Source organism: Leuresthes tenuis, unplaced genomic scaffold (assembly GCF_036924035.1).
Source record: "Leuresthes tenuis unplaced genomic scaffold, fLeuTen1.0.hap1 SCAF_22, whole genome shotgun sequence".
NCBI lineage: Eukaryota > Metazoa > Chordata > Actinopteri > Atheriniformes > Atherinopsidae > Leuresthes > Leuresthes tenuis.
In genome coordinates, this window is record NW_027325376.1 from 28822044 (window position 1) to 28966222 (window position 144179).

The 144179-nt window shown below is 42.2% G+C and overlaps 2 protein-coding genes across 4 annotated transcripts; both read right to left on the bottom strand.

The window, feature by feature from the left end:
* Positions 1–52012: 52012 nt before the first annotated feature.
* On the bottom strand, positions 52013–110533 carry snapc2 (small nuclear RNA activating complex, polypeptide 2). Of its 3 annotated transcripts, none has more exons than XM_072376584.1 (7): positions 110154–110533; positions 109666–109815; positions 102151–102286; positions 97516–97748; positions 97113–97377; positions 95640–95728; positions 52013–52534 (listed from the first exon to the last, which is right to left on the bottom strand). In XM_072376584.1, the coding sequence occupies exons 1-7, from the start codon at positions 110361–110363 to the stop codon at positions 52277–52279; spliced, it is 1341 nt and encodes a 446-aa protein (XP_072232685.1). In that variant the 5' UTR covers positions 110364–110533; the 3' UTR covers positions 52013–52276. The 3 variants fall into 3 exon arrangements, with proteins under 3 accessions (XP_072232685.1, XP_072232684.1, XP_072232686.1); XM_072376583.1 differs by having other exon boundaries at positions 109642–109815; XM_072376585.1 differs by lacking the exon at positions 109666–109815.
* Positions 110534–113383: 2850 nt separating this feature from the next.
* vgf (VGF nerve growth factor inducible) lies at positions 113384–117548 on the bottom strand. Its single transcript, XM_072376439.1, is given in 3 exon segments — positions 113384–116699; positions 116701–116975; positions 116978–117548. Coding segments are annotated over 3 exon segments (2145 nt in total). The 5' UTR covers positions 117525–117548; the 3' UTR covers positions 113384–115376.
* Between the last annotated feature and the right edge of the window lie 26631 nt (positions 117549–144179).

Sequence of the window (144179 nt, forward strand, 5' to 3'; positions counted from 1 at the left end):
TTAGGGGCGTTGGGGGTGGTGGCTGCTGGCTCTATGCCGGGTGGCGTGGGTGGTGGTGCTGGGCCTGAGCCCTGGTGGCTGGGCGCTGCCTTGCGCCCGGGGGGGGGGGGGGCCCTGCCTGTGCCTGGGGGGGCTGGGTTGCCCTGGACGCGCCACAGTATGGGTGGGTTGGTGCAGGTCCTGGTGCCGGGCTTGTTGCTCTGGGACCTCCAAGGTGTCCGCAGATGGGTGTTGGGGCGTGCGGTGGGGGGGGGGCGGTGCTTTTCCCCTGTTTGGGGGGGCATGGGGGGCCTGGGTGATGGTGGGTCTCAGGCCCGGGCTGTTGCGACTGGTGTGACCGGGTGGTTTGTTTGTTTTTTGTAGAGGTCCTCCAGGGTGGGGTGGGGAGGGATGGGTACCTTCTGGGGGTACAGTAGCTCCTGGAATATGGTCGCTGCAGGCCCCGAGCCTGGTGGACATCAGCCCCTCCTGCCCTGGGTTGGCTCCCAGGTAGCGGGGATGCCTATTGCAGCCAGTCCCTGGCTGCCCTCTCCGGGGGAGAGTAGCTCCCCCGGTGTATATCCCCATACCCCTCTCCCTTCTGGCTCCTGTACACAGCACACACTCACACATGAAGGGTTTTGGGGGCGTGTGTGTTCGGTGGGGTGTAGTGGATGGGGCCACGTAGGTGGTCTGCAGTTCTCTGCAGTTCCCCGCCCCTGTTTTAATTACACCTTAGACATTACTACTTATCAAACACACTCACACACACACACATTAGGTCTTGGGGGGTGGTTACACTGAGTGGCATCTGGTGGGCGGGGCTCTTTGGGCATGTAGGCTGCCCAGAGGGCCGCGCTCCCAGTTCTACAAGTTTGGCTGCCCCTCAATTTTAATCGCTCACTATTAGAAAATATTTAAGAGCCAGAAGGGTGAGGGAAGGGGTCTTCTTCCCACACCCCTGCTTCCTGGTTGCTGCTCGGGGCGGGAGGGGCCAAGAGGATTAATTAATTGTTCTGCTGGTTCGGGGTCTGTGGTGGCTGGGGGGCTGCTGGCCCCCTGGTGTGCCCGCTGCACTACACCCCAGCGGAGTCGAGGGAGGGAGGACGTGTGGATGTATGGGACGTGAAAGTGTGTGTGGTAATGATTGGGCCTGGATCTGGGACTTGCTGTCGCCCGGCCTGCCTGTGCTTCTCCCGATGGGGGGGCGGCGTTGCCTCTCCCCGCTGCTCACGACTTTACCCACCTGTGGGCACGTCTTGACTCCCAGGGCACTTGGCCAGGGGCGCTGGGGCAGGCGCTGACCCACTGCGTGGCTGTCTGGGGCACTTGGCCCTCCTGGGTATTGGGTGGGGCCTCTGCCGGGGGGTTTGGGGGCGCTCGGGCTCCTGGGGCCCGGGTCCAGTGCACGGTCCCGTGTCTGGGCGGCTGGGGCCTGGCGGGGTCGGTGGGCTGTTGCCCCTGGCTCTCGGAGGGCCTCTGCCCTATGCTTATGGGGGCTCTGTCCGGGGGCTTCCTCTGCAGTCTTCTGGGTGGATGCGTGGTTGTCCCTGTGGTGGGCTTCCTGGGTTCTGTGCTCCGTGGGGGCTGCTGGTGGCCTGGGTCTGATTGCTTGGGGGGGCAGTGGATTGTGGCCCTGTACGCTTTTACACTTATAACTAACCTGTTTTTTACAGGTGTAGCAGCTGGTTGTCTGGTTTTTGTTTCTATTTTTGTTCTGTTTCCTCTTCTTTCCTGTTCTTCTTTCCTTGTCCCCTGGTCCGGTTCAGTTCTATTACATGTCATATATTGTCAACAGAAATAAATAAATGGGCATCAAGGGGAGCTTTACATTTATAAAACTTCCCTTGGCAAAGAAAATCTGTTTGGCATCAAAGGTATTCAGACTACAATTCTGCTGCCATAATGCTGAACAGGACAAGGGGAAAAGAAAAAAAAAAAAAGTTCATTCTCTGAGCGACAGGAAGTCAGTGCAGAGACCTGAGCACTGGACTAATATGGTCGTATTTCCTGGTTCTAGTCAGGACTCGAGCAGCAGCATTCTGGATGTACTGCAGCTGTCTTACAGCCCGTTTAGAGCCCAGTGAGCAGGCCGTTACAGAAGTCTAACCTGCTGGAGACAAACGCATGGATTAGTCTTTCCGAGTCTGGTTTAGACACTATTCCTTTGATTCTGGCAATGTTTTTTCAGATGGTAAAAAGCTGCTGATATTATTGATTTAATGTGGCTGTTAAAGTTCAGGTCTGAGTCCAGTGTTACCCCTGGATTTCTAACTTGATTATTAGGTTTTAGAGAGACAGTCTCAAGGTGACTGATAACACTTTCTCTTTGTTTCTGTGGGCCACAGACAATGATTTCAGTTTTGTCTGAGTTTAGCTGGAGAAAATCTTTTATCATCTGTTAGATGCAGTGACACAATGTATCTACAGGCCCGTGTTGTCCTGCCGTCAGTGACACGTAGATCTGAGTGTCATCTGCATAGTTGTGGTAGGACACATTATAGCTGCGTATGGGAGCATGTACATATTGAACAATAGGGGTCCCAGGATGGACCCGTGGGGAACCCCACAGGTCATAGCTATTTGGTCTGAGACGCAGTTACGAATTCCAACAAAATACTTCCTGTCCTTGGGATAGGACTTGAACCAGTTTAAAGCACTACCAGAGATTCCCACCCAGTCTTCTAATCTCTGTTATAAGATCACATGGTCAACTGTGTCACAGGCAGCACTCAGGTCCAGCAGAACTAAGATTGAGACTTTGCCTGCGTCTGTGTTCAGGTGGATATAGTTTGTCACCTTGATCAGAGCTGTCTCAGTGCTGTGGTGGGGCCTAAAGCCTGATTGGAAAGTATCAAAAGCATTGTTAGACAGGAAGTCTAACAAAGTCAGAAAGCTGTTGGTATACAACTTTTTCTAGGACTTTGCCTAAGAACGGCAGGTTTGATATGGGTGGGTAGTTGTTCAGTACTGTGGCATCAGGACGGCTCTTCTTTAGAAAAGGCTTAATGACAGCAGTTTTTAAGGCCTTTGGAAATGTTCCAGTCTGGAGTGAGATGTTGACTAGATGAGCGAGTTGTGGTAACAAACTGCTAAGCACAGACTTTAGAAATCTAGTGGGCAACTCATCAAGGCAGCGTGTCGATGAACTCAGACTGCAGATGATCTCTTCGACTGTTTTGTCAGTGACAGGTGTGAAAAGTGTCAGTGACAGGTGTCTAGCTGGCTGCAGAGTAGTTGTTTTTGTTGTGGAAATTATTGCATTTTTAATGCCTTGAACGTTGTCATGAAAAAAATATTGCAAACTCATTACACAGATGTAGAAATGAGTTCTAAAGGCAGTGAAACTGGAGGGTTTGTTAATCTGTTTACTGTAGCAAACAGGACACGAGAGTTATTACTGCAGTTTTTTATGATTTCAGAAAAATAACTCTCCCTCGTTCTACGCAAAGTCTAGTTGAACACACATAGCTTTTCTTTGTAACCTCATGAACCTGGAGCTTTGACTCGCGCCATTTCCATTTGGCTCTCCAGCACTCCCTTTTCTGTGCCCTGACCGACTCTTCTTTTCTCCATGGCGCCCTTTGCCTACTTTTAACCATTCTGACCTGTATCCAAAACATTTAAGAGACTTGATGTGTAAGATGTATTCAAATGAATTCATGGTGGAATTGTTGCAAAGAAACCATTCCTGAAGGTGATCCATAATGAAAAAACAATTTTTTGGGCCAGCACACTGAATGGCTGGATCAGTGGAAATCTGACTGATCTGATTAATTTAGATTTGATTAGATATTTTTCAATTAGCGTGTGTTTGAAATTTACATAGAAGTTATCATGTTTATGTTTATGCATTTGGCAGACGCTCTTATCCAAAGTGACTTACAAAGAGAGGCTATCTAGATTACATTTGCATTTGTTGTTCCCACGCTCACAAATGGAAGAGGAACTTTTTTATATTATTAGAATCAATAAAATGTAAAAATAAAGACTAATACTTACATAACTGTGTTTCTATTTTCAAACAACACTTTTTTAACTACCCAGTTTAAGAAACCCTCTAAATAAAGCTGACAATTGTAAATACATGAACATCCAGCAGAGATAAATACTTTATAAAGGAAGTAGAATGATTTAAATTAAGTTCTAACTTGTTATCATTTTAAAAAAGGTTTCAATGCACTGCTTTGACATTGGGTGCCCTGTCCCTTTGCCAGCAGATCCTCATCTGTGAAAAGAGAGAAACAAAGTGCTGTCAGTATAAAAAAAAATAAGCACAAATCTTTACTTTTTACCTGTTGGTGTGTATTGACCAACTGGTTGGTTGGGAAGTCTTTGTTTACCAGGTCTGATCTGATAGTTTTTCAGTATCCAGGAGAAGAAAATGATGTAGCATGTCTGTGCATCGCGTGTAGTGGGGGGGTGCCTAATGATGGGCTCAGCTGTCTGAGGTCAGTATGTGAAGATGGTTGAGTCAGCTGCTGGAGAGGCACTGATTGCCTGATATCATATTTGTCTTTGTTGACAGCAGATTTTTCAGGTGTGAATGAAGGGTTTCTGTAATCTCCTACAAGTAGAAAAATAAAGGTTATTTGAGATTCACAACACATTTAACCAGAATGAATTTCAGTTAACGTATGTCAAGCGATGCCAGAACTGCTGTCTCCTGTGGTTCCCTTTCTGTTTCTCATTCTGTTAGTATATTTGAATTCTGTAATCTCTTGTCATACTTCCATTTCTTATTTCCACATCTCCCCTCTGTGCTCTGGAGCAACAGCTCTGGATTCCTCATTTAAGAAAGAAACCATGGGGTTGTATGTGCGTAACAGAGAGTTACACACCCAGGTGGGCCAGACCACAAGAAACAGAACCTGAACTGAGCTGACAGTGTATGAATGCAGAAACACAGAATCTTAGGGTGCATTGTAGTGGCTACTTCATCAAAGCTTTATTAGAGCAAAGGATGTGGCAAACATTTAGCTTTACATACATGTTCAGAGTGTAGGATTTTGTCTTCCATTAAATTGCAGTGATATGCAAACCTCATAAACCAATATATTCCCAATGAAAAACAGTATTTTCTTTTTTTGTCTTTTTTTTGGACTCCTTAAAATCTTTTTTTTTTCAGTGAGAAAATACACAAGATCCATCAGCACCTTGGTTCAAACCACTCCCTCGGCTCTTCGTCTAATACTCATCTTCCATCAAATTGATTCTCTGTTTCCCAACTCTCTACTGCCTTAGATATTCCAACTCTCATCTGTGAGTCAAAGCCTTCAACCTGTAAGATATCTCTCCCACAGTTGTAGTTAAAGCCTGCCCCCCTTCTCTACTCCCCCTCATCTTGGCTATCATTCCTGTTCCTACTCTATACAAAACCACCTCTATTACACCAATTCTGAAAAAACCTGGTGTCAACTCAAACTTTTAAATCTTACCTCTCAGGTCCCACTCAGTTCATCCAACTCACATCATTCACTTCCTAGCCCCCATGTTACCAGAGGTGTCCCCCGGGGCTCTTTGCTGATGCCCCTTCTTTTCGTCATTAAACTAATTTCATATGTGGCAATATTTTCCAAACATCTTACACCAAACATTCCAAACATGCTACGCAGATGACACACAGCTCTATTTCTCCACAAATCTATACAAATATATATATATATATATATGTGTATATACAAAACACAAATACAAATATATATATATATATATATATATATATATAGGACTTCCCTGTTTTGATTTAAATAGGGAATATAGGGAATTTAAATAGGAAAATAGCTTCTATTAGGGAAACTTCTTGTTCAACTTTAAATCCTGGTATTTCAACAAAAGCTATCTGTTTTTGGCTACATCCCCCACTGTGTAATTAAGAATATATATTTTTATTTATGATAGACTTACTTGCTTTAAATGCTTCTGCTGGCGTGTTAGGTCGGGACCACTCAAAGTCGTCATCAAGCCACTGGTTCACCAGTTTTTCTTTGATGTCTTTCTTTCTGCAGAGACAGACAACTTTACTCATTTCAAATTCCATTACAAAACATGCAGAGAAATTACCCTAACCATTTCCTTAAAGCTGGAAAGCTTAGAAACAGACCTGGGTTTGGATTAACAGTAACATTATTGGCTATAATCTTCTGCACCAAAAACTGTATATGCATTACAGACAACGTTGGAAAACATAACTAATAAGTATTAAGATTCACTATTACAGGTAACATGTTAACATAAAAAAGATAACATAAAATGTTACAAAAGTAACATCAAAATAAGCAAAATATAACCAACCAATAATGTAATAAAGTCCAATAATTTAATGACATGCCAACAACGCAATAGCAAATGTTATTACCAACATACCAACCAATAACATTTGCTATTTTTTTGTCATAACATTATTGGCTGCTACAAGCCTACATATATATTTTGCTTATTTTTATGTTACTTTTGTAACTTTATCAAAATATGACTAACGTAAAAATTTCAGTCTGGAATCGTTACTTTTGGATCTAAATACTTCCTCCACAACCGGTAAAAGCAAATAGCCTACTTTCAATAGAAAATGCCCACTTGAGGTTGCCATGCCAAACGGTTTAAATGAATCATATCAGTCTACATGCCACACATAATTGGGACCCATGGAATGGTACGTGCATCTGACGATGAAGGTTCCGCATGGATTGACTTTGCAAAGCATCCGCATTACCGTCTCCCTTTTGACACAGGCCATGTTTCTTTAAGCCACATTGTTCTGTACCCAAACAGTTTTCCAGGTCTGCGCAACTCTGATATAATGACCCTTCTGACTTCGGTTGGCGATGAGTAGCCGCCCCATGTCCTCAGTCCTAAATTTTTCAGCTGTGCCTTCAAGGTCTCACAGGATATTTTAATGTCATGATGGGTTGAGAGCATATCGCGAATTACATCATATGTATGTGCTTTGTTGAAGTACTCTTTTCTAAATTAAAGCTCCTTTTCCATCCTTTCAAACTGGGTTCAAAATCCCCACAAAGATGCTGCTGAGAGTACAGGAAAAGACATGTCGCCAGACTTGGGTTCATCCAATCAACAAGAAGTGTTGTCCCCATGGTCCCTACCTTTTCCATAATCTTAAATGTTTTTCTGTTTTCTGAAATGTCATTGTGTTTTCTGAAATGCTGAAATTTCAGAAATGTTGCTGAAATGTTTTCTCCGTCTATTTAAATGTTCACGTTCCTCGAACCACAGGCAGAGGAGGAGGAGTAGCAGCTTTCTTCAGATCAGGGTTACTAATCAGTCCGAGACCCAAGATCATTTTTAGCTCTTTTGAATCTCTGATTCTCAGTTTTTCCCAGCCAAAGTGGAAATCACAAAAACCTCTTGTGTTTGTTGTTGTGTATCGTCCACCTGGCCCTTATTCTGAGTTTCTGTCTGAATTCTCAGAGTTTTTATCCCAGTTAGTGCTGAGTACAGATAAAGTCATTGTAGTGGGTGACTTTAATATTCATGTAGATGTTGAAAATGACAGCCTAAATATTAACTTTAATTCTATATTAGACTATTGGATTTTCTCAAAGTGTTCACAAACATACTCACTGCCTTAATCATACCCTTGACCTTGTGCTGACTTATGGCATTGAGAGTGAACAGTTAACAGTGTTCCCTCATAACCCTGTCTTGTCTGACCATTTTTTAATAACTTTTGAATTTACATTACTTGACTATACGGCTTCTGAGAAGAAATCTACATATAGAAGGTGTCTGTCAGAGAATGCTGTAACCAGATTTAAAGAGTTGATTTCATCATCCTTTCCTTCACTGCCATGTGCAGATATGACAGAGGATGGCTACCTAAATGTTACTCCAGTAGAACTTGACTCTCTTGTTGACAGCACTATAGTTTCAATGCGTACAACACTGGACAATGTTGCCCCTCTGAAAAGGAAGGTCATCAGGCAGAAGAGGTTGGCTCCTTGGTATAGTTCACAGCTGCGTGCGCTAAAGCAGACTGCAAGAAAGCTGGAGAGACTGTGGCGTTCCTCTAATTTAGAAGAGTCTCAATTAGTCTGGAAAGATAGTTTAATAACATATAAGAAAGCCCGTCGTAAAGCTAGAACTGCTTATTATTCATCATTGATAGAAGAGAATAAGAATAATCCCAGGTTTCTTTTCAGCACTGTTGCCAGGCTGACAACTAATTAATTGAATTCCAATTGGCTTGAATTGGACTATATTCTTTTTATATGTTGTTGTAATTTGGCGCTATATAAATAAAACTGAATTGACTTGAAATGTCGTTGTGCTTTCTGAAATGTTGTTGTGTTTTCTGAAGTGTCTTTGGGTTTTCTGAAGTGTTGCGTTTTCTGAAATATCGTCACTTTTTCTGAAATGTGGCATTTTCTGAAATGTTTCTGTTTTCTGAAGTGTCTTTGGGTTTTCTGCAATGTTGTTGTGTTTTCTGAAATGTCTGTGTTTTCTCAAATTTCTTTGCATTTTCTGAAGTGTCTTTGGGTTTTCTGAAATGTCGCGTTTTGTGAAATGTTGTCGTGTTTTCTGAAGTGTCTTTTGGGTTTTGTGAAATGTTTTTTTCTGAAATGTTGCATTTTCTGAAAAGTTTGTGTGTCTTGAAGTGTCGCGTATTCTGAAGTGTCTTTGGGTTTTCTGAAATGTCTTCACGTTTTCTTTAAATGTCTGTGTTTTCTGAAATGTTGCCGCGTCTTCTGAAAAGTTGTTGTGCTTTGAACCTCAGGGCCAACATAGATTTATACTAGACAGCACGAACGTCTGTGTTTTCTGAAAAGCTTTTGTGTTTTCTGAATTGTTTTTTTCTGAAATGTTGTCGTGTTTTCTGAAGTGTCTTTTTTTTCTGAAATATCATTGTGTTTTCTGAAATGTTGCCGCTTCTTCTGAAAAGTTGTGTTTTGAACCTCAGGGCCAACGTAGATTTATACTACACAGCAGGAACGTGGTCTGACTTATTTATAACTTCTCAGAGTGAATGGCCATATTTTTGTACTGATTTATTGTTTTATTTCCAATCCAAAGCACCATGCACTCCTCGTGCAAAAACCTAAAAGTGTTAATGTATCACTTCATGCCTTAAAACACATCTTGCTAATGTGAAGCGTTTTCATCAATTTGTCACATTTCATTTTCTCAGGATTACAGCTTTTGGTGCTCTTCCACTGTACTTCCTAAAACCATGGTTATGACTAAGAGTTAAGATATTCTGAACAGACTAATTTGACTTTCCTTAAAGATCATTTTGCGATCAGTTTCTTATATATAGGCAGTCAAAACATGTCAAGGTAAAAACACAAAAACTATTTGCCAATAAATAATAATTAATATAGTCAGAGTACAGCTTACTGTGTTTGTTTCTGTTTGTTGACCGACGTATATGTTGCCAGAGCTCCCACAGTCACTAAAAGGAGACCAAGGGTTACACTCAGGCCTGCATAGAAAGCAGTCCGCTGTATTGGCAAATTACATTCCTTCCCCAAGTACCAAATAGAATCAACATTGTGACACCTGAGAAAAAGAGCATCAGAACAGCATTAAAAGAGCATCAGAACAGCAATCAGATCCTTTTTTGGGAACTTACATGTTACAATTCATTTTGAGAACAAAACTGAAATTATATCTAAAGGTAATTAATGAAAACAAAATACAAGTAACTGGTAAAAGTTTAAATCTATTGCTACTGTTTGTGTGTCTTTGCCCTGTTAAGGTTTGTTCTGGCCTGATATTTTAGTTATTATTCCCTATTTTGATTATATTTTACACTGAATTTTTCCATGGCAACATTTGGACATGCTTGAGTCATTTTTCTCCAAAATCTTTTAAGCTTCTTTGGCATCTTCCTTGTTCAGCTTATCAGCACTCTCACTGCTGTTTCACTGGAACGGCTTTTTCTAGCTCTGTTCAGGGCTTGGGTTGCAGTGGTTAGACTGCATATAGCTGATGGTGGTTTTAGATATTCCTGAGAAAAACTATCTTGACTTTCCGCTTAAATACACTTTAAACTGTTACACACAACACTCTACATTTTCTAGCGCTGATTAGAATAACACTTTCATATGACTCAGCAGAACAGGCTTAAGTTTGTTCTCCTCAGCAGTAGATGCATTCAATTCAGCAAACTGGGAAAATTACGCCACTGTTTGTAACAATAAAGCAATGCTTTAAACGTCTTTTAAAATATCAGCTTACTCGCAAACTGGTCCAGTATCTCTGTACACTGTGCAGTTTCCCCTTCTGTTGCATGTTTTGTGATGGTCATGATGAGCATCACATTTAGTGAGACATGTGTAGTTTTCACCAAGAAGCTTAGCGCTGTAGTGCTGAGCAACAGCTGGATCTTCGAAAAGACTGTCACATAGAGCTAGACAAATAAAGAGATGAAAAGTTCTGTAGGATCACTGTCAACTTAAACCTCAGTAAACATAACTCAGCGGTACATCTACCAATTAAAAGGCTCTTCGTGCCTCCAGAAAAATGAAAAAAAAAAAACAACATAATTTTGAAAGAACTTTGCATCATTTGAGGTTTGCTGTTAGTTATGTAGCTCTACTGAACCTTTTATTATTTTTCTTCTTTATTTTTAACCAAAATAACAAATTACTAGAATGATTCAAATAATGACTGCATTTAAAAGTTAATTTTTCAGAAAATAATTGTAACTCATTCTTTTTAAGTTAGCCAAATAAGTCTTATCACACTTATAAGGTACAAGAGGACCAATAATGGCTTCCTCCCACAATCCAAAGACATGCTAAACTGGGAGTTTATGTGAACTGAGGATTCTTAATCCACTGTAGATTTGAATTTGAAAATATTTCTTCATACAGTGGGAGAAAAAACAAATATAAGATAAAGAAAAAAAACTCTAAAATTACTAAAACCTAAATTGATCAATATATTAGAAAATATTCCACAAAATAACCCAAAACATCTGCATCAATTCATGGAAAAATTAGCTTTCAAAATAAGCTGACACAGTCCTTTTACATGAAGATAGGAGCAATAACCTGAGAAAAAGAAAGACAGCTCAGAGGAAAAACATTTAACTATTTACGAATCTATGAAAATCCCATATTGTACAGCTCTTTAATTTTCCCCATTTTTCTTCAAAAACATGCCACTGATTTTAAATTCTCATGGTCAGTGTTTATCTGTGACAGATGCAATTTTAAAAGATCTTTCCAAACTAAATTCATTTACCAATTTCTGATAATTAGCTCAGTGATTGCTATCCTTACAATTAGAAATACACAAGAATGAATATTTCACTTTTTCTAGTACGTACCTATGTGGTAACCAAAAAAGTCTGATAACTCATACAAAACTTTTCTAAAAATCTCTTATAAATCCACATAGTCTATAGAAAGTGACTGTTTCACCTATGCTTGTATTTTACCAACACTGTGGAGTTAAAGTTTCTTTCACTCATTTGAGGTACCTTAAAATTATAATATCCACCTTACAATAATTGTAACCTTCTCTGTATCTAAAGTTACCATTCTGTACAGGAAGACTCTGTTTCAAAGCTTTCTATAGACTTAAGGTTTTTAAGTCTTCCTTTTCTAGTTTTTAAAGCATTCCTTTAAGGTCTTTTCATTAGCTTTTGAGGGAGTTTCAAAGCAGAAATTTGTGAGTGTTAATTATAAATCTTTATGTAGTGAAGTTACACACATTCAGAAACGCACAGTGTAGTAATACTTACCTTTCAGATCTAGCACTGTTTTAGTGACATTTTTGTCTATGATATCGTAAGGACAATCTGAAAATTTAGAAGAGAAAATGATGCAGCAACAGCTCATTTACAACAGTAAGTTTGAAAAGACATGGTTAGAATGCAAAGTCTGCTACTTACGGTTTTCATATAAGAACCCGTAATTCAAGTTTACAAGTGATATTGTAGTTTTTGTTAAAAACAATTGTTACAATCATTTGTCTCACCTGTTATGCAGTTATGGAGCTCATTAACAATAGCCTCAGCATCAGCATTATACAGCTCATCAGAGTTGTTGTTAGGAATTTCCAAAACCACATCATGTGTGACACTCACACTGAGGCAGAAGTAAGTGAATACATGTCAGTGCTGATAAATGCATCATTTTGCTATTAAAGATATGTAATGGAACTGAATTCCTTCCTTGATATTTTCATACTATTATTATTTTTTTACTGAGAGTAAAACACCTCTGGCTCATTTCCAAAAATCTATGGAAAGTTTTGGAAGACTCAGATGATAATAAGTATAATAATCTACTGTCCATTTACTCCAACTATACGGTATAACTGTGGTATAACTAGAATTTCTTTTGTCATTTACACAAAACAAGACATTACACTTTTCATTTGAATTCATGGATCTGATCTCGCTCCAACTTTCTGTTTCATCTTCTCTGATCATTTGTCAGTTTGACTTGAACATTTCATCCTAATAACCACATATATACAGGGTGATCGGTTTTTGTCCCGTAAAAGAATATGTATGGATTTAGCTCATCATTGCTCTGCATGAGAAATACATTGAATTGAATTGTTAAAGTGGCAAACTTTCTCAGTGAAATATTCTCTGATATCTCTTTGCATCAATTACCTTTGTTTTTGCTTTATGATGGAATTAGTCATGACTTCACCTGATAATCTCCTCACCTTAAATGGCTCCCTGAAAACTGCTTTACCTCCCCCATGGTGTCATCTGATAATCTGAGCAAAGAGCCTCCGGGGCTAAGAGTAAGAGAAGGACAAAATATTATTTAAGAAAAAGAAGAAGAAAGAAAATCTAAACAAAAACATCTTGTTCAAACATCAACGTGTTCTTTCTTAATAGTAGCTACAAGAATGACCATATCTGTGTTTACACGATCCAGCATATCAAACCCAATGTTAATGAAGTTTTACCTCACGCTTGTCACTACAACTGCTCTGAAGTGTTCTACCGTCTGATAGAGTCTCCCCATCTGGAACAAGAACACAATGATGTTTCAAAAGCAAAATTCCTGAAAGGAGGAGCACCACTGATCACATAAGATGTTGATCTATGTGACCTATGTGAATGAACTTTTTCTCTAGAGGGACCTTTTACCAATGTCAGCCTGGTACAGTGCTGTTACTAAAACTACTAAATTAATGACTGGGGCAGCTTTGGCTCAGGCAGAAGAGCAGTTGTCTGCCAATTGAAAGATCAGCGGTGCGATTCCCAGCTTCCCACAACCAAAGTGTCAATGGGCAAAACACTGAACTCCACATTGCCACTAATGTGTCCATCTATCCATCCATTTTCTGCACCTGCTAAGTCCAACTCAGGGTCATGGGAGTATCATTTGTCAAGAGGCAGGGTACATGGACGGATCCCCAGTCCATCACAGGGCCACACAGAGACAAACACCATGCATACTCACTCCTACAGTTTTTGGACTGTGGGAGGAAGCCGAAGTACTGCACAAGAGCCCACTCATGCACGGTCTTAACATGCAAAATCCACACAGAAAGAACCCAGCGGAACTAGTAACCTTCTTGCTGTGAGGTGACAATGCTCACTACCACACCACCATGTGTGTGTGTGTGTGTGTCAAAGCACTTTGGATAAGGTGACCAGACATCCCCGATTTCCGGGGACAGTCCCCGTTTTGGGTGACCTGTCCCTGGTCAAAGCTGTCCCTGAAAATGTCCCCGATTTTGACACTGAATGGGGTGAAATGTGCACAGATTCAAAGCAACACCAGTTTTTACGGTAGCCATTTAACGCATCACCAGAGACGACGTCAACAACAACAATCAAGAGGCCACAAAAAGGACAGAAAAAGGAGACCAGCGGCCACGATAAACGGTATGTTGTGTATTAACTTATTTATTTTGTGTGAACTGGACGTTTTTTTTTTTTGTTTTGTTTTTTTGGCAGATTTTTCACCGTCGCACCGATTTTCATTTCAGAAATCTGGTCACCTTAACTTTGGGTGGTCCACTTGACAATATCAGTGCAGTATGAGTACATTCTATTTACCATTTAATAAGCTATCATTTCAGTTGTTTTTTATGAAACTTTAAATTTGCATCAATGATGCAGAAATCATCAGTCAACCTTTTGATGCTTTCATACAGGGATGAATCAGAGTCCAGACTGATCTGATCAGTGCGGAACATGTCATTTCTGTCAGATACAGACTCCATGAAATCTGAAAACAGATTGTGGTCAGAATTTATTACTAAAAAGTCTCAGCTCAAAAATATCATGATCATTTCTGTTTTCAAAACATCTTCTGTGGGGATCTATTAGTGTCAAGGCCACAGAATACTAAAACTGAGAAACTGTAAAGAAACGGTAAAGAATATAATGCAAGTGGCTGCGTAACACCTGGTAAACAGAAGAACCCGCCTCAGTTCAGTTATGACCAAATCTACCAAGAGCTGCACACATTATCTTCATCTTTACGACACGTGCAGGTCTCACCACGGACCAAGCACAGCTCAGTGTTCATGTGTTGTAATTACAGGTTCAAATGTTATCCCAACAGCCACAGCCACTGCTTGTTATAAAAGTCACTCATCATTTGGTAAGTCTCAGCAGAGGTTTTATAAAAAAAAAAAAAAAAAGCACACTGCAACATTTAATGAAAACACCTTTGAGACGAATAAAGGGTTTTGATTTCATTCTTTTTAAAATTGATGTAGTATGTGATTAAATGTGGCGTCAAGCTATTTCTCTTTTGCTTTTATGTTCTATTTGTACAAGATTGGCTCATGACGACAGGCAAAAGCTACATTCCTTTCAACACTGTGTATATATGTGTATTTCTGGATGTATGATATTAAAAATAAATCTGCATGTTAATTTTTTTCCTGAATCCTGAATCACACACTAAAATGAAAAAAGAAGTATTTGCTCCTTGCTTTGATCCAGCACGATTCAAATATGGCAGCCAAAGTGCCAAAGATAGAACCGTCAGGCATTTTTTCCTGTCAGCTGCAGGTGCAATGCTACATTCAAGGTCCTGCTGCCAAGTCAAGGTTGTGTTGTACTGAATGACCCAATGTCCATCCATTTTCATTTTCACTGGCACCGAGCACAACTGTGCTGGCTTGTGTTGCTTGTTTTACTGTTGGTCATGGCCACAGGGGTATTTTCCACAAATGCCGTTCTCAGTATGTTGACAGCTTTTTGAAGCTATAATTTATCAATATATTTCTACAGTTTTTCACTCCGAAGCAGTCTTTACGAGCCATATGTGGGTTCTTTTTTACAGTGACTCACTCACTCACACACAGCCAAGTCTCTTGTCAGTTTAAAAAGTACCAAGACTTGGAGACCAAGTGCATTCTTTTTCCCATAAACAAAATGATTCGTGTCAAATAAGCTTGCTGGAATCAGTACATCTGCTAAAAAGATTACAGAATTGTAAAACGGACCCACTGTGAGTAAAATATTAGAGTGATCTGTCCATGATGTAGAAAGCACTTATACCAAAGTGAGATTTCAATACTCTCCCATGAGCTGTCACCTTATATGGTGGGGGAGTTTGCGTGCCCCAATGAGTCTGGGAGCTATGTTGCCCGGGGCTTCAAGCCCCTGGTAGGGTCACCCAAGGCAAACAGATCCTAGATGAGGGACCAGACAAAGAACAGCTCAAAAGACTCCTTATAATGAAAAATAAATTTGGACAACGTCATCCATGCCCGGGGGTGGGGCACATGACGTGGGTCCCCCTTCCAACGGGCTCATCACCCATGGGGGGGGCCAAGGGGGTCGGGTGCCATATGAGATGGGTAGCAGCTGAAGGCGGAGGCCTTTGCGGTCTGATCCTCCGCTACTGAAGCTAGTTCAACTCCTGTCTGGAGTTGCCCATGGTGAGAGGCCCGGCTGTCTGCCAGTACATTGGGGTTTACCCCAGTGGACGAGAGGGTAGCCTCCCTCCGCCTTCGGGTAGGGGGACGGGTCCTGACTGTTGTTTGTGCCTATGCGCCAAACAACAGTTCAGAGTACCCACCCTTTTTGGAGTCCCTGGGGGAGGCACTAGAGAATGCTCCTACCGGAGACTCCCTCGTTCTGCTGGGGGAATTCAATGCTCACGTGGGCAATGACAGTGAGACCTGGAGGGGTGTGATTGGGAGGAACGACCCCCCCGATCTAAATCAGAGTGGTGTTATGTTGTTGGACTTCTGTGCCAGTCATGGACTGTCCATAACGAACACCATGTTCAGGCATAAGGGTGTCCATATGTGCACTTGGCACCAGGACACCCTTGGCCGCAGTTCGATGATCGACTTTGTGGTTGTATCGTCAGACTTGCGGCCGTATGTCCTGGACACTTGGGTGAAGAGAGGGGCGGAGCTGTCAACTGATCACCACCTGGTGGTGAGTTGGCTCCGCTGGTGGGAGAGGATGCCTATCAGACCTGGCAGGCCCAAACTCCCATTTCTGGGGTTGAGGTTGCCGAGGTGGTCAAAAAGCTCCTCGGTGGCAAGGCCCCGGGGGTGGATGAGGTCTGTCCTGAGTTTCTCCGGGCTCTGGATGTTGTAGGGCTAACACGCCTCTGCAGCATCGCGTGGACATCAGGGACATTGCCTCTGGACTGGCAGATCGGGGTGGTGGTCCCCCTTTTTAAAAAGGGGGACTGGAGGGTGTGTTCCAACTATAGGGGTATCACACTCCTCAGCCTTCCTGGTAAGGTCTATTTGGGGGTACCGGAGAGGAGGATCCGTCGGGTAGTCGAGCCTCGGATTCAGGAGGTGCACTGTGGTTTTCGTCCTGGCCGTGGAACAGTGGACCAGCCCTATACCCTCGGCAGGATCCTGGAGGGTGCATGGGAGTTTGGGAGAATTTCTAGGCGGAGCCAGGGCGTTGAGGGTGTCTGATTTGGCGACCTCAGAATCGGGTCTCTGCTTTTTGCGGATGATGTGGTTCTGTTATTGTCATCAGGCCGTGACCTTCAGCTCTCACTGGAGCGATTCGCAGCCAAGTGTGAAGCGGCTGGGATGAGAATCAGCACCTCCAAGTCCAAGACTATGGTTCTCAGCCGGAGGAGGGTGGAACGCTCTCTCCAGGTCGGGAATGAGATCCTTCCCAAGTGGAGGAGTTTAAGTATCTCGGGGTCTTGTTCACGAGTGAGGGACGAATGGAGCGTGAGATTGACGGGCGGATCGGTGCAGCGTCTGCAGTGTTGCGGGCTCTGCACCGACCCGTCGTTGTGAAGAAGGAGCTGAGCCAGAAGGCGAAGCTCTCCATTTACTGGTCAATCTACGTTCCCATCCTCACCTATGGTCATGAGTTGTGGGTAGTGACCAAAAGAACGAGATTGTGAATACAAGCGGTCGAAATGGGTTTCCTCTGCAGAGTGTCTGGGCTCTCCCTTAGAGATAGGGTGAGAAGCTCAGTCATCCGGGAGGGGCTCGGAGTAGAACCGCTGCTCCTCCGCATTGACAGGAGTCAGATGAGGTGGATCTGGGGCATCTGGTTAGGATGCCCCCTGGACGCCTCCCTGATGAGGTGTTCCGGGCACGTCCCACTGGGAGGAGACCCCGGGGAAGACCCAGGACACGTTGGAGAGACTATGTCTCTCGGCTGGCCTGGGAACGCCTCGGGTTCCCCCCGGAAGAGCTGGAGGAACTGGCCGGGGATAGGGACATCTGGGTTTCTCTGTTAAAGCTGCTGCCCCCACGACCCGACCCCCGGATAAGCGGCAGATGATGGATGGGATTTCAATTCAATTCAACTCAATTTTATTTATATAGTGCCAAATTACAACAATTGTCATCTCAAGGCACTTAAATAATATAGTCCAATTCAAGCCAATTGGAATTCAATTCATTGCAATCATAATTGAATTAAATCCAATGAATTGATTTCAAAATAATCCATATCATTCATATAGAGCCAATTCAAAACAATATCCTAGCTAAGGAAACCAGCAGATTGCACCGAAACTTGTCTTCAGTCCAATCTCCCGTCCTAAGCATGCCTGAGGCGACTGTGGAAAGGAACGACTCCCTTTGAACAGGAAGAAACCTCTGGCAGAACCAGACTCAGGAAGGGTGGCCATCCGCCTCGACCAGCTGGGGTTTGAGAAGACAGAAAAGAGGGAAAAGAGGGGGGAAAAACACCATAACACCATTCAAAGGATACCTGTTGGAACAGGGAAACACAAATTAATAACCACAATAATGTCACATGTACATAATATAATTTGAGAAATTAAACAGGGGGAAAAGAGAGCAAAGTGAGGAAAGGTGTGACAGATGAGGTCCCCCAGCAGTCTAAGCCTATAGCAGCTTAACTATGGGATGTTTCAGGATTACCTGAGCCATCCCTAACTATAAGCTTTATCAAAAAGGAAAGTTTTAAGCCTAATCTTAAAAGTGGAAAGGGTGTCTGCTTCCTGGACATTTACTGGCAGCTTATTCCACAAGAGAGGGGCCTGATAACTGAAGGCTCTGCCTCCCATTCTACTTTTAGAAACTCTGGGAACAACAAGTAAACCTGCAGTTTGGGAGCGAAGTGCTCTGTTAGGAAAATATCTTACAATGAGATCTTTAAGATATGATGGAGCTCGGTCATTAAGAGCTTTATATGTGAGGAGAAGAATCTTAAATTCTATTCTGGATTTAACAGGGAGCCAATGAAGAGAAGCCAAAACTGGAGAAACATGATCTCTCCTGTTAGAGCTCAGATTTGAAATATGACTGCCATTTTTGGTAAATTCATATTCGATACTCTCCTTTTAATCCGATTGCTACACAAATAGAAAAAAAGTCTTGAGGTTTCCATATTCCATGATCACTTATTTCAGGTGTGTTCATATAACTTACCTGTTCGGTGAAATTCCCAACAAACTCTCTGTATTTAGAGGATCCTGGATCACCATATGCCTCATCGTAGATTTCATTGATCATGACCTTAACTGCCACTGTTCGGTTGAATGTAGCTGCCAGAAAAAAATAAAAAATAAATCAGACAGTGAAGATCAAATGAGGGCAGTTCAGGAAAGCAACTTGTTATATCTGTGTTCAATGAAACATAGTGAGGAACATGACACATTTTCAGGATAAGAGTACCTGGCGTAATGGTTGCTGAGGACTCGCATATTGTCCCGCTGAATCCAGGGGGACACGTGCAGTTGAATCCATTGAAAAAAACCACCATTTATGCAATTGAGAGGTTCTACTATTGTTGTAAGTTCAGATGTATGAGTGGTCTCAGATGTTCCAACAGTGACTGTAGGAATACAGGTTGAAGGTGATGGACTAGACGGTTGAGTTGTTAAGGTGGTATCAGGAGTCTTAACACTCTCTGTTCCAGTGGTGGCTGTAGACTGAGAGGGCGGAGATGTTTGTGCAGTTGTTAAGGTGGTATCAGGAGTCTTAACACTCTCTGTTCCAGTGGTGACTGTAGACTGAGAGGACGGAGAGCTTTGTGCAGTTGTTAAGGTGGTATCAGGAGTCTTAACACTCTCTGTTCCAGTGGTGGCTGTAGACTGAGAGGGCGGAGATGTTTGTGCAGTTGTGAAGGTGGTATCAGGAGTCTTAACACTCTCTGTTCCAGTGGTGGCTGTAGACTGAGAGGGCGGAGAGGTTTGTGCAGTTGTTAAGGTGGTATCAGGAGTCTTAACACTCTCTGTTCCAGTGGTGGCTGTAGACTGAGAGGGCGGAGAGGTTTGTGCAGTCGTTAAGGTGGTATCAGGAGTCTTAACACCTTCTGTTCCAGTGGTGACTGTAGACTGAGAGGGCGGAGAGGTTTGTGCAGTTGTTAAGGTGGTATGAGGAGTCTGGACACTTTCTGTTCCAGTGGTGGCTGTAGACTGAGAGGGCGGAGAGCTTTGTGCAGTTGTTAAGGTGGTATCAGGAGTCTTAACACTCTCTGTTCCAGTGGTGGCTGTAGACTGAGAGGGCGGAGAGCTTTGTGCAGTTGTTAAGGTGGTATCAGGAGTCTTAACACTCTCTGTTCCAGTGGTGGCTGTAGACTGAGAGGGCGGAGAGGTTTGTGCAGTTGTTAAGGTGGTATCAGGAGTCTTAACACTCTCTGTTCCAGTGGTGGCTGTAGACTGAGAGGGCGGAGAGCTTTGTGCAGTTGTTAAGGTGGTATCAGGAGTCTTAACACTCTCTGTTCCAGTGGTGGCTGTAGACTGAGAGGGCGGAGAGCTTTGTGCAGTTGTTAAGGTGGTATCAGGAGTCTTAACAATCTCTGTTCCAGTGGTGGCTGTAGACTGAGAGGGCGGAGAGCTTTGTGCAGTTGTTAAGGTGGTATCAGGAGTCTTAACACTCTCTGTTCCAGTGGTGGCTGTAGACTGAGAGGGCGGAGAGGTTTGTGCAGTCGTTAAGGTGGTATCAGGAGTCTTAACACTCTCCGTTCCAGTGGTGGCTGTAGACTGAGAGGGCGGAGAGGTTTGTGCAGTCGTTAAGGTGGTATCAGGAGTCTTAACACTCTCTGTTCCAGTGGTGACTGTAGACTGAGAGGGCGGAGAGGTTTGTGCAGTCGTTAAGGTGGTATGAGGAGTCTGGACACTTTCTGTTCCAGTGGTGACTGTAGACTGAGAGGGCGGAGAGGTTTGTGCAGTCGTTAAGGTGGTATGAGGAGTCTGGACACTTTCTGTTCCAGTGGTGACTGTAGACAGAGGGCGGAGAGGTTTGTGCAGTTGTTAAGGTGGTATCAGGAGTCTTAACACCTTCTGTTCCAGTGGTGACTGTAGACTGAGAGGGCGGAGAGGTTTGTGCAGTTGTTAAGGTGGTATGAGGAGTCTGGACACTTTCTGTTCCAGTGGTGACTGTAGACTGAGAGGGCGGAGAGGTTTGTGCAGTCGTTAAGGTGGTATGAGGAGTCTGGACACTCTCTGTTCCAGTGGTGACTGTAGACTGAGAGGGCGGAGAGGTTTGTGCAGTTGTTAAGGTGGTATGAGGAGTCTGGACACTTTCTGTTCCAGTGGTGACTGTAGACTGAGAGGGTGGAGAGGTTTGTGCAGTCGTTAAGGTGGTATCAGGAGTCTTAACACTCTCTGTTCCAGTGGTGACTGTAGACTGAGAGGGCGGAGAGGTTTGTGCAGTCGTTAAGGTGGTATCAGGAGTCTTAACACTCTCTGTTCCAGTGGTGGCTGTAGACTGAGAGGGCGGAGAGGTTTGTGCAGTTGTTAAGGTGGTATGAGGAGTCTGGACACTTTCTGTTCCAGTGGTGGCTGTAGACTGAGAGGGCGGAGAGGTTTGTGCAGTCGTTAAGGTGGTATCAGGAGTCTTAACACTTTCTGTTCCAGTGGTGGCTGTAGACTGAGAGGGCGGAGAGGTTTGTGCATTTGTTAAGGTGGTATCAGGAGTCTTAACACTTTTTGTTCCAGTGGTGGCTTTAGACTGAGAGGGCGGAGAGGTTCGTTGACTTATACCTGTGGATTCAAAGGAAAGTGAATTGGGACTTTAAAGAAAAAAAATGATTTGACAGTATTGCTTATCATTTCATAAATTCCTAATATACAATATACTTTTTTCCAGATTACCACATTTTCCTGGAAGAAATGAAGAATGTTGCATTTATTAAAATATGTGTCTGATTCATCACAATACATATTATTTTTAAGATAATCATGTATCATGAATAACCTTGCCAAAAGGAGTTTAAGTGTAAAGGTTTGAGCAAATGATTGAGCTTTCCACAGCCCAACCTTTGTGTCTCTTATTTATATAGCACTTTTCAAACACAGATCCAACTGAAAGTGGGTTTGAACCAGAGTTCTGATGAGATCTAAAAGCAGAGATCATGTTTCTCCAGTTTTAGCTTCTCTTCATTGGCTCCCTGTTAAATTCAGAATAGAATTTAAGATTCTTCTCCATCATATCTTAAAGATCTCATTGTAAGATATTTTCCCAACAGAGCACTTTGCTCACAAACTGCAGGTTTACTTGTTCCCAGAGTTTCTAAAAGCAGAATGGGAGGTAGAGCCTTCAGTTATCAGGCCCCTCTCTTGTGGAATAAGCTGCCAGTAAATGTCCAGGAAGCAGACACCCTTTCCACTTTTAAGATTAGGCTTAAAACTTTCCTTTCTGATAAAGCTTATAGTCAGGGATGGCTTAGGTGATCCTGAAACATCCCATAGTTAAGCTGCTATAGGCTTAGACTGCTGGGGGACCTCATCTGTCACACCTTTCCTCACTTTGCTCTCTTTTACCCCTGTTTAATTTCTCAAATGATATTATGTACATGTGACATTATTGTGGTTATTAACTTGTGTTTCCCTGTCTCATAGATATCCTTTGAATGGAGCAATCAATATTTGTATGTTTCTTCAATTTATTTCCTTTAAAAATGTTAAAGGAAAAAGCTACATGTAGAAATGAGTGAAGCAAATTTCTTGAGAATGTATGTCGGACATGTGCCCATCTCATTTGTATCTTATCTGATGTTTACTCTTCAGAAGGAAGCAAAAAGTCAGTATTTTACAAGTTATACATAGAAGTTTAACAAAAAAAACAAAAAAAACAACTGCAGATGCACATTTATGTTTCTCAATTCAAACTCTTGCCTGTGGAGTCAAAGTCCTAAACTTTTTATGGTCACACCAACCACTTCAAAAACCAAAATCTCAACAAGAAAACCACTTCCCAGTAAGATTGACCATACAACATGACAATGACACGGTCACTTGAAGACAGTTACAACCATATAGACTAAATTTTAAAAGACTCCAGATAAAGTCACAAAACCATTTGCTACTTTTGCAAGTAAACTAAGAGGTCTGATTTGTAGGTAGACTTTACGGTCTTCTCTGCTCGTTGTTTTTCTATAAAGTTAGGACTGCATCAAAACGTCAGCTGACCTAAAAATCAGCAAAAAAGTTCAATATTAGTTCATGAACAAACTTGTGAAATCTCCAGTTGTTGCCTTGGTCCAAAACATAGTTTAGATGAGTAAGTGGAAATGACTTATTAAACTTACCATCAGAAGAACATAGGCAGATGAGCAAAGCTGAGATAATCAGCAAATGCAAAGAAAAATACATGTTCACAGTATATTCCAGGCAGTGGTGAATGCCAGAGATGAATGACAAAAATACTCAAATTTTGATGATGAGAACACAAAATATCCACACGCGTGTCTGTCACAGGGCACCTCTTAGGTTTTGTAATGTTCAAGACTTCAGTGGATTAGCTCTTTCAAAATGTATACACCCAGTGTCAGGGTGCAGAGCAACGTCATAGATAGACTGACAGAGATAAGAGCAGCAAGCATATAAACATACGTTTATTGCACCTTCACACCTTTCCAGATGTATTACCACATCTGATTTACTGCAAGTAATTCATTCCATGCAGCTAAGTTACTGTCAGGTTACAAAAGGTTTATTCTAGAAAAACAAAAACAGGGAGCAAGGCAAAAACATAAAGCACGGCAGAGCCGGATTCAAAAATACCTAAACTGTGAATTAACGATAAACAATACCATGAAAACGAGACCAGACTATGAATAAATAACTTGGAAACAAGACTATGAGGCAGGAAACCAGACTTAACTTCGGTGGCAAGCCTGAAGGGTTGTGAGGATTTTTGCAATGAACATGAGTAAACCAGGAAACTAAATACTGAGGACGGAGTGATTACTGAATGAGTGCAGCTGATGACAATGAAGCAGGTGACATGAGTGAAGCTGATGGCAGGGGAGAAACACGACAAGAACATGACAGAAAACATAACAAATGACCTGAAAACATGGTTATCAAAACATAAACTGTGACAGTTACCATCTTGTAATTCAATTCAATTTTATTTACATAGCGCCAAATTACAACAATTGTCATCTCAAGGCACTTAAATAATATAGTCCAATTCAAGCCAATTGGAATTCAATTCATTGTAATCATAATCCAATTCATTCATATAGAGCCAATTCAAAAAATAATATCCTAGCTAAGGAAACCAACAGATTGCACCGAAACTTGTCTTCAGTCCAATCTCCCGTCCTGAGCGTGCCTGTGGCGACTGTGGAAAGGAACGACTCCCTTTTAACAGGAAGAAACCTCTGGCAGAACCAGAACCAGGAAGAAACCTCTGGCAGAACCAGAACCAGGAAGAAACCTCTGGCAGAACCAGAACCAGGAAGAAACCTCTGGCAGAACCATGCTCAGGAAGGGTGGCCAACCGCCTCGACCAGCTGGGGTTTGAGAAGACAGAAAAGAGGGAAAAGAGGGGGGAAAAACACCATAACACCATTCAAAGGATACCTGTTGGAACAGGGAAACACAAGTTAATAACCACAATAATGTATTTAAAAGCAGACAATTCTGAGTCAATTGATATTGTCTCCATGTGGGTCACAGAGTGCATTCTTGTCTGTGGACTGAAAGCATCCCCAAATAACTTTTTTAGCTTTCTGACACAACATCCTTAAAGTCTGTAAAGTCTGTATGGTCACAGGTTCCCAATTAACAATGGGTGTATATTTAATAGTATTTTCTCTTGTGGAGGAATTGATAATTTTTTGAGAAGTGTAGCAGAAAGGGAAGTGTGGCTGAAATCTCCAGGAATTTCCATGAATGTGTGGTGATGTTGTGTTTTTAGCCTGGCAATGACTGAGCTCATAACGTCACAGACTGAGTCTGCAGTGACTGCAGCTATTATATAAACCACTACCAGAATAACACATAGATAGAAAGAGAGATAGAGAGAGAAACTCTGTTGGAGCGATTCAGCATAAAAGAGAAAAAAGCATATGAACACATATGAAATCTCTTGGTAGATAATATGGATGTAAACTCAAAGCTAACAATTAAATTCCCAGGGTATAAGCTCCCTCACAGTGACATATCCTAAATTATGTAAATAAATGGTTAAATGGAAACACAGGTTTTCTATACACAGGATGAGATCAGACCTGCAGCAACGTGGTGCAGCACATTCATTCATACATACATTTGTTCAAAAATAAGAGCATTCAACTAAAATGGTTTCCTCTTATATCCTTTAAAATACGTCTTTTGGTTTGAAAAGCTTTAAATGGCTTGGGACCAAACTACAGTTAATATCATTTGATATGTTATGAGTCTTCCAGGCCTGCTCACCTTGGTCTTTTTTCAGAGTTAGAATAAAATATATAAATTGCTGTCGGTTTTTATGCATCTTCCATGTAGATCAAACCTCCAGGGAATTAAATATACGCTGCAAATCTTAAGGTTTTCCTGTTTGCCACAACATTTAATTGATTTTATTGAAGGACTTTAATAACTTTCACTGCATTGTACATATTACTCAATTTATTTGTCTTTATTTGTTTTTCTTAACATTGTGTGCTCATACACTTTGTTTTAATGAATTTTAATATTTGGTGTAAAATACTTCAATCTGTACCATGAAGTTAACTAAGTTATGCTTGAAACAGATCATAATGGCTCTGTAGTTTTGTCTAATGTAAGGCAAAACAAAAAAGAGAGAGATGGAGAAATTACTACTACTACAGGTGATAATAAAGATGAGAGCTCATAATTTCATTCTAAACAGGTGGATGGTTTATTTGTTTGTTGAGTTTTCTGTTTTTTAATCTCTTCCACAACAAGAGTAGTTTGTGATTATGACAAATAAAGCTAGTGTAGTGAAAATGCACTTCTGTTGTTTTGTCTGGAATGCAATAACAGAAATTGAACTGGCCTAAATTAATATAGATATTATATCTCATTATTAGCTAACATGTTTTATCTGATATGACACAAGTGAGTATTTGGAGTATATATTAAATGTTCATTTACAATTATTTTAATTTTATTATCATCTCTGCTATAAAACTTGAGGAAGTGCACTGTGTTCTATATATATAAATTTAGTGCCTCCGCCCTAATATGGCAGTCATAAAATTCAGATAAACACGTACCTTTGACCACTTAGGACCAGTGTTGGCACGTTATTTGAAAAAGTGATTTTATATTGTCCCTTGTTACTTCTCCCAAAAAGTAGTAGTAACAGAGTTACAGCATTATAAAAGTAACTATTTACCAGTGAAAGTAACTATTTTAGCATATAGCATTTTGGCATGCTTTGTGTCTATGTATTTAGAAAATGTCTTTCCGCATGGTGGGCCTCCCCCATCAGCTGCTTGTGTCTCTTGGTCATTTTTGTGTGCAACTGTGTGTTTGTGTGTAAACACCCGCCAAACTCTGCCTCTGATTAGCTTACAATGAAACTTTACCCTTCCTTTGCCAGTCATCATACATTATGCGGTTGTTTTCTCCTCTTCCCTCCCCCTCGCTGCATCTAGCTTTGCAGCTCCTGTGGCTGAGAGAGCCTTGCCAAATAAGCTTAATAATTCCATGCACTACATTTTATTGTCAGAAACGGTTACGGCTTTGTTTGGATGGAAACCGGAAAGAATGTACATACAAACATTGTTTGTAATGACATTTATTTTAATGCAATTATTCCCATCAGTGCTGAGGACAATCACTCAGCAACACTTTTTATACAACCGCCACCTGTGGTTATTTTGCATATAGTCCCAAAACACATATTTTTGGGATGAGGTCATTATAAGATTTGTTGTTGTTATTGTGCACAGTTCCTAGGCCAGATAGATAAGATAGATAGATACTGTAGATCAATGATCACTCTTGCGCCCTCAAAAGACTGTTGAAAATATTAAGTCAGTGGAACGCCAACAAACATTAAGTAAGACACCATGCCCTTTAGAATCAAATGTCAATTTATGTGAATTCTGCCTCTTAAGAGTTTAAACTGATTTCCCATCCTAAAATAGATGGCACAGTCCCTCATATGACCTCTTCCTCCTGAATTCTTGATACTGTTAGCCCGATTTTTTCATTGGAAGCTCAAGAACAAGCTGGAGAAATCGTTTATTAAAAAAGTATTTATTAGTGGTCACAAGTAAAGTATATTGCAGCGCTGGACTCGGAGTGCCAGAGCTCCCGCAGGAAATCCGTCAGGCCGAGCCCCGATATCCGGAAACATGTTATATTTGTATTCAGCTTTATCTCACAGAAGTTGTTTTCACACTTGTCAGAGTATAATTGGCCAGTTTTGGGTGACATGCTCAGGCCAGCTCCTGTCCTTGTTGTGTTCTTTGGATGTGATAAACAATGTGTGTGTGTGTGAGTGCTGTTTTAGGCGTGGATCTAATGTACCAGACCTATCTGCCCTAATAGAGATATTTTGTCTGACCCAGTTGTTTATGTCCTTCTAAGGTCTTGGACCATTTAAGGTCATCTGTTGTGCAGTATGAGCAAAGTGGAAAAGTACCAGCTAGGAACATAGGTTATTTAGGAAAATACAGAATATGAATTTATAATGTCTAAGATCAAAGCCAATTATAACAACTCCCCCTTTTGACATGATTTAATCATGTCAACTAAATGAGGTAGGACTGTTATATTCTGTATTGTGTAACACCTGTTAGCGGCAGCCAACTTAGCAGATCCCCAAACTGCAAGTGGCCAACTACCTTGAGGTGCAGCACAACCAGACAGGAGATTCTTGTTATCCCCCTTTTGATATAACTTCATTATGTGAGCTGTTATGTGTAAGCTGTTCTTCTTTGCGATTATCAGCAGCAAGCAAGTTTTCATTGCATATGCATGTGTAAAATAATTGTAATGCGTTAGCTAAACCTTTCTGTATCAGGAGTGTTTATCATGATGCTGGGAACAGAACCTCTTTCCCAGAATAGTTCAACCTTCATTACTCAACTGATCATAACTCTGCAATGAGCACATTTCTTAAAAGCTATAAGTATCACGCCTGTACGTGTATGCAAGGAATAAATCAATCAATGTTTCAATATGTCTTAAAATTAGTTTGTGTATGTGGCCCCTAACCCAATCTCTGTGTAGAATCTTAGTTCATTTTGGTCCAAAACTATATGTGGTTTAAGCAGTGGCAAGACCCTGCTCACCCATAAGTACCATTACAACACATAACGATAATTAACTAAGCTACAACAATTTATAAAATATTGACACTCAACACGTGCTTAAGGCAATTAACATTACCATCAGGATCATCCACTGTTCACAGCGAATAGGAGCGAAAAACCCGATGGCTGATATCTGGGAAAATTCTCCTATGGCCCCATTCCCCCTTGGCGACCGACCACTTAATTACCTTTCAGTGCCTAAGGTCCCGCTCCGAACAGCCGATTCACACCAATGGCAATGGACGTATGTATGAATGAAATAAATAAACCGAAAAAAAAATAAAATAAAATAAAATAAAAATAAATTAAATGAAAAACAAAACAACTGGCCAGTTGATAGAAACCATGTTTTAGGACAGTACCTTTAGACTCACCAACCTGCTGTACAGCATTAATGAGAAATCCAGTACCATCAACTTTTTCTGTGGAAAAACTTGAAACCATTTAGAGAAAACAGCAAGACAAAGACAAAACACAAGACAACATAGAACAAAAGACAAAAGGAAGACAAGACTCACAGAATTTTGGGAAAAACTTGAGAAGTGTTAGTAAACTATGATTAATTGTTGTGTCTCCACCCCCCCGATGAGACTTAGTCTCCTCCGTATGTTAGTTCTGCTGAACTCTTCCACTGCAGTTTCTGCTCCTGTGTTGCTGCTGCAGGACAGAAATGTTTGTGGTTAGATTTCATTTTGGGAGCAGCACAGCATCAAGAAAGCAGCCATTTCTTCTCAATGAGTAACTGATTAACCTTTTTGGGATAAATATTGTCTGTCCTCTTAATTCAACTCAGAGTGCTTTTGATAAAATTTCAGCATGATCTGCTTAATTCTCACTAGTTACTTTATACTAAATTCTATTTAATTCTTACCAGTGGCTGTGTTTCGTGATGCTGAGCCATCCACAGACAGTTCAGGATCAGCATTAATTTTTAATTTTTAATTTTTAATTTTTAATTTTATTTTTTTTTCCATTTGAATTAGAAACAATTCATGGGGTACCAACAGTGTGACATCAGAGTTTCTTATAACATCACATGATACAATAACATATTTCCATACAAATTAGAATCAAAGACAAAGGTTTATTCTATTTTTCTATTTGTCTTAATTCCTCATTTATTTATTTTTTAGATGAGCCATGTGGCCTTGTGCTGCTAACTTTTTCCTTAGCAGTGCCACAGCATCGTGCTTGTGTTGTCAGACATCAGATCTTTGGTTGGTTATTGATCATTGTTACCTTGCATCCATGCTTTGACCTAAGGGCCCAGATTCTTGATATTATTTTGTAATATTTTTCTTTGCTCGTAGCAGTTTTGGAATGTTAGCTAAATTGTTCAGGATCCTTCTTGTTTTTTCTTGACATGAATTAGACCTTTAATCGTGCAGTTCAAAGCTCTGTGCTTTACCTTACATAGAGCAGCTCTGCCTCAGTTTATTATGTTTTACTTAATCTTTACTTCTTTCTTCCAGTATGTGTGGATGTATGTGGGTGTGTGTGTGCGTATAGATGTGTGTGTGTGTGTGTGTCTGTATGTGGCCTTGGGTTTCACTGTTTTGTTTTATTTTCTTCTATCTTGTGAAGCACTTTGTGTTACATTTTCTTGTATGAAAAGTGTTATGAAAATAAAGTTTGATTGATTGATTGATTAAGTGCACCAGATTAAACAACTTGGGTCATCTCCCGTGTAATTTCTCGAATGGACCAGAGCACATGATTAAAACTGTTCTCACAGAACACTTTATTCATCCCATTCATATCCTTTTCTTTCGACCAACATGTCATGACTGAGCACAGATCGGATTGTACATATTGTTTCTCAATAAATTGCAATTGAAGTGGATTGTTGATCTTTTAGTCACCTGGTGTGAAGTGGTGGGAAGAGAGGGTGTGTCCAGATTATTGTTGTAGTTCTTTGTCACTTGAGCTTTTAATGTCTGACTTGCACACCGGAGAGGTGTGAAAATTAGTTATTGTAACCTTTATTGTTTCTGCTACTGTGGTTCTACAGTCTAGTCTCCACAGTAGTGTTTTCCTTTGGTTTCATTGTCAGTGGTCCGTTCAGTCTCTGATAGAGTTTTAGTCCCCGTGGTCTAGTCTTTGTCAGTAGGTGAGGTTCCTATGTCAGTCCGGACCTCAGTTAATGTTCTTTCGGCAGGATCTTGAGCCTGAGTACAGTGATCCTTGTGGATCCAGTTACTCAGTCTATTCTCGGTCAACCATACCTTTACACAATGTGTTGTAGCTTCTGCGTCCTGTCCATATAGGAGAGGACCAGTTAAGTTTGTTCACTTTCCTGGTCCTGTTCCTTGGTGAGTATTTATGTAACCTGTTGAGATATCCTCATCACCGTGTTATTCAGTTGTTTCACATTCACACAAGTTTCCATACTGTAGTACAACAAGGGGTGAGCCTGTTGGTGCAGTTGTAAATGGACAGAGTGTTTCCTCCCTGTCATGACCTCATGTGGGACAACATGACAACATTCATGGTGACATTTGGAGTAAATCTTAGGCTAACACAATACGTAGAGCTTCAGCCCAGGTTAACTGTGTGTCTGCACAGACTTCTGTTTGGCCTTTTTGATGGTTCTATTTGCTCTTTTCACTAGTCCTTGTAAAGCTGGGTGAGAGACTGCACCGAGCTTATGTGTAATTCCAAACATCTTTTCTACTTCTCTTAGTTCTTCATTAGAAAAGTGAGTGAGTACCATTGTCTGATCTTATCACTTCTGGTACCCCAAATCTTGGAATAATTTCTCTTGTAAGCCATTTAATGACTTCTTTTCCTTTTTCGGTTTTAGTAGGTGTGGCTTCTACCCATCTAGAAAAGGGAGCTACACACACTAGAAGAAATAGTTTACCTTCAGTCCTGTTCGCTGCTCCCATGTCAGTAAACTCAATTACTATCTGTTTCCAAGGGGCATCAGGTACTGGGAAACTACCTAGTCCTGCTTTGAGATTGAACAGCTTGCAAATTTCACAAGATTGCACAAGATATTTTATTGTGTCTTTTAGGTGGGGGTGCCACCGGTGTTGTGAAATTAGCGCTGTTACTTTTGAGCTAGTACAGTGTGCTCTACTGTGTGCTTCTTGACATAGCAAATTTAGTAGTCCAGTTGGAGCTACTATTTTGCCTTCATGATTCCTCCAGAGTCTTGTGGAATCCTTTTTTATTTTTTTCGTTCCATGCTTGCTTTCCAGATGGTGCCGCTGCTTCGTGAAGTTCTTTAATGTTTTCTAAACATAATTCTCGTTGTGATTTTTCCTCCAATGTTTTCTGAGACATCTGGTTAAATGCAGTATACCTTGCTTTTGTTTTTGCTACCTTATCTGCCGCACTGTTGCCTCTCGCTACTCTCCCATCTCCCTTTTGATGTCCTCTGCACTTGAATATAGCAACTTGTTTTGGTTCAAGTATGGCATAATATAGTTCGAGTAATTGATTCAAGTGTTTAACCGGGGTGCTGAGGTCACAAAGCCTTTCCTTTTCCAGTGACACATGTCTGGTATAGAGGCATGTCTTTAACTGTAAACACTGTTTTTGTTTTTATTTCACTAATTTATTCAATGTTTATTGTTAGATTAATTAATATTTATCTGCAGAGTTAGAATTTGCTAATAGTATTAATATATTGTTCAGCTGTATAGCTCTCTAGTTGCTGTGGCTGTTTTGACTTGTTATTAGTCAGACTTACTGCAGCGCAGCTGTCTTTAAATTTCTTTTAAGAGTTTTCTTCTTTAAGAAGCTCATTGGTGATATCTGACTCTCGTTGTGCCTTTTATTGCCGTGCTTTTGTTAATTTCCTAATAATCTAACTCACTTTGAACCTTTCTGTAAAGCACTTTGCTGCTCTGTTAAGATAACAGATCCATTGATTCATAGATCTGCTGCAGTTAAATAGTTAAATGGTTTAATGAGATCAAATATAAATACTGATGATGAATATTAACTCAGAATTGGTGAAAATAAGCAGAGGAGAAGTATTTAGATCAGCTAAATTAAAAGTCCTGTTACTGTGATCTCTAACACAATAAAGGTTAACCTTTTAATGCTTTAAGATGGTAAGAAACTGTCTGACACCTATCTGTCTGACCTTGCTGTTAAATCCTGATATTTTCTAATATGTCATATGGTCTGACTGTCCGGTCTCAGACCTGCTTCAGGTGGAAATCATAAAGTCTCAATTTGTAGAACATCTTTTGTTCAGGCAGTTTTTCAATTAGAGTAATTTTTAAGTTTTATTACACCTCTCTTCGTGGAATGATTTATGTTCTCGAGTATTTTTGCCCCATTACCGGGAGAGCGCCCTTTGTTTTATTCCGCCTCATCAGGAGAGCGTGAATGTTTACTTGTAATCTTTTATAGCCCCTTCTGTTTTTTCCTGGAGTGGAGAGAGCTTTTGCTTTGGTACGTTTCATAGCTGCACCCTCCTCATCGATAGTTAGTGAGGAGAGTGCTCCAGGATTTTCATAGCCCCTTGTTTTCGCTCTGTTCTGGATAATCTCCAGTGGTTGGTGTCATAATAAACCACCTTGTTCGGAAAATTTCCAGCATCTGTGTCCTGTGTTCAACTGGGCCGTGACAGTACACACTGGCCAGTATGGACACAGCAGGGTCAGAACGCCTTGCCATAGCGCTCGGCTCACAGGCAGCTTGCCTCACAATGCAGGAAGATCAGCTGTCTTCCCTCAGCCAAGGAATGGCAAACCTCGGTCAGATCCAGCAGCTTGTTGGAGCTACGCAGGCAGAGCAGCCAGAAGACCCCGCACCAGAGCCAGCTCCCGTCCCCACTCTCGCCCATGTCCCGTCTGAACTTTGGCTACCCCCTCCCGAGCGTTACTTGGGGGGACCGAGGCCCTGTAAGTCGTTCATTATGGAGTGCAACCTGCACTACGAACTCTTTCCCCAGCAGTTCCACGTAGATCGAGCCAAAGTGGAATTCATGCTGACTAACCTGGGCGGGAGAGCAAGAGCATGGGCGAAGGCAGAGTGGGGACGCGACTCCAGGGTCTGTACCTCCATCCACAACTTCCAGGAGGCCATGCAGAGAACCTTCGACCCAGTAGAAACCGACTGGGAAGTCGCTCAACAGTTGTGCGGACTGACCCAGGGGAAACGCATGAACGTCTGTGAGTATGCCATACATTTCCATACTCTGGCGTTTCTGCGTTTCTGAAAGGCTTGGCTCACCCTATCTTCGAGAGACTCTTACCCCTAGATCTTCCTCCTGACCTGCACTCATTAATCGCCTTGGCCATGAGAACGGACAATCGACTAGAGGAATTCAAGGCGCTCCAGCGGGAGCGCTCACTGACCACCCACTTCAGCCAACCGCAGTCTGCTGTCCCCTGAACCCCTCATCCAAGGTAATTGCACCAGCAGCCTCGCCGGGCCGCCTCGACACCGGACACGGAGGAACCCATGCAGATGGGGCGAGCCCGCCTCCCATCGGCAGAGCAACAGCGCCGCGTGAGGGGAGGACTGTGCTTCTACTGTGGGGAAGCCGGACATCTTGTGGCCCCCTGCCCCGAGAAATCCACAGGGGCAGACAGACCATTCACAGCCCCCTCGAACCCAGCTCGGGGGCTAATCCAAATTCAGGTAAAGCACAACACCGGTCAACTATCCTTGGAAGCCCTCATTGACTCCGGAGCAGACGAGAGTCTGCTGGATTGGGGTTTGGCACAGAAGCTGGGGCTGGGGACCCAGATCTTAGATAGTCCCATTAAAGCTAGCTCCCTGAATGGCCGAGAACTGTTCACAATTACGCACATCACAGAACCTGTCCCCTTGCTAATGGGGGAACACACTGAACAAATTACTATATGCTGAATAGTAGATCTCTCCTTTCTAAGTCTCTGTTAGTGAATGATTTGATCTGTGATCATCATATTTCTTTTTTTTTTTTTTTTTTTCTTTTCTTTTTTTTTTCCTCCCCTTGTCCTATTCAGCATTATGGCAGCAGAATTGTAGTCTGAATACCTTTGATGCCAAACAGATTTGCTTTGCCAAGGGAAGTTTTATAAATGTAAAGCTCCCCTTGATGCCAATTTATTTATTTCTGTTGACAATATATGACATGTAATAGAACTGAACCGGACCGGGGGATAAGGAAAGAAGAAGAGGAAAGAAGAGGAAACAGAACAAAAATAGAAACAAAAACCAGACAACCGGCTGCTACACCTGTAAAAAAACAAAACAGACAACAATCCATGGCCTCTAAGGGGAATACAGCCTTAGCGCCACCAGGAGCACCTGAAAGCAGACAAGCAGAGAAAAAACAAACACACAAACAAACAAAAACAAGCACAAGAAGCGGCAATCGCATACAACACAGCTGTGGATATAGATGACCTGAGACGACATGATAATACATCAACTGCTTAGCGAGCATGCTACTGGGCTAATAAATGTGTGTGTATGTGTGTGTGAGAACATGCAACACCCATGGCACAGGACCTACATGGTAACCGTGCTTAGTAATGAGTGTATAAGTGTACAGGGCCACAATCCACAGCCCCCCCACAGCAATCAGAAGCAGGCAGAGAGGGCCACAAGACCCAGGCCACCAGCAGCCCCCACGGAGCACAGAACCCAGGAAGCCCACAACAGGGACCACCACGCATCCACCCAGAAGACTGCAGAGGAAGCCCCCGGACAGAGCCCCCATAAGCATAGGGCAGAGGCCCTCCGGGAGCCAGGGGCAACAGCCCACCGACCCCGCCAGGCCCCAGCCGCCCAGGCATGGACCGTGCACTGGACCCGGGCCCCGGGAGCCCGAGCGCCTCCAACCCCCCCGGCAGAGGCCCCACCCAATACCCAGGAGGGCCAAGCGCCCCAGACAGCCACACAGTGGGTCAGCGCCTGCCCCAGCGCCCCTGGCCAAGTGCCCTGGGAGTCAAGACGTGCCCACAGGTGGGTGAAGTCGCGAGCAGCGGGGAGAGGCAACGCCGCCCCCCCATCGGGAGAAGCACAAGCAGGCCAGGTGACAGCAAGTCCCAGATCCAGGCCCAATCATCACCACACACACTTTCACGTCCCATACATCCACACGTCCTCCCTCCCTCAACTCCGCTGGGGTGTAGCGCAGCGGGCACACCAGGGGGCCAGCAGCCCCCCAGCCACCACAGACCCCGAACCAGCAGAACAATTAATTAATCCTCTTGGCCCCTCCCGCCCCGAGCAGCAACCAGGAAGCAGGGGTGTGGGAAGAAGACCCCTCCCCTCACCCTTCTGGCTCTTCAATATTTTCTAATAGTGAGCGATTAAAATTGAGGGGCAGCCAAACTTGTAGAACTGGGAGCGCGGCCATCTGGGCAGCCTACATACCCAAAGAGCCCCGCCCACCAGATGCCACTCAGTGTAACCACCCCCCAAGACCTAATGTGTGTGTGTGAGTGTGTTTGATAAGTAGTAATGTCTAAAGTGTAATTAAAACAGGGGCGGGGAACTGCAGAGTGCAGCCAAGGGGACCACCTACGTGGCCCCATCCACTACACCCCACCGAACACACACGCCCCCAAAACCCTTCATGTGTGAGTGTGTGCTGTGTACAGGAGCCAGAAGGGAGAGGGGTATGGGGATATACACCGGCTCCTCTCCCCTGGAGAGGGCAGCCAGGGACTGGCTGCAATAGGCATCCCCGCTACCTGGGAGCCAACCCAGAGCAGGAGGGGCTGATGTCCACCAGGCTCGGGGCCTGCAGCGACCATATTCCGGGAGCTACTGTACCAGAAGGTACCCATCCCGCCCCACCCCACCCCGGATGACCTCTACAAAAAACAAACAAACAACAACAAAAAACAAACAAACAAACCACCCGGTCACACCAGTCGCAGCAGCCCGGGCCTGAGACCCACCATCACCCAGGCCCCCCAGGCCCCCCCCAACAGGGGAAAAGCACCCCCCCCCCACCGCACACCCCAACACCCTGAAAAAAAAAACAACCTTCTGCGGACACCTTGGAGGTCCCAGAGCAACAAGCCCGGCACCAGGACCTGCACCAACCCACCCATACTGTGGCGCGTCCAGGGCAACCCAGCCCCCGCAGGCACAGGCACAGGAATTCTGCCCCCCACTTAATCCCTTCATGGTGCCACTGAAACTGTTAATGCGCAGATAGGTACAGCTGATAGGGAAGGAAAGAAATGTGCAGTGTTACTTCAGCCCCTCTGTGTCCGCACTATATAAATGTACATTGTTGTTGTGTGAATTCTAAAGCTCAGCCATAGTGTTTGTTTGAAGTTTCATGGCTGGCTGTCAAAATCTTGTTCTCTTCCACAGTCCTTCAAGTATTTGATATTGTCATAAAATGTTGTCTTGCATTTACCTCCCTTGTTTGCTTATTCTTTGACCACAAGTTGAGACGGTTTTATTTTGGTTTAAGTTGTTTGCTTCTTAAAGAAAAAATAATTAAAGTGAAACAGAGCTTTTGAGAAGTTTAGCATATTCTGTTAAATTAAAGGACTTCTGCAACTAACTGAGTTTCATATTTGACAGATTATGTATGACTGTCATGGCTGCCTGCATTGGGATGTTGTGTTGCTAAGATCTGCTTGTTTTACTCGGGCAGACTTTCTGAAATCACATGTAAGTGCTGCTGTTAATCTCCCTCACATCCGCAACCTGCATACAGTATGGCACCAAACAACTCAGCTCAGAGCCGAGCATATCTTTCTTTGTATCACCTTAAGTTTTTCTTTTTTCTTTTTTGTTTGCCGTTTGTTTTGAAAGGTACTGTATTGGATGCTGTGTGTTTAAATGAAAGAACAGTGTGAGCTTTAAACTAACCAAACTAATGCCCAGAGCATTATCCATCCATCCATTTTCTATACCGACAGTCCGTTAATCGGGTAGTGGGTGGGCTGGAGCCTATCCCAGCAGTCATCGGGCGAAAGGCAGGGTACACCACACACAGTCCATCACAGGGCCACATAGAGACAAACAACCATGCACGCTCACACTCACTCCTACGGACAATTTGGAGTTACCAATGTTTGGATGGTGGGAGGAAGCCAGAGTACCCGGAGAGAACCCACACATACACGGGGAGAACATGCAAACTCCACACAGAAAGGCCCCAGGCAGGGATTGAACCTGGAACCCTCTTGCTGTGAGGTGACGGTGCTAACCACCACACTTTTTAATTTGAAGAAATGAAGGTCATTGGAAACAAAGTAAAAATAATCTTGGTTAATGTCGGTGGGCTCCTGAATCGAATTAAACAGTTTAGGTTCTAAGGTTCTAAGCAAAATGAAGGAAGAACAAGCTCATATAATGAATATATCTGAAGGAAAATCATTTGCATGTTATTGATTGTATGTAGATTATATAGATAAACATGCTCAACTAAGGAGAATGAGCTGAAAAAATCTTTTTATTTTCATATAAATATTGAAAATAAATTCTCATTTATTTACTTCCTGTTATGTAGGGGAGATCAAATTATACAGTTAAAACCAAAGCTGGACTCTGCATGTGGAAAAACCATGGAACAAAGCCTCTACATAAGAAAGTTGACACACTCTCCAAAGGGATCAGCCCAACAGATGTGTGAAAAGAGATTGTACTAATAAGGGGTTATTAGCTTTATAAAAGAATAGATTATCTGATAACATTTGGGAAAGACAAAGATCTGCGGAACTGTTACAATGGATGTTGTGACCACACACCTGAGAGACACTTACACACACAAGTTTTGACAGAAAAGGCTTTGGAAGAAGTTTTGTGGTTTTGATCCCAAATTGAATGATAAACTTGCAGATGTTTAACAAAGTAAATGGACTGTGCTTGTATAGAACTTTTCTGGTCTAGCTGATCACTCAAAGCACTTTAACATTACATGCCACATTCACTCAGACTTTATGTCTTGGTCTATATATATATAGACGAAGACAGTTCTATATATATATATATATATATGTACACAGTGTTTTTTGTTCTCATCATTCACACACATTCATAGACAGATGGATGCATCAGTAGGCAACATGGGGTTCAATGTCTTGCCCAAGGAAGCTTCAACTTCTTGCATACTTCTTAATTAGCCTTCAGATGTGTAATGTCCATGAAGTGTTCAAACTGATCAAATACTGTACATTTAACAATGATACGATAAGTATGGAGTGTTCAGTTGGGGGAGTGAAGAAGGTGAATACTGTAAGGTGGCAGCTGACAGGAGATGCTGGAGGACCTTCCTTCCAGGTTTCTGCTAAACTGTGTCATGCTTTGCTCCTGCTGTAAATCAGCTTTAATCAGGTCCCTGAGTAAACAGATGATTCATGTAGGTAGTAATGGCTCTGACAAAAGCAAAGGTCTCTTCTAAACCATCAAGTTTTCCCCTTAATCAATACTTCCATATTGACAGGACTATTGGATTCAGACTTTTAAGGTTGCTGTAATTAAACCTTTACTTAAATAACCTACTCTTGATTCAGAAGTGTTGGCTAATTATCGACCTACATCCAATCTCCCTTTTTTGTCTAAAGTTCTTGAAAAAATAGTTGCAGTTCAACTTTGCGATCATTTACATAGAAATAATCTGTTTGAAGAGTTTCAGTCAGGATTCAGAGTGCATCATAGCACAGAAACAGCACTGGTGAAAGTTACCAATGATCTCCTCTTAGCCTCTGATAGCGGACTTGTTTCTGTGCTTGTCCTGTTGGATCTCAGTGCTGCATTTGATACGATCGATCACAGCATTCTGTTACAGAGACTTGAACATGTTATTGGGATTAAAGGAACTGCATTAGGCTGGTTTAAGTCCTATTTATCTGATAGATTCCAGTTTGTTCTTGTAAATGAAGAATCTTCCTCACACGTTGGAGTAAGTCATGGAGTTCCTCAGGGTTCTGTGCTTGGACCAATTCTTTTTATTTTGTACATGCTTCCATTAGGTAACATCATTAGACAGCATGGCATACATTTCCATTGTTATGCTGATGATACTCAGCTGTACTTATCTATGAAACCAGATGAAACCAATAGGTTGGTCAGACTACAAGCCTGTCTTAAAGACATAAAGACCTGGATTACTCAGAACTATCTGCTTTTAAATTCAGACAAAACTGAAGTTAGTATTCTTGGACCTAAGCGCTTCAGGGAGAAATTGTCTAGTTGTATACACTGAAAAAAAATATAAACGCAACACTTTTGTTTTTGCTCCCATTTTTCATGTTCTGAACTCAAAGATCTGAAACATCTTCTACATACACAATAGATCTATTTTTATCAAATGTTGTTCACAGATCTGTCTAAATCTGTGTTGGTGAGCACTTCTCCTTTGCCGAGATAATCTATCCCAGGTTTGGCAAGTCAAATTGCTGATTAGACAGCCTTAGGCTGGCCACAATAAAAGGACACTCTGAAATGTGCAGTTTGATTACACAGCAACATGCCACAGATGTCGTAGGTTTTGAGGGAGCATGCAATTGGCTTGCTGACTGCAGGAATGTCCACCAGACCTGTTGCCCGTTAAGTGAATGTTCATTTCTCTACCATAAGCCATCTCCAAAGGCGTTTCAGAGAATCTGGCAGTACATTCAACCGGCCTCATAACCACAGACCAATTGTAATCACACCAGCCCAGGACCTTCACATCTGAGACCAGCCACCAGGACAGCTGCTGAAACAATCGGTTTGCAGAACCAAAGAATATCTGCACAAACTGTCAGAAACCATCTCAGGGAATCTCATGCTCATCATCCCCATCGGGGTCTCAACCTGACTGCAGTTCATCGTCGTAACCGACTTGAGTGGGCAAATGCTCACAGTCGATGGCATCTGGCATGTTTTTCTTTTCACGGAAGAATCTCGGTTTTCTCGGATTTAAGATTCTTCTCCTCACATATAAAGCTCTTAATGACCGAGATCCATCATATCTTAAAGATCTCATAGTTGGATATTTCCCTAACAGAGCACTTTGCTCTCAGACTACAGGTTTACTTGTTGTTCCCAGAGTTTCTGAAAGTAGAATGGGAGGCAGAGCCTTCAGTTATCAGGCCCCTCTCTGTGGAACCAGCTGCCAGTTTGGCTTCAGGAAGCAGATACCCTCTCTACCTTTAAGATCAAGCTGAAACTTTCCTTTCTGATAAAGCTTATAGTTAGGGATGGCTCAGGTTAAGCTGCTGTAGGCCTAGACTGCTGGGGGACCTCCCATGGTGCACCTCTCCTCCCTCTGCTTTCTTTACTCTCCATGTACATATGTATATATGTAGACTGCTCTCACCCACAGTTTGTTTGAAAACGTACGAAAAGTAATGCAATGATTTTCGTGCATAATCCTTCAAATATCCATCAACACAAGCAGCCAGCGCGCCTGCTCAAAGCCTCAAAGTCAGGGCTGACGTGCCTTTTGTCCACAGAGGAAGATAAACATTTAAAAATAGTTTCGACATTATAATACATGAACAACACCTGAAAGATCACTGCCCACTGACATCTTCTGCATCGAATCAGAGCGCCGAGGCGAATAGAGAGAGAGACGGAATAATTCTATTTACAGGAGGAAGTATTCACGGACAGCTAATATATAAAGAAAGAAAATAAAGATTTTATTTGTCATTCTTATGCGTCACATAAAAACAAAACTGTGTTTCAGACATCCACCATTTGGAGATCAGTGCAGTTAATTTCAACAATAAATAAGGAAACATGGATAAATAAATCAAACAGCTTAAAATGGTCAGGGATAAAAGAGAATAAAAATGATCATTAAATTGGTGCTCTAAGAAATAAACAGCGACAGAGACCACACACTGGTAGCAGTTCTGTTCTGAGCTAAAACTAAGAGTTTGGACAGGGTGGAGCCAATAAAATGACACCCAGGCTGGCTGAATTTACTGCAAGATCCAAGTGCTAAGAAACACTGTAAGTCTACGGAAATCCTTCATCATCTTCACATCATTGCTAATAAACATTTGTAAAGCTACGTTTGCAAAAGTTAAAACTGTATATCCAGATAGGTATTGGCACTACAATATACTGCAGTCTTGGTCATCTAGGACCAGCCTGGGGAAAGGAAAGTGAAACTCACTGTAAATTATGGGGAAAACCAGGTCTAAACTGGTCCAAATTTAAAAGTCTGACAGTGTATTAAGCAGACGTCAATATTTTGAACACATGTGGCCACTAACTACCCCTTAAAACCCGTTTATATTATTTCATCCAGCTTGGACTTAATAAGGGTCTGAGAAAGCACACCTCAAAGGGGTGAGGTGTAGGACAAAAGTGAAGACATCATTGGAAAGGTGTTGACCTTGGGAGTAACACATGTCTGTATGAAAATTGTGGGCAGGAGCTGCTCCTCAGAGATGACCTATGAACCTTGAACCTGAGACACTTTTGAAGGCTTACAGAGCAGCAACAAAATAGTCTACAAACAAGTTGTAAACAGCTTTGGAAATCTCTTGACCTATACTACCATCACCTATGGGACACCTGTAGGGGGCGCCACTAAGTAGGGTCAAAACCCAGAAAAAACGTGATTTCATTCCTTTAACTATAAGCAATATTAAATCTGACCAAACAGATGTGCTTCCCAGCCCCAAAACCTATAATACGTCTGAAAGTTTCCTGCCCACAATTTCACATATTAGAGGAAACACATTCGAACTACAAAACATATGGTGCTGCCCGCCACTGTGTACAGCAATTTCGTACATATTGTAGATTTTATATCGTGCTTCCGAGTTAGGGTCAGGGTTGCGAAATTAGGGTTTAAAAAACATATATCTGCGCATTCTTCAACTGAAAAAGTATAACCCTAACATGTAAGGTTATGTCGTGAGAAAAGCTATGTTATGAAAACATAAAAATATGCTGATTTAGACGTGATTAATGCCACTCTGTTTCTCCGAAGGAAAGGGGTGTGTTCAATAGCTGAAACGAATGGAAGACATTTTTCATTGCAGGCAATTGCACGTGCGGTCACTCGTGTCATTGGATTTTCGATGCACAAAAATCTGTACATAACTTTTCGTACATTTCCATACGAATTCTTTCATGAGAATACGTTACCATATGACATCATTGCTGTCATTAACTTGTGTTTCTCTCTCTCAACAGGTATCCCTGGCCTGGTGTCATGGTGCTTGTTGTCCTCCTCTTTCCTGTCCTCTCAACACCCAGCTGGTCGAAGCAGATGGCCGCCCTTCCTGGCTCTGGTTCTGATGGAAGTTTCTTCCTGTTAAAAGGGAGTTTTTTTTCTTTGTACCGTTGTCTTATACACACTCAGAATGCGGGTTTGATCAAAGTAAAGTTTTGATGCAATCGGTTGATTTCTTTAGCTTGGCAACTTTTTAAAGTTGGAATTCAATTATTTTAATTTGATTAGATTATGAGTATATTGCAGTCAGTTTGATTGTAATTGGCTTGAATTGGACTGTATCTTTATGTACTTTGGGATTACATTTGTTGTGATTTGGCGCTTTATGAATAAAACTGAACTAAAGTGAAATAGTTCATAAAATCAAGAAAAAAGAAATGATCAGAGAGGCTACATCTTTTATTTTCATCAATCAAAACTTCATTGTTTAAGGATAATCAAATCTAATCTTGCTTGTAGTCTTGTTCTTATAAAACAAGATTTATAAAACTTAACTGTTCAGAATGATCTTTTGGTTCATTGTTATAAAGGATTTCAAGGATAATATCTTTATGTTTCCAACATAGGGCCTTAAGACAAGTTTTGGGAAGTTACAAAAGTTAGTTATTGCGTATTTTTTTTAACTCATAATGACATGTAAGAAAAGGATATAACCACTGCATGCACTCCTGTTGCGTATGAAAACTGTAAACCCACAAGTTAACCAGTAAGTGTTGCATAAGAGATGTTGGTATTTTATTGCCCCATATTCAGATAATGATTATACAGAGTATTGTGCTGCTATAGCACTATCTGAGTATTGTTGGATATTACCTTTCATGTTACTAACAACATATCACAGTCCTCTGCACAGAGCTCCTTTTAGAGTGAATGATTGAATGGTTTGTGATACAATTACCCTCGTGCTTGGAAAGCATTTATTGCTTCATGATAACATTATTATATTATTTAAAAAAAAAAGAAACGAGTGCAACTTGTAACACCTCTCCTCCCTACGCTCTCTTTACTCTCCATGTACATATGACATCATTGTTGTCTTTAATTTGTATTTCTCTCTCTCAGCAGGTATCCCTGGCCTGGTGGTATGGTGCTCGTTGTCCCATCTTTCCTGTCTTCAACCCCTAGCTGGTGGAGGCGGATGGACGCCCTTCTTGGTTCTGGTTCAGATAGAGGTTTCTTCCTGATAAAAGGGAGTTTTCCTCTCTACTGTCACCTAGTGCATACTCAGGATGCAGGATTGAATCTAACAAAAGATGAATTTCAATATTATTCTGAATTTAACAGGGAACTAATGAAGACAATCTACAACTGGAAAAATATCTCTCCTGCTAATTCTTATAACAACTGTATCCGCAGCGTTTTGGATCAGCATTTTGAAAACAATAAATAGCTCTTTAAGCAAAAAATAAATAAATGAATTAAACATATAGATTGAAACAAAAATAAATGAGAATTTTAATTAAAATTGGTTTGATAAAAAAATAAATCACTGTTACAAGATTTAGGACTGTCTGATAATCTTGCAGTGTGCCACTGTTGCCAAAACTGGAGCCCTGACCTCAGAAGAGGTGACTGCTGAATGAGTACATTCTGGTCACTGCCGTTTCCAGTCTACCTTTCCACCACCAGCTCTCTGAGGAGGTGACTGCTGTCATCCATGCACACATACTGATGGAATCCAGGTGTCCACATGCTCTCTTTGCCTCATTTTCCTGAGACTGTGCAGTTACATTCTCATGTGAATCCGGTCATGCTTTCACATGATGTGCTCTTGGATAGGCAGCAAAATAACAATGTCCTGAGCAGAGTAGTCTCAGAGTAGATCATCTTGGAGAGGACGTTGGAAGGAATCATGTGAAGTGTGCTGTACTCTGTTCCAAACAATGTTGTGACAACGACAGATGTTGTATGTGTTTATGTTTATGTATTTAGCAGACGCTTTTATCCAAAGTGACTTACAAATCAAGATATAACAAGCTATACAAAAAGCTAACAATAAACTACATAGAAGAAACCCAATAGTCCGACTCTGTCAGAGGTGACAGAGTAGAGATAGGGTGCAGGCATAGAAGGAAGTGCAGAAAGATAAAGTGCTGAGATAGAGGGGGTAGGGAAGTACGAGGTAAGTGCTAGGATAGGAAGTGCTCTCTGAAGAGCAGGGTTTTCAAGAGCTTCTTGAAGATAGACAGGGACGCCCCTGTTCTGGTAGCGCTCGGTAGGTCATTCCACCATCGTGGGACGACACATGAAAAGAGTTTGGATTGTCTTAGGCATGGTGTAGGAGCTGCTAGACGACAATCCTGGGACAAACGGAGGGACCGAGTTGTGACATAAGCTTTTGCAAGAGCATTCAAGTAGATGGGAACCGTTCCATTAAGCACTTTGTAGGCTAACATCAGTGACTTTAATTTGATGCGGGCGGCTAAGGGCAGCCAGTGGAGTTCAATGAACAGAGGGGTGACGTGTGTTCTTTTAGGCTGATCGAAGACCAGACACGCCACCGCGTTCTGGACCATCTGCAGAGGTTTCACAGCACAGGCTGGGAGACCAGTCAGGAGAGCATTGCAGTAGTCAAGGCGGGAGATGACCATGGCCTGCACCAGGAGATGGGTGGCATGTTGGGTTAGGTATGGTCTGATCTTTCTTATGTTTAGTAGTGCAAAGCGACATGAACGAGCAAATTAAGGTAACGTGTTCTTTGAAGGTTAGATGTGGCAAAGCAGAGGTTTCATTGGTCAGAGTAAATATGTGATGGAGTATGTGAGGTGCTGCAGACAAGTGTGTTGTTAGCAAGTCACAAGAGCCTGAAGTCAGGGTGCCTTTACAGAATATAAAAACATCAGAGCCTCTTGAACTGGTGTGCATTGTCTTTTAGACAGCTGAAGATTCAGCAAATAGAACATTTGGATGTGCTTGTTATCACAGACCACTTTACCAAGATGACCCATGCCTTCTTGTGTTCAAATCAGTCTGTAAACATCAGCTGTGGCACAACTATTTCTACATCTATGGAACTCCCAAATGGGTTCACTCTGACCACGGGGCCAGTTTTAAGAGTGCCCTGTTTGCTGTGCTTTTGGCATTGGTGGGTGTTCAAAACTCCCATCCAACACCCTATCACCCTATGGGCAATGGCTCTTGTGAGAGGATAAATAGGACACTGAGGAATATGATTTATGCCCTGACACCTAAAGCTAACCACAGATGGCCTGATGCTTTGAAATCTCTCACCTTTGCTTACAACTAATCCAGGATGGTAGCTACCTGAACTCCTTGTTTGTGAGGTCTGTGAATTTAATGTTTTTAATCGTGTTTTAAGTCAGTATCAATCATACATAGGTTTGAATATGGGACACAATTTTGAGACATATTTGTGCCAGTTGTCTCAGGGCTGTTTAAGGCCTAATTTGCCTTTGAATTGTTTGAAGCCTTGGCCTTTTTGAGATCTACTTACAGTAGCTACCATCCATTAGCTCTGCAACAGCTAGTCATCAGCCAAAAGCCCTGAAGAAGTTAGCCTCCACCATGCTACTAGCCTCCAGCTCTGCAACAGCCAGCCTCCACCAAGCTACCAGCCTCCACCAGGCTACCAGCCTCCAGCTATGCAACACCTATCTGGCTTCCACCAGGCCATCAGCCTCCAGCTCTGTAACAGCTAGCCTCCATCAGGCTACCAGCCTCCGGCTCCATAACAGCTAGCCTCCACCAGGCTACGAGCCTCCAGCTCTGCAACAGCTTGCTGGCTTCTTCCAGACCAGCACCCACTGGCCTTGCAGCAGTTGGGCTCAATCAGCCCAGCCCAGCTGTGCAACTGCAACTTTCTCTTTGCTGGTCATACTGACTTTAATGTGTTATTCTCTCCCTCTGCAGTGAAGTCTACACAGAGACAATGCATTTCCCCCTTGCTTTGCTTGTTGCTGCTGTGACTCTCTGAGACCTCACCGGCTCCCAAAGGTTGTGCACACCAGGGAAGGTGTACTACCCCCTGATCATTCCAAACCCTCAAACGTTTGCTATGCTCAGTGGTCCAACTGTGCAAGCACCATCTCTTTCTTACATGAATTGTTTTAAGTATGCCAAATGGTTGTGTCTTGTTTGCATCTCTGTTCTAGAGCGAAACTTCGTCCTGTCAGAAAAATATTCATATTTGAAGCTATGTTACACTCAAAAAAGGTAACCCCCAGTAACCATAATGGATTTGAAACGAAACTGATTTCTGGTTTACAGCCAAATCCCAGATACTGCTACTTGTAGCACTCCCCCTGAGTTCTAGGAAAGTTCTGGATTAGGTATAATCCATCTGAATATTCGTCCCAAATTTTTTATTTATTCACTTTTTTTATTTACCTTTATTTATACAGGTAAAATCTCATTGAGACCCAGGGTCTCATTTGCAAGAGAGACCTGTTTTAGGGAGGCAGCAGCAAAACACAAAGTTACATATTAACTGAATGTACAAGAGACAAAAACAAAACAGGAACATATGATAATAAAATTAAAGAAAAAATGAACTAGTTAAGTACAGTACATGTGCAGACCCCCACTGACTGTCTCACCAGCCTTCCTATAAGTAATTTGAAGTCCTCTAGTGAAATAAAAGTGGACAGCTTCAGCTTCTGTTGGAGCCTGTTCCATGTTACAGGCGCAGCAGAGGACAACGCCTTTTTGCCAAGTTCAGTACGGACTGAGGGGATGGCAAATGTAATGTAATCCAGGGACCGGAGGCTATGATCAGACTGTTTCCGTGTCAAGTAAGTGGACAAATAGGAGGGGAGTAGTCCAATGATGGATTTGTAGATAAATAGATACCAGTGAGTGGTTCTGCGCATGGAAAGTGAAGACCAGTCAGTGAGAGAGTACAAAGTGCAGTGATGTGTAAGGGGTTTACAACCAGTTATGAATCTCAAAGATACGTGATATGCAGCATCCAGTAGATGTAGGGAGAGGCATTCATATAAACAACATCACCATAATCCAGGAGTGGCAAGAAAGTGGCTGCAACAATATGTTTTCTTGCATTAAAAGAAAAACAGGCTCTATTTCTAAAGAAAAACCCCAGTTTTAATTTAAGTTTCTTCAGTAATTGGTCAATATGGCATTTAAAAGAAAGGCTATCGTCCAATGTTATGCCAAGGTATTTATAAGTGGCCACAGACTCACTATGGGTACCCTGAGCAGACATAATACAGGGTAAAACAGCAGTCACCTTCTTTTTATTTGAAAAGAACATAGACTTAGTTTGACCTGCATTTAGAACTAGCCTGAGATGAGACAATTGTGCCTGAATGGTGTCAAAAGCAGACTGCAGTTCTTTGAACACCTGGGCAACAGAAGATGCACAACAATAGACAAGGGTATCATCAGCATAAAGATGTACAGATGTATTTATGTTTTGGCCTAAACCATTCACATAAATAATAAAAAGAGTGGGTCCTAAGACGGAACCTTGCGGCACACCATTTAAAGTGTTTAGGAACCCAGAGCTAAGACCATCGGACTGCACACACTGCTTGTGGCCGGAAAGGTAGTTGGAGAACCAGCCACCAGCATGGTCTGACATTCCAATGGTAGACAGTCGCTGACATAAAATACTCTGATCAACTGTATCAAATGCCTTAGAAAGATCAATAAAAAGGGCAGTGCAGTATTTCTTGGCATCCACGGCTTCCACAATATCATTTATCATCTTAATGGCAGCAGTTGCTTTACTATGCCGCTTCCTAAAACCTGACTGAAAGGGAGATAAAATATTGTTCAGGCTCAGATAGTCCTTGACCTGGTCATTCACCAGCCTTTCAAGAATTTTTGCTAAAATCGAGAGCTTGGAGATGGGTTTATAATTATTCAATAAAGTGGGGTCACCGCCTTTCAGGAGAGGGAGGACATGAGCAGTTTTCCACACATCTGGAATGCTTTGCTCTGGATAGAAAGATTAAAAATGTGAGCTACAGGCTGAGCTATAATACGTGCGGCCAAACGTAAAAAGTAAGGGGGAAGATTATCAGGGCCTGCTGATTTCGAGGGTCTAGGTCTCTTAAGGCTGTAAGAACCTCTTTAACAGAGAAGGGGATGAAAGAGAAATTTTGGTTACCTGTGGCTGGGCTGACAAGGGGGAGAGTGGGTGAGTTACCATCACATGAAGAGTCAAACAAGGAGCTGGAGGCTATAAAATGTTTGTTAAAACAGTTTAGCATCTCAGATTTATCTGATATAGGGGTGGAATCGACAACAATGTTAGGCGGCAGCTCTGAAGAGCAAGTATTGGCTGAGAGGGTTAGGCCCAGAGCTGATTTCTCTTATGTAGGAGATTAGTCAGTTCAGCAGTGAACCAGGGGCTCTCTCGTCCCTTCACCCTGAACCGACGAAGAGGAGCATGTTTGTCCATAAAATAGCTAAAACTGTCATGAAAATATTCCCAAGCAAGATTTAAATCATCAATTAATAAAATACTGTCCCAGTTAAAATGGGAACGATCACGACGGAAAGCTTGTTCAACAAAGTGCTTAAGACTTCTTTTATGAACAATACGAGGCTTAGTCTTTATCTATGAAACCAGATTAAACAAATAGGGTGGTCAGACTACAAGCCTGTCTTAAAGACATAAATACATGGATGACTCAGAACTGTCTGCTTTTAAATTCAGACAAAACTGAAGTTGTACTCTTTGGACCTGAGTGCTTCAGGGAGAAATTGTCTAGTTATATAGTTACTCTAGATGGTATTTCCTTGGCTTCTAGTTCTACAGTGAGGAACCTTGGAGTTATTTTTGACCAGAATTTATCATTTGACGCACATATAAAACTGGTTTCTAGGACTGCCTTATTTCACCTTCGTAATATTGCTAAAATCAGGAACATCCTGTCTCAGGGTGATGCAGAGAAACTAGTTCATGCATTTGTTACTTCAAGATTGGACTACTGTAATTCCTTATTATTGGGCTGTCCCACATATTCTCTGAAAAGCCTCCAGCTGATCCAAAATGCTGCAGCCAGAGTTCTGATGAGAACTAACAGGAGAATAGAATTTAAGATTCTTCTCCTCACATATAAAGCTCTTAATGACCGAGCTCCATCATATCTTAAAGATCTCATTGTAAGATATTTTCCTAACAGAGCACTTCGCTCCCAAACAGCAGGTTTACTTGTTGTTCCCAGAGATTCTAAAAGTAGAATGGGAGGTAGAGCCTTCAATTATCAGGCCCCTCTCTTGTGGAACCAGCTGCCAGTAAATGCCCAGGAAGCAGACACCCTTTCCACTTTTAAGATTAGGCTTAAAACTTTCCTTTTTGATAAAGCTTATAGTTAGGGATGGCTCAGGTGATCCTGAAACATCCCATAGTTAAGCTGCTATAGGCTTAGACTGCTGGGGGACCTCTTCTGTCACACCTTTCCTCACTTTGCTCTTTTTTCCTCCCCGTTTAATTTCTCAAATGATTTTATGTACATGTGACATTATTGTGGTTATTAACTTGCGTTTCCCTGTTCCAACAGATATCCTTTGAATGGCGTTATGGTGTTTTTCCCCCCTCTTTTCCCTCTTTTCTTTTCTCAAACCCCAGCTGGTCGAGGCGGATGGCCACCCTTCCTGGTTCTGGTTCTGCCAGAGGTTTTTTCCTGTTAAAAGGGAGTCGTTCCTTTCCACAGTCGCCACAGGCACGCTCAGGACGGGAGATTGGACTGAAGACAAGTCTCGGTGCAATCTGTTGGTTTCCTTAGCTAAGATATTAATTTTTGATTTGGCTCTATATGAATGAATTAGATTATGATTACAATGAAATGAATTCCAATTGGCTTGAATTGGACTATATTACTTAAGTGCCTTGAGATGACAATTGTTGTAATCTGGCGCTATATAAATAAAATTGAATTGAATTGAATTAGTGCGAGGGATTTTAATGTCTCCAACTGCACCGATCACACAATGATCACTCAGATCATTAGCAAAAACTGCTGTGGCAGAATATTTATGTGGCATGTTAGTTATTAAAAGATCGATAAGAGAAGATTTGCTTAGGCATTTTGGGTCAAGACGAGTGGGGTTTTCAATAATTTGAGTGAGGTTAAGAGCCAGACACTGGGCCTTAAAAGGATCAGATACTTGTAAAAGCCAGTCCCAATTAAAATCACCTACCAGAACAATTTCCTTGAATTTCAGTTGAGCCAACAGCTGCATTAAAGAGGATAATGCCTCTGCATTAGTGGAAGGGGGCCTATAGCAACCAACAAGAGTTAGGTGTTGACCACCAGACAAGACAATACTTAAAGCTAAGAATTCAAACTGTTTTGAACAAAAGACTTGGAAAGCAAGACCTGTGTGGCAAGACTGGATCTGACATAGATCGCCAATTGATACATTTTTGTCCAAAACATATGTTGAGAGCCAGGTCTCAGAGATGACAATTACATCTGCACCGGTCGACTCAACCCAAATTTTTAGCATATCCATTTTCATGTTAGAAAGCAGACTGCGAGCATTTACATGTGTGATATGCAAACCAGACATATTTTTAAAATCAGATGGCGTGCTACATGTAACTGGGGGACCAGGATTTGGGTGAATACCAGTCAGCAGAAGAAGCATAAAGACAAAACATTTCCGCTTAATGCTCAATACTGTCGAACCCTTACAAGAATAAATATTACCTCGTATGGCACCTGTGTGGTTCATCAGAGAAAACGCATTAGGAAAACAGTAAATTTCCAACTCACACGGACATGGGAGCGAGACAGATCGAGCAACATTTACGTCCAGTGGCCAGTTTGCAGTTTGCTCAGGTCTTAGTGAAGAAGTTGCACCGCTTTTGAAGGTCAGCCGCGGGCATAAAGAGTCTGGATTTCCGACAATAGAGCCGCCAAGATCCCCTGCCATGGCAAAGAGCCATGGAAACAATTCAATTCAATTTCATTTATATAGCGCCAAATTACAACAATTGTCATCTCGAGGCATTTCAATAATATATAAAAGTTCTATACAAGCACAGTCCTTTTACTTTGTTAAACATCTGCAAGTTTATCATTCAATTTGGGATCAAAACCACAACACTTCTTCCAAAGCCTTTTCTGTCAAAACTTGTGTGTAAGTGTCTCTCAGGTGTGTGGTCACAACATCCATTGTAACAGTTCCGCAGATCTTTGTCTTTCCCAAATGTTATCAGATAATCTATTCTTTTATAAAGCTAATAACCCCTTATTAGTACAATCTCTTTTCACACATCTGTTGGGCTGATCCCTTTGGAGAGTGTGTCAACTTTCTTATGTAGAGGCTTTGTTCCATGGTTTTTCCACATGCAGAGTCCAGCTTTGGTTTTAACTGTATAATTTGATCTCCCCTACATAACAGGAAGTAAATAAATGAGAATTTATTTTCAATATTTATATGAAAATAAAAAGATTTTTTCAGCTCATTCTCCTTAGTTGAGCATGTTTATCTATATAATCTACATACAATCAATAACATGCAAATGATTTTCCTTCAGATATATTCATTATATGAGCTTGTTCTTCTTTCATTTTGCTTAGAATCTTAGAACCTAAACAGTTTAATTCGATTCAGGAGCCCACCAACATTAACCAAGATTATTTTTACTTTGTTTCCAATGACCTTCATTTCTTCAAATTAAAAAACATTGACAGATCGACCTGAGGTCTTACTCTGGGCATTAGTTTGGTTAGTTTAAAGCTCACACTGTTCTTTCATTTAAACACACAGCATCCAATACAGTACCTTTCAAAACAAACGGCAAACAAAAAAAAAGAAAAGAAAAAAGAAAAACTTAAGGTGATACAAAGAAAGATATGCTCGGCTCTGAGCTGAGTTGTTTGGTGGGAGATTAACAGCAGCACTTACATGTGATTTCAGAAAGTCTGCCCGAGTAAAACAAGCAGATCTTAGCAACACAACATCCCAATGCAGGGAGCCATGACAGTCATACATAATCTGTCAAATATGAAACTCAGTTAGTTGCAGAAGTCCTTTAATTTAACAGAATATGCTAAACTTCTCAAAAGCTCTGTTTCACTTTAATTATTTTTTCTTTAAGAAGCAAACAACTTAAACCAAAATAAAACCGTCTCAACTTGTGGTCAAAGAATAAGCAAACAAGGGAGGTAAATGCAAGAAAACATTTTATGACAATATCAAATACTTGAAGGACTGTGGAAGAGAACAAGATTTTGACAGCCAGCCATGAAACTTCAAACAAACACTATGGCTGAGCTTTAGAATTCACACAACAACAATGTACATTTATATAGTGCGGACACAGAGGGGCTGAAGTAACACTGCACATTTCTTTCATTCCCTATCAGCTGTACCTATCTGCGCATTAACAGTTTCAGTGGCACCATGAAGGGATTAAGTGGGGGGCAGAATTCCAACACATCCCCTGATTGGCTGGAAGAGCTGTGCCTCGCTGATGATTGGCTTTCAGCTTTATGTAGCTTCAGGCTCTTCCTTCCACTGTCAGCAGCCTCTCTGTGTGCGTCTGTCTGAGCAGAGAGTCCTTCCCTCAGCTCTGCCAGTGTTTCTCTTGCCATCCTAGAGTCTGCTGGGGCTGAGACACACTGATACACCTAAAACATGGAGAGAAGGAGAGGCCTGTCAGGTTGAAGCATAGTATTGCAGAAAAAATAATTAAATGAACCCTCATGTATCTGTAATACTGAACTTCTATGCATCTATAAGGTCTTGTTCATGGGTTCTGCCTTATGTTTCTACAGTTTTCTCGTGTGTCAAATAATTTTTATGTTGCTTTTGACAGTCATGTTTAAATATATAATGGAAAAAGTAGAGCTGTAACATTACAACCACTGCAATGTTGTAACATATGTGACCACGGCGACTTTATAACACGTGTTGTAGCCACTGTAATGTTGTAACCACTGTGACGTTTTAACACATGTAACCACTGTAACGTTGTAACCGCTGTAGCATTGGAACACATGTTGTAACCACTGTAATGTAACCGCTGTAACGTTGGAACACATGTTGTAACCACTGTAACGTTGTAACACATGTAACCGCTGTAGCGTTGTAACACATGTTGTAACCACTGTAACGTTGTAACGCATGTTGTAACCACTGTAACGTTGTAACGCATGTTGTAACCACTGTAACGTTGTAACAAATGTAACCACTGTAACCGCGGTAGCATTGGAACACATGTTGTAACCACTGTAACGTAACAGCTGTGACGTTGCAACACATGTAACCACTGTAACGTTGTAACCGCTGTAGCATTGGAACACATGTTGTAACCACTGTAACGTTGTAACTGCTGTAGCATTGGAACACACGTAACCACTGTAACCGCAGTAGCATTGGAACACATGTTGTAACCACTGTAACGTTGTAACCGCTGTGACGTTGGAACACGTTGTAACCACTGTAACGTAACAGCTGTGACTTTGTAACACATGTAACCACTGTAACGTTGTAACCGCTGTAGCATTGGAACACATGTTGTAACCACTGTAACGTTGTACCTGCTGTAGCATTGGAACACATGTTGTAACGTAACCGCTGTAGCATTGTAACACATGTTGTAACCACTGTAACGTTGTAACCACTGTAGCGTTGGAACACATGTTGTGACCACTGTAATGTTGTAACCCCTGCAACGTTGTAACCGCTGTGACGTTTTAACACTTGTTACCACTGTAACATTGTAAACGCTGTAGCATTGGAACACATGTTGTAACCACTGTAATGTTGTAACCGCTGTAGCATTGGAACACATCTTGTAACCGCTGTGACGTTGTAACACATGTTGTAACCACTGTAACGTCGTAACCGCCGTAACGTTGGAACACATGTTGTGACCATGGTAACGTTGTAACCGCTGTAGCGTTGTAACACATGTTGTAACCACTGTAACGTTGTAACACATGCAACCGCTGTAGCGTTGTAACACATGCAACCGCTGTAGCGTTGTAACACATGCAACCGCTGTAGCGTTGTAACACATGCAACCGCTGTAGCGTTGTAACACATGCAACCGCTGTAGCGTTGTAACACATGCAACCGCTGTAGCGTTGTAACACATGTTGTAACCATTGTAACGTTGTAACGCATGTTGTAAGCACTGTAACGTAACAAATGTAACCACGGTAGCATTGGAACACATGTTGTAACCACTGTAACGTTGTAACCGCTGTGACGTTGGAACACATCTTGTAACCACTGTAACGTAACAGCTGTGACGTTGTAACACATGTAACCACTGTAACGTTGTAACCGCTGTGACGTTGGAACACATGTTGTAACCACTGTAACGTTGTAACTGCTGTAGCATTGGAACACACGTAACCACTGTAACCGCAGTAGCATTGGAACACATGTTGTAACCACTGTAACGTTGTAACCGCTGTGACGTTGGAACACATGTTGTAACCACTGTAACGTAACAGCTGTGATGTTGTAACACATGTAACCACTGTAACGTTGTAACCGCTGTAGCATTGGAACACATGTTGTAACCACTGTAACGTTGTACCTGCTGTAGCATTGGAACACATGTTGTAACCACTGTAATGTTGTAACCACTGTAGCGTTGGAACACATGTTGTGACCACTGTAATGTTGTAACCACTGTAACGTTGTAACCGCTGTGACGTTTTAACACTTGTAACCACTGTAACATTGTAAACGCTGTAGCATTGGAACACATGTTGTAACCACTGTAATGTAACCGCCGTAACGTTGGAACACATGTTGTGACCACTGTAACGTTGTAACCGCTGTAGCGTTGTAACACATGTTGTAACCACTGTAACGTTGTAACACATGTAACCGCTGTAGCGTTGTAACACATGGTGTAACCACTGTAACGTTGTAACGCATGTTGTAACAACTGTAACGTTGTAACAAATGTAACCACTGTAACCGCGGTAGCATTGGAACACATGTTGTAACCACTGTAACGTTGTAACCGTTGTGACGTTGGAACACATCTTGTAACCACTGTAACGTAACAGCTGTGACGTTGTAACACATGTAACCACTGTAACGTTGTAACCGCTGTAGCATTGGAACACATGTTGTAACCACTGTAACGTTGTAACTGCTGTAGCATTGGAACACACGTAACCACTGTAACCGCAGTAGCATTGGAACATATGTTGTAACCACTGTAACGTTGTAACCGCTGTGACGTTGGAACACATGTTGTAACCACTGTAACGTAACAGCTGTGACGTTGTAACACATGTGACCACTGTAACGTTGTAACCGCTGTAGCATTGGAACACATGTTGTAACCACTGTAACGTTGTAACCGCTGTGACGTTGGAACACATCTTGTAACCACTGTAACGTAACAGCTGTGACGTTGTAACACATGTAACCACTGTAACGTTGTAACCGCTGTAGCATTGGAACACATGTTGTAACCACTGTAACGTTGTAACTGCTGTAGCATTGGAACACACGTAACCACTGTAACCGCAGTAGCATTGGAACACATGTTGTAACCACTGTAACGTTGTAACCGCTGTGACGTTGGAACACATGTTGTAACCACTGTAACGTAACAGCTGTGATGTTGTAACACATGTAACCACTGTAACGTTGTAACCGCTGTAGCATTGGAACACATGTTGTAACCACTGTAACGTTGTACCTGTTGTAGCATTGGAACACATGTTGTAACGTAACCACTGTAGCATTGTAACACATGTTGTAACCACTGTAATGTTGTAACCGCTGTAGCATTGGAACACATGTTGTAACCACTGTAACGTTGTACCTGTTGTAGCATTGGAACACATGTTGTAACGTAACCACTGTAGCATTGTAACACATGTTGTAACCACTGTAATGTTGTAACCACTGTAACGTTGTAACCGCTGTGACGTTTTAACACTTGTAACCACTGTAACATTGTAAACGCTGTAGCATTGGAACACATGTTGTAACCACTGTAATGTAACCGCCGTAACGTTGGAACACATGTTGTGACCACTGTAACGTTGTAACTGCTGTAGCGTTGTAACACATGTTGTAACCACTGTAACGTTGTAACACATGTAACCGCTGTAGCGTTGTAACACATGTTGTAACCACTGTAACGTTCTAACGCATGTTGTAACCACTGTAACGTTGTAACAAATGTAACCACTGTAACCGCGGTAGCATTGGAACACATGTTGTAACCACTGTAACGTTGTAACCGCTGTGACGTTGGAACACATGTTGTAACCACTGTAACGTAACAGCTGTGACGTTGTAACACATGTGACCACTGTAACGTTGTAACCGCTGTAGCATTGGAACACATGTTGTAACCACTGTAACGTTGTAACCGCTGTGACGTTGGAACACATCTTGTAACCACTGTAACCGCTGTAGCATTGGAACACATGTTGTAACCACTGTAACGTTGTAACTGCTGTAGCATTGGAACACACGTAACCACTGTAACCGCAGTAGCATTGGAACACATGTTGTAACCACTGTAACGTTGTAACCGCTGTGACGTTGGAACACATGTTGTAGCCACTGTAACGTAACAGCTGTGATGTTGTAACACATGTAACCACTGTAACGTTGTAACCGCTGTAGCATTGGAACACATGTTGTAACCACTGTAACGTTGTACCTGTTGTAGCATTGGAACACATGTTGTAACGTAACCGCTGTAGCATTGTAACACATGTTGTAACCACTGTAATGTTGTAACCACTGTAGCGTTGGAACACATGTTGTGACCACTGTAATGTTGTAACCACTGTAACGTTGTAACCGCTGTGACGTTTTAACACTTGTAACCACTGTAACATTGTAAACGCTGTAGCATTGGAACACATGTTGTAACCACTGTATTGTAACCGCCGTAACGTTGGAACACATGTTGTGACCACTGTAACGTTGTAACCGCTGTAGCGTTGTAACACATGTTGTAACCACTGTAACGTTGTAACACATGTAACCGCTGTAGCGTTGTAACACATGTTGTAACCACTGTAACGTTGTAACGCATGTTGTAACCACTGTAACGTTGTAACAAATGTAACCACTGTAACCGCGGTAGCATTGGAACACATGTTGTAACCACTGTAACGTTGTAACCGCTGTGACGTTGGAACACATGTTGTAACCACTGTAATGTAACAGCTGTGACGTTGTAACACATGTAACCACTGTAACGTTGTAACCGCTGTAGCATTGGAACACATGTTGTAACCACTGTAACGTTGTAACTGCTGTAGCATTGGAACACACGTAACCACTGTAACCGCAGTAGCATTGGAACACATGTTGTAACCACTGTAACGTTGTAACCGCTGTGACGTTGGAACACATGTTGTAACCACTGTAACGTAACAGCTGTGACGTTGTAACACATGTGACCACTGTAACGTTGTAACCACTGTAGCAATGGAACACAGGTTGTAACCACTGTAACGTTGTACCTGCTGTAGCATTGGAACACATGTTGTAACGTAACCGCTGTAGCATTGTAACACATGTTGTAACCACTGTAATGTTGTAACCACTGTAATGTTGTAACCGCTGTAGCATTGGAACACATCTTGTAACCGCTGTGACGTTGTAACACATGTTGTAACCACTGTAACGTTGTAACCGCTGTGATGTTGGAACACATGTTGTAACCACTGTAACGTCGTAACCGCTGTAGCAATGGAAAACATGTTGTAACCGCTGTGACGTTGTAACACGTTTTAACCACTGTAACGTAACCGCAGTAGCATTGGAACACATCTTGTAACCGCTGTGACGTTGTAACCGCTGTAGCGTTGTAACATGTTGTAACCACTGTAACGTTGTAATATGTAACCACTGTAACCGCGGTAGCATTTGAACGCATGTTGTAACCACTGTACCGTTGTAACCGCTGTGACGTTGGAACACATGTTGTAACCACTGTAATGTAACAGCTGTGACGTTGTAACACATGTAACCACTGTAACGTTGTAACCGCTGTAGCATTGGAACACATGTTGTAACCACTGTAACGTTGTAACTGCTGTAGCATTGGAACACACGTAACCACTGTAACCGCAGTAGCATTGGAACACATGTTGTAACCACTGTAACGTTGTAACCGCTGTGACGTTGGAACACATGTTGTAACCACTGTAACGTAACAGCTGTGACGTTGTAACACATGTGACCACTGTAACGTTGTAACCACTGTAGCAATGGAACACAGGTTGTAACCACTGTAACGTTGTACCTGCTGTAGCATTGGAACACATGTTGTAACGTAACCGCTGTAGCATTGTAACACATGTTGTAACCACTGTATTGTTGTAACCACTGTAATGTTGTAACCGCTGTAGCATTGGAACACATCTTGTAACCGCTGTGACGTTGTAACACATGTTGTAACCACTGTAACGTTGTAACCGCTGTGATGTTGGAACACATGTTGTAACCACTGTAACGTCGTAACCGCTGTAGCAATGGAAAACATGTTGTAACCGCTGTGACGTTGTAACACGTTTTAACCACTGTAACGTAACCGCAGTAGCATTGGAACACATCTTGTAACCGCTGTGACGTTGTAACCGCTGTAGCGTTGTAACATGTTGTAACCACTGTAACGTTGTAATATGTAACCACTGTAACCGCGGTAGCATTTGAACGCATGTTGTAACCACTGTACCGTTGTAACCGCTGTGACGTTGGAACACATGTTTTAACCACTGTAACGTTGTAACTGCTGTAGCATTGGAACACATGTTTTAACCACTGTAACGTTGTAACTGCTGTAGCATTGGAACACATGTTGTGACCACTGAAACGTTGCAACCGCTGTGACGTTTTAACACTTGTAACCACTGTAACATTGTAAACGCTGTAGCATTGGAACACATGTTGTAACCGCTGTAACGTTGGAACACATGTTGTGACCACTGTAGCGTTGTAACCACTGTAACCGCGGTACCATTGGAACACATGTAACCACTGTAACGTTGTAACCGCTGTGACGTTGGAACACATGTTGTAACCACTGTAACGTTGTAACCGCTGTGACGTTGGAACACATGTTGTAACCACTGTAACGTTGTAACCGCTGTGACGTTGGAACACATCTTGTAACCACTGTAACGTAACAGCTTTGACGTTGTAACACATGTAACCACTAACGTAACCGCTGTAGCGTTGAAACACATGTTGTAACAACTGTAACGTTGTAACTGCTTTAGCATTGGCACACATGTTGTAACCACTAACGTAACCACTGTAACGTTGTAACCACTTTAGCGTTGGAACACATGTTGTGACCACTGTAATGTTGTAACCACTGTAATCTTGTAACCGCTGTAGCATTGGAACACATCTTGTAACCGCTGTGACGTTGTAACACATGTTGTAACCACTGTAACGTTGTAACCGCTGTGATGTTGGAACACATGTTGTAACCACTGTAACGTCGTAACCGCTGTAGCATTGGAAAACATGTTGTAACCACTGTAACGTTGTAACCGCTGTGACGTTGTAACACGGTTTAACCACTGTAACGTAACCGCAGTAGCATTGGAACACATCTGGTAACCGCTGTGACATTGTAAACGCTGTAGCATTGGAACACATGTTGTAACCACTGTAATGTAACCGCCGTAACGTTGGAACACATGTTGTGACCACTGTAACGTTGTAACACATGTAACCGCTGTAGCGTTGTAACACATGTTGTAACCACTGTAGCGTTGTAACGCATGTTGTAACCACTGTAACGTTGTAACACATGTAACCGCTGTAGCGTTGTAACACATGTTGTAACCACTGTAACGTTGTAACGCATGTTGTAACCACTGTAACGTTGTAACAAATGTAACCACTGTAACCGCGGTAGCATTGGAACACATGTTGTAACCACTGTAACGTTGTAACCGCTGTGACGTTGGAACACATGTTGTAACCACTGTAACGTAACAGCTGTGACGTTGTAACACATGTAACCACTGTAACCGCTGTAGCATTGGAACACATGTTGTAACCACTGTAACGTTGTAACTGCTGTAGCATTGGAACACACGTAACCACTGTAACCGCAGTAGCATTGGAACACATGTTGTAACCACTGTAACGTTGTAACCGCTGTGACGTTGGAACACATGTTGTAACCACTGTAACGTAACAGCTGTGACGTTGTAACACATGTGACCACTGTAACGTTGTAACCGCTGTAGCATTGGAACACATGTTGTAACCACTGTAACGTTGTAACCGCTGTGACGTTGGAACACATCTTGTAACCACTGTAACGTAACAGCTGTGACGTTGTAACACATGTAACCACTGTAACGTTGTAACCGCTGTAGCATTGGAACACATGTTGTAACCACTGTAACGTTGTAACTGCTGTAGCATTGGAACACACGTAACCACTGTAACCGCAGTAGCATTGGAACACATGTTGTAACCACTGTAACGTTGTAACCGCTGTGACGTTGGAACACATGTTGTAACCACTGTAACGTAACAGCTGTGATGTTGTAACACATGTAACCACTGTAACGTTGTAACCGCTGTAGCATTGGAACACATGTTGTAACCACTGTAACGTTGTACCTGTTGTAGCATTGGAACACATGTTGTAACGTAACCGCTGTAGCATTGTAACACATGTTGTAACCACTGTAATGTTGTAACCACTGTAGCGTTGGAACACATGTTGTGACCACTGTAATGTTGTAACCACTGTAACGTTGTAACCGCTGTGACGTTTTAACACTTGTAACCACTGTAACATTGTAACCGCTGTGACGTTTTAACACTTGTAACCACTGTAACATTGTAAACGCTGTAGCATTGGAACACATGTTGTAACCACTGTAATGTAACCGCCGTAACGTTGGAACACATGTTGTGATCACTGTAACGTTGTAACCGCTGTAGCGTTGTAACACATGTTGTAACCACTGTAACGTTGTAACGCATGTTGTAACCACTGTAACGTTGTAACAAATGTAACCACTGTAACCGCGGTAGCATTGGAACACATGTTGTAACCACTGTAACGTTGTAACCGCTGTGACGTTGGAACACATGTTGTAACCACTGTAACGTAACAGCTGTGACGTTGTAACACATGTAACCACTGTAACGTTGTAACCGCTGTAGCATTGGAACACATGTTGTAACCACTGTAACGTTGTAACTGCTGTAGCATTGGAACACACGTAACCACTGTAACCGCAGTAGCATTGGAACACATGTTGTAACCACTGTAACGTTGTAACCGCTGTGACGTTGGAACACATGTTGTAACCACTGTAACGTAACAGCTGTGACGTTGTAACACATGTGACCACTGTAACGTTGTAACCGCTGTAGCATTGGAACACAGGTTGTAACCACTGTAACGTTGTACCTGCTGTAGCATTGGAACACATGTTGTAACGTAACCGCTGTAGCATTGTAACACATGTTGTAACCACTGTAATGTTGTAACCGCTGTAGCATTGGAACACATCTTGTAACCGCTGTGACGTTGTAACACATGTTGTAACCACTGTAACGTTGTAACCGCTGTGATGTTGGAACACATGTTGTAACCACTGTAACGTCGTAACCGCTGTAGCATTGGAAAACATGTAACCGCTGTGACGTTGTAACACGTTTTAACCACTGTAACGTAACCGCAGTAGCATTGGAACACATCTTGTAACCGCTGTGACGTTGTAACCGCTGTAGCGTTGTAACATGTTGTAACCACTGTAACGTTGTAATATGTAACCACTGTAACCGCGGTAGCATTTGAACACATGTTGTAACCACTGTACCGTTGTAACCGCTGTGACGTTGGAACACATGTTGTAACCACTGTAACCGCTGTGACGTTGGAACACATGTTGTAACCACTGTACCGTTGTAACCGCTGTGACGTTGGAACACATGTTGTAACCACTGTAACGTAACAGCTGTGACGTTGTAACACATGTAACCACTGTAACGTTGTAACCGCTGTAGCATTGGAACACATCTTGTAACCACTGTAACGTTGTAACCGCTGTGACGTTGGAACACATGTTGTAACCACTGTAACGTTGTAACCGCTGTGACGTTGGAACACATCTTGTAACCACTGTAACGTAACAGCTGTGACGTTGTAACACATGTAACCACTAACGTAACCGCTGTAGCGTTGAAACACATGTTGTAACAACTGTAACGTTGTAACTGCTTTAGCATTGGAACACATGTTGTAACCACTGTAACGTAACCACTGTAACGTTGTAACCACTGTAGCGTTGGAACACATGTTGTGACCACTGTAATGTTGTAACCACTGTAATCTTGTAACCGCTGTAGCATTGGAACACATCTTGTAACCGCTGTGACGTTGTAACACATGTTGTAACCACTGTAACGTTGTAACCGCTGTGATGTTGGAACACATGTTGTAACCACTGTAACGTCGTAACCGCTGTAGCATTGGAAAACATGTTGTAACCACTGTAACGTTGTAACCGCTGTGACGTTGTAACACGTTTTAACCACTGTAACGTAACCGCAGTAGCATTGGAACACATCTTGTAACCGCTGTGACATTGTAAACGCTGTAGCATTGGAACACATGTTGTAACCACTGTAATGTAACCGCCGTAACGTTGGAACACATGTTGTGACCACTGTAACGTTGTAACCGCTGTAGCGTTGTAACACATGTTGTAACCACTGTAACGTTGTAACACATGTAACCGATGTAGCGTTGTAACGCATGTTGTAACCACTGTAACGTTGTAACGCATGTTGTAACCACTGTAACGTTGTAACATGTAACCACTGTAACCGCGGTAGCATTTGAACACATGTTGTAACCACTAACGTTGTAACCGCTGTGACGTTGGAACACATGTTGTAACCACTGTAACGTAACAGCTGTGACGTTGTAACACATGTAACCACTGTAACGTTGTAACCGCTGTAGCATTGGAACATATGTTTTAACCACTGTAACGTTGTAACTGCTGTAGCATTGGAACACATGTTGTGACCACTGAAACGTTGTAACCGCTGTAGCATTGGAACACATGTTTTAACCACTGTAACGTTGTAACTGCTGTAGCATTGGAACACATGTTGTGACCACTGAAACGTTGCAACCGCTGTGACGTTTTAACACTTGTAACCACTGTAACATTGTAAACGCTGTAGCATTGGAACACATGTTGTAAACGCTGTAACGTTGGAACACATGTTGTGACCACTGTAACGTTGTAACCGCTGTAGCGTTGTAACATGTTGTAACCACTGTAACCGCGGTACCATTGGAACACATGTAACCGCTGTAACGTTGTAACCGCTGTGACGTTGGAACACATGTTGTAACCACTGTAACGTAACAGCTGTGACGTTGTAAAACATGTTACAACATGTGTTCCAACGCTACAGCGGTTACGTTAGTGGTTACAACTGTAACGTTGTAACTGCTTTAGCATTGGAACACATGTTGTAACCACTGTAACGTTGTAACCACTGTAACGTTGTAACCACTGTAGCGTTGGAACACATGTTGTGACCACTGTAATTTTGTAACCACTGTAATGTTTTAACCGCTGTAGCATTGGAACATCTTGTAACCGCTGTGACGTTGTAACACATGTTGTAACCACTGTAAGGTTGTAACCTCTGTGATGTTGGAACACATGTTGTAACCACTGTAACGTCGTATCCGCTGTAGCATTGGAAAACATGTTGTAACCACTGTAACGTTGTAACCGCTGTGACGTTGTAACACGTTTTAACCACTGTAACGTAACCGCAGTAGCATTGGAACACATCTTGTAACCGCTGTGACGTTGTAACCACTGTAGCGTTGTAACATGTTGTAACCACTGTAACGTTGTAACATGTAACCACTGTAACCACGGTAGCATTTGAACACATGTTGTAACCACTGTAACGTTGTAACCGCTGTGACGTTGGAACACATGTTGTAACCACTGTAACGTAACAGCTGTGACGTTGTAACACATGTAACCACTGTAACGTTGTAACCGCTGTAGCATTGGAACACATGTTTTAACCACTGTAACGTTGTAACTGCTGTAGCATTGGAACACATGTTGTGACCACTGAAACGTAACTGCTGTAGCATTGGAACACATGTTGTGACCACTGAAACGTTGTAACCGCTGTAGCATTGGAACACATGTTTTAACCACTGTAACGTTGTAACTGCTGTAGTATTGGAACACATGTTGTGACCACTGAAACGTTGCAACCGCTGTGACGTTTGAACACTTGTAACCACTGTAACATTGTAAACGCTGTAGCATTGGAACACATGTTGTAACCGCTGTGACGTTTTAACACGTTTTAACCACTGTAACGTACCCGCTGTAACGTTGGAACACATGTTGTGACCACTGTAACGTTGTAACACATGTTGTAACCACTGTAACCGCGGTACCATTGGAACACATGTAACCGCTGTAACGTTGGAACACATGTTGTAACAACTGTAACGTTGTAACTGCTTTAGCATTGGAACACATGTTGTAACCACTGTAACGTTGTAACTACTGTAGCGTTGGAACACATGTTGTGACCACTGTAATGTTGTAACCACTGTAATGTTGTAACCGCTGTAGCATTGGAACACATCTTGTAACCGCTGTGACGTTGTAACACATGTTGTAACCAATGTAACGTTGTAACCGCTGTGATGTTGGAACACATGTTGTAACCACTGTAACGTCGTAACCGCTGTAGCATTGGAAAACATGTTGTAACCGCCGTGACGTTGTAACACGTTTTAACCACTGTAACGTAACCGCAGTAGCATTGGAACACATCTTGTAACCGCTGTAGCGTTGTAACATGTTGTAACCACTGTAACGTTGTAACATGTAACCACTGTAACCGCGGTAGCATTTGAACACATGTAACCACTGTAACGTTGTAACCACTGTAACGTAACAGCTGTGACGTTGTAACACATGCAACCACTGTAACGTTGTAACCGCTGTAGCATTGGAACACATGTTGTAACCACTTTAACGTTGTAACCGCTGTAGCATTGGAACACATGTTTTAACCACTAACGTTGTAACTGCTGTAGCATTGGAACACATGTTGTGACCACTGAAACGTAACCGCTGTAGCGTTGTAACACATGTTGTAACCACTGTAACGTTGTAACCACTGTAGCGTTTGAACACATGTTGTGACCACTGTAACGTTGTAACCGCTATAGCATTGGAACACATCTTGTAACCACTGTAATGTTGTAACCGCTATAGCATTGGAACACATCTTGTAACCGCTGTGAAGTTGTAACACATGTTGTCACCACTGTAACGTTGTAACCGCTGTGACGTTGTAACCGCTGTGACGTTGTAGCACATGTAACCACTGTAACGTAACACATGTTGTAACCACTGTAACGTAACCGCTGTGACGTTGTAACACATGTAACCACTGTAACGTTGTAACCGCTGTAGCATTGGAACACATGTTGTAACCACTTTAACGTTGTAACTGCTGTAGCATTGGAACACATGTAACAACTGTAACGTTGTAACCGCTGTGACGTTTTAACAGGTTGTAACCGCTGTAACGTTGTAACCGCTGTAGCGTTGTAACACATGTTGTAACCACTGTAACGTTGTAACACATGTTGTAACCACTGTAACCGCGGTACCATTGGAACACATGTAACCACTGTAACGTTGTAACTGCTGTAGCATTGGAACACATGTTGTAACCACTGTAACGTTGTAACCACTGTAGCATTAGAACACATGTTGTAACCACTATAGAATTGGAACACATGTTGTAACCACTGTAACGTTGTAACCGCTTTGACGTTGGAACACATGTTGTAACCACTGTAACGTTGTAACCGCTATAGCATTGTAACACATGTTGTAACCACTAACGTTGTAACAATTGTAGCATTGGAACACATGTTGTAACCACTGCAACGTTGTAACCACTGTAACCGCAGTAGCATTGTAACACATGTTGTAACCACTGTAATGTTGTAACAGCTGTGACGTTGTAACACATGTAACCACTGTAACATTGTAACTGCTGTAGCATTGGAACACATGTTGTAAACACTGTAACGTTGTAACCGCTGTAGCGTTGTAACACATGTTGTAACCACTGTAACGTTGTAACCACTGTAACGTTGTAACCACTGTAGCGCTGGAACACATGTGACCACTGTAACGTTGTAACCACTGTAACGTTGTAACCGCTATAGCATTGGAACACATGTTTTAACCACTGTAGCGTTGGAACACGTTGTGACCACTGTAACGTTGTAACCACTGTAACGTTGTAACCGCTGTCACGTTTTAACACTTGTAACCACTGTAACATTGTAAACGCTGTAGCATTGGAACACATGTTGTAAACACTGTAACGTTGTAACCGCTGTAGCGTTGTAACACATGTTGTAACCACTGTAACGTTGTAACCACTGTAGCGTTGGAACACATGTTGTGACCACTGTAACGTTGTAAGCACTGTAACGTTGTAACCGCTGTTAAGTTGGAACACATGTTGTAACCACTGTAGCGTTGGAACACATGTTGTGACCACTGTAACGTTGTAACCGCTGTTAAGTTGGAACACATGTTGTAACCACTGTAACGTTGTAACCGCTATAGCATTGTAACACATGTTGTAACCATTAACGTTGTAACCACTGTAGCATTGGAACACATATTGTAACCGTTGTAACCATTGTAACGTTGTAACACATGTAACCACTGTAACCGCAGTAGCATTAGAACACATGTTGTAACCACTGTAACGTTGTAACCGCTGTGACGTTGTAACACATGTCGTAACCACTGTAATGTTGTAACAGCTGTGACGTTGTAACACATGTAACCACTGTAACGTTGTAACTGCTGTAGCATTGGAACACATATTGTAACCACTGTAACGTTGTAACCGCTATGACGTTGTGACATGTTTTAACCACTGTAACGTAACCGCTGTAACGTTGGAACACATGTTATGACCACTGTAGCGTTGTAACGCATGTTGTAACCGCTGTAACGTTGTAACTGCTGTAGCATTGGAACACACGTTGTAACCACTGTAACGTTGTAACCGCTGTGACGTTTTAACACTCGTAACCACTGTAACATTGTAAACGCTGTAGCATTGGAACACATGTTGTAACCACTGTAACGTTGTAACCGCTGTGACGTTGTAGCACATGTAACCACTGTAACGTTGTAACCACTGTAGCATTGGAACAAATGTTGTAACCACTGTAACGTTGTAACTGCTGTAGCATTGAACACATGTTGTAACCACTGTAACGTTGTAACCGCTGTGACGTTGTAACACATGTTTTAACCGCTGTAACGTTGGAACACATGTGACCACTGTAACGTTGTAACCGCTGTAGTGTTGTAACACATGTTGTAACCACTGTAACGTTGTAACCGCTGTGACGTTGGAACACATGTTGTGACTACTAACGTTGGAACCACTGTAACGTAACCGCTGTAGCGTTGGAACCGCTGTGATATTGTAACACATGTTGTGACCACTGTAGCGTTGGAACACATTTTGTGACCACTGCAACGTTGTAATCACTGTAACGTTGTAACACATGTAACCACTGTAACCGCAGTAGCATTGGAACACATGTTGTAGCCACTAACGTTGTAACCGCTTTGACGTTGTAACCGCTATAGCATTGTAACACATGTTGTAACCACTAACGTTGTAACCACTGTAACGTAGTAACCGCTGTAGAAATGGAACACATGTTGTAACCACTCTAACGTTGTAACCACTGTAGCGTTGGAACACATGTTGTGACCACTGTAATGTTGTAACCACTGTAATCTTGTAACCGCTGTAGCATTGGAACACATCTTGTAACCGCTGTGACGTTGTAACACATGTTGTAACCACTGTAACGTTGTAACCGCTGTGATGTTGGAACACATGTTGTAACCACTGTAACGTCGTAACCGCTGTAGCATTGGAAAACATGTTGTAACCACTGTAACGTTGTAACCGCTGTGACGTTGTAACACGTTTTAACCACTGTAACGTAACCGCAGTAGCATTGGAACACATCTTGTAACCGCTGTGACATTGTAAACGCTGTAGCATTGGAACACGTTGTAACCACTGTAACCGCAGTAGCATTGGAACATATGTTGTAACCACTGTAACGTTGTAACCGCTGTGACGTTGGAACACATGTTGTAACCACTGTAACGTAACAGCTGTGACGTTGTAACACATGTGACCACTGTAACGTTGGAACCGCTGTAGCATTGGAACACATGTTGTAACCACTGTAACGTTGTAACCGCTGTGACGTTGGAACACATCTTGTAACCACTGTAACGTAACAGCTGTGACGTTGTAACACATGTAACCACTGTAACGTTGTAACCGCTGTAGCATTGGAACACATGTTGTAACCACTGTAACGTTGTAACTGCTGTAGCATTGGAACACACGTAACCACTGTAACCGCAGTAGCATTGGAACACATGTTGTAACCACTGTAACGTTGTAACCGCTGTGACGTTGGAACACATGTTGTAACCACTGTAACGTAACAGCTGTGATGTTGTAACACATGTAACCACTGTAACGTTGTAACCGCTGTAGCATTGGAACACATGTTGTAACCACTGTAACGTTGTACCTGTTGTAGCATTGGAACACATGTTGTAACGTAACCACTGTAGCATTGTAACACATGTTGTAACCACTGTAATGTTGTAACCGCTGTAGCATTGGAACACATGTTGTAACCACTGTAACGTTGTACCTGTTGTAGCATTGGAACACATGTTGTAACGTAACCACTGTAGCATTGTAACACATGTTGTAACCACTGTAATGTTGTAACCACTGTAACGTTGTAACCGCTGTGACGTTTTAACACTTGTAACCACTGTAACATTGTAAACGCTGTAGCATTGGAACACATGTTGTAACCACTGTAATGTAACCGCCGTAACGTTGGAACACATGTTGTGACCACTGTAACGTTGTAACTGCTGTAGCGTTGTAACACATGTTGTAACCACTGTAACGTTGTAACACATGTAACCGCTGTAGCGTTGTAACACATGTTGTAACCACTGTAACGTTCTAACGCATGTTGTAACCACTGTAACGTTGTAACAAATGTAACCACTGTAACCGCGGTAGCATTGGAACACATGTTGTAACCACTGTAACGTTGTAACTGCTGTAGCGTTGTAACACATGTTGTAACCACTGTAACGTTGTAACACATGTAACCGCTGTAGCGTTGTAACACATGTTGTAACCACTGTAACGTTCTAACGCATGTTGTAACCACTGTAACGTTGTAACAAATGTAACCACTGTAACCGCGGTAGCATTGGAACACATGTTGTAACCACTGTAACGTTGTAACCGCTGTGACGTTGGAACACATGTTGTAACCACTGTAACGTAACAGCTGTGACGTTGTAACACATGTGACCACTGTAACGTTGTAACCGCTGTAGCATTGGAACACATGTTGTAACCACTGTAACGTTGTAACCGCTGTGACGTTGGAACACATCTTGTAACCACTGTAACCGCTGTAGCATTGGAACACATGTTGTAACCACTGTAACGTTGTAACTGCTGTAGCATTGGAACACACGTAACCACTGTAACCGCAGTAGCATTGGAACACATGTTGTAACCACTGTAACGTTGTAACCGCTGTGACGTTGGAACACATGTTGTAGCCACTGTAACGTAACAGCTGTGATGTTGTAACACATGTAACCACTGTAACGTTGTAACCGCTGTAGCATTGGAACACATGTTGTAACCACTGTAACGTTGTACCTGTTGTAGCATTGGAACACATGTTGTAACGTAACCGCTGTAGCATTGTAACACATGTTGTAACCACTGTAATGTTGTAACCACTGTAGCGTTGGAACACATGTTGTGACCACTGTAATGTTGTAACCACTGTAACGTTGTAACCGCTGTGACGTTTTAACACTTGTAACCACTGTAACATTGTAAACGCTGTAGCATTGGAACACATGTTGTAACCACTGTATTGTAACCGCCGTAACGTTGGAACACATGTTGTGACCACTGTAACGTTGTAACCGCTGTAGCGTTGTAACACATGTTGTAACCACTGTAACGTTGTAACACATGTAACCGCTGTAGCGTTGTAACACATGTTGTAACCACTGTAACGTTGTAACGCATGTTGTAACCACTGTAACGTTGTAACAAATGTAACCACTGTAACCGCGGTAGCATTGGAACACATGTTGTAACCACTGTAACGTTGTAACCGCTGTGACGTTGGAACACATGTTGTAACCACTGTAATGTAACAGCTGTGACGTTGTAACACATGTAACCACTGTAACGTTGTAACCGCTGTAGCATTGGAACACATGTTGTAACCACTGTAACGTTGTAACTGCTGTAGCATTGGAACACACGTAACCACTGTAACCGCAGTAGCATTGGAACACATGTTGTAACCACTGTAACGTTGTAACCGCTGTGACGTTGGAACACATGTTGTAACCACTGTAATGTAACAGCTGTGACGTTGTAACACATGTGACCACTGTAACGTTGTAACCACTGTAGCAATGGAACACAGGTTGTAACCACTGTAACGTTGTACCTGCTGTAGCATTGGAACACATGTTGTAACGTAACCGCTGTAGCATTGTAACACATGTTGTAACCACTGTAATGTTGTAACCGCTGTAGCATTGGAACACATCTTGTAACCGCTGTGACGTTGTAACACATGTTGTAACCACTGTAACGTTGTAACCGCTGTGATGTTGGAACACATGTTGTAACCACTGTAACGTCGTAACCGCTGTAGCAATGGAAAACATGTTGTAACCGCTGTGACGTTGTAACACGTTTTAACCACTGTAACGTAACCGCAGTAGCATTGGAACACATCTTGTAACCGCTGTGACGTTGTAACCGCTGTAGCGTTGTAACATGTTGTAACCACTGTAACGTTGTAATATGTAACCACTGTAACCGCGGTAGCATTTGAACGCATGTTGTAACCACTGTACCGTTGTAACCGCTGTGACGTTGGAACACATGTTGTAACCACTGTAATGTAACAGCTGTGACGTTGTAACACATGTAACCACTGTAACGTTGTAACCGCTGTAGCATTGGAACACATGTTGTAACCACTGTAACGTTGTAACTGCTGTAGCATTGGAACACACGTAACCACTGTAACCGCAGTAGCATTGGAACACATGTTGTAACCACTGTAACGTTGTAACCGCTGTGACGTTGGAACACATGTTGTAACCACTGTAACGTTCTAACGCATGTTGTAACCACTGTAACGTTGTAACAAATGTAACCACTGTAACCGCGGTAGCATTGGAACACATGTTGTAACCACTGTAACGTTGTAACCGCTGTGACGTTGGAACACATGTTGTAACCACTGTAACGTAACAGCTGTGACGTTGTAACACATGTGACCACTGTAACGTTGTAACCGCTGTAGCATTGGAACACATGTTGTAACCACTGTAACGTTGTAACCGCTGTGACGTTGGAACACATCTTGTAACCACTGTAACCGCTGTAGCATTGGAACACATGTTGTAACCACTGTAACGTTGTAACTGCTGTAGCATTGGAACACACGTAACCACTGTAACCGCAGTAGCATTGGAACACATGTTGTAACCACTGTAACGTTGTAACCGCTGTGACGTTGGAACACATGTTGTAGCCACTGTAACGTAACAGCTGTGATGTTGTAACACATGTAACCACTGTAACGTTGTAACCGCTGTAGCATTGGAACACATGTTGTAACCACTGTAACGTTGTACCTGTTGTAGCATTGGAACACATGTTGTAACGTAACCGCTGTAGCATTGTAACACATGTTGTAACCACTGTAATGTTGTAACCACTGTAGCGTTGGAACACATGTTGTGACCACTGTAATGTTGTAACCACTGTAACGTTGTAACCGCTGTGACGTTTTAACACTTGTAACCACTGTAACATTGTAAACGCTGTAGCATTGGAACACATGTTGTAACCACTGTATTGTAACCGCCGTAACGTTGGAACACATGTTGTGACCACTGTAACGTTGTAACCGCTGTAGCGTTGTAACACATGTTGTAACCACTGTAACGTTGTAACACATGTAACCGCTGTAGCGTTGTAACACATGTTGTAACCACTGTAACGTTGTAACGCATGTTGTAACCACTGTAACGTTGTAACAAATGTAACCACTGTAACCGCGGTAGCATTGGAACACATGTTGTAACCACTGTAACGTTGTAACCGCTGTGACGTTGGAACACATGTTGTAACCACTGTAATGTAACAGCTGTGACGTTGTAACACATGTAACCACTGTAACGTTGTAACCGCTGTAGCATTGGAACACATGTTGTAACCACTGTAACGTTGTAACTGCTGTAGCATTGGAACACACGTAACCACTGTAACCGCAGTAGCATTGGAACACATGTTGTAACCACTGTAACGTTGTAACCGCTGTGACGTTGGAACACATGTTGTAACCACTGTAATGTAACAGCTGTGACGTTGTAACACATGTGACCACTGTAACGTTGTAACCACTGTAGCAATGGAACACAGGTTGTAACCACTGTAACGTTGTACCTGCTGTAGCATTGGAACACATGTTGTAACGTAACCGCTGTAGCATTGTAACACATGTTGTAACCACTGTAATGTTGTAACCGCTGTAGCATTGGAACACATCTTGTAACCGCTGTGACGTTGTAACACATGTTGTAACCACTGTAACGTTGTAACCGCTGTGATGTTGGAACACATGTTGTAACCACTGTAACGTCGTAACCGCTGTAGCAATGGAAAACATGTTGTAACCGCTGTGACGTTGTAACACGTTTTAACCACTGTAACGTAACCGCAGTAGCATTGGAACACATCTTGTAACCGCTGTGACGTTGTAACCGCTGTAGCGTTGTAACATGTTGTAACCACTGTAACGTTGTAATATGTAACCACTGTAACCGCGGTAGCATTTGAACGCATGTTGTAACCACTGTACCGTTGTAACCGCTGTGACGTTGGAACACATGTTGTAACCACTGTAACGTCGTATCCGCTGTAGCATTGGAAAACATGTTGTAACCACTGTAACGTTGTAACCGCTGTGACGTTGTAACACGTTTTAACCACTGTAACGTAACCGCAGTAGCATTGGAACACATCTTGTAACCGCTGTGACGTTGTAACCACTGTAGCGTTGTAACATGTTGTAACCACTGTAACGTTGTAACATGTAACCACTGTAACCACGGTAGCATTTGAACACATGTTGTAACCACTGTAACGTTGTAACCGCTGTGACGTTGGAACACATGTTGTAACCACTGTAACGTAACAGCTGTGACGTTGTAACACATGTAACCACTGTAACGTTGTAACCGCTGTAGCATTGGAACACATGTTTTAACCACTGTAACGTTGTAACTGCTGTAGCATTGGAACACATGTTGTGACCACTGAAACGTAACTGCTGTAGCATTGGAACACATGTTGTGACCACTGAAACGTTGTAACCGCTGTAGCATTGGAACACATGTTTTAACCACTGTAACGTTGTAACTGCTGTAGTATTGGAACACATGTTGTGACCACTGAAACGTTGCAACCGCTGTGACGTTTGAACACTTGTAACCACTGTAACATTGTAAACGCTGTAGCATTGGAACACATGTTGTAACCGCTGTGACGTTTTAACACGTTTTAACCACTGTAACGTACCCGCTGTAACGTTGGAACACATGTTGTGACCACTGTAACGTTGTAACACATGTTGTAACCACTGTAACCGCGGTACCATTGGAACACATGTAACCGCTGTAACGTTGGAACACATGTTGTAACAACTGTAACGTTGTAACTGCTTTAGCATTGGAACACATGTTGTAACCACTGTAACGTTGTAACTACTGTAGCGTTGGAACACATGTTGTGACCACTGTAATGTTGTAACCACTGTAATGTTGTAACCGCTGTAGCATTGGAACACATCTTGTAACCGCTGTGACGTTGTAACACATGTTGTAACCAATGTAACGTTGTAACCGCTGTGATGTTGGAACACATGTTGTAACCACTGTAACGTCGTAACCGCTGTAGCGTTGGAAAACATGTTGTAACCGCCGTGACGTTGTAACACGTTTTAACCACTGTAACGTAACCGCAGTAGCATTGGAACACATCTTGTAACCGCTGTAGCGTTGTAACATGTTGTAACCACTGTAACGTTGTAACATGTAACCACTGTAACCGCGGTAGCATTTGAACACATGTAACCACTGTAACGTTGTAACCACTGTAACGTAACAGCTGTGACGTTGTAACACATGCAACCACTGTAACGTTGTAACCGCTGTAGCATTGGAACACATGTTGTAACCACTTTAACGTTGTAACCGCTGTAGCATTGGAACACATGTTTTAACCACTAACGTTGTAACTGCTGTAGCATTGGAACACATGTTGTGACCACTGAAACGTAACCGCTGTAGCGTTGTAACACATGTTGTAACCACTGTAACGTTGTAACCACTGTAGCGTTTGAACACATGTTGTGACCACTGTAACGTTGTAACCGCTATAGCATTGGAACACATCTTGTAACCACTGTAATGTTGTAACCGCTATAGCATTGGAACACATCTTGTAACCGCTGTGAAGTTGTAACACATGTTGTCACCACTGTAACGTTGTAACCGCTGTGACGTTGTAACCGCTGTGACGTTGTAGCACATGTAACCACTGTAACGTAACACATGTTGTAACCACTGTAACGTAACCGCTGTGACGTTGTAACACATGTAACCACTGTAACGTTGTAACCGCTGTAGCATTGGAACACATGTTGTAACCACTTTAACGTTGTAACTGCTGTAGCATTGGAACACATGTAACAACTGTAACGTTGTAACCGCTGTGACGTTTTAACAGGTTGTAACCGCTGTAACGTTGTAACCGCTGTAGCGTTGTAACACATGTTGTAACCACTGTAACGTTGTAACACATGTTGTAACCACTGTAACCGCGGTACCATTGGAACACATGTAACCACTGTAACGTTGTAACTGCTGTAGCATTGGAACACATGTTGTAACCACTGTAACGTTGTAACCACTGTAGCATTAGAACACATGTTGTAACCACTATAGAATTGGAACACATGTTGTAACCACTGTAACGTTGTAACCGCTTTGACGTTGGAACACATGTTGTAACCACTGTAACGTTGTAACCGCTATAGCATTGTAACACATGTTGTAACCACTAACGTTGTAACAATTGTAGCATTGGAACACATGTTGTAACCACTGCAACGTTGTAACCACTGTAACCGCAGTAGCATTGTAACACATGTTGTAACCACTGTAATGTTGTAACAGCTGTGACGTTGTAACACATGTAACCACTGTAACATTGTAACTGCTGTAGCATTGGAACACATGTTGTAAACACTGTAACGTTGTAACCGCTGTAGCGTTGTAACACATGTTGTAACCACTGTAACGTTGTAACCACTGTAACGTTGTAACCACTGTAGCGCTGGAACACATGTGACCACTGTAACGTTGTAACCACTGTAACGTTGTAACCGCTATAGCATTGGAACACATGTTTTAACCACTGTAGCGTTGGAACACGTTGTGACCACTGTAACGTTGTAACCACTGTAACGTTGTAACCGCTGTCACGTTTTAACACTTGTAACCACTGTAACATTGTAAACGCTGTAGCATTGGAACACATGTTGTAAACACTGTAACGTTGTAACCGCTGTAGCGTTGTAACACATGTTGTAACCACTGTAACGTTGTAACCACTGTAGCGTTGGAACACATGTTGTGACCACTGTAACGTTGTAAGCACTGTAACGTTGTAACCGCTGTTAAGTTGGAACACATGTTGTAACCACTGTAACGTTGTAACCACTGTAGCGTTGGAACACATGTTGTGACCACTGTAACGTTGTAACCGCTGTTAAGTTGGAACACATGTTGTAACCACTGTAACGTTGTAACCGCTATAGCATTGTAACACATGTTGTAACCATTAACGTTGTAACCACTGTAGCATTGGAACACATATTGTAACCGTTGTAACCATTGTAACGTTGTAACACATGTAACCACTGTAACCGCAGTAGCATTAGAACACATGTTGTAACCACTGTAACGTTGTAACCGCTGTGACGTTGTAACACATGTCGTAACCACTGTAATGTTGTAACAGCTGTGACGTTGTAACACATGTAACCACTGTAACGTTGTAACTGCTGTAGCATTGGAACACATATTGTAACCACTGTAACGTTGTAACCGCTATGACGTTGTGACATGTTTTAACCACTGTAACGTAACCGCTGTAACGTTGGAACACATGTTATGACCACTGTAGCGTTGTAACGCATGTTGTAACCGCTGTAACGTTGTAACTGCTGTAGCATTGGAACACACGTTGTAACCACTGTAACGTTGTAACCGCTGTGACGTTTTAACACTCGTAACCACTGTAACATTGTAAACGCTGTAGCATTGGAACACATGTTGTAACCACTGTAACGTTGTAACCGCTGTGACGTTGTAGCACATGTAACCACTGTAACGTTGTAACCACTGTAGCATTGGAACAAATGTTGTAACCACTGTAACGTTGTAACTGCTGTAGCATTGAACACATGTTGTAACCACTGTAACGTTGTAACCGCTGTGACGTTGTAACACATGTTTTAACCGCTGTAACGTTGGAACACATGTGACCACTGTAACGTTGTAACCGCTGTAGTGTTGTAACACATGTTGTAACCACTGTAACGTTGTAACCGCTGTGACGTTGGAACACATGTTGTGACTACTAACGTTGGAACCACTGTAACGTAACCGCTGTAGCGTTGGAACCGCTGTGATATTGTAACACATGTTGTGACCACTGTAGCGTTGGAACACATTTTGTGACCACTGCAACGTTGTAATCACTGTAACGTTGTAACACATGTAACCACTGTAACCGCAGTAGCATTGGAACACATGTTGTAGCCACTAACGTTGTAACCGCTTTGACGTTGTAACCGCTATAGCATTGTAACACATGTTGTAACCACTAACGTTGTAACCACTGTAACGTAGTAACCGCTGTAGAAATGGAACACATGTTGTAACCACTCTAACGTTGTAACCACTGTAGCGTTGGAACACATGTTGTGACCACTGTAATGTTGTAACCACTGTAATCTTGTAACCGCTGTAGCATTGGAACACATCTTGTAACCGCTGTGACGTTGTAACACATGTTGTAACCACTGTAACGTTGTAACCGCTGTGATGTTGGAACACATGTTGTAACCACTGTAACGTCGTAACCGCTGTAGCATTGGAAAACATGTTGTAACCACTGTAACGTTGTAACCGCTGTGACGTTGTAACACGTTTTAACCACTGTAACGTAACCGCAGTAGCATTGGAACACATCTTTTAACCGCTGTGACATTGTAAACGCTGTAGCATTGGAACACGTTGTAACCACTGTAACCGCAGTAGCATTGGAACACATGTTGTAACCACTGTAACGTTGTAACCACTGTAGCATTAGAACACATGTTGTAACCACTATAGAATTGGAACACATGTTGTAACCACTGTAACGTTGTAACCGCTTTGACGTTGGAACACATGTTGTAACCACTGTAACGTTGTAACACTATAGCATTGTAACACATGTTGTAACCACTAACGTTGTAACCATTGTAGCATTGGAACACATGTTGTAACCACTGCAACGTTGTAACCACTGTAACCGCAGTAGCATTGTAACACATGTTGTAACCACTGTAATGTTGTAACAGCTGTGACGTTGTAACACATGTAACCACTGTAACATTGTAACTGCTGTAGCATTGGAACACATGTTGTAAACACTGTAACGTTGTAACCGCTGTAGCGTTGTAACACATGTTGTAACCACTGTAACGTTGTAACCACTGTAACGTTGTAACCACTGTAGCGCTGGAACACATGTGACCACTGTAACGTTGTAACCACTGTAACGTTGTAACCGCTATAGCATTGGAACACATGTTTTAACCACTGTAGCGTTGGAACACGTTGTGACCACTGTAACGTTGTAACCACTGTAACGTTGTAACCGCTATAGCATTGGAACACATGTTTTAACCACTGTAGCGTTGGAACACGTTGTGACCACTGTAACGTTGTAACCGCTGTCACGTTTTAACACTTGTAACCACTGTAACATTGTAAACGCTGTAGCATTGGAACACATGTTGTAAACACTGTAACGTTGTAACCGCTGTAGCGTTGTAACACATGTTGTAACCACTGTAACGTTGTAACCACTGTAGCGTTGGAACACATGTTGTGACCACTGTAACGTTGTAAGCACTGTAACGTTGTAACCGCTGTTAAGTTGGAACACATGTTGTAACCACTGTAACGTTGTAACCACTGTAGCGTTGGAACACATGTTGTGACCACTGTAACGTTGTAAGCACTGTAACGTTGTAACCGCTGTTAAGTTGGAACACATGTTGTAACCACTGTAACGTTGTAACCGCTATAGCATTGTAACACATGTTGTAACCATTAACGTTGTAACCACTGTAGCATTGGAACACATATTGTAACCACTGCAACGTTGTAACCATTGTAACGTTGTAACACATGTAACCACTGTAACCGCAGTAGCATTAGAACACATGTTGTAACCACTGTAACGTTGTAACCGCTGTGACGTTGTAACACATGTCGTAACCACTGTAATGTAACAGCTGTGACGTTGTAACACATGTAACCACTGTAACGTTGTAACTGCTGTAGCATTGGAACACATATTGTAACCACTGTAACGTTGTAACCGCTATGACGTTGTGACATGTTTTAACCACTGTAACGTAACCGCTGTAACGTTGGAACACATGTTATGACCACTGTAGCGTTGTAACGCATGTTGTAACCGCTGTAACGTAGTAACCGCTGTAGCAATGGAACACATGTTGTAACCACTGTAACGTTGTAACTGCTGTAGCATTGGAACACATGTTGTAACCACTGTAACGTTGTAACCGCTGTGACGTTGTAGCACATGTAACCACTGTAACGTTGTAACCACTGTAGCATTGGAACAAATGTTGTAACCACTGTAACGTTGTAACTGCTGTAGCATTGAACACATGTTGTAACCACTGTAACGTTGTAACCGCTGTGACGTTGTAACACATGTTTTAACCGCTGTAACGTTGGAACACATGTGACCACTGTAACGTTGTAACCGCTGTAGTGTTATAACACATGTTGTAACCACTGTAACGTTGTAACCGCTGTGACGTTGGAACACATGTTGTGACTACTAACGTTGGAACCACTGTAACGTAACCGCTGTAGCGTTGGAACCGCTGTGATATTGTAACACATGTTGTGACCACTGTAGCGTTGGAACACATTTTGTGACCACTGCAACGTTGTAATCACTGTAACGTTGTAACACATGTAACCACTGTAACCGCAGTAGCATTGGAACACATGTTGTAGCCACTAACGTTGTAACCGCTTTGACGTTGTAACCGCTATAGCATTGTAACACATGTTGTAACCACTAACGTTGTAACCACTGTAACGTAGTAACCGCTGTAGAAATGGAACACATGTTGTAACCACTGTAACGTTGTAACTGCTGTAGCATTGGAACACATGTTGTAACCATTGTAGCGTTGGAACACGTTGTGACCACTGTAACGTTGTAACCGCTGTGACGTTTTAACACTCGTAACCACTGTAACATTGTAAACGCTGTAGCATTGGAACACATGTTGTAACCACTGTAACGTTGTAACCGCTGTGACGTTGTAGCACATGTAACCACTGTAACGTTGTAACCACTGTAGCATTGGAACAAATGTTGTAACCACTGTAACGTTGTAACTGCTGTAGCATTGGAACACATGTTGTAACCACTGTAACATTGTAACCGCTGTGACGTTGTAACCGCTGTAGCGTTGTAACCGCTGTGACATTGTAACATGTTGTGACCACTGTAGCGTTGGAACACATTTTGTGACCACTGCAACGTTGTAACCACTGTAACGTTGTAACACATGTAACCACTGTAACCGCAGTAGCATTGGAACACATGTTGTAACCACTGTAACGTTGTAACCGCTATAGCATTGTAACACATGTTGTAACCACTAACGTTGTAACCACTGTAGCATTGGAACACATATTGTAACCACTGCAACGTTGTAACCACTGTAACGTTGTAACACATGTAACCACTGTAACCGCAGTAGCATTGGAACACATGTTGTAACCACTGTAACGTTGTAACCGCTGTGACGTTGTAACACATGTTGTAACCACTGTAATGTTGTAACAGCTGTGACGTTGTAACACATGTAACCACTGTAACGTTGTAACTGCTGTAGCATTGTAACACATGTTGTAAACACTAACGTTGTAACCGCTGTAGCATTGGAACACATCTTGTAACGGCTGTGACGTTGTAACAAATGTTGTAACCACTGTAACGTTGTAACCGCTGTGACGTTGGAACACATGTTGTAACCGCTGTAACGTTGTAACCGCTGTAGCATTGGAACACATGTTGTAACCACTGTAACGTTGTAACCGCTGTGACGTTGTAACACGTTTTAACCACTGTAACGTCACCGCTGTAACGTTGGAACACATGTTGTGACCACTGTAACGTTGTAACCGCTGTAGCGTTGTAACACATGTAACCGCTGTAACGTTGTAACCGCTGTAGCATTGGAACACATGTTGTAACCACTGTAACGTTTTAACTGCTGTAGCATTGGAACACATGTTTTAACCACTGTAGCGTTGGAACACGTTGTGACCACTGTAACGTTGTAACCGCTGTCACGTTTTAACACTTGTAACCACTGTAACATTGTAAACGCTGTAGCATTGGAACACATGTTGTAACCACTGTAATGTTGTAACCGCTGTAGCATTGGAACAAATCTTGTAACCGCTGTGACGTTGTAACACATGTAACCACTGTAACGTTGTAACCGCTGTGACGTTGTAGCACATGTAACCACTGTAACGTTGTAACCGCTGTGACGTTGTAACACATGTTTTAACCACTGTAACGTAACCGCTGTGACGTTGGAACACATGTTGTGACTACTAACGTTGGAACCACTGTAACGTAACCGCTGTAGCGTTGGAACCGCTGTGATATTGTAACACATGTTGTGACCACTGTAGCGTTGGAACACATTTTGTGACCACTGCAACGTTGTAATCACTGTAACGTTGTAACACATGTAACCACTGTAACCGCAATAGCATTGGAACACATGTTGTAACCACTAACGTTGTAACCGCTTTGACGTTGTAACCGCTATAGCATTGTAACACATGTTGTAACCACTAACGTTGTAACCACTGTAACGTAGTAACCGCTGTAGAAATGGAACACATGTTGTAACCACTGTAACGTTGTAACTGCTGTAGCATTGGAACACATGTTGTAACCACTGTAGCGTTGGAACACGTTGTGACCACTGTAACGTTGTAACCGCTGTGACGTTTTAACACTCGTAACCACTGTAACGTTGTAACTGCTGTAGCATTGGAACACATGTTGTAACCACTGTAGCGTTGGAACACGTTGTGACCACTGTAACGTTGTAACCGCTGTGACGTTTTAACACTCGTAACCACTGTAACATTGTAAACGCTGTAGCATTGGAACACATGTTGTAACCACTGTAACGTTGTAACCGCTGTGACGTTGTAGCACATGTAACCACTGTAACGTTGTAACCACTGTAGCATTGGAACAAATGTTGTAACCACTGTAACGTTGTAACTGCTGTAGCATTGGAACACATGTTGTAACCGCTGTGACGTTGTAACCGCTGTAGCGTTGTAACCGCTGTGACATTGTAACACATGTTGTGACCACTGTAGCGTTGGAACACATTTTGTGACCACTGCAACGTTGTAACCACTGTAACGTTGTAACACATGTAACCACTGTAACCGCAGTAGCATTGGAACACATGTTGTAACCACTGTAACGTTGTAACCGCTTTGACGTTGTAACACATGTAACCACTGTAACCGCTGTAGCATTGGAACACATCTTGTAACGGCTGTGACGTTGTAACACATGTTGTAACCACTGTAACGTTGTAACCGCTGTGACGTTGGAACACATGTTGTAACCGCTGTAACGTTGTAACCGCTGTAGCATTGGAACACATGTTGTGACCACTGTAACGTTGTAACCGCTGTAGCGTTGTAAAACATGTAACCACTGTAACGTTTTAACTGCTGTAGCATTGGAACACATGTTTTAACCACTGTAGCGTTGGAACACGTTGTGACCACTGTAACGTTGTAACCGCTGTCACGTTTTAACACTTGTAACCACTGTAACGTAACCGCTGTAGCGTTGGAACACATTTTGTGACCACTGTAACGTAACCGCTGTAGCGTTGTAACACATGTTGTAACCGCTGTAACGTTGTAACCGCTGTAGCATTGGAACACATGTTGTAACCACTGTAACGTTGTAACTGCTGTAGCATTGGAACACATGTTGTAACCACTGTAGCGTTGGAACACGTTGTAACCACTGTAACGTTGTAACCGCTGTGACGTTTTAACACTTGTAACCACTGTAACATTGTAAACGCTGTAGCATTGGAACACATGTTGTAACCACTGTAACGTTGTAACTGCTTTAGCATTGGAACACATGTTGTAACCACTGTAACGTTGTAACTACTGTAGCGTTGGAACACATGTTGTGACCACTGTAATGTTGTAACCACTGTAATGTTGTAACCGCTGTAGCATTGGAACACATCTTGTAACCGCTGTGATGTTGGAACACATGTTGTAACCACTGTAACGTCGTAACCGCTGTAGCATTGGAAAACATGTTGTAACCACTGTAACGTTGTAACCGCTGTGATGTTGGAACACATGTTGTAACCACTGTAACGTCGTAACCGCTGTAGCATTGGAAAACATGTAACCGCTGTGACGTTGTAACACGTTTTAACCACTGTAACGTAACCGCAGTAGCATTGGAACACATCTTGTAACCGCTGTGACGTTGTAACCGCTGTAACGTTGTAACATGTTGTAACCACTGTAACGTTGTAACATGTAACCACTGTAACCGCGGTAGCATTTGAACACATGTAACCACTGTAACGTTGTAACCGCTGTGACGTTGGAACACATGCAACCACTGTAACGTTGTAACCGCTGTAGCATTGGAACACATGTTTTAACCACTAACGTTGTAACTGCTGTAGCATTCGAACACATGTTGTGACCACTGAAACGTAACCGCTGTAGCATTGGAACACATGTTTTAACCACTGTAACGTTGTAACTGCTGTAGCATTCGAACACATGTTGTGACCACTGAAACGTAACCGCTGTAGCATTGGAACATATGTTTTAACCACTGAAACGTTGCAACCGCTGTGACGTTTTAACACTTGTAACCACTGTAACATTGTAAACGCTGTAGCATTGGAACACATGTTGTAACCGCTGTGACGTTTTAACACGTTTTAACCACTGTAACGTAACCGCTGTAGCGTTGTAACACATGTTGTAACCACTGTAACCGCGGTACCATTGGAACACATGTAACCACTGTAACGTTTTAACCACTGTAACGTCACCGCTGTAACGTTGGAACACATGTTGTGACCACTGTAACGTTGTAACCGCTGTAGCGTTGTAACGCATGTAACCGCTGTAACGTTGTAACCGCTGTAGCATTGGAACACATGTTGTAACCACTGTAACGTTTTAACTGCTGTAGCATTGGAACACATGTTTTAACCACTGTAGCGTTGGAACACGTTGTGACCACTGTAACGTTGTAACCACTGTAACGTTGTAACCGCTGTCACGTTTTAACACTTGTAACCACTGTAACATTGTAAACGCTGTAGCATTGGAACACATGTTGTAACCACTGTAATGTTGTAACCGCTGTAGCATTGGAACACATCTTGTAACCGCTGTGACGTTGTAACACATGTAACCACTGTAACGTTGTAACCGCTGTGACGTTGTAGCACATGTAACCACTGTAACGTTGTAACCGCTGTGACGTTGTAACACATGTTTTAACCACTGTAACGTAACCGCTGTGACGTTGGAACACATGTTGTGACTACTAACGTTGGAACCACTGTAACGTTGTAACCACTGTAGCGTTGGAACCGCTGTGGCCTTGTAACACATGTTGTGACCACTGTAGCGTTGGAACACATGTTGGAATCACTGTAATGTTGTAACCGTTGTGACGCTGTAACCACTGTAACGTTGGAACACTTGTTGTAACCACTGTACTATGTGAACACTGTGACATAGGAACACATGTTGTGACCACTAACGTTGGAACCACTGTAACGTTGGAACCACTGTGACGTTGGAACACATGTGTTGACCACTGTAACATTGTAACCGCTGTAACGTTGGAACACATGTTGTAACCACTGTAACATGTGAACACTGTGATGTTGTAACCGCTGTGACGTTGGAACACATGTTGTAACCACTGTAACATGTGAACACTGACGTTGTAACCGCTGTGACGTTGGAACACATGTTGTAACCACTGTAACCTTGGAACACATGTTGTAACCACTGTAACGTTGTAACCGCTGTGACGTTGGAACACATGTTGTAACCACTGTAACGTTGTAACCGCTGTAGCGTTGGAACACATGTTGTAACCACTGTAACGTTGTAACCGCTGTGACGTTGGAACACATGTTGTAACCACTGTAACGTTGTAACCACTGTAGCGTTGGAACACATGTTGTGACCACTGTAACGTTGTAACCGCTGTGACGTTGGAACACATGTTGTAACCACTGTAATGTTGTAACCACATGTTGTGACCACTGTAACGTTGTAACACATGTTGTAACCACTGTAACGTTGTAACCGCTGTGACGTTGTAACACATGTTGTAACCACTGTAACGTTGTAACCACTGTAGCGTTGGAACACATGTTGTAACCACTGTAACGTTGTAACCGCTGTGACGTTGGAACACGTTGGAACCACTGTAACATGTGAACACTGACGTTGTAACACGTTGTGACCATTGTAACTTTCTTACCCCAGTGACGTAACTACTGTGATGTTGCAACACATGTTGTAACCACTGTAACGTCGCCTAGTAGTTTGTAATTTGCTCTTCTCAAGCCTTGAGTTTGGGATTTGAAAACCATCACCTTGGTTTGGGAGCCAGAAATGAGTAGATTTGGATAAGAGGGTGGAGTTAAGGACTGGTAGCTGAAATCTGATTGAACAAAAATGTGCAACTTTCGGGTCTAACATCTATTTCACGATGGAACCTTTTAGAAGGAAGACTAATGAGGAGCTCATTTAGCTAGTGATATTATTATGTATTTTGGAAAAATAAAATGTGGTCAACTTTAAAACAAACCCATGAACAGGAGAAGTCACATTGCCTCTGCAGCAGCCTGAGAGCACAGCTCAGCCGACATTTCAAATGGAAACACAGCAGCTAAAATCAATGCAGCAGAATTCTGTCAGAGGACACTGTTGGAAACGATTGCTTGTTCGTTTTGCTCAGTTGAGTTTAATCTAAAATTTAACAGTGAAAGAGTAAAATAATAAACTATTAGTTTAAACAGAGACCAAATAGATAAATAAACACCTCAATATTAATTCCTTAATAGACAGAAGTTTGGTGTTTTTGCTGGGTAAACTGTTCATTACCAAAACATTTATTAAGGTGGAGTGAATAAATATGTGAAGCTGCACTGTGAACAAGGTTATATGGTTGACACACAAGTCACTTCCAATGAGCACCATACAAACTATCATTTCTGACAATACGATATTCACTTAAGCTCTGAAATGTGACAAATGTAGAGAATGGCTGCTCCTCCTTTACATGGTTGGGTGTACCTTTGTTAGTTCGTCGTTGCGACTGTTTCTGTGGAGATGATCAAAGTTTATAGTCATGTTAACAAACTAGTTATTTCCAGAAATTTTTGGCTATAATGGTAGTGCTAGATGAAATACCAAACATTCAAATCTTTCTGTACTTTAAAAACAGGAGATCAATATTTTTACAGTGGCGAAAGCAGCAGCTCTGAGCTTTGAACTGAACAGTGATCAGCTGCTCATCTGTCTGTCTGCAGCAGTGCAGTAAGGCTGAGTCGAGTTGATGGTTCCATTTTGTATTGTAATAGTACGCCGAGTATAATTTTGACAACGCAGTTGCTCAGTCACTATACCTGAACAGTAATTACTTACTACAGAAAAACATGGAAACTGCAATGGCTTTATTGAAAAATCTTTTTATGATTTATTGAGAGTAGGAAAGACGCAAATGCACCATATATGAAGGGCTGACACTGGCCAACACAAGACAGAACATCAATAATTAGTACCTATAATGCAACAGGGCGTCTGTTCTGACTCCTGGCAGTGACTTGAAAAATGTTACGTTTCCCCTGGTGGTGGTTTTGAGTTATTGCTGCATTAATTACCAAGCCCTTCCAGTGTTCATGCATATGCTACAAGTGCTCCACCACAGAAAGTTGGTTGTCTTAGCCTTGGAGTGGAATCAACCTTTTACAAAATACAACAGAAGATTCAGTAAAGCCACCTCAGTTAAATCTACTGGTTCTCTCATTTTGTTTGTCAGCCAAGACAGAATAGTAATAGCCTCAGCTTCCCACAAGTCCTCCAGAGCTTCAATCAGTCAGTGCTGCTGCAACAAGCAACAAGCTCTAGCCCTGGGCTTGCTCTAGGCAGAAGCAGCAAAAATTAGGGTATCCTTATCTTCAGAAAAGGAGGCAGCCATGATGAAAGAAAAGGATTCAATAGAGGCAAGTCTTCACGTGTTAAAACAAGAGAAAGAAGGTAATGCAGCATCAGAAGAGGCAGCAATATTCGAAGAAAGCAGCAGCGGTAGTCAAATATGAGGAAGAACGCACACCAAAGACTGTATAGAAATGCACCCATTTGATAAACATGCTCCACAGGAGCTTCAAGATGCTATGCGCCACCAATTTTCTCCCTAGTAACAAGGCACAAGATTCACTGTATGAGTAATTTAAGGAGGAAGACGAGCACAAACCCATTGCTGGTGAAGGCTACATACCTCCCATGCCCTGAGGGTATTTTTCCCAATGACTCCTATCCCAGCTGTCATTGGGTGAGAGGCAGAATACACCCTGGACAGGTCACCAGTCCATCACAGGGCCACACAGAGACAAACGAGACACACAGCCATGCATTCCTAGGGACAATTTAGTGACCAATTAACCTGATATACAACCTCTTGCATCAGACCACTCTTTCACAACACGGCAACCATGATCTTTTATTCCTGGTTATTGAGCTTAAAAACCTGAGGAGTAAAATCTATTTTTTTCTTATGGTATATAATAAAATCACATTTGATTCAATAAGAATTAGAATAAAAGCTACACAACACACCAAGTTAAAAATATAACTATACTGATGCAATCAAATTAAAGCATTTCCCTGAGAGCTGCTTGACACGAAAATTAAGTATGGGGGTAAGATACCTCGGTTCACGACTTTTAATCTGCTGCCCTGCACCACATCATCCGTTTACGGACATTTTTGTGGCCTGATGGCATCTTTGTGGCCTTTTTAACGTGACAACAAATCCATGAATATGGCTGTACATGTGCAGGGCTCACACAAATATTTATTTCTATAGCAATGGTGTTACATCCCACAACTGCAGTGGGAGAAGCAAAGAAAATCTGCCAAATCCTCCAATTCCTTTCATTTTATTGTTGAGTAAGCCAGGAGTTCCCAACCACTGTGCTGGGTGCCATATATCCTAGTACAGGGTTTTACAGTATGTTTCCCTCCTCCAACACAACCGATTCAAATGAATGGCTCCTTATCAGGCCACTGCAGAGCTTGATGAGGCGCTGATCATTTCAATCAGGTGTGGTGGAGGAGGGAAACATTGAAAACGTGCAGGGCAGTGGGTCATGAGGACCAGAGTTGAAGAACACTGCCCTAGTGTATACCATGGCAAAGGCATATCATACTAAATACCACAATGATACTGAACACGGGATTTTCTGCTATAATGTCACAGAATGTAGCACTGTTTATAACCCACCTGACTGGAATATGCTGAGAATATTGAGAATAATAATTATTCTTTAAAGCTACTGTATTCAACTGATTCTTTTTTTGGTGAGTTACAGTTGTTTTATTCATATGAAGAAAATATGAGCTGTGTATTATCAATGATTGTAAATTTAACTATAAATTTTGAGAAATAAACTGGTAATGGCTGTCTGTAACCATATGCTAATAACACATGCTAATTACTATAAAACTGAGCACCTGTCTCATACAGAAGCCCAAAGAGGCAAGTGAAGAAAAGTACAGTTTTTTTTTCCTTTCCTAAAAAGCCTATAAAAGCTAAATAATAAAAAAAAGATTTTTAAAAAATTCTAAATCTCACTAAATTAACTTTTTCTCCACCCTTTAGAAGGCAAGCAGTGTAAAAATAAATTCTGGTGATCTGTTCAATTCAAATTTATTTTTATTTTTTTAAACTCCGAGTCCTGAAATAACGCTTTGCAGTAAGACATATTACATCACTTCCTGTTAACTTGATTGTGTTCTGTGGAATTTCTTGCTCCTTTTGGACCATTAATAATCACTTTATTTCTCCTTACAAGTTACACATTGAATAGTTAACTCTAGCGCATATTTTTCTTTCCAACTATTCGAACAATCAATTCTACAGATCTTTAGTCTTTATTTTTCACTTTTTAGCGGTGTGTCTGGTTCTCTAGCTTAGCATGGCTACCAGTTCTCTTCCTCCATCTCCTGCTTTCACCTGCTCCATGTGTCAGATGTTTAGATACTCCTCTGCCTCCTTTAGGGATAATGGTACATGTAACAAATGTAGTCTTTTTGTAGTTTTGGAGGCGAGGTTATCTGAATTCGAACCTCAGATCTGCACTGTTGAAAACCACCCGATAGCGAGCCAGGCCCCTTTAATCAGTCAGTGGGGTTAAATGAGTGCCACCGGATCGGATTAATGGCTAAATTCCAATAAAACTGAGTTATTCAGTTCATGTAGACACCTTAATCTGACCAAAAAACGGATCGGATTACTCACGATCGGATTAAGACCCCGAGATAATTCAATCCAAACATACACCAAACGTGCATGCAGACGGCAGAAGGACATTGTGGATTGGATTGAGCGTTCTGCACATGCTCGAGATTTTTTCCCGGGATCGTCACCCGGAAGTCGAGGGAGACGATATTACTGTTGTTGTCACCACTGTCGGAAAGAAATAAACAACCCGATGGAGAATAGCGTTTGTGTCATAAGCATGCTCATCATAAACTAAATGTCGGGGGACGCAGCTTCATCTCGCTCTTCGTTCGCCATCTTTCTCAAATACCTGAGTTTGTTGTTGTTGGTGAAGTGGTCAACAGGAAGAGGCTCTATTAGCGATAGTTGAAATTGGTACAGCGCCACCTATCGTACTGTTATAATTGGCTTTGTTCTTATACATTATGTATTCATATTCAGTATTTTACTAAATAACCTATGGTCCTAGCTGGTACTTTTCCACTCTGCTCATACTGCACAATCGATGACCTTAAAATGGTCCAAGACCTTAGAATGACATAAACAACTGGGTTAGACAAAACATCTCTATTGGAGTAGATAGGTCTGGTACATTAGATCAACGCCTAAAACAGCACTCACACACACACACACTGTTTATCACATCCAAAGAACACAACAAGGACAGTGGCTGGCCTGCTCATGCCACTAAAAACTGGCCAATTATACTCTGACAAGTGTGAGTACAACCTCTGTGAGATAAAGCTGAATATAAATATGAAATGTTTCCAGATATCGGGGCTCGGCCTGACGGATTTCCTGCAGGAGCTCTGGCACTCCGAATCCAGCGCTGCAATATACTTTACTATGTGACCACTAATAAATACTTTGTTTAATAAACGATTTCTCCAGCTTGTTCTTGGGCTTCCAATGAAAAAAAAAAAAAAAAAAAAAAAAAAAAAAAATCGGGCTAACAATTGGTGCCGTGACCTGGATTGGCTGATTCTGAAACCGTGTCCGATCGAGGACTTCCGGAGCTAAGTGGAGGGGACCCTTCTTCAGACAATTCAAGGTGCCTAAAGCACAAGGTGAGCAGAAAACCTCTTGTATCAGGATATAAACAGGAAATTTCTGCACATTGGTCATGCTAAATTAAACTGTCTGAATTAGGATGTCCTCCGATCACTAAATCAACAGCACAAAATTACTGTCTGCAGGTTTACTGGGTGGTCACATGTAAAGTATAAACACAGTCTCACATAGGGAGAGTAATATGTGTCCTAGTTTAGTACAATTTGGTCAAATAAAAGACATAAAATTAATAAGATAAATGAATAACCCCTTGAGGGTTGTCTTCTAAACTGGATAGGAAGTAGATAAGGCAATTAGCGCTTGGGTCTGTTTGTCCGCTATCGCGGTGTGAGTAATTTCTGTGCAATCAGCGTTTGGACTGTAAAATCCGCAATCGGCGGTGTGTCTGTTTTTTTTCTCTCCGCAATCGGCGGTGGTTCTGCAGTTGTTGTGAACAGGCGATACACTAAGAGTTTATCTCTGCATAAGGACACAGGGCTAAGTTTGTTATTTTTCATGAAAATGTGGGGTGGTTTGCTACTTGGTTGATATTTTACTGTGTTGGTGGAAGTGTATCGAGCAGTCGAGACTGATCGAGAATTCCTACACTGACACAGATCTCAAGTGGTTCTGTAAAAGGGGGCATTGGACTAGAAAATAAAGGGGAATTTAGTTAGGGTGTTACAGATATTGGTGAATTAAAACGAGTGAAGAGACTGGGAGAACCCCCAGCGAACAAGCGCACAGAGTAAAAGATTCTGTGTAGAAGCTTCTTGGTCGGGTCCAACACTCGGGTATGGCGCCATTCACCCATTCTGATTAACACGTGAAATACCTGAATATGTCACAAACCTTTGTTGATAAGTGGAAAACATGTAAACCCGGCTCATTGGGGTCGGTATTATTTGACACGTTGACTAGATGGCAGAAAAAAGTTCCAAGAGAAGACGAAAAAAGAGGGACAGATAGATTTGTAAACTGGACGAGAGAAATGCAAGGGAAAGGAATGTTTGGAGGGTGTGAAAGTGCTCCACCGCAACTGAGTGATTTATTTATGTTTTCAAAACAAGCAACAGGCAGTAGGAATCAAGCTACAGCAAAGCTAAAGGAGGCAGGTTTATTGCAGAGAGCAAGAGCAGAAAAAGAAGAAAAAAAACCCAGTAACATTTCTTGCAGACTGTGTTTGTTAAATTCTCTATTCAGACGCAGTCCTCTGCACAACTAACACAGCATGTGCCAGACACAACGTCATCTTTTCCAGGGACACATCCTACTACACTAAAAGATAAGACACCTCTTCCCAACATCACACATGCTCAATAACAGAAGCATGCCATTCAGCAAAAGAAAAAAACTGACCATTTATACAGATTCAGCATAAACAGCTTAGGATGTACATGTGGACATGTGTAATGATAAAGAAAAGGCTAACAGTACTAGGGTATGACACGCTTTGTACCAGTGATTCGATGCATTTACTGTATATATATGCCATATATCCAAGGATAATTACACTTGCTCAGATAAGGAGCATAACCCAACTATAGCTATAATCGAGTTAATCTCTTCATGTAGATCCACCGAGTGTGGAGCCACTGAACAAAACTGGCGTAGCTAGCCCCATTAGCCACCCTTTAGCAGAACCCAAGCACCCGGGACCCCAAACTGGCTGGGTGACTTTCATGAAGAGGAGTCATAGTCCTAAAGTCAAGCCTGTGGTTCACCATCAACCTGTCCAAGTTTCAAATAGATTTTCCCCACTCAGCGACACACCCGCTGAGGACAAAACCCTGGTAATGGGCAGCTCTAAAGTCAGAAACGTGGCATTAGAGGCACCAGTGACCATAGTCAAATGTATTCCAGGGGCCAGAGCGGGCGACATAGAATCCTATTTAAAACTGCTGGCTAAGGATAAGCGTAAATACGGTAAAACAGTTATTCACGTCGGTGGTAATGGTAACACCCGGTTACACCAATCGGAGGTCACTATAATTGTGTAATATTGCCAAAACAATGCTATAGGCTTAGCCTGCTGGGGAACCTCATCTGTCGCACCTTTCTTCACTTTGCTCTCTTTCCCCATTTAATTTCTGAAATTATATCATGTACATAGGACATTGTTGTGGTTATTAGCTTGTGTTTCCCTTTTCCAACAGGGAACTGTTGGACTGTTGGTTTCCTTAAGTAGGATATTGGTTTTTTTTAAAAAATTGGCTCTATATGAATGAATTGGATTATTTTGAAATTAATTAATTGGATTCCATTAGATTATGATTACAATGAATTAAATTCCAATTAGCTTGAATTAGACTATATTATTTAAGTGCCTTGAGATGACATTTGTTTTAAGTTGGTGTGAGTGTTGTCTGCTGACTGTAATAGAATCCTGGCTGCACCTGCAAATCCATGACGCTACTGTGGAGCTTGCAGGCCGAATCATTCACCGCCAAGACAGCAACAAAGCCTCCGGTAAGAACAGGTGAGGGGGCCTCTGTTGTCCGAACACCAGAATAATAGACAATCACTGCTCACTGGACCTAGAGGCCATATCTGTTCAGTGCAGGTGGTTCCATCTGCCTCTGGAGCTAATGGTGGTTATCGTCATTGATTTTTACATTCCACCGGACGCTAATGTTAGCTCGGCGCTAAGCCATCTTCACCACATTACAACCAAACAATACAGGGCCCATCCTAATGGCATCCACATAGTCACAGGTGATTTCAACAAATCATGCTTACGAACTCTACTCCCCAAATTACACCAGCATTTTAAGTGTCCTACCACGGGGATAAGACACTTGTTCATGCCAATTCCAATATTAAGCATGCTTATAGAAGGACACATCTCCCACACCTTAGAAAATTAGGTCATCTCCCTGTGCTCCTCATACCGGCCTATACCCCCTTCAGAAGACAAACAAACCCAAGTATACAAATTTTCAAAACCTACAGAGCGAACCGATCCACGGCGGACGCTGTCGCCATAACCCTGCACAAAGCAGTTGGAGAACCGGCAGAGCTACGTCAGGATGCTTTGTGGACTACAGCTCAATACAATCATTCTGGACATCTTAACTAACAAAGTGGTCCATCTACAGATCTCACGCCCTACCTCAATCAGGATAAAACACTTCCTCCCATACTGCCCACAGACTGTCAGAGTCGGGCCCCACCTCTCCTCCCCAATTACACTCAGCAGTTGGTCCCCTCCAGGGCTGTGTGCTGAGCCCCCTACTGTACACCCTGGATACCTCTATACCTGTACTTCAACCTAACCAACCAACGCTATCATCAAATATACTGATGAACCACCATGGTGAGAATCATTTCTGACGGATAAGATGACATACATGGCTGAGGTAGAGGAACTGTCCTTCTGGTGCTCAGCAAACGAACTGATTCTGAATGTCCATAAAAAAAAATTACTTACCATGGACTTCAGGAAGCACAGACAAGACCACACTTGCACTTCCAGCCGCCCTCGGGAAAAACAACCTGGACAAGAAGCTGCTGCTGGTCCTTCTATCACTTCTCTATGGAAAGTGCACTCATATACAGTCTGAGTGTGTGGTACACTGGCTCCACAGCTGAGGAAACTTGCAGCTTTGGTGCTTTAAACTGAAAATAGGAGCAGCTGCACAACAAGGAGCACTCCTTAAATAAACTTGAAGTACACACTTTTGCAGCTCACCAGTGTGGTTTATGCTTTTTGCTGTTGTTACCTTAAAAAACGTCTCAAGTCAGGAAATTGTCCCGCAAATGCTGATGGCATACATGGCTGAGGTAGAAGAACTGTCCTTTTGGTGCTCAGCAAACAACCTGATTTGTTGAACCACAACAGTTGCGGTTGTTCAAACACACAGCTCTCCTCCTTTCGTATCTTTACCTCACAAACTGAGAGGCAGTTTCATGTCAGAAGGAGTACTGCCAAGAAGAACCAGTACTAACTCAGGGATGTCATGTCACAGGAGGTTCTGAATGTCTGTTTCTTTAAAAAAAACGAATGCCAAGTGTAGTGAGAGGACTACAAGCTGCTTACCAGACAGATTCATGTAGATGAGGAGCTGCGCAGTTTCAATTGTTTCCACCTTTGGTGTTATGGTGACTGTCAGTGGGGTTCCATAGCACTGTAAAGATTCTAATTAATGACTAAATGACAATAAGATTGAGTTATTAAGTTCATGTATACACCTTAGTTTGACAAACAAATTGGACCGGATCAGGTTCCTCGCAGTCGGCTTAAGACCCTGAGATAACTCGGTTGATAGTCGTACTAAACGTGCATGAAGACGGTGAATTAACTTTGCGTTCTGCGCATGCTCGAGATTTTTGTTCGGGGTCGTGACCCAGAAAGTCGAAGGAGATGATCGGCGACAGCGGCTTCTTTCCTGAGCGGCTGTAACTCAGGAGGAAGAGCAGTCGCCCACCAATCGGAAGGTCGGTGGTTCGACTCTGGCTTCCCCAGGATACATGTCGAAGCGTCCTTGGACGCTCGAACCCCTCGAACCCCACGTTGCTCCCCCAGTGTATCATTGGTATGAATGTGTGTGAATGCTTAGAAAGCACGTAGTTATATCCTAAGACGTGCTGTATGAATGTGTGTGAGTGGGGTGAATGCGGCATGTAGTGAAGCGCTTTGAGTGGTCAGCTAGACTAGAAAAGCGCTATACAAGTACAAGTCCATTTACCATTTACTCCATAATCATCGCAACCAAGAGCGCTGTTGTGCATCGCGTTTGTGCCATCACCATGCTCATCACAAACTAAATGTAGAGGGACGCAGCTTCATCTCGCTCTGCGTTCGCCATCTTTCTGAATGGTAATGGTGGAATGAATTTGCCTGAGTTTGTTGTTGTTGGTGGTGAAGACGTCAACAGGAAGTGGCTCTATTAGCGATAGCTGAAATGGGAACAGCGCCACCTATCGTACCAGGGTATGACATGATTTGTGCCAGTGATTCCATTCATTCACCGCCATATATCCAAGGATAATTACCCTCAGATAAGGAGCAGAACCCAACTGTAGCTGTAATCCAGTTAATCTCATCATGGAGACACACTGAATGAGACAAGCTGAAGTCAACTCTGGTCTCTCAGTTACATAGAAACACACACACACTGATTCGTACTCTCTTCTGGTGCTTCATAATAAGTATATGGATGATTTACCAAAAAATAAATAAATATTACCAAAAAGCTTGGGTTTCATTTTGAAGATGCCCTAAAACTTTGGGAGATAAAAAGCGCACTAAGACAACCTTACCTGCAAATTTAAAAAAACAAAAAAACTTTTCATACTTTTCCAACTCCAAGAATCTATTTTTGTGTTCGTTTTTCCACTGTTCAAATGTCCTTTTAACAGGAGACCTAACACAACTAAGCATGGGGAGACTCCTCAGTTGGCTTTTGGAGCAGGCTGTACCTGGATCAGATGGTTGTGCAAGTAGTTGCAGTCCAGCAGAGGAAGCTCCTCTGGGAGGGACATCAATAGGTCCAACACTATAGCACTCTCTGTATGACAAAGGCAATAAAAATAACATTAATACTGTTCCAAAATCAGAGAAAAAAAAAGAAAGCACAATAAAGCCCTTTTCAGACATAAGAAATCTAACATTAATGACTTCATCAATCTGGTAAAGTGATAATATTGAGTCAGATAAAGGTAATATTCTGTTTCTTTTCAATAGTGGACTTTTACGAGTACTCATGAATATTTAATGTGTTACTCCACCATATAAGGCATGCCAGTTTACCTCCACAGCAGCTTACTGCAGAGAAGACAGAGAAATGCACACAAACCCACTTCAGCAAAAAAAAAAAAAAAAAAGAATATTCCTGCAGTCAATTCATTGTGGCCCTTGGAAAAGCTAGAAACAAACCTTAGTGGAAACCTCAATGTGTAGAATGGATGAGCAGCTGGTTCACACTGCTAGAAAGATGTGGCCGCAAGGGTCTCAGATCACCGCTGAGTGCGATTGTATGCTAATTATTTACAGTCATCTGGAGAACGTTACAGAAATGGTTGAACTTTTCCTTTAAGAGAGCTGCTCTGTTGACTGTACTCGATGCTGTTCATTTGAAAAAGAAATCCATTCCCATAGAGACACAAGTGTGCCAACTGAGGCCATTACAATTCAAATTCAAAGCATGTGTGTGCACTTATGGAGCTGCAGAAGTGCCAAATAAAAAGATTTAAAAAAAAAACTTTTCACATGATTTTATAAGGTGAAAGAAAATAAGATTGAATTTCACCATTTCGAATCAGCACAATAGTTTATAAGCACTACATATTCTTTCTGTCAAATCGGATTTTGAAAAGTAACTGAGTACAGTAAATAATATGAGGTACAGCAGAGTTTAGGGAAAACACAGCTTTCACACATTAGCACTGTGCCCATTTCACTCTGTTATTGGAATCTGTCGTTTTGTTTCCTCAGATCTGCTCTGAAATAAAGAGCAGGGAGGCTACGGTTCCTGTTAATTAGCAACTCTGGCCTGTGGCCAACAGAGACTTGGTTGTCTGGGGTTCATAAGCGCGTGACCTGAATTCTGTGTTCAGGTGCCAACCTTCTCTAAACTACAACTTTGTTATTGGCATTCATTTCTTTTAAAGGCTCTTACACACTAAACTGACAGCAAAATCCAGCTGTTATGGCGGCGGCGGCGGCTGCTGAAAAGAACTGAACTGAAAAGAACCGAAACAGACGCTCCAGACGGACGATCACCATCTTTGAGAATAAGAGCTCTAAACAACATTCAATTGACTGCATTGATAGGGTTGGTCCGAGCAATCCAGTCTTATTCATTTTTGGGATTGCTTACAATTACACTTCGCTGCCATTTGTGATTAGATGGTATAAACAGGGTCTAAACAGACAGTAGATCTCAGACTCACCCATTGGGGTAAGATAACAGTCCTCATCGGGCTTTTGGATTACACTTAAGAAACTGTAGATCCTCTCAAAATCCACTACACATTTGACTCCAAAAGTCCTGGGACTGTCTTTTGTAGCATATTTGCTGGTTCGCCCAAACCTAGTAGTGGGGGTGGAGAGTGGGAGTGTGGGGTGGTTAGAGGAACAGCTGGAGATGGCTGAACAGGATGTTGTCACAGCAGATGGTGCAGAGGTGAGACTGGTCGCAGGTGAAGAGGGGGGGGTCTGAGAACAGAGACACATGGATGTAGAGGTGGTGGATATGAGGGAGGGATACTGCTCTGAGAGCGGCTGGATTGTCTGAAGTGTTGCAGGTGCTACAGGGCTTTGTCTGAGTGTGACCTGTCCTGTAAGTGGCCTCACATTCACTGAAACGGTCTGTGGCAATGCATCCTGCTGGTAGAACGGAGTAGTAGTCTGAGCAGTAGTTAGAGGCGAGGGTCCAGCTGTAGCAAAGGGCTGCTGCAGAGGTGGACAGATTTTGCAGTTTGGTTCTCGTGCCACTTGAGATGGCGCTGGAAAGCTTCTGGCTGGGCCCTTGCTTCGTGCTGGAGTCTCGAGTAACAGGAGTGGACAGACTGCACCAGGAACCTCGCCTAGGTTACAAAAAAAAAACAAAAAAAAAAAACAATAATAATAATCTTGGATGTGCATAGTTGTATTTTTAACCACAAGATAACTGAAGAAATGAACATGCATCAAACAACTTCCACCACAAAAGACTTAAAATAAACTTACATTATCAAAGTAGCATTTATGTGGATGATGGCCTCTGGACGTCTGTGCCAGAGGACTCACTCAACATGTCCGTGCACAGTTGAATTGAGTTAGAGTTACAGCTCAGTTTAACAGAACTGTCATTCCTGTTCCAGTTTACAGGCAGCGGTTAATTTAAAAAAAAAAAATAAATAAATAAATTTTGGTTTGATTTTATGACAGCAGAGCGGTGGTGTGTCGCAGTGCCAGGTGTCTGTTGTAATCTATCAAACCTGACCAAGCTAGTAACCTTCAGAAAAGACTGGATGTTTGCAAGCTTTTCAACAGTGGATTAGTATTTTGCAGACATCTTCTTTAGTCCAGCAATATCCTTTTCTTTTGATCGTTTTTTCCTTTTTCAGTTTCAGCTTCCCTTTCTTCTTTGTTTTCATAAGAGGGTCCTGAGGCTCTCGTACCTCTTGAGGTGGCGCTGGGATGCTTCGAGCTGGGCCCTTGCTTCGTGCTAGAGTCTTGAGTAACAGGAATGGACAGACTGCATGACGTTCACAAACAGAAGCAGCTGATAGCACAGACAGACGCAACCACCACTCGCAAGGGCTAGTATCCAGGGGGGGCATTCTTTGCAAACGTGATGAAATGGTTGGTGCTGAACCTTGATATGCAGTCATGTGTCAGGAGGGTGAAGAGCAGAGGGCTGAGCACACGTCCTTGGGGGACCCTGGTATTCAGAGTGACGGTGCCAACTCTCAATGTTTGTCGCCACTTGGTGAAGAAATCCTGCAGTTTGACAGATACACAGACAGAAAAGGATCCAGACCGAGAAGGAGGATGGAAATGACGCATTTTGTGACCAGCTGACACAGCATCCAGACTACGCTCCTTGGGGAGTACAATGTGAGACCAGGAAAAAAACATCAAGAAGAGGAAACCAAAGCTCACCATCCAATATAGAACTCAAAACATAAGCAAACATTTGCTTGCTTCACACATAAAAACGCAAAACAACTCTAAGGGTGGGATGGAGGGGGGTGTGCTGCATATCTGCATGTCAGTAGATGCGTGTGTGTCCATAAGACCAGAGAGTTGCTTCGTCAAGCACACAATCAGTGTCCCAGTGTACATGGTGTCATCGCGATAACGCAGCAGGTTGCCATGCAGAAGTCCTTGATTGGGGTCCCAGACGTAGTCAACAAACAACAGGTGTCCGTGAAGGAAGGGAGGGAGGAAAAAGGAATTCAGAGCATCTCACAGCAGCGATCTTGTTGTTACAGCAGCGGCCTTGGCCAAGATTATGATTGTTGGGTTAGGGCGAGTAGTCGTATTTCAATGGACACGACTTCCATGTTGTGGTTAATGACCACAGTCTGAGCGTCATCAGCTCTGCCCACTGCTTCAAACATGTCGGGCAGCCTGGGGCCTCGGACCACTGTCTCCGACTTCTCCAATACACCAGGGCAATGCCTAATCCAACCAGCAGATAGCCCGTTATCATGGTTCAGAATATTTAAAGATCCTCGACGTCCTCAACGGAAAGAATCACCAGAAACACGTTCCTCCACTGCTCCCTGGAGTCCCTCATGTAACCAGTGGCGAACGTTCCATCAGGGCAGGTAGGTTCCACTGGACCCGAGCTTCTCATCAAGAAAATTCTATCAATTGCGTTGAGAGACCAGTTGACCAATTCCATGATTTAAATTTTGAGAGCAATGCGGAGAGAGGCACCAAAGTTTGGGACAGGACAGGACAGGACAAGACGTGAAGAAAAGCAGGGAAGGGAAAAGGAAGAGAAATACTACCGCCTTTGTTTAGAGCAGGAAGATCAATACCGGTACCAACATGTATTTAAATTATTTTCCAAATAAAAAGAGTACAGATAAAGTCATTGTAGTGGGTGACTTTAATATTCATGTAGATGTTGAAAATGACAGCCTAAATATTAACTTTAATTCTATATTAGACTCTATTGGATTTTCTCAAAGTGTTCACAGACCTACTCACTGCCTTAATCATACCCTTGACCTTGGGCTGACTTATGGCATTGAGAGTGAACAGTTAACAGTGTTCCCTCATAACCCTGTCTTGTCTGACCATTATAGTTTTTAATAACTTTTGAATTTACATTACTAATTCTGAGAAGAATTCTACATATAGAAGGTGTCTGTCAGAGAATGCTGTAACCAGATTTAAAGAGTTGATTTCATCATCCTTTTCTTCACTGCCATGTGCAGATATGACAGAGGACGGCTACCTAAATGTTACTCCAGTAGAAATTGACTCTTGTTGACAGCACTATAGTTTCAATGCGTACAACACTGGACAATGTTGCCCCTCTGAAAAGGAAGGTCATCAGTCAGAAGAGGTTGGCTCCTTGGTATAATTCACAGCTGCTTTAAAGCAGACTGCACGAAAGCTGGAGAGACAGTGGCGTTCCTCTAATTTAGAAGAGTCTCAATTAGTCTGGAAAGATAGTTTAATAACGTATAAGAAAGCCCTTCGTAAAGCTAGAACTGCTTATTATTCATCATTGATAGAAGAGAATAAGAATAATCCCAGGTTTCTTTTCAGCGCTGTTGCCAGGCTGACAAAGAGTCCGAGCTCTGTTGAGCCATGTATTCCTTTAACTCTCAGCAGTGATGATTTCATGAGATTCTTCATCAATAAAATTGTTTCTATCAGAGAGAAGATTAATGGAATCCTTCCCACTATTATCACTGATGTATCATCAAGTAGAGCAGCTTTAGAAGTATCTTTAGAACCTGATTTGTATTTAGACGGCTTCTGCCCAGTTGATCTTTCTGAGCTAACAACAGCAATAGTCTGTTCTAAACCATCAACTTGTATTTTAGACCCGATCCCAACCAGACTGTTCATGGTTCGAGGTTTTCCCCTTAATTGACACTTCCATATTGGATTTGATCAATCTGTCTTTGTTGACAGGATATGTACCTCAGACTTTTAAAAATTGCTTATTTTTGACCAGAATTTATCATTTGACGCACATATAAAACTGGTTTCTAGGACTGCCTTCTTTCACCTTCGTAATATTGCTAAAATCAGGAACATGCTGTCTCAGGGTGATGCAGAGAAACTAGTTCATGCATTTGTTACTTCAAGATTGGACTACTGTAATTCCTTATTATTGGGCTGTCCCACATATTCTCTGAAAAGCCTCCAGCTGATCCAAAATGCTGCATCCAGAGTTCTGATGAGAAATAACAGGAGAGATCATGTTTCTCCAGTTTTAGCTCCTCTTCATTGGCTCCCTGTTAAATTCCGAATAGAATTTAAGATTCTTCTCCTCACATATAAAGCTCTTAATGACCTAGCTCCATCATATCTTAAAGATCTCATTGTAAGATATTTTCCTAACAGAGCACTTCGCTCCCAAACTGCAGGTTTACTTGTTGTTCCCAGAGTTTCTAAAAGTAGAATGGGAGGCAGAGCCTTCAGTTATCAGGCCCCTCTCTTGTGGAATAAGCTGCCAGTAAATGTCCGGGAAGCAGACACCCTTTCCACTTTTAAGATTAGGCTTAAAACTTTCCTTTTTGATAAAGCTTATAGTCAGGGATGGCTCAGGTAATCCTGAAACATCCCATAGTTAAGCTGCTATAGGCTTAGACTGCTGGGGGACCTCATCTGTCACACCTTTCCTCACTTTGCTCTCTTTTCCCCCTGTTTAATTTCTCAAATGATATTATGTACATGTGACATTATTGTGGTTATTAACTTGTTAACTGTTCCAACAGGTATCCTTTGAATTGTGTTATGGTGTTTTTTCCCCTCTTTTCTGTCTTCTCAAACCCCAGCTGGTCGAGGCGGATCGCCACCCTTCCTGAGTCTGGTTCTGCCAGAGGTTTCTTCCTGGTTCTGGTTCTGCCAAAGGTTTCTTCCTGGTTCTGGTTCTGCCAGAGGTTTCTTCCTGGTTCTGGTTCTCCCAGAGGTTTCTTCCTGGTTCTGGTTCTGCCAGAGGTTTCTTCCTGTTAAAAGGGAGTCGTTCCTTTCCACAGTCGCCACAGGCACACTCAGGACGGGAGATTGGACTGAAGACACGTTTCGGTGCAATCTGTTGGTTTCCTTAGCTAGGATATTATTTTTTGAATTGGCTCTATATGAATTAATTGGATTATTTTGAAATTAATTGAATGGATTTAATTGGATTATGATTACAATTAATTGAATTCCAATTGGCTTAAATTGGACTATATCATTTAAGTGCCTTTAGATGACATTTGTTGTAATTTGGCGCTATATAAATAAAAATGAATTGAATTGAATTCATACCTTGAATTGGCAGATGAGGCATTGGTCTTAAAGGAACAGTGCGTCCAACAGGATTGTTATCCGTGGGTGGTCTGTGGACCTGGGGAGGGTCACAGTTCCTCAGAGTGCAGGGCTCTGTGGATGCCACAATCAGCATCTAAGTAACAGACAAAGGACGATGATCTTTATTTCAAACAACTTCATTTGGTGTTCCTAAACTGCTTCACTTTGTGTTTGTTTTCTAAAAAACTCCTTGTTCAATAAATAAAATATACACACACTATAAACACATGCGCGTACATGCACACATACATAACCTCATCACATCCTCAAACAACAGGTCATCATCTTCCACCTGACACAGCACACACTTCATGTTCCTAAATGAGTCTAAGTCTCCTGAGATCTTATAGAAGCTGAAGTCCAGCCTGACCCTGGACCTGGTCAGCTCCACACACACAGGAACAGGAGAGACATCTTGATATCGATACAATAGGACTACGGGTTTGGTGAAAACCACAGGTCCGTGGTTGTGGGGAAAAGATCGATTTCATGGAGCTCGAATTCAACATTCATCTTACAGTCATTATAGAGTTTCAGAATGGCCATTTGATTAAAATGTGTTCGAGATGGTATTTTGTAACGCTTGTCCAGCGCCTGAAACATTTTTTTAAAGCCCTATTTCGAGACTGTGTACACGGGTACCGTGTCTTTTGCAATGTGGTAGGTTATAGCGTCTGTAATGTCGTTATGTCTGGTGGACGTCGACTCGTACGGTGTGACGCTACTGAATGCACCGGCAATCAAACTTAGCTTGGGCTTCTTTTGGGATGACTGAGAAGTCCCAGTGTTTCTCTCATTGCAATACACTCTTTGTGCAGCACGTGATGGTGTTGTTTCAAGTGGTGAAACATGTTTGTTGTGCTACCTTGCATCATCGCAATTTTTGCCAAGCACAACCTGCACAACACCTTGCTCTGGTTTATATCATCCTTTTAAATCCGAAGTACCGCCAAATAATGGAGGATGACTTATGTTTTTGGCACCAAATCAGATTCTGCACCGGCCGCATTATCTTCAGCACTCATGTCACTTCTTTTTCGTTCTTTTTAATTTCCCTGCTGTGTATGTAGGCTGTGTGTGCGCCAGCCTCCGTCTCCCTCACTCCCGCCCTCATATGTTTGTCATTGGTTGGCTTCAGCTGTCGATCCACAGCTAGCATGAAATAAAGTTTGTGGTTGGCTGGCCTTAGCAGTGCATTCAAGGGGAATGGTAAAAATTATGTTTGTTGTGACTGCCAGAGCTGTACATGCAGAGTTAGCGTGGGGAGAAGCTCTATAGTCAGAAAAGTGGCATTAGCGATACCAGCGACCATAGCCAAATGTATTCCAGGGGCCAGAGCGGGTGACGTATTTTCCACACCATAAGGCGCACCTAAAAGCCTTAAATTTTCACAAAAAACGGCCGTGCACCATATAATCCAGTGCGCCTTATGTGTGCACCAGATTCCAAAATCTTTCACAGATACTAGGGGTGGGCGATATGATGATATTAGATTGTGAAGGATTACAACGTGAAGACGATCTGTCAAACTGCAGAGGTCGTGGGATCGTCTTGGGCACATTCTATAAATTGCAGTTCTATGCTGATGTACCGACGCACCAAACGTATTACGTCATCAACCTGACCGACCAATCACAGCGAATTACTCTCTTACCCGCCTCCTTGTTTGTGTGTGTAGCCGCATGTAGAGCCATGGCTGAAAGCCAAACGGAGGAGTTGGTCGCTAAAACAAATTCCACCTCCATTATATGGAATTGGTTTGGATTTTCCGCAACTGATCAAGCGCAAGCAAATGTAATTTGCAGAATCAGTTCGGGTGTCAACACAACGAACCTATTCAATCACTTAAAGAGGAAGCATCCCAAACAGTATGCTGAGAGCCAAACAGCGAGGGGCCCGGCGGCACCGGCACCGCAGGGGAGGCAGCAGCTAGCCAAGGGGTGAAACAGCCGATTGTGCACGTGGGTGCAGTGGACATCGGAGAGAATCAGTCTGAAATCTGGGAAAAAAAAAAAAAAGAAACTATTTGAGAGTCTTGACAAAGTGGCGATACCAACGCTCATTAGAGGACCTCTCCCAAACATCGACAGGAAGATAAAACAATTCAGCCGGCTGCTTCAGTTGACTGCATTTCATTGAGAACTTTAATCTTTTCTGGCAAAAAGATGATCTGTTAAAAGGAAAAGGCCCACATCTGAACAGAGATGGAGTGAGACGACTGACAGATAATCTCCTCCATGCTCTGAGGCATCACAATGGGCCAGGACCGGGTCCTGTGCTGCCACAGAGAGAGAAGAGGAGCGAAAGAAGAGCTCCTGCCTCGCCACCCAAGGACCCAAAAAAGGATTCAACCACTGCAGCACCTCCAGCATCCTGAACACAGGATTCAGCAGCTCCTCCATCGCTTTCACCACAGGCCTGGGACCCACCTGCTGCATCTACACCGTCCAGAAATGTTTCTCTATCGTTCTCTTCTCCAACATCACCCGTGAGACTTCCTGATCAACTTGAAAGCTTGGTGAAATCAGGGATTAAAATGGTTCCTCTCACGCCAAACATGGCAAGATCAAGAATTATATCCTCAAAGAAGCATCAAGCCCCTCTCCCTCCTCAGCCTTACTCAACCTCACTTCAATTTTAAGTCTGAAACACGAGAAAACTAGAGGGGTGGGGTTGTTTGTGCCATGTTCAGGGACAATATACCCACCCACAAATGGCCTTTTGGGGTTTTTTCATCATTTGAGTGTGTGCCATTCCAAATGGAGACAATCTTCCATACTTTATATCACCATTTACAAACCACCACAGAATTGTTTTATTGATGATTTTACTGAATTACTTTCAATTGTGTGCAATGTTTTTGACTGTTTAGTCATAACAGGGAACTTGAATGTGCACAAGGATGTAGCCCAAGATAAGCACGCTAAAGAACTTGCTGCTGTTCTTGCCCCCACAGCAGAGAGCACACTCTGGATGTGCTCATTTCAATGGGTGTTGTTATCTCAAATGTGGATGTCGTCGATGTTGCTTTATCTGATCATTTTTGTCCTTTCTTCGGCCCGTCTGTCACACTCAAACCAGCAGTTGGGTCTGCAGTTGTTCGGGGAAGACTCATTATTGACAGAACAGGGACAGAGTTTATGGAAATTATTAGGTTTGAGAACACCCCGTGTTCTAATGTTGATGATCTGTTGAATTCTTACACATCAAGTCTCTTAAATGTTTTGGATACCATTGCTCCTGTCAAGGTTAGAAAGGTTAAAAGTGGGCAAAGGGCGCCATGGAGAAAAGAAGAGTCGGTCAGGGCACAGAAAAGAGAGTGCCGGAGAGCCAAATGGAAATGACGTGAGTCAAAGCTCCAGGTTCATTATGAGGTTTACGGAGAAAAACTATGTGTGTTCAACTAGACTTTGCATAGAACAAGGGAGAGTTATTTTTCTGAAATCATAAAAAAAACTGCAGTAATAACTTGTGTCCTGTTTGCTACAGTAAACAGATTAACAAACCCTCCAGTTTCACTGCCTTTAGAACTCATTTCTACATCTAAGTGTAATGAGTTTGCAATATTCTTTAATGACAAAGTTCAAGGCATTAAAAATGCAATAATTTCCACAACAAAAACAACTACTCTGCAGCCAGCTAGACACCTAGAGCTGACACATTTCACACCTGTCACTGACAAAACAGTCAAAGAGATCATCTGCAGTCTGAGTTCATCGACATGCTGCTTTGATGAGTTGCCCACTAGATTTCTCAAGTCTGTGCTGAGCAGTTTGTTACCACAACTCGCTCATCTAGTCAACATCTCACTCCAGACTGGAACATTTCCAAAGGCCTTAAAAACTGCTGTAATTAAGCCTCTTCTAAAGAAGAGCCGTCCTGATGCCACAGTACTGAACAACTACCGGCCCATATCAAACCTGCCGTTCTTAGGCAAAGTCCTAGAAAAAGTTGTATACCAACAGCTTTCTGACTTTCTCCTGTCTAACAATGCTTTTGATACTTTCCAATCAGGCTTTAGGCCCCACCACAGCACTGAGACAGCTCTGATCAAGGTGACAAACGATATCCACCTGAACACAGACGCAGGCAAAGTCTCAGTCTTAGTTCTGCTGGACCTGAGTGCTGCCTGTGACACAGTTGACCATGTGATCTTATAACAGAGATTAGAAGACTGGGTGGGAATCTCTGGTAGTGCTTTAAACTGGTTCAAGTCCTATCCCAAGGACAGGAAGTATTTTGTTGTAATTGGCAACTATGTCTCAGACCAAATAGCTATGACCTGTGGGGTTCCCCAGGGGTCCATCCTGGGACCCCTATTGTTCAATATGTACATGCTCCCATTCGGCCAGCTAATACGCAGATATAATGTGTCCTACCACAACTATGCAGATGACACTCAGATCTACGTGTCATTGACGGCAGGAGAACACGGGCCTGTAGCTACATTGTGTCACTGCATCTAACAGATGATGAAATATTTTCTCCAGCTAAACTCAGACAAAACTGAAATCACTGTCTGTGGCCCACAGAAACACAGAGAAAGTGTTATCAGTCACCTTGAGACTCTCTAAAACCTAATAATCAGGTTAGAAATCTCAGGTTAATATTGGACTCAGACCTGAACTTTAACAGCCACATTAAATCAATAATATCAGCAGCTTTTTACCATCTAAAAAAACATTGCCAGAATCAAAAGGAATAGTGTCTAAACCAGACTTAGAAAGACTAATCCATGCGTTTGTCTCCAGCAGGTTAGACTTCTGTAACGGCCTGCTGACTGGGCTCTAAATGGGCTGTAAGACAGCTGCAGTACATCCAGAATGCTGCTGCTCGAGTCCTGACTAGAACCAGGAAATACGACCATATTAGTCCAGTGCTCAGGTCTCTGCACTGGCTTCCTGTCACTCAGAGAATAGACTTTAAAACAGCTTGTGTACAAGTCTTTTCATGGTCTAGCACCAAAGTACATCTCTGACATGTTAGAGCCATATGAACCAACTGGGACTCGAGAACCTCAGGGAGGGGTCTCCTGCTGGTGCCCACAGTCAGGACTAAACAAGCTGAGGCTGCGTTTCAGCTTTATGCTCCTAAAATCTGGAAGTCTTCCAGAAGATGCGAGACAGGCCTCAATTCTGACAATGTTTAAATCCAGGCTGAAAACAGTTCTATTCAGCTGTGCATATGACAACTGAAGATATTTTATCTGCACTCTTCGTTTTAAATTAATTAATGATTATTTTTTATATTTATGTAATGATTTTATTTGCCTTCTTCTGATTTTATGTAACTGTAAAGCACTTTGAATTGTCTTGTATACTAATTGTGCTCTATGAATTAGGGTGCAACGATTGGTCAACAAAAATCGATAACATAATTGGTCACCGACGTATTTAATTGTCGATAATTGTCGGTTACATCAACACACGTCTTTTTCACGCTGTCGGGCTGAATATAATTTTTCGTACAGAGTGGGTCATCTCACTTCCTACCTATCTCTGCTTCCAGATGCATGCGCGTTACGGTAAATAATAGCGGGAAAATACCTGTATAAACAGTGAAATGGCTGCGGATGAATTGTTGTCCTCTCGTCCAAAAGTGTCCAGGGTCTGGGAGCATTTCACCCTCGAGACCCAGAAAAAAAAAAAAGATGACCTGCAAGTTTTGTAAAGCCGACCTCACGTATCAAGGAAGCACGTGTGTCTTGCATGAACATTTGAAGATGAAGCACGTTGGCGCTCTGGGAGACGCGGACTCACCAATTAGATATTTAGCATAGTCTGCTAGCTAAATAAGTTGTCTTAACATTAAAATTGTATCATTCAACTTCACAGTCCAAAGTTACAACCAGGCTGTATTCTTTTTTACTCGAATAGACACTTCAATACCACAGAATGTTGTGGCTGTTTGTGGCAAACGCGCTTTTATTTTATTTTTGTTATGGGAAAGTTTTCAAACGTTTTTTTTTTCTTTTTTATTATCATTTATATCAGGAGTAACCTGACCAGCAGTGTTTTAAAAGACATTTTTGAAGTTTTATTGTCTTCGTTTTTAGTTAGCATATACCTTAAACAACCTCAAGCTAAATTTAAAAAGGGAAATAGAGCCTTTAATTGTTTGATTTATTATCCGATTAATCGTTTCAATAATCGATGACTAGTCTACTATTCAAATAGTCGTTAGTTGCAGCCCTATCTACAAATAAACTTGCCCTAGTTGGCCTTTATCTTCAACGACGTGCTTTTTAACCTGTAAATGTCCTGATCAGACATCGTCCCAGACTTTTAATGAAAAGTTTAACTGATCTCAGGAACTGTCTCAGATCAGGGAAAACCCCACCTCTGTTATGAGTCTCTGGCCCTTGGATCGCTCTCAGAACCTATTTATTTATTTCACTACCAGTGTAGAGACTGTGGCTCCTGCGACAGGACAAAGTCAGCTCTCCATCCTGACTGAATCAGTACTCTCCTGCTCACTTTAGTGCCGCTGCTCTCTCTTTTCTGGAAAGCTTTTAGGTCATCATCACTGATTCAAGCTGTTCTGTCACCTGATCAGTGTTTACACTTTCACTCGCTTTAGACCCACCCGCTCCTGAACTTCCCCCAGTGCCTGTCCTCTGAAAACAAATGAGGGGGGCTTCCCCGGGGTCACTCAACTCCAGGCTTCCAGCCTGTGAGGCGTTTCTCCGTCAGTGGTCCCCTCAGACCGTGCTGCTCCGGGTGGAGGTGACAGCCGGTGCCTGCCTCGCTCTGCTTCTCTCTGGCCAGGATCGGATTGGATGACCCTCTGCTCCACAGCTGAAACATTTAATTCTTTCTGATGTTGCAAAAACAATGCAAGTGTAACCATCTACTTTAAATGAGAACGACAGGTTGAGATCACAGGTGGCGTCCTTCAGGATCACGTCCACCTGCCTGCGGTGGCTCACTGATTTACAGCCCAGCGACACCAGCTTTACCAGTGAGACTATCTGACCATACCGAGACAGTTCCTTTGTCAGACTTTCGTTTTTATTAAACGGTGGAGCGTTAGAAAAAACCACCCTGGTTGCTGGGCTAACGAGAGGGAGAACAGGAGTGAAGGTGCCCTGAATCACCACACCTCTCTCTACCACCTCGCTCACCTTAGCCGTAGATTCCAGAAGCAACACAATGGTTCATGCTCGAGGCTGACTTCACACACTCATACCCCACCACACTGGCCTCCTCTGGACTGCAGGGCACAGAGGGCACCAGCATGACGGCGATTTAAATGCTCAAAGTCAGCCGCTGCAGCCCCAGACAGCGGCACGGTGCCGAGTCAGCACCCAAAAACTCCCTCCCACACACACCAAACTACACGACATTAACAATCAGTGAAAGACCAACAAGAAAAGAACCTCACACACACTTCAAACATCCCGCTCTCAGCTCCACCGCACTCTGCCATCTCAAGGGGGGGGGGGGGTACCTGAGAGAAAGCAGCAGACAGCACCTCTTCAACAGTTCCAGTCAGGGTAGAAGCCATGTGAGTCCACTCATCAATGGGCTTTCTGGCCTTCTTCTCCTCCATCATCCTCATCTGCAGCTTGAAGTTGGCACATGATATCACTTTGTTCTTCAGAGAGTCCACCACAGCGCAGATCTGATGGGGGACAGGTCACACATTTTCATGTACTTGTGTTGACACAGAGAACCATTTTGTTTCGCCAGGAGAAGTAGTCTGAAGTTAAAGAGCAGAGGAACAGACACCAGTTTGTAACGTACATTCATTCCAACACACCTGAAATGAAAACGTACTTTTTCTTTGTGCTACTCCTCTAAAACTGTCACCCCTTGAGCCTCCAAGCTCAATCTTTTCTCCAACACAGCTTGGCAAAAACGAACAAGAATACAGCCAAAAGCAAAGGCTCTTCGTAAAGTCTGCTGTGATGCCACCTATTTTTCTTTTTTCCTCCAAAGCAGACGTTTCAACAAGCTCACCTCTGAAATGGAGCGAGTCGGCACGCGTTTCCTGAGCAGAGTGCAGTCGACATCTGCCTGGTGTCCGGCGGTCCTGCTGAGGGTTTTGAGGCCGTTCAGCAGCTTTCTCTGCTCGACTCGCCCCCACTTCCAGGCCACTTTCCGCAGCGGGGCCGCTTCAGAACACGCGCCGCGGTCTGGTTTACTGCGAGTCCGAGGGGGAGGCTTCATCCTGACCGCTGCAGCTGATACCAGGACGTCCCACTGCAAAGGCCTTTTTCGAAGTTTGATCTCCTCAAACTGATCGATTAACTCAAACTCATTTGATTCTTCAGTACTATGAGCTGAAAATCGTTAAGCGAGTGTTTAATGTTAACAGCGAAGCGACCATTTTCTTCTTCTTCTTCTTCCTCCGCCGCTTCTTCTTCTGCTTTCACCGTGGTACATTACTGCGCCACCACCCGGCAGGGAGTGTGGATCGAGACAGACAAAAAAGTACTAATTTTCTCTTTGTCAGACCAAGAGCGGCAAGATAGCGAGACCTCAATAACCTGTGACCTGTTAGCCCGATTATTTCATTGGAAGCCTAAGAATAAGCTGGGAAAAGCACAAGTTAAACGATGTATTTATTAGTGGTCACAGGGTCAGTGGCATCCATCCCACTTTGGAAGGAGCGGCTCTCATTTCTAGAAATATGGACGAATTTATTAGTCATCCAAAAACATGACAACCCAGGGTTGAGACCAGGATGTAGAGTTGTAGTCTAACACACTTCTCTGCGGCTTTCCACCTGATGAAAAACTTTAACTGAACAAAAACATCAAACTATTAAATGTGGTTTGCTGAATATTAGATCTCTCCTTTTGAAGTCTCTGTTAGTGAATGATTTGATCTGTGATCATCATATTGATATATTTTGTCTTACAGAAATCTGGCTACAGCAGGAGGATCATGTTAGCATTAATGAATCAACTCCCTCTGACTATTTAAATGTTCACTTTCCTCCAACCACAGGCAGAGGAGGAGGAGTGGCAGCTGTCTTCAGATCAGGGTTACTAATCAGCATCAGGTGGGAAAGCCGCAGAGAAGTGTTTTTTTTGTCCTCTCAAACCTCAGCTGGTCGAGGCGGATGGCACCTGTCAAGGCCTCAGACTCCGGTTCAGTTCAAAAGCAAGAGGTTTTATTTTTAACAATCAGCAGGAGGATCTCCAGACAGAGCAAAGCAATCAGGCTGTGAAACTAACGCGCTCTCCTCAGTAACTACGCTTGTTGAGAGTGCAGCTATGAAAATTAACAACCAAAACCCTCTCCACTCTGGGAGGAAAACAAAGGCTATTAAAGATTACAAATTAAACTCAGACTCTCTTACTGAGGCGGACTTAAACAAGACGCTCTTTAGAAAACAGAGGCACTATGAAATTTTAACATTAACCTGAGCACTCCTTTCACGGAGGCGTGACAGAACACAACTCGCTCCACTTACGGAGGTTTCTATGAAACGTTAACTAATCAAAACCTCTCCAATCGGGAGGAACAAAACAGGCTATGAAAATTTACCGTGACTAAACTAGGTCTAAAGAATGAATTATCAATAAATAAAGGATGCGCTCTGCAGGAGGATCGCTGCACTGCAAGCGCAAGGATTCTGTGGATAACTCTGGAAAAGAACACTAGAATGAAGCTCATGACGAGAAACAACACACTGGCACAAGACAGGGGAGACGCAGACTATTTGAACACATGAGGGACCAAGGGGAACAGGTGGAAACACTTTGGGAATCAGGGAAGACGATCAGACGCCTGACACGGGAGGAAGGGCAAGATACCTGAATCGAGAGGAGACGGTCAGTGATTTTTCAAAATAAAACAGGAAATGACGAGACAAGACATGAAGAAAACCTAAATCGTGACAGCCAGCCTTCCTGAGTCTGGTTCTGCCAGAGGTTTCTTCCTGAGTCTGGTTCTGCCAGAGGTTTCTTCCTGGTTCTGGTTCTGCCAGAGGTTTCTTCCTGTTAAAAGGGAGTCGTTCCTTTCCACGGTCGCCACAGGCACGCTCAGGACGGGAGATTGGACTGAAGACAAGTTTTGGTGCAATCTGTTGGTTTCCTTAGCTAGGATATTATTTTTTGAATTGGCTCTATATGAATGACTTGGAGTATGATTACAATGAATTGAATTCCAATTGGCTTGAATTGGACTATATTATTTAAGTGCCTTGCAATGACATTTGTTGTAATTTGGCGCTATCAATGCATCATTATCAGGCTTGTGCAGAGATTAACAATCCTTAGAAGAGATCTATTTAATCTGAATCAGGTGTGCTGAAGCAGGGAAACATCTAAACCCTGCAGGACAGCGGCCCTCGAGGACCAACTTTGGACATCCCTGGTTTAGTCAGTAATGTTCTTTATTTCTAGTTTAGATTGTTTTGTTTGTTGTGTTGGCCTTAACTCTCCCCGAAGAGATGGTGCCTTTTCTGTTTTTAATCTATGAGCTGAAAAGAAAATAATAAAAGGTAAACTGCTATGGCTGTCTCCATGCGTTCCCTGTCTTATGTTACTGCTTTCTTTCCTCTGGACTAGTCTTGGGATGTAACAGTGCATGTAGACAGTGAGAGATTTAAAGATATTGCTAAATATCTCTGCCAGATGATCAGCGCCATTTCTAAGTGCCCTCCCTGAAGGTCCATAAGGACCAGTAGCTTTCCTTGGGTTAATACCTTGAAGCACTCTGCTGACATCCTCAGTGCTAACAATAAATGTCGAACCGTCTGAGACTAGAAAGAGGAGGACAGCACACAGTTTCTATAGTTTATCAAAAACTTGTTTGGAATTCTAATTTTTCCTTTTCAAACCTGACCCAGCAGAATCTCCCTGCAGATATTTTCCCTGACATTTAATCTGAAGCCATCCAACCTGTGTTGGACCTAAGTGGTCTCATCTCACTCTCACTTAAACAACCTCTGGGTCTGCAAAGAAAAACTTTCTTGGAATAAAGTAGTTTAAGACTTTATTTCTTTCTTTTTGTGCAGCAATCCAACGCATGTTCATTACAATCGTTACAACAACTTACATCTGAAAGACCATGAACAACACTCACTGCATACATAACTCAAACAATGCTTTTTAGGTATACCAGCACTCTTTCTTTAATCCTAAGAATTTTTTTTATACTTTTTAAACTAGTGCTTGTACATCTCCAAATAAGCAGTTTTTTTATGTAAGTATAGAAAAACATGCAGATACCGTGCCTTTATCTCTGCTTTGTAGCTTCCTTTTTATGTTCATAACAAATCAACAAACTATTAAAAGATGCATTAAAGCTGACTTTAAGCGCCATCTCTTCCATTCAGTACACTTTCTGTGTTGACAACTGGCCCCATGTTGGCTTTCTTTTCATTTTATGAGACTGTCTGTGTAATGATATGATTTGGTTTGGCAACGGAGATGCTGAGGGTTGCTCGTCAACAGATGGCTTTAAAGGTCAGTGACACCAACAGACCAAACATCTGTCTGAAACAGGAACATGACAGAGTACATTTTCATTGATAACTGATTATTAGCATCTATTTGAGAAGAGAGAGGGAAAAAGCTGTACTGTCCTTGTGCTTTTAAAAATGGTGACATTAACGTATGAATATGAGAAAACTGTCTGCACTGTTTGTTCTTCTGTCTGCTGCTAATACAGTTTGGATCACAGCTCTTATACATGAAAGCGATCAAAAATACCAAAGACATGGACAAGATCAATGTCACAGTGACATTAAAACAGCATAATTCTGCTCAGGATTTAGAAATACTTCCAACAAACAAAACACATTGCTGATGGTAGACAGTAATTAAAACTACAAAATAGTAATAGAGTTGATTATGATGACAGAAAAGCATTGATGCTTTTACAAGGCTATGTAGGTTTTCTTTGATGGAGAATCTTTTTCTATTCTGTTATCAACATTCCCACATGAAAAGCCAAAGAACAATAAGTGCTGTGTTTTTAGTTAAGACGTTCTGTATAATCAACAGTAAGTTTGATACAGACAAATCTTTCCTTGTCTTTGTATACTTGAAAATGCAGTGTTCAGTAGCTTCAAAAGAAGTGTATATTTTCAAGCTGGAACTTGTTGACAATGACCAAATGCAGAATCATAGCAACCCTTGATGCACACTTTCACAGCTGCATCTCTATCTGAAGGCATCAGCTGTAAAATAATGCCATACAGAATTTGGCCTGGGTTTGTCACCAAGGCAACAAGGTCCTGGAAGTCATGCAAAGGAATGAGTCACCCAAGCAATTATGTGACATTAAAGTTTCAGTGTATCAAATTTAATAATAAAGAGCTTTGTTGGACACGTGGGCTATTTATCACGAGAAGTTGCAATTTTTCATGTAATTTTTAAATACAAGCTAACTTTAGATCTAGCTCATTTCCAGATTATGTTGATGTGATAGCAAGAGAGCTGATACACTATGAGGTAAGAAGCTTATGTGCCTTTTGTGGCTCTTTCTTCTGGTTCAGGTGAAACTCCATTTATTGTTCCAATTAGACAAATGTAAACACTTAAACAATACTTGTTCTCCAGCTTTGTGTGGACAGTCCGTTGACCACCTTCATATTTCAACACATTTTAGTGTCGAGCCAGTTCCATAAAGAAAATCTTCCCATTTTGGTGTGAAACAAACTGTGTGTTGACTGAACAGACGTCTGACATAAAGCAGAGGAGTCATGGTTGCTGCACAAGCATGATGATTAACACTGCAACACAAAGATCCAGACTTTCTTTAATATCATCCAGCCAGAATGTTGGACACCCACATACTGTAGACCACATATTTCACATGTCCCTGCCTGAGACAATACCGCAAATATTGCTGTTTCATATATATTTCCAGCATCCATTGCAGTATATGATTAATCTAATTCATTGTCTCTGACTCTCTGATTCTCTGCTATATTTAAGCATCATCTTTGAATGTCATTGTGATGTCATAGCATGATGCAAATTTGAATGCAACATGCCTCCCAATAGACCACAATCATGACTAATATCAATGCAATCAATGGTGTTTTGTCAAAACAACATCTTGGGCACAAAGGCCTCTGTAATTGCCATGTGTAAATGATAAACAAAATCTGAACTTGTGTTAAACTAACTACCAAAAATAAGTCATGAAGACATATCATTTTCTGTTCATGGACACTTTTTTAAATTTTCCCCAAACTGCGTCGCTTCTCAGATCTCTCGTTCAGTCCAACATCTGTGGTCTCTTCTTGAGTGTCTGCTGTATGTATTTCTCCGGATCGTCAAGGCTGCTTCTGTCTGGCTGCTTTCTGATCTCATAGTAATCTTTGTTTTTTGTCACTTCAGGTCCCAGAGCTGAATTATAAAACTGTCGAGGCGGCATCATAGAAGTTTTGGAAAAGGGGCAGGCTTTGGGTATAAGTACCCGTTGAAATTTCCGGGGGTAGACTATAGGGGAATAGCTGGTGAAGTAAGACTTCGGCTGAACGCCTGTGGGAGGTTTCTTCAGTCGAGGTCGAACCCAACTTCGGTAACGACTTGTGGGTGTGAAAGTATAGGCTTCATCCACAGAATTACCTGGGAAGTTGTTGCGGTTGAAAGCAGGTTTAGGAATGTAGTAATAAGGATTAGGTCTTGAGAGAATAGAAAAATAGATGGGATAGTAGTCTGGGAAGGGATTCCTCGAGTGGTACGAATAGTAAGTGTTGCCAGTCCAAACAGACTTGGAGGATTTGAGCCAGCGATTCTGTTGGACAAACAGCGGCTTCACAGGTTTAGACCAAAATTTATGATTGGCTTGTAAAGGTTTTGATAGTTTTCTCTGGAAATCCTCTGAAATTAGATGGTTTTTCTCCTGAAACCAAGTTGTGAGGAGATTAGCAGCTGAAGATGGCTGCTTAGAGACTGGAAATTTATCTTCATTGGTTGAAACATGCCATCTAGAAAAAAATGAGGGAGACAGGGGTGACAGAGGATGTTGCCAATATGATGTCATCTCAGGCGGCACATCTTTCTTCTTCTTCTTCTTCTTCTTCTTCTTCTTCTCAACATCAGTGATTATGTCCACTACATCATCAGCAGGAAGGTGTAGCTTGCTGGAAATCTCAATCAGCTTGTCAATAGTCTCAGGATCAATATTGTCCTCCTCTGTCATGTCCTGTTCCTCATCAGATCTTTTGTCCTCTGCAGTGTTGGACAGAGATGAGCTATACTTCTTGTGATCATTATTTTGTTTGATCACGTAGCGCAGCAACATATCTGAGGCCATGTCGGCTAACTTCTCCTCCTCCAGCTTGGCTCTTTGTGCCTCCTCTGCTTGCCTCATCATCTCCTTCTGCTCCACTCTGGCTCGAGCTTCCTCCTCCTCTGGACTTAACACTTCGTCCTCCTCTGGCTTGTAATCTTCCATCACCTCCTGCTCTGCTGGAGGCCCAAGCTGTACTGTATTACTACCATAATTACTATTCTCAAATTCATCTATAGAATTGGCTCTAAATTGTGGGAAGTGCAGAGCTTTCTGTGTCTCTTCTTGCCATTTCAGTTTTTTTCTTAGACATGTCGAGGTCACTATGTCTATGTAATGGCAGGATTTCATTGTTTCTGCTGAAACCACTGCTCTTCTTCAGCATTTTCTCTAAGTCTTCCGCCCTTTTAGTGGCTGTGTTCAAATGAGGAAACTCTTTCATCATGGTCTCGAGACTCTTCAGCTCCTCAGGACTGAGCTGCTCTTCTTCACTGCTTCTTTGGTCATGGTTGGCTGATTCCTGCTGGGGAGCAGCACTGTGCCCATTCTCTTCTCTTTCATCTGAACTACTGTGCTGATTTGGTTCTGGATCATCTGGCTTGTTGTACGACTGGTCACCTTCTCAGTTAATTTTTCTTCTTCCAAAGCTTTCCTCCTTTGCTCTTCCTTGTCAATTTCATGCTCCATCCTATTTGAAGCAGTCAGTAGCTGTAACTCATGTCGCCCATCTCTGTTTTTGTCTGTCGCCTCCCTGTATGCTTCTTCTTTTTTTACCCTTCCTCTCTCTGTCTTAGTTTCTTTTTCCATTCCATTGTGCTCCTCCTCCTCCCTTCCTCTCACCACTTGTGAGTGATTAATTGCCTCTAATAAAGCAGCTGCTAACTTTTGGGGATTAACATATTTAAAGAGCTCTTCTTCTTCTTCAGTTTGTTTTTTCTCAATTGATGGTTTAACTTTTGGCCTTCTCTCCATGTTTTAAGACACTGCAAGCCCTGGGGGAACACCTCTGTGTGGGTTATCAGCATGTCCAAGGGTACTGAGAAGATTGGGTTTGGATAAATAGAGAAAGGACAATGATGTGAGGACCAGGAGGCAAAGTCCACTTGAGTTGTGGTAATATCTTGTCATGGTCACACAGAGAGCAGGGACTGAAGTGAGTGCTGAGGGAAATCAAAAAATTCCTAGAGGAAAAACAAAAACAAAATCAGTTTTTTCAGTTTAAATAGATGTGTTTCTTTGAACAAACTCACAGCACATGTTACATGAATTTCATTTAGTCATAATCAGATCATTTTACATCTTGAGACATTGTTGCTTAGAAACAATGCAGGGATGAGTGTATCTCTTATTAATTGAGGACACATATGGATATAAAAATGCTTGCATACAGTAGCAAGCATTCATAGAGATTTTTTGGATTGAGTTATAGTTTGTTGATCTATGTATTGCAACAGTAGAAATAGCAATAAGTCATCAAAGATTTGATATAAACAACAAAATGGTAGTTAATGGTGGGTCAGATTTATAATCTTATCAAGATGTGGGTCTGAGGAATGGCAGTCATCTGAGTTGCTTACACTTGTATACCTTAATAAGTTCTTGAAAACAAACTATTTGCATGATGACATCACCTGCAAACTTAACTTTGTCACCAGAGCATCAGAAAGTGACAACATTTCATTGTCACGTGTGTTCACATGTGACCAGTGCAATTAACAAAATTGTGTCCATGAGAGAAACAGTCATATTGTAAAAAAGAATGTATTTCAACCTAACCATGATTGTTTTCTAGCCTTTGTCATGGGAAAGCAGAGAAAGTGGATCCAAAATACATCTCTGAACTCCTGGCCCATTAAGAGCCAACCAGAAACTTAAGGTCGTCAGGGTAATGCCTACCTTCTGTACCCAGAGTTAGAACCAAACATGGTGAGGCAGCATTCAGCTTTTATGCTCCACACCTGTGGAACAAACTCCCAGAATGCATTAGGGTTGCTGAAACTCTCAATTGCTTTAAGTCAAGATTGAAAACCTTTTTATTTACTGCTGCATTTCAGTAATCTATAACAATGCACTGTAATCTTTATTTCTTGCATTCTGTTTAATTTATGGCAACCTGTTACAGGGCTGCATTGAGATCCCGCAGTTCAAATCTCGCGGGAGCTAAAACAACCCACTGCGGATCGGGAGCTATCGAGCTATCTCCAATAGTGTTGGGAACTTTGACTCTTTTGGCTGAATCGGATCATTTACTCCCGAACAGTAAATTGAACGAATCTTTGAACGAATCATTTCGTTCATTTTTCCAGCAGGTGGCGCTGTAGCCCTACTGTGGGCGTTGCACAAAACGGCCACGGTTCTAAACACTTAACACTGAAGGAAACATAGTTTGCTTCAGCTGAGCTAACAAAATACAATACACAAAAGGCCACAAACAATTCAAACCATGTGAAAACCTGGGAAAGCAAATACACAATAAGGTGACTCGTGTCTGTATCCTCCCTGCCATTGTTGTTTAAAGCACAACAGTGACTGTCAGTGACAAATTAACGAACGAGAATGATCCGTTCAGCCCTGTCACGTGACAGGTAGAGAACAAGTGAATGTAAAACTCACATTGATTTTGACAATTAGTAACACAATTAACTGAGAAAAAAAGTAACAATAAGTTCCCTAAAATGTTAAATAGTGCATTTATTGTGTCTTATTATTATTATTATTTTATGGTAGAGTATAACACAAAATCAATATGTTGATATAATTTTCAAAAGTATCTATTCACATTATTACATTATCATTTATCTATTTACACACATCACTATACATATCTACAAGAACCGAAGACCACTAATTAATTATGATTTCATGACAAATGAATGAACATCACATATCAGACATCATTAATTTCCTCCTTCTTTCTCAGTCTACAGTAGAGTCCTGTGCGGGACTGTTTTCTTCACCCTGCTCCCGCTGAATTTCTGATCATTACCACCGCAACGTGTGTGTTACACTCCCGGCCGCAGCCGCAAAACTTTGAGAATTTATGCCCGCACGATAACAGAAATGCATTGATTTGGTGTCTTCTCCCGTCCCGCAGGAGAAAACACGTAATTTTATAGGCTATTAATAAAGAGATTCACGGACAATTGAGAAACTTCTCCAAATATCACAGTTGCCTTGCTTTGTCTTTGTGCTGTAAAGACATTCTTTGAGCTTCCTTTCCACATCATTTATTGACATCCTGTCGCTAGGCTACATCCCGATCTCACAGTGTTTTTAGCCGCCAGCCGCCAGCAGTTGAGTTGTGAACGAATCAAAACTGTTTCCTGTGCGAGGTACGAATCAAAACTGTTTCCTGTCCTGCTGACTGAGTTTATGCAGCTGCCGCCTGCCATGTGGCGACAGAGGGTACTGCATGGAAATTAATTAATCATTTATGTTTCCTGTCGTGCTGACTGAGTTCATGCAGCAGACGCCTGTCATATGGGGAGGAAGGGTACTGCGTGAAAACGAACGCATCACTCACTGAAACTACTCGTTACTCCCTAGTCATATAAACGATTAGTTACTATTGAACGAATCGTTCGCGAACGACACATCACTAATCTCCAAGAAGGTTTTTACAGCACAAAGACAAAGCAAGGCAAGTCTGACATTTGGAGAAGTTTCTCAATTGTCCATGAATCTCTTTAATTATAGCCTATAGAATTACATGTTTTCTCCTTTCTGGACGGGAGCGGGCGGTAATGGTCAGAAACTCAGCGGGAGTGGGATGATGAAAACAGGGCTGTACGCTGAGGTTTCTGCTGTGTTGTGTTCACCTGCTGGAAGTCAGTTTTTAAAAAAAAAAATCTTGTCAGACTGAACAGATGCACTGTAAAACACTGCAGCCTCGTTTAGTTATGTCCACTTTCTACCTCTCTTTAACACAAAGAGCTCTTACAAGTTTTGGATTTTGAACGCAACTTTCCAAGTTTTAGAAAGTAAAACCTTCAGTTATTCATTGTGTTGAGTCTTTGAGAATGTTGTCAGATTTGTATGTGTTGATTGAACTTGGGTTTGTAAGTCATCAGATGGGGGGAGGAAAAAAGCGGGAGTGACACAGAACGATCTATTTGCTCTGACTTTTTAGTTAGAATGTCTTCCGTAAAACCAAGGCAAGGTTTAAGCATGGGAATAATAATTTAAACACTGCAGCTTCCATCAAATTCCATTCAAAATGTACACATTTTGCAGCAAACAAAAAAGGACTACTTCCACCAGCGGAACGAGACTATGTCAGCCTGTTCACGGCCTTTTAACGGAGGCGGAGCAATACAACACTTTACTTTGCATGGAGGAGACCGTTAGGTGGGCGGAGCCGTGAGTTCATCTATATTAAAAAAAATTTTCCATTAATCGTAGGTGCAGTAATGTAACTATGTAGGTTGTGCTTTTTAATAGCCTGGAAAAGCTACATTTGTGGCACTGATGAGTTAACGATCACACCGATATCAGAGCAGAGGCGGACTTGGTCATGTTAAAATAATATGTTAATGTAAGGAGTGACAAAGTTTATTCAGAGACAAAGAACTCCTGTTAAACCGGCAACAGAGCCTGCTCCCTCCAGTCAACTCCAGCATGCTTTGCACAGACATCCGGAGCGAATTAACTGAAGACCATCGTCAAATGAAAATAAATGTAAAGTTTTAGCTAACACTGAGTGTGCGAAATCAAAGTTTGTAATTAATTACTCTAGTTGATGTAGTTTTATTATTGTTTAGTCCAAATTATTAACAACGCTTAAGTCAACACTTAAAATTCATGATAGAAAAAATAAATTGCATCATGTCAGACCATGCATAATGTTACACATTCTGACCAAACTCCTGTTTGCAAGTGCACTTAGTGCAACCATTCACAGTTAACATTTTGAAAGATTCAACCATTTAGGAAGTAAATATATCAGTACTTTGGTTTAATTATTTTGAACATGCAGTTTAGTTTTATTTTTGCTGTTCACAGAAGTCAGGATGTCCATTTCATGAGGCGGGAATGTAAGTTTTGTGCGTTCTCCTCCAGTGGGAAAGGAAGAATACTCCAGCATAATAAAGAGCGTCAGGGCATCATCGGAGGTGTTCAGGCCTTGTCTGTATTTATGAAGACTGTTTGAACACATTTCAAACCCAAGCTGAACTTAAAAACCATTTGAAAGAACATGTAAAAAAATGTTTTCTTGTTTGTTCTGTGTTTCAATTGCTGGTGCCGAGTCATTGTGTCACCTCAGGAAATCAGACGTGTCACCCTCCCCCCATCAGTTGATGAGCTGTGTACAGTACTGCGCAACACTCTGGGCCGAGGGAACTTCCTTTTACAGTTTGAAGATCCAGACTTTGGGAGCGAGCTCTGCAATTTGACCTGCCAACCAAACGAGCCACACTGAAAGTTCTGTGCACGTTTCCTGATCTGCTTTCTGACTCCACATTGGATACTGCAAGCCGTAGTTCCCAGAGTCTGTCCAGCAGTAGTACTACACCCCAGTAGTGGTGATTTAACAGAATGGCCTGATGCATTTGTTATTCCAGATTTCTCCCATGATGTTGAGTTTCAGCTGAGGGCAGCAAATGATGCTTATGCACTGTGCATGGAACTGTGATGGTCGTCTCAAAGAGTGTGAAGAGTGAAATACTGGCTGAGTGCATAAGCAAAATCACTTCCTATCCAACTAAAAACAATGTAGAAAGCGTAGCCAAAGCTATTGTTGTCAAGCACCCTTGCTTCGGGGAGCCAGGATCGGGTCAAGGATGGTATTGCTGGAAATTCAGCTTAGTATTCAAGATGGGCAAGTACCGTCAGAGGATGATGGCAGCTGGATGCCCTCAAGTTCTTGTAAATAAAAGAAAAAGAGGAAAAGGAAAGAGCAAGCCAGTCAAAAAGTAAAAAAAGGGAGAGATCCTCTACTTGCCACAGCCACCTGAGGGATAAACTGCAGTTAAATCAGAGAAGGATCGTGAGACTGTGCTTCCAGAGGTGCAGAAGAGGGCTCCAGATTTACAGGGCTTGGATGAACTGATGACTGCGACGTTCTCACAGCCAAGACGAGATAATTGGGGATGAAGCGCTCATCTCTGCTGTCATGGACAGATGGCCTGCATTGCTCTGTGACAGACGGGTCATTCTTGAGTATGGGTACAGCATGGTGCATAATTTGTTATTCCAGCCGTGATGTAGTCGTAAAGCATGTTCTCTTTGTTGTAATATTTCTTTATTTCTTTGTTTTTATTCCTACTGCTCTCATTTTTCCCTCACTCATGCCCCTTTCTGTTTCAGTTAATCACAGAGTTCCGCAGAATTGTTGCCAAAGACCTGCTGGAGTCCTTTCTGGGTGGTGTGGATGCGTTGGTGCCCAGTCTTCTACAGCTGTTCAAAGCAGCTGCTGCATCGGGCAGGAGGTTGGCCCTGAGCAGCATTCTGAATGCTCTTCAAAAGGAGGTATGTACTGTGCAGATGAATATTTCCTATCAAAGAGTACTAAGAGATTAGGATTGTATCTTGTGTATTGCATTCACCTGCTATTACTTTTTTTTTTAGGACAAACCAAAGATCAGCTGCCCTACTTGGTCTCCCACACTACCTTTCAGATGATTCCTCCAACATCATCAGGATGTGTGATGTAAGACACGATATTCACACATTTTATAGTACACCCTTTAGATTTAGTTTTAAATGTGGCTAAGGCACATTTGTCTTGTTCATAAGAGGTTTTACCATACCCAAAGCAAGCAATGCTCTTTCATTTCAAATCCAGTGTATATAACATTTAATTCCTAAAACACAAACTGTAACACTGTCAGACGGTATTACTTGTTTGGATCCTACCGCTATTACGGTATCAGCCAGGACATTTTATTACATTATTAGTTAAGTTCTGACATTATTGGGTTTTATTTATTATTATTATTTCTTTTACACATTTGCAGGAGTTATTTTCCTCATCATTGGTTGATATCACAGCCTTTCAGTCCCATTATTTTCTCACTCACTCACTAGACAGTTATAGCCTTTTATTTATTAGAAGGGCCATGATGTTTTAAACTTGGACATGTAGGTTAAGATGTGTGTGTGTTTGTCTTCAGGCTCATGGCTCGATGTGATAATGGCAGGAATGGAAGTTGGACTACTGATTGGGCATGAAGGTCCTCTACAGGATGCATTTCCTTTGGGTGTCTTTAATGAGGCTGTGGTAGCAGAGGAGGAGATCATCCTACATGACATCAGAGATGTGTCCACTGCCTTTGCTATGCTACTTGGAGACATCTACTGCCTTAATGTTGAGTACCCGCGAAATATGAAGCACACATTTGAGTTCCTTCAGAAGGTCATCATGAGCATTAAACCAGACCAATGCTCAGCATGGACTTAGAAACAAAATGCTTAGATATCGTCTGTGAACAAAAAGAGGTGAAAAGTGTGTTCAGTTAACACGTGTTGTGGATGTTCAGTGTGCAGCATTTTTTCTTCATGTTGAGGTTTTAATGAACCTGTTGTCACAGATTGTGTCATCGTATAACATGTCTCACATCTGCTTATTGTACTCTCTCTCTGTCTGTCTGCCTGTCTCTGTCTGTTTCTCTGTGTGTGTGTATATATATATATATATATATATATATATATATATATATATATATATATATATATATACACACACACACAGAAGTCTTTAATTTGTCCAAAAATACAACATTTATTAATAAATGTTGTATTTTACTGCTCTATCATGTACCATAAAGGTTATAACAAATTTACATCCTCTTAAGTTGTATAAACATAGTAAGTTATTTTAACTCAAAACTGTAAGTTACAATAATGCAGAAATGTGTTTGTTCAGCTGGCGAGGGAAAGTTCTTGTAGCGCTGATGTTTAATGTTCATTTGTTTTAACTCGCATTATTAAGTGGAAACAACAAGTAATTACCAGTTTTCTGATGACGTGGAAGGTTAACTCAAAGTATTAAGTTGAGACAGCAAGTGATAAAACGTTGAATCAATTTTGGCAACTTATAATACAAAGTTGAGTTAACTACAATAATGTAGTACAATCCTAATTTCTGGGTTGAAACAACGATAAACCTCAAGTTGAGTTGACGTGTTTTTAAGGCAGCAGGTGAACTTTCATGTGCAAGTTTAACTGACTTGAAACGTTTTGCAGTGTGACTGACTTCGGTACTGTAGAACCTTTTGCAGTTCCTATAACTTTTCAGGAATGGGGGCGTTTTTACACGCATTCGGACATACAAGAACTGGGGCAGTGGATGATGGATAAATCTCTGTCAGCGACGCTGAAACAATACCCGATCAATACGCCTTATACGTCGCATTTACATAATCAGACAAGCACTTACGATGTGAACTCACTTCAGCTTTTAGTTTCTTTGTGATTTTACTTTCAAATGCATGAAGCAGCATCAAGAGGCCAACTTTCCGAGTAACAGGCCGATCATTTTGTGGTTAAAATGTACCTAAATAAATAAGGAAAACACAGTAGAAAAACAGCCCATGTTTAATTTTAAACAGCCATGTTTCTGAGAGCTTAAACATGAAAACTAACGACGTCTTGGTCAAAGCAGACGTTTTTCTGCAACGACTTAATGTGATGGCTGGGCCTGCTTGTTTGAACAGAGCAGCTGCATTCTTGGCTTTATGTTAGACACGCGAAGAGTCGTCATCTCTATTTGTTTTTCATGTGTCAGCGCAGAAAATGTCTTTTCGCACAGATATGTGGATGCAAATGGACACAGGACATCAGCTGCAGCTTTTGACAGTGCTGCGTACGCTGTTGCTACTGACAACCAGAACTCTTCCGGTGCACATGCAGAGAAAGCAATCTGTAATGTGCGATCAGAGGAGAGATCTAGCAGGCTGTCCTGCAGCTCTGATGACAGGCGGTGACTACTTGACTTTACTAGAAAATCGCGTGGAAACCCGTTGCTTTATCCCGTAGGTTTTTACAAAGCATGAAACTAAATCATTTAAGTTGTATTGACATAGATAACTTAGACATATTTAAGTTTACACTAGTAGTCTTTACTCAAAACCATTAGTTCACATAAGTTATCTCTTTTCTGAGGTCTAACCAACAATTTTAGGTCAAATGCACCTAAATATATAAAAACACTACTTAAAATCATTTGTTAATGAATGAATTATTCATGAATTATACTGTTTTGATTTAGAGATTGCATAAAATACATTGTTTAAAGAAAATTGTTATGTGAAAGAAGATATTGAAATTGCTCAAGTTATTTTATTTCAGAAAAAACTGAACAATTAACACAAATATGTCATTGCAGCAATAACAAAACGCTTGCCCAACAAAGACAAGTTAAAAACTTTTATTAAAACTGCAGTAATAGCTTGTCAATCAAAAGACAAATGAAAATAAGCATCAAAGCTGCTTGTTAACAATTCTAACAAGTATCCCTGAAGACAAAGGGAACACCACCATGTGACACTTAAGTATTGTATTTGATTCAACTTAAAAACTCAAACCCAAAATAATATCTTCCCTATAGGATAACCATGTCATTAGAGGCTACAGATATTAGCAACTAAAGAGCGCAGTCACAAATGCTGGCGTTTTAACATCTGCTCCTCGTGTGCTCACAAATCTCAAGGTTAATGTGTCTCTACATCTAAACATTATGTAAATGCACATTCTGAACATACAGTGCTAACATACAACTACAAATATTTGCCCTTGGACCGATGCAGACACAAAACAGGCTTAGCTAAACCAAAAACATTTTTTACATGGCAGCACTTGCAGATTTTGCATGTGCGGTCTCCTTTGAGACAATCCCATACATGATCAATGTACATGCCCTAACTGTACATTGGCAAAGTATTCCTTTACAATGCTAGCTGACTTTTCAATGTTTGTAACTTTGGTTTTAGTTCACTGTGGCCCAACCCGAGAAGTACCTGCTGGATGAATTGGAATGTGAGCTTCATAGACTTTGGGTAGTTGAGATGAAGTGCGTATGTGAGTCCAAACAGAATGCACATAGCTTTTGGCAGGTCTTTGATGTCATCCACGACAATTTCTCCCTCAATGACCATCTTCAATGAGGCTGGACTTAGATGCACAGAGGATGACGTGGCATCACCTTCCCTCTCAATGAAGAGGATCCCCAAGTCCATGTGCCGGAATGAGTCCTCATCAGAAGAGTCCTTAATAAAAAAAACATAAAAGCACAATAAGGACATTTCACATAAAATACTTGTAGCCTAATCAGAGAGGCAGACACAAGAGGAAAGGTGTTGATTGCTTATTACATAGAAACTGGATGGGCAGATTGTACTATTGATAAGTGGAACGGTATTTTATAATTCTGTATAAAACTAAGGTTTATCAAAAATAAACTAACAAATACTGGTGAAATGAAAGATTGAGTCCCTTTAGATCAGGGGTGTCAAACATGTGGCCGACCCACAAGCCAGAACTGGCCCCTTTCCTTCCTTTCTTCCCTCAGTCCTCCCTCTCTTCCCTCTCTCATCACCCTTCCTCTCTTTCTTTCTTCTGTCCTTCCTTCATGTCTTCTTTTCCTCCCCTCTTTCCATCTGTCCTTCCTTCTTGTCTTCTTTTCCCTCCTTCCTTTCTTCCTTCCTCTCATCCTTCCTTCCTTCCAAATGTTTATTGGTCTGGCCCACATGAGATCAAATTAGGCTGTATGTGGCCCTTTAATGAAATGAGTTTGACACTCCTGCTCTAGATACTTTTTGAAAAAGGACGAGGTAACTTACAAAGGCTGGTTTGTAGAAGTCTGTAGGGTTGTCTCCAAGGATAAGAGGAAGCCCTCTGAGCACAAGTGTCCGAATGTCAGTTGGCTCTGTAGTCTTTTGAGGAGTAAAACAACAATACAGGCTTTATCGTAAAGGTGTCCCCTTTTATCAGATATAAACTCACAATGTTTCCACTTCCACTGCAGCATCACAAGAACCTGAAAAAAAGAAAATAAGAAACCTGTTAGTTCAATGTCTCAGTTGCTGCTGTGCTAATAATTACTAATAATACAGTAATATTAAAAGTTCACTAAGTTACCACTGTATTTTGAATCTTCAGATTAGCAACCATTAGCCACAAGCATGTGTGCAAACACACATTACATTAACCCTTTAAGACTATGGACCAAGTTCACCAGAGCATATACTATATTTTTTAATATGCTATACATCAAAATATCCCAACTTATCGTCTAATGTCCATATTAATTAACGTGATGAAAGGTTTGAATTTACGCGGGCTGTTGTATGAATTCTTTAGTTATCTGCACTTTTTGTAGTTTCAACAAACCATTAGTGCACAGAAACAGTGCTCTGGGACACAATGAATGCATGATATGTTAAAGGGACGTCTCCTATTTTAAACAGAATGGAGAAATATCCCTCTGTCGGAATTTGTTAGGACTTTAGGAATTTGTCTAAGGACTTCTAAAAATAGATACGTTATCTTAAGACTGCTCCGGCCTTAAGCTTAGGTTAGCTTAAGACTGCTCCGGCCTTAAGCTTAGGTGAGTTTAAGACTGCTCCGGCCTTAAGCTTAGGTTAGCTTAAGACTGCTCCGGCCTTAAGCTTAGGTTAGTTTAAGACTGCTCCGGCCTTAAGCTGAAGTTAGTTTAAGACTGCTCCGGCCTTAAGCTTAGGTTAGCTTAAGACTGCTCCGGCCTTAAGCTTAAGTTAGCTTAAGACTGCTCCGGTCTTAAGCTTAAGTTAGCTTAAGACTGCTCCGGCCTTAAGCTTAGGTTAGTTTTAAGACTGCTCCGGCCTTAAGCTAAAGTTAGTTTAAGACTGCTCCGGCCTTAAGCTTAAGTTAGCTTAAGACTGCTCCGGCCTTAAGCTTAGGTTAGTTTAAGACTGCTCCGGCCTTAAGCTTAGGTTAGTTTAAGACTGCTCCGGCCTTAAGCTTAAGTTAGTTTAAGACTGCTCCGGCCTTAAGCTTAAGTTAGTTTAAGACTGCTCCGGCCTTAAGCTTAAGTTAGTTTAAGACTGCTCCGGCCTTAAGCTTAAGTTAGCTTAAGACTGCTCCGGTCTTTAGCTAACTTTTAGCAAACGTGTTGCTACCAGACCGGTCGTAATAATTGCTTTACACGCTCTTCGGTCCACTAGATGTAGTTAACACTACTTTAAAACATCCACAGTTTAATTTTTAATACACAATTCAGTTTTCTCAAATTATTTTTACCATTACATTGCAGAGCGCAACAGCTATAAAGTGAACCACCAGAAAAACATTAGCATATTAACGTTATTAACACAAGTTTGCTTTAGTATTTAGTTGACTTGTTAACACTGGACTATGCAATAAAATTTCCTCCAAAAACTCTTCCCAAATACTTACAATTTGGCGTGATATGAATTGGCTTCGGAAATTCCTCAGCTTTCTCCAAAAGTGGAGCAGGTCAGAGGGACTTGATCTGACTCCTCCGTCCCCATTTTAACCTCAAATTTCAAAAGCTCCGCACCGCACTCAAGGTTTTTTAAGATTTCTGACACATCTGAAAACATGATGTTGAAATGGAGTATTGTTTTTATTTGCATCAGTTTAGTATTTGACTGTGTTTATATTCTTCACAAAAGGGAAAACGGGATAGGGAGGAAAAGCCTGAGCCAAACCAAGCTCCTCTTTGGGCCAAGCAGCAAGAAGAGGAGCAGTGATAGAGGGAGAGCAGGTACTATAAAAGGAAGAGACTATAACAGAACTGTATACGTTTTAAAAGTCAGATGTATAATGCATGATAATTGAAGTATTGTGTAAGATTATAATAGATATGTGTTCAAAAGCTGGCTTTCCTTAACAAGAGTGAACAGATTAGACTCTATCATCAACATGATAGTGTAATAGGGCTTGGGTATCTATTTTAAATACTAAAGGAAATATGAAGCATTTGTATATATTATCCCTCTGTCCCAGGACAGTTCATTCCTTTTTATTCCTAATCCATGACTTGATGAAATTCATTCTCCAGTTTTTCAATGTAACTCATTTGCAAATCATTTAGGATGAGGGTGATGTTCTCTGATAACAAACAAAACAAATAAGCCTAAAAGTCATTATGGTGTTCTTTTTGCTCCTTAAGACTGAAAATGGCCAGGTTTAAATAACGGAATTTAAAATTAAAAAGAGCATGCCCCTGAACCCGACTAGAAGTTCTGACTCATGACCTCAGTATTTTTTGGGCCCTGCTCACAAAGGCCAGCAGCTGCACATCTCCTGACACATCTGTGCACTCATCAAGTTGCAGGGAAAGTCCTCCACTCTTCCTCACTCTGTCAGTGAGGTGATCTTTAATGTCATTGGCTGTGTCCTGAATGCGGCTCCCCATGGTATCATTTGACAGGGGAATGGTAGAAAGACTGTTAGATATTTTTTCCCCATGCATTGCTCTTGTCATCGCCACAGCTGCGGGACGGATGAGACTCTCCGCGATCGTGTGAGCCTTTTTCGATTGGGCCACCTCATATAAAGCTGCCAGGGCTTTTGCAGGGACATTTTTGCATTTTTAGTTCTTGCTCTCTGCGCTGAAAAAAAGTCAATTGGTTACGAATTAAGCTGCTGTGTTTTGACTCTAAATGTCTCTTAAGTTTTACCGTCTTCAGGCTCTCGTGTGCCAGCACCTCAGAGCAAATGACACATTGTGGGTAGTCAACGCTGTTTTTTGTGGTGCAGGAAAAGCCATATTTCAAAAAGTCGGGCTGATATTTACGGAGCCTCGAACCTTTATCAGCCGCCGGTGTCAGCCCGATCAGTGCCCTTCTTTTCTCTGGTGGTGGTTCTGGTGGCTGATCTTGGGACCCCTGCTGCTGCAGACTGTCTGTAACACGTTTTCTTTTAAGTCATCACTCCAGATAGCAACGTTGCTGCAGATGTGGCTAAAACAACAACGCGCCTGTCGCCCTGTTTTAAAAAAAAAAAAAAAAAGATTTCTTTGTTCTGCTGACAGCAGACCGGGGAGAAAAAACATTTCTTTGCTCTGATGTGTGAATGACAACGGCAGACATGAGACTAGTGGACAGGTTGTTGTTGTTTTGGTGTGGCCTCGTTACGACCGACAGTAATGGGTTTTGAGTAATAAAATGCCTGTTTAAGACCAACCGCTTGTCGTCCTTCTAATGTCCAGTCGGAAGCTACATTAATTTTGTGCATTTATATTTTTCCAAAATGATTTGGGGACACCCAGAAATCATATTGCGACCCCAATGGGGGGTTTCATGGTGGTGTTGTTTTCTTCTCCTTACTTTTCGCGGGTTTTGTTTTGTTATGTGTGGTGCTAAAGTAAGTCGTAGTTTATGTTTTAATGTCATGTCGACGTGGACCCCTCCGCCGTAGCCTGACGTGCACCTCCAGAAAAATTCTAACTACACATCGCGTAGACGCGGGCTGTAAGGGCTGTGATTGGTCCACTCAGAACGTAATTTCCGGTAGTTGCCTTTTCCGGTCTCAATGGCTGTATACAGCCATAAAGAAGCTCGTTGACATTCGAAATGATATAAAGTGAATTTGTTCATCCAGGTTGTAAATTCACCCATTCCCAGCCTCGGCCGGTCGTACAGACCACCCCCGCGAACGTCCTCTCTGTCGCTTGTGCTTCAACATTTGCAATTTAAGCATTTGTTCTTCAATATTGATGAGCTCCAACTGCAAATACAGCTGCTCCAACTCGGTTGCCATTGGTTACTGTTGTTAACTGTGACCGGAAGAAAAAGCAAGGATTCTGCTCTAACCTGAAACCACACAAACACACAGCCACACCCCCTACTGGCATAGTGGTGAATTGCAGAGCAACGTGTTCCCTCGACGCAGAACTTCGAAAGCTCAATGAAGACGTCGACGTTCTGGAAGAGTATAAATCTAGCTTAACAAGATTAAGATTAAGATCAGATTTATTGTCATGCGTACGCACAAAATTTGTACTCCGCTTTTAACCCATCCTGAGGGGTGTTTCACGAACGTAGCTAAAGAAAGCCAGGCTGTATCTGGAAAGCATCACTTAGACGAACACTATCTCCCAATTAAGCCTCAAGTCGTTCCACTCAGACATATCAGCTGCATCTAAGTGAGGCTGATTCAAGACAGGCTTAAAAGCCTGGCTTTGTGCGAGTGCTCGAGGAACGTAGGAAGCCCTGACGACTGGATGGTGGAAAAAGGAGATGGAAGAAAAGGAAAGCAAGATAAGAGCTGTACTTTCCTCTGCAGCTGAACAAAGAATGCTGATGGAGCATTGTCAATTGTTACATGTTTGTTTCACTGTCCTCATGTATTTATGTTCCCCTCTTTGTGTTCTAATTTTTTTACATAAAGCATGCTGAATTGTCCCTGTATGAGATGTACTGCACAAATATACTGGCTCTGATCAGTTTATTAATAACCCAATAATCAGCACGCATCATCATACTTTGTGACTATATTATCATGAGTGTGTGACCCACATAGTAACTCCTCACTATTACATCTCAACAGCAGCAATCTTTTTTTTTTTATTATTTTTTTTTCCCCCCTTGTCCTGTTCAGCATTATGGCAGCAGAATTGTAGTCTGAATACCTTTGATGCCAAAAAGATTTGCTTTGCCAAGGGAAGTTTTATAAATGTAAAGCTCCCCTTGATGCCCATTTATTTATTTTTGTTTACAATATATAACATGTAATAGAACTGAACCGGACCGGTGGACAAGGAAAGAAGAACAGGAAAGAAGAGGAAACAGAACAAAAATAGAAACAAAAACCAGACAACCAGCTGCTACACCTGTAAAAAACAAAACAGACAACAATCCATGGCCTCTGAGGGGAATCCAGCCTTAGCGCCACCAGGAGCACCTGAAAGCAGACAAGCAGAGAAAAAACAAACACACAAACAAACAAAAACAAGCACAAGAAGCGGCAATCGCATACAACACAGCTGTGGATATAGATGACCTGAGACGACATGATAATACATCAACTGCTTAGCGACCATGCTACTGGGCTAATGCATGTGTGTGTGTGTGTGTGTGAGAACATGCAACACCCATGGCACAGGATCTACATGGTAACCGTGGTTAGTTATGAGTGTATAAGTGTACAGGGCCACAATCCACAGCCCCCCCCCAGCAATCAGAAGCAAGCAGAGAGGGCCACAAGACCCAGGCCACCAGCAGCCCCCACGGAGCACAGAACCCAGGCAGCCCACCGCAGGGACGACCACGCATCCACCCAGAAGACTGCAGAGGAAGCCCCCGGACAGAGCCCCCATAAGCATAGGGCAGAGGCCCTCAGAGAGCCCGGGGCAACAGCCCACCGACCCCGCCAGGTCCCAGCCGCCCAGACATGGGCCGTGCACTGGACCCGGGCCCCGGGAGCCCGAGCGCCCCCAAACCCCCCGGCAGAGGCCCCACCCAATACCCAGGAGGGCCAAGCGCCCCAGACAGCCACGCAGTGGGTCAGCGCCTGCCCCAGCGCCCCTGGCCAAGTGCCCTGGGAGTCAAGACGTGCCCACAGGTGGGTGAAGTCGCGAGCAGCGGGGAGAGGCAACGCCGCCCCCCCATCGGGAGAAGCACAGGCAGGCCAGGCGACAGCAAGTCCCAGATCCAGGCCCAATCATTACCACACACACTTTCACGTCCCATACATCCACACGTCCTCCCTCCCTCAACTCCGCTGGGGTGTAGCGCAGCGGGCACACCAGGGGGCCAGCAGCCCCCCAGCCACCACAGACCCCGAACCAGCAGAACAATTAATTAATCCTCTTGGCCCCTCCCGCCCCGAGCAGCAACCAGGAAGCAGGGGTGTGGGAAGAAGACCCCTCCCCTCACCCTTCTGGCTCTTCAATATTTTCTAATAGTGAGCGATTAAAATTGAGGGGCAGCCAAACCTGTAGGACTGGGAGCGCGGCCCTCTGGGCAGCCTACATACCCAAAGAGCCCCGCCCACCAGATGCCATTCAGTGTAACCACCCCCCAAGACCTAGTGTGTGTGTGAGTGTGTGTTTTATAAGTAGTAATGTCTAAGGTGTAATTAAAACAGGGGCGGGGAACTGCAGAGTGCAACCAAAGGGGACCACCTACGTGGCCCCATCCACTACACCCCACCGAACACACACGCCCCCAAAACCCTTCATGTGTGAGTGTGTGCTGTGTACAGGAGCCAGAAGGGAGAGGGGTATGGGGATATACACCGGGGCAGCTACTCTCCCCCGGAGAAGGCAGCCAGGGACTGGCTGCAATAGGCATCCCCGCTACCTGGGAGCCAACACAGGGCAGGAGGGGCTGATGTCCACCAGGCTCGGGGCCTGCAGCGACCATATTGCGGGAGCTACTGTACCCCCAGAAGGTACCCATCCCGCCCCACCCCACCCCGGAGGACCTCTACAAACAACAAACAAACAACAACAAAAAACAACAACAAAAACAACAAAAAACAAAAACAACAAAAAACAAAAACAAACCACCCGGTCACACCAGTCGCACCAAGGCCTCTAAGGGACCCCGCCCCACACCGCAAGACAGTCCCACCCGCAAGCCCCCAAAACTGCCCTCCAAGCCCGACACACAGTCCCCCCCAGCAATGACCAACCCGGTCCCCACGACCCGAGAGACCACCAGACGCCCGAAGCCACACAGCCCCCCCCAGCACACACCCAACCGCCCAGAGCGACGGGACAGCAACCCACCACCACCACTATGTGATAAAGCTAATCAGCGGGAACCAGAGAGAATTAAATTCAGCCAATTGATGTTTTGAGGAGGCAGACATTGTTTCCATGCTAATATAATCTAAAAGAAAATTTCTAAACTGGTTAATACACAGATTGTTCTTCGCTTTCCAGTTCATGAGAATAGTTTTCTTTGCGATACATAACACTGTGAGAACCATGTGTGCTGAGTTAATTTCCATGTTGATGTTGTCTAAGTCACCCAGTATGCACAGTGTGGGGCATGCAGGGATGCTACACTTTAGCCATGTTGATAGGTCCTCACAGACTTCAAACCAGAACTTCTGGACAGGCGCACAGAACCACAAAGCGTGTGCATAATCATCAGGCGTGTTATCTGTGCAATGTGAGCAGATGTTTGAGTGTGTCAGACCCATCCTGAACATCCTTTGTCCTGTATAGTGTGTTCTATGAAGGATTTTGTATTGTATGAGCTGTAAATTAGAATTCTGAGTCATTCTGAAGGTGTTCAAACATATTTGTGGCCAGAAGCTATGACTAGAACTGATGGATAAATCTGCCTCCCATTTTGAGGATGGAAGAGACATTGTGTCATCTATTTTAGACAATAATTTATATATTTTTGATAGTAGTTTTGGGGTGCAGATGCTTAGAAATTCTGCTACCCTAGTCGGGAGTTGTAAGTCTGGTTGTTGGAGGATATATTTCTTTGTTATTATAGACTTAAGTTGTTGATATTCTAGGAATTTATTGCTGCCTATCTCGTGTTGTGATATGAGCTCATCAAATGAAATAAAATTTCCATTTTGGATTATATGTTCCAGATGTTTGATTCCTTTGATCTTCCACAGAGTAAAGTTTAGCATTTTTTTGTTTTGCAGTATGTCAGGATTGTTCCAGATGGGTGTAAGCTTACATGGAACAATTGAAGACTTTGTTATTTTAAGAAATTCCCACCAGGCTGTCAGAGAGGTGCTGATGTTAATGCTTTTGAAACATTTGTGATGTTTTACGTTTTGACTAATATGTGGCAGGTCAGAGATTTCCAGATTATCACACAATGCTTGTTCTACATTTATCCATGGTTCATCTATTGGGCTAGGTTTAAACCATTTTGATATATACTGTAACCTATTGGCTAAGGAATAGTGCTGAAAATGAGGTAAATCTAATCCACCACAGTCCTTGGTCTTCAGTAGGGTTTTTAAACTAATACGTGGTGGTTTGTTTTTCCACAGAAATTTGGAGATGCAAGAATCTAGTGACTTAAACCAAGTAGCAGATGGTTTTATGGGGATCATTGAGAACAAATAATTAACTTTTGGTAGTATCATCATTTTAATGGTTGTAACTCTCCCCATAAGTGATATAGGTAAGGACTTCCAACGAGAGAGATCGTCCTCTACTGTCTTTAATAATTGCACATAATTTAGCTTTGTTAGCTCTGAGAGCCTGGAGGAAATGTTTATGCCTAAATATCTGATATTTCCTGACTGTAAAGTGATTGCAGGTATATTCTGGACTCTGCAGTTAATGGGCAGAACTGTGGTCTTAGACCAATTGATAGAGTAGTCAGAAAGTGCTGAGAATTTATTTATGAGTGTGATCGTGTGAGTGAGAGACGTTTGAGAGTTCTGAAGGAAAAGTAAAACATCATCAGCATAAAGACTTATTTTATGCTCAATATTTTGGGGTTGGATGCCTTTAATATTTCTTTCTTGTCTGATAGCAGCTGCTAAAGGTTCGATGAAAATAGCAAAAAGTGAGGGAGAAAGTGGGCAACCCTGTCTTGTACCTCTCTGCAGACTGAAGTTTGGAGAGGTTTGATCATTTGTCCTAACACACGCATTTGGGGAGCTATATAATATCCTTATCCAGTTGATGAAGTGTGACCCAAACCCAAATTTGTTTAATGCTGCGAATAAAAATTTCCAGTTCACTCGATCAAATGCTTTTTCTGCATCTAGAGAGACTATTGTGGTTTCCAGGTTGTTGATGTTAGAATAGTCTATGAGATTAATTAGCCTGCGAGTGTTAGTGGATGAGTGTCTACCCTTTATGAAACCTGTCTGGTCAGGATGTATTATAAGTGGAGTTATTTTTTCTATTCTTTTGGCGAGGGCTTTACAAATTATTTTGAGGTCTGCATTTATTAGAGATATTGGGCGGTAGCTGGATGGAAGTATGGGGTCTTTTCCTGGTTTCTGTAGCAAGATAATGTTAGCAGAGTTCATGTGTGGGGATAATCTGCCATTCTGCTTAACTTGTAATACCATTTTGTGAAATGCAGGTGCCAAAACAGTCCAAAATTCTTTGTAGAACTCTGCTGGAAAACCATCTGGTCCCGGGGCTTTGTTACTAGGCATATGTTGAAGGGCTTCATGGAGTTCTCCTATTGAAAGAGGTGAATCCAGAGCCATTGCCTGTTCGGTTTGTAATTTTGGAAGGTTGATATTACTAAGAAACTGATCTATGTTACTGTCTGATGGATCATTTTGTGATGAATATAAGGTTTTATAGAAGTCCCTAAAAGCATTGTTGATTACATCGGGGTCATGGGTGACATTTCCTTTTGAGTCTTTAACAGAAGTGATTGTTGTTTTCTCTTTGTTTCTCTTTAGTTGGTTAGCTAGGAACCTTCCAGATTTATTGCCGTGCTCAAAGTTCTCCAAGCGAAGTCTTTGTATGAGAAACTGTGTTTGTTTATCAATAATTTTGTTTAATTCAAGTTTAGCTTTTCTTTATTCATTCGGTGTGTGTTCCTCTTTGGAGGTACTGTAGACAATTTCTAATGATTTAATCCTGAGTTCTAAATCTGATTTCCTTGAACTTTCCCTCTTTTTCTTATTTGATGAAAAAGAGATTATTTTGCCTCTCATAACTGCTTTTCCGGCTTCCCAAAGAGTACAAGCTGACATTCCTGGCAGGTCATTATTTTCTAAATATACAGACCATTTCCTTTTGAAATAATTAATAAAATCAGGGTCTTTTAGTAATGATGTATTAAATCTCCAATTCCTAGCTGGTGGTGTAACTCTGTTATTCTTCAGTGTGAAACTGGAGTGTGAAACTGGAGCGTGATCACTGATAGTGATGGGGTGGATTTTGGTGTCTGAAATATCCCTCAACAAGGAACTGCTAACTAACAAATAATCTATTCTTGAGTATGAGTGGTGTACCGGTGAGAAGAAGGTGTATTCTCTAAGAGTGGGGTGGTGGGAGCGCCAAGCATCACAAAGACCAAAATCTTTCATATACTGTTTAACAATATTCGTGGACTGCCAGTTCCGCTGACTTCCTGAAGTACTGAGTCTGTCTACTCCTGAGTCTAATACCATGTTAAAGTCCCCTCCTATGATGAGTGTGTTATCTGAGTGATCAGAGAGTGAAGTGAAAAAGGAGTGAAAAAATGAGGTGTCATCCACATTTGGACCATATATATTTGCAATGCATAAATTCATATTTTGAACAGATAAATTAACTATTAGAAATCTACCTTCTGGATCTATAACTGTGTTGTTTACGGTGAAATTTACTCTTCTATTTATCAGAATGGCTACACCTCTTTGTCTGGAGTTGTAACAGGCTGAGTACACATGAGGAAACTGTGCTGTGGTGAGAACATCAGCTACAGTCTTTGATAAATGAATCTCCTGTAATAAAACAATGTCCGCCTGCAAATCCTTCAATTTATTGGAGATTTTTAATCTCTTCTCCCTGGACCCAGCTCCATGCACATTCCATGAGATAAACCTCAGTGTGGACATGCTCAGACTAACGCAGTGAGTGCTGGATGCTTGCTAAAAGCATCCCGTGCGTGTGTGTGCATATATGCTTCCGTGAACATGCCATTGTTGGTGTTTCAGTTGTCAGTATGAGCTTGCTACAATATGTACTTGCGCTGTCGATGCTGTGTGGAACTTGATTATGTGCTCTGCTCAAAACTCTATGTGCGCCGTGCTTGTTAACATTACTTATTAAGGTGGAAACGCAGCGGGTTGGGGAAGAAAGACAGAATAGAAAAACAGTGCAAAAGAGTGGAAGTGTGAGATAGAAAAAGGAAAAACAAAAACAAAAAAACATACCCAAATAAACAAATATGAACTGCATACATCCTATGCTGGTGAGACTGGCAGTGAGCTATATATTTTGCCTTGATAGATAACTGTGAATTGGATAGACTATTTCAGAGATACTTATGTACCATCTATGGTGATATGATTTATACAAGTTAATGAATACAGATCACCTGGAGTTTAGAAGAGCCAAGGAGTGGTTTCCTGGTCGCGGTACAGCTGCCCGTTGATGAATAACTTATCCACCGCGATGACAGCTCGGGAGCCTCCTTCCATGAACTTTCTCCGGATGGGGAACAGAACCCTGCGTCTTTCCAGGATTTCTTTGGGAAACTGGTCGTTGACGCTGAAGTCCGTTCCTCTCAGCTCCCTGCCGCGGCCCCTCACCTGGACCTTCTGTTGGAAATGCTCGAACTTGGCCACAATCGGTCTCGGTCGGCGGGCATCAGGTCTCTTCCCTCCCAGGCGGTGGACTCGGTGAAAAGTAATGTTTTTCACGACATCTCCTGGAAGTTTCAGCTGATTTTGAATGAAGTTTTTTACTGCGAGTTCAGGATCCTCGTCTGCCTGCTCCGGGATTTCAGAAAACACCAGATTGTCCCTCATACTACGAGCCTGGAGATCAATAATTGATTCTTTCATCCTCTTGTTCTCGTCAGAGATCCGGCTCATTCCCTCGGTGAGTGTTTTCACCGATCCTCTGAGGGCTGCGTTTTCTGCAGCCAGCGTCTGCACCTGTTGCTGGCTGAACTCCAACGACTCCCGTAATGCCTGGAACTCTCTGTGTAGAATTTCTAACAGAGACATACGGGCGTCGAAGCTGGATAATTTGTTATCGATCGATGTTAAAATGTCCGTCGAATCATTACCAGCTGGAGAAGTCGCTCCGGGTGACTCTTCATTGCGACTTCTCTTTGAAGTTGAAGCCTTGCTGCGAGCAGATGGGGTTTGGTTGGTTTTCCCCATGACGATCCTGTCAAAACACTCGTCGATGAAATCCGTGAGGCTCTCCAGGCTTTCTTCACTGTACTCCAGTGTTTTGTTTTTGTTTCACCCGATAATATATTTATTTAAACAGTAGTTATTGGCGTAATTATAATCTTACTATATTGTTTGCTCTATTTGAGGCGCGCCTTGTTTGAATCTGCCGATAGTCTCACACAATCTCGCGACACTACAGCATCACACCCCTCCTTAGCAGCAATCTTAACAGCCAAAAGCGAACCTGGCAGCAGGTGAAAGTAACGTACAAGAACATGTTTCAGAGTAATTATCACCAGTACTCTTTACTGCAGGTTGCAACAGGAACACAAACTCCAGCAGCAAAAAGTGAAGTAACTCTTCACATTACTGTCACTGCCTACTTCGTTACTCACAGAAACATTTCCTCTATCACAGGATGTTGAACTCTGAACAAACGGAAACTTGTTGGGTATAGAAAGCACCAAACTAGATATGGAATACATGAAACTGGAGAGGGATGTAAGTATAAACTCTGACAAAGGAGAAGGTCATGGTGTGAACTGTATTTAATTCTGTTTTCTCCCCACAGCTTGAAAAACATGAATAATTAAACAATTCAACACAACTTGAACTTGAAACTTGTCATTATTGTACGGTTCATGCAAAGTGTTACAAATTTGTTTCTACATTTATATTCACAGTGGGGTGCCTGAATTTCCCCCACTGAGGGATGAATAAAGTATTTTTCTATTTCTATTCTATGACCTAACGTTTGGAAAATGACAAATTATCTCTGTTCATTTAGCCTGCTACTGTGTCAATGCTGAATTATCAAAATAAGTTCTAACTCAAAGGTCACAACAATAAGGATCAAAGGAAATATGTGTCCCAGTATTGGTCCCTCACTGCGTCAGGAGAAACTGAGTCCTTTAAGGCACTGGAACCTGCAGGGAATCAAGCAAGACAAAATGTACAAAATATGAAGTATGCTATTAATTTAAGATGGCTCTGTCAGACGTCAGCCATGGTACCTGAGAACTTTAAGCAATGAATCTGGATTTAATTTGGCCAAAGGTCATTTATATCCGTGCCCTTGTTTTAGCATGTTTGAATGCCCTCTCTGCCCTTGTTCCTGGATCAGGATATGGCGTGAGGAGGTACGGCCAGCATGCATAGCCTCTGTCCCCAAGCAGGACAGCACTGAACTCTGCTGCAGAATAAGAGAAATTTTGGTGGATGCATGGAGGATAGGAGTCAGTGATGAGGTACTTGGTTTCACAGGGCATTAATGTAATATTGCTTAGCATTACTCTAAGGGGTTGATGTGGTGTTTTTCCAAATGAGAAATCCAGTTCAGAGTCTATGGACAATTATGCCCAATACATACCTGTACATTTAGGCTATGGAAAAATTTTCAGTTTACGTAGTCAGCCTCCACAGGTCCAGCAGGGGCCTGGATGCATACATGGGTACAGTCTACTGCACCAATAACATTGGGGAAGCCTGACGGAGATGATGAACTTAATGCAAATATGTCAGCCAGTGGGTTATTTTACATTATCGGCTGTTGTAAATGTGAAGCAGTAGCCTGAAAGGGTCTGTCCCCTATGTTTCTGAGTCTGGTCCTGGGTGGGTGTAGGTCGGGTGTTTGTGAAATGTGGGACAGAGATGTAATAAGGTATCAATTAGTTTAAATGAATATCATGTTCTTTTTCATTTCATTTCATGTTCAGTACTTGTATAGTTGCATTTCTTTAGTTGCACTGACTGATTGTGTAGTAAAGTGAGAGATGCAGGGCCCCACAAGCATCACGCTGGTCAGGAGGTACAGAGTACAAGTTGACTTTTATTAAGTCATCCAACGTAGCCTTTTAACAAAGGGAAAATGGGGTGTTACTCTTCCCATAGCACATAAAACATACCCCCTTCCAACCTGACAGAACAAATCCCAACAGACATATCTACTCTGATAGGCCTCCTCTCCAGTTCAAACGAGTCTATCAGAGCAGATCTGGGGATAAGAGGACAGACATCATTAACAATGAAATCATACAATTCTTAATTTGTTTGTGCCAACAAATACAAATGAACTCCTGCAAAATAAAGAAAGAAAATATAGTGCATTCAAAACTAATCCACAAAATGTACAACATAAATAATCCAACTTAATTAACTGAAAATATTTCCACCCATTTTGTCTACCAATCACAACAATCCCCACCTCTTTCTGGTCTCCATAAAGGAAGACCTATAGAGGCGAGCTCCCTCTTTGAGCCCATGCCCAGATGCAAACAGGACTGGAGAGACCAGGTGACAAACCACACCGCTCCACACCTACAATCCGACCCAGCATACAGTGAGAAGGTTAGCACTTCCTCACAGATTGATTTTTTGAGACAGTGAAAGTGGTGATATGATAACCACAATTTTTTTATTTTTTTATTTTTATACAGGTCGTGAGTTGTGTTAGCGGAATTCTAACAGGTGGAACTTTCTTTCGGGAATCTGTTTCGGCCGGTCGGACATTCTTTGAGACACAGCTGAGCTAATTGAAAGTTAGCCTGCCCAAGAGGCTTGTTCAGCGGCATAAACTACCATGGTTACTCAGCTGGCATTCAAATAAGCCACGTTGGTGGAATGGAACTCTCTCTTAAATGCGTCAGAATTATCAAGATAAGACAGACTTTCCCTTAATCCAGCTTCGTGGAACACCCCTCTGGTTGGCACCTGTTGACACACATGCACAGAATCAGACACTTAGAGAGACAGATGCAATACCCTGGAGCCTGGGAAGCCATTCACAGCGCCCGTGGAGCATGGGCGTATGGTGCCTCGACCGTGACAAGGACTGACACCCCTCCAGCTATCAGTTTCTGACGTTTCTCATTTGTTGTGGCACTATATAAATAAAACTGAATTGAATTTTTCAGAAAAAAACTAGCAAAGAAATAAAATCATTGCTACTAAGCAATGAGGGTTTGCTATAGTTCTTAGTAAGCCTGGTCACAGTGCTGAAAAAAAGTCTAATGTAATTCTTATTCTCCTCTATTAGCAGGTAATAGAGTGTGTGACTGATTTGAACAATTACCGTTTCTGATTATGGAGTCACAAATACTCAGTTTTGAAAAGAGGAAGACTGGCTAAAGTTTACTGCTGACTGTAAGGCTGGCTCAAAGCAACCACAGAATCCTGGAAATAAGAAGTGGAAGAGTTGTAGTGGTTTGAGACTGCAGTGGCAGTCAGGGGTTGGGATCTTTCTTGAACATGGCAGTAGATGGCTTTTATTATTCAGCCACCGATATGACGAACAGAAATTCCCTTTCACACCTCTCAGCATGTGTTGCAGGTGTTCACAGAACATTTCCAAGGCTCTTCTCCTGTAAAACCAACTCATATCGAGTTCAACAGGCACACACCTTTTCTGACTCGTTTTCTTTACTTTCCATCACCCATGTATGTGTGAAAATATATTTTTTATTTTGTTGTTTCCCGTTGCAGGTTTGTGTTTTGTTTTATTTATACATCGGTCCTGTTCTCTATTTCAGAACACACCGAGGCAGAGACTTCCGGTAGCACGAGTGTGGTGATGGCCACGTAAAACCCCCATATTATACAGAGTTTTACCTTGTACTAGTTCAGTAGTATAAACTAATGTTGGGGGGAGACTAATGTGGCCTCAGTATGCCGTTAAGAAGCAAAAAAAAGGAAATAGACACGGACAGTCTCCTTAGCTTCCATCCGTAATGAAGTTATGGCTAATGCTACATGTCAACTGGAGAATAACATCTCTAAAAAGTTCTCAACAATCAAGAGAGTATTAAAAAAACAATGAGATTGGATATCAATCTGAAGATGGAGGAGGCCGTAAACAAAATTGAAATGGTGTCGCAGAGACTGGGGGAAGCCGAGCAATGGGTAGGAGAGGTTGAGACATTCAGAATGGAAACTTGAACCAGATGCAGAGAACTCAACCTGAACTAACCAAACTGAAAGGGCATTCCCGTCGCAATAACATACAGATCTATGGTATGAAATAAGGAGCCAAGGGCACCTCAATGATTTGCTTCGTTGAGAACCTCATTCAAACTGAACTGGGTAAGGGCATCGGTCCAAAGGAACTTGGCATTGAGCGTTACCTGTTTAATTTCTCAAATGATTTTATGTACATGCCCTGTGATGGACTGGCGACCTGTCCAGGGTGTACCCCGCCTTTCGCCCGATGACTGCTGGGATAGGCTCCAGCCCACCCGCTACCCGATTAATGGACTGTCGGCATAGAAAATGGATGGATGGATTTTATGTACATGTGACATTATTGTGGTGATTAACTTGTGTTTCCCTGTTCCAACAGGTATCCTTTGAATGGTGTTATGGTGTTTTTCCCCCTTCTTTTCCCTCTTTTCTGTCTTCTCAAACCCCAGCTGGTCGAGTCGGATGGCCACCCTTCCTGAGTCTGGTCCTGCCAGAGGTTTCATCCTGTTAAAAGGGAGTCGTTCCTTTCCACAGTTGCCTCAGGAACGCTCAGGACGGGAGATTGGACTGAAGACAAGTTTTGGTGCAATCTGTTGGTTTCCTTAGCTAGGATATTATTTTATCAATTGGCTCTATGTGAATGAATCGAATTCCAATTGGCTTGAATTGGACTATATTACTTAAGTGCCTTGAGATGACAATTGTTGTAATTTGGCGCTCTATAAATAAAACTGAGTTGAATTGAATTTAATTGAAAATGGGGGGAGGACTCCCTCCTTCAGGATGTAATTGAAGCTTCTATCTAATATTGGTATTAATTGCTCCCTATCTCGGTGATCTCAAAAGAGGACAAGGACCCGAAAGAACGTGGATCTTATAGACCTATCAGTCAGTGGGTCTACATGATGAGATTAACTCGATTATAGCTATAATTGGGTTATGCTCCCTATCTGAGGGTAATTATCCTTGGATACATGGTGGTGAATGAATTGAATCACTGGCACAAAGCATGTCATACCCCGGTACGATAGGTGGCGCTGTACCCATTTCAACTATCGGTAATAGAGCCACTTCCTGTTGACGTCTTCACCA

What these genes read in the sequence shown, in the direction of transcription:
- snapc2 (XM_072376583.1), bottom strand. Translation starts at nt 110,363, where the DNA reads ATGAAGCCTCCCCCTCGGACTCGCAGTAAACCAGACCGCGGCGCGTGT. An exon ending in CACAGACCGTTTCAGTGAAT is followed by an intron (nt 97,378 to 97,515) that starts GTGAGGCCACTT and finishes CTCTGTTCTCAG; the next exon opens with ACCCCCCCCTCTTCACCTGC. An exon ending in TGCACAACCATCTGATCCAG is followed by an intron (nt 52,535 to 95,639) that starts GTACAGCCTGCT and finishes TCCATGTTTTAG; the next exon opens with GTGTATCAGTGTGTCTCAGC.